The following is a 122,626-nucleotide window of genomic DNA, read 5'->3' on the forward strand; positions in this document are numbered from 1 at the left end:
TACGCTTACTTAGAGAATTTTTTTTCTTTTATTCTAAATGTTTACAATACATTATGTTGTGTATTGTGATTAATTAACACATTTGGTGGTGTCTTACCTTAAACACGTGGATACCTGAAGGAAGTAAGGTGTCACTGAAGTGGGCACTGTTTCAGTGAACTGTGTGACATCACAGAAGACAGCCTTCCCTTAGTATAAGATGGATTTTACTTTTTGACTAGAACTTAGAGTCTCAGCTTTATAACTTTTTGACTTAAGACAAAAAAATGGGGGTCGAGACTGTGGCATGGGAGGTAAAGCCACCACCTGCATTGCCAGCATTTGGACACCAGTCCCAGTCCCAGCTGCTCCACTTCTGATCCAATTCCCTGCCAATGTGCCTGGGAAAGCAGCAGAGGATGGCCCAAGTGTTTGAGCCCCTGCCACCCATGTGGGAGACCCTTATGAAGCTACTGGTTCCTGGCTTCAGCCTGGCCCAGCCCTGGCCATTTCAGCCATTTGAGGAGGGAACCAGGGTATGGAAGATCTCTTTCTCCTTTCTCTCTGTCTCTGTCTCTCTCTCTCTCTCTCATTGTACCTCTCTTGCTGTATCTCTGTCAAATGAATAAATAGATCTTTAATAAAAGTGATACGTTTCACTCATCCAAGATGCATTTAAAATTGTGTTTATTTATTTATTTATGTTCGCTTTGTTTGAAAGTCAGAGAAAAAGAGGAGGGAGGAAATAGGGAGAGAGAAGAGTGACCATCCTGGCCCCCCTGTGAGAGACAGAGACCCAAAACCTTGGGCCATCCTCCCCTGCCTTCCCGGGTGTACCTGTAGGAAGCCTGATCAGAGGCAGAGCAGCCAGGAATCAAACAGGCACACCCATACGCAGTGTCGATGTCGCAAGCAACATTTTATCCCACTGTGCTACAACGTCCACCCAGGATATTGATTATCTTTACAGATTTTTGTTGCTTTGAACAAAAAGTCAAAGGAATAAGAGTTAGCCTAGACTCTAAAGGAAATAAGGCCAATTTCAAAATTGAGATTATTTTCAGAGTGCACATAAACAAAAGTTGTGTTGCTATGTTTTAAATAAGTCATCTTGTATCTCTTAATTGCAACATAGTTTCATATCTACCATTTTACCCAATTAACTGTCATAGAGCGTTTAAGATTTCAAAACTAAAAGATCCATATTGCTTTTCATCTTAAGGATATTTTAGAGTAAATAACCTTTTTTGTTTCTAATGTTTTGTTCTAGCCTGGAATTCAAGAAATTGCACATTTTGTAACTATAGTCCTCATGGAGCACCTTTTTCCCTTTCCAGCTGATGAGTAGCAGCTTCCCGATTCTTAGCTTCTATCCTGCATGTGGGCTCCTGGGACCATCAGTTGATCTTGCACCAAGATTGTTGCTTAGCTGGTAGGATTCTGCAATTAATGACCAGAGTCCCCAGATTTGTTGTTGTCACAGATGGGACTCTGTGTAGGTTGATTTTTCTCTAGTGTTTTGTTGAAAGTGATTGTTAGGGGCCCAGTTTAACAAGGTATCTCTTCACCTTTTCCATCGTTTTGCAAGCATCCATTCCCTACATTAGTTGGTGTGTGTGAGTGTGTGTGTGTGTGCTTGTGTGTGTGGGACCATTGTCTTAACTGAAATCACACTAACAACTAACTCACTGGGCTAAGGTTCATGAACATTGAGCGATTAGGAGAGCCAAGTTCTAGGATATCAGTAAATTTTGGAAAACTTAGTAAAGAAATCTTCAATGAATATACTTTGTGCATGTTTGTAGGTGGAGCACAACCAATTATACTCTATATCATTAAGTTAAAATTTTTCTGATAACAATAATTTATTTTTACTTTCATTTGTTCACTTTTGTATCTCTTCATTAATACTTTCTCTTTTCACAAAAGCCAAATGCAACACAGAAAATTTCATTAAAATATTGACGAATCAGTCTGTTGGGTTATTGCTGGTTGTGTCAGCAATTGATTTACAATGTCAGGAAATAAATTGAAGAGTGGCTTATCCTTTTAAATGATCGATCTTGCTCCATTCTAATTAATTAATTTCAGTGTATATCCATACTAACAGCAAATAAATACAGCTTTCATAAAATGCAGTTCTGAAAAATAAAACAATAATAATAGAAATAATATTCAACAGCAACTTCATGTGGTCCACAAATTCTAAAATAATTATTGGATGATATTTTATAGAAGTTTGCTGACACCTGCTTATGTCACAATATTAGGTTGTTGTATGCAAAAATACACCTATATTTTCCTGTTTGTATGCAGCAATAGACAAAATATTTGTCAAAGCTTGAAACTTGCTTGTCAAACCAATCACAGTGGTTCTCTGTTAGATCTTGATTCAGAGGGAAGTCTGCACATGTTGATAACACATTTATTCCATCTCCAACTGCATCAATTACAATGAAACTCCTACCTGCATCATTTACAATGAAACTAGTAAAATCATATATGCATGCAAATGTATTCTCTAAATTATAAGATACTATTTATAGTACAAACAAAAGGATTGACTTTGAAAGTTGCAAGGTATGTGATGATCAGTTTTTAAAACAGTGCATTCCATAGGAAAGATTGTTTTTAAAATTATTTAGCATTGACCTTAAAGAAAATAAATTTGTCAAGGAAAATACAAGCTGCATTTCAAAACACATTTTAATGCTATATATGTTCTCCTTTGATTCCTTACTTTATAATGTATAGTCAAGAATTAAGTAGAATAGTAGTTGCTTGTATCAGCTACAGGGACATACATATTGAATTATATCGATTTTGCTTAATTTATTCTAGTCAATAATGGGTAAGTATGCACATTTTCCACAACATCATTTTGTCCTTACATGAACAGATGGATGGATGCATAGCTAGCTAGATAGATAGGTAGACTTCATTATTATTTGGTCACCATAGTTCTTCTATATTTAATGCATTTAATTAAATTATTATTTATTTGTTGATTGGATTTTCAACTATATTCTTTATATTTATGCTACCTCAATTTGTTACACTAAAGATATTAAATAAGGGGTTAGGATATGGCTCAACATTCCTGTAATGCTGGCATCCCATATGAACACCCATTTGAATTCCGGCTGTCCCACTTCCAATTCAGCTCCCTACTAATGCACCTAGAAAAACATCAGAAAATGGCCCAATAACTTGGGCCCCTGGCACTCACTTCAGACACCCAGATAAAGTTCTCAGCTCCTGGCTTCAGCCTTGTCCAGCCTCAGCCATTGCTACCATTTAGGGAATAAACTAGTGGATGGAAGATCTTTCTCACTCTCTCTTTCCATCTCTCTCTCTCTCTTTTTTAATTTGACAGGTAGAGTTATAGACAGAGAGACAGAGAGAAAGGTCTTCCTTCCATTGGTTCACTCCCCAAATGGCTGCCACAGCCAGCGCTGTGCCGATCCAAAGCCAGGAGCCAGGTGCCCCTTCCTGATCTCCCTTGTGGGTGCAGGGGCCCAAGCACTCCGGTCATCCTCCACTGCCCTCCCGGGCCACAGCAGAGAGCTGGACTGGAAGAGGAGCAGCCGGGACCAGAACCTGGAGCAGAAGATTAACCAAGTGAACCACGGTGCCGGCCCCTCTTCCTCTCTCTTTATAGCACTGACTTTCAGATAGGTAAATAAATCTTTTAAAAAGAAATTGACATTAATCTAAAGAAATATTAACTATCTCCACTATTCTGAAATATTTTATTATATATTGTTATTCATTGCATGTTTGGATATATATGCATATTATTACATTCACATATGGTTTTATATAATACTCCTATAGCATGCTATAATATAGGTGTGTCATTACATATTAATATGTATTTTATGTGATGCATATTATAGTTTGTCTTTTTTAGTGAAGATAAGAAAACTGCAGATAGAGACACTCTATAATAACAACAGTTCAGAAAGGCTTGTCCTTTATAGTGACTCAGTACCATAAAAATCAGGAAGTATGTGTGTATAACAACGTATCATGATCTGAAGTTCCTATCATTCTACTTACCATTCTTAGTTGGTATCTTTATTTACATAATATAAAATGGCATTGCAGCTTTTAGAATGAAAAACATGCCTACATGTAGATTTAAGAGAATCGGGGCCAGTGTTGTGATGTAACAGGTGAAGCCACCCCTTCTGTGCTGGCACCCCATAGGAGTGTAAGTTCAAGTCCTGGCTTATGATACAGCTCCCTGCTAACACACCTGGGAAAGCAGTGAAAGATGACCCAAGTACTTAGGCCCCTAGACCCATGTGGAACACCCAGAAGCTCTTGGCTCCTGGCTTCAGCTTGGCCCAGCCCAGCCATTGTGACCCTTTAGGGAGAAAACCAGCAGATAGAGTTCTCTCTCTATAGAGAGATGATTGATAGATACATAGATATATAGATACATAGATACATAGATAGATCTCCTTCTCTGTATGTGTAACTCTCTGCCTTTCAAATAAAATAAATCTTTTTTTAAAAAAAGCATTGAGTAGCACAAAAACATCATAGATAATAAAATTTCTGATTTACTGTGCATAAGCACATCATTTCATATATGTTTTATAACCATGACTTACAGAATGTTATTTCTGTCAATCTATGCAACCATGGTATGAAATGTTCTATAGATAAAAACTAACCCATGTGGGCCATAGTATAGATTAGCTTTATATTATTTCTTTGTTGATATTTTTGTCTCATTGATCGGTTCATTGATGAAGGTATGGTGTCAAAGTCCCTCATTATTGTTGTATTGGAGTCATTGTCTCCTTTTAGACCCATTAATATTACTTTTCTTTTCTTTTCTTTTCTTTTTTTTTAACTTTTATTTAATGCATATAATTTTCCAAAGTACGACTTATGGATTACAATGGCTTCCCCCCCATACCGTCCCTCCCACCCACAACCCTCCCCTTTCCCACTCCCTCTCCCCTTCCATTCACATCAAGATTCATTTTCGATTATCTTAATATACAGAAGATCAGCTTAGTATACCTTAAGTATGGATTTCAACAGTTTGCTCCCACACAGAAACATAAAGTGAAAAATAATAGATGATTTTTTTAAATGATGACGAAATCAGAGCAGACCTATTGTCATGTTTAATCCCAGTGAGAGTCAAGTTGGGAATTGATAATTTCTTTTTTTTTTTTTTTACAGAGGATCAGTTTAGTATGCATTAAGTAAGGATTTCAACAGTTTGCACCCCCATAGAAACACAAAGTGAAATATATTGTTTGAGTACTCGTTATAGCATTAAATCTCAATGTACAGCACATTAAGGATAGAGATCCTACATGAGGAGTAAGTGCACAGTGACTCCTGTTGTTGACACTCCTGTCTATGGCATCAGTAATCTCCCTATGCACCAGTCATGAGTTTTCAAGGCTATGGAAGCCCTCTGAGTTCTCTGACTCTTATCTTGTTTAGACAAGGTCAAAATAGCCAGACACCCTGGCATTGGGTGAATTTGCTTTTACTTTAGTTGCATCTTCCAGTTGAATTGATCTCTTAATCACAACATAATGCCCTTCTCTGTCTCTTTTAAAAGTGTCTGTGTTAAAGTCTAGTTTGTCTGTTATTAGGATAGTTACTCCTGCTCACTTTTTGCTTTCCATTAACATGAAATATCTTTTTCCATCCTTTCATTTTCAGTCTTTGTGTATCTTTGTTGGTAAGGTATTTCTCTTGCTGGCAGCAAATAAATGGGTCTTGTTTTTTAACCCATTTGGGAGTCTGTATCTTTTAATTGGAGAATTTAGGTTGTTTGCTTCAAAGGTTGCTATTGATAAGTAATGACTTGGTCCTGCCACTTTTCCATAAATATTGATATTGTTTGCTTTGCATTTCCCTTGTACTATTACTAGGATATTTTCTGCCTTCACATTCTTTCATAATTATTACTATCTTCTTTTATTTCTGTGTGTAGCACATACTTAAGCATCATTTATAAGGCTGGATAAGGGGTGACATATTCTTTCAATTTCTGTTTGATTTGGAATGTCTTTATTTAATTTTCATTTATAAATGAAGGCTTAGAAGGGTACAGGATTCTGAATTGAGTTTTTTTTTCTTTTATGACTTGGAATATGTTTCTCCATTCTCTCCTAGCCTGTAGGGTTTCTGTTGAGAAATCAATTGGCAGTCTAATCGGAGATCCTTTGAAACAATCTGGTGTTTCTCTCTAGCGCACATTTAGAATAGTTTCTTTATGTTTTACTTTTCAAAACTTAACAATAATATTATGTGGTGAAGATCTTTTCTGGTCATATCTGTTAGGAGTTCTATGTGCTTCCTGTACTTAGATGTCCTTTTCTTCCTCCAAATTAGAGAAGTTTTTTGCTATTATTTCACTGAATAACTATTATAGTCCATTCTCTGTTTCCACAACTTCAGGAACTCCTACTATCCATTTGTTAAATCATTTGATAATATTCCATAAATCTCAAACACTGTTTTCAGTTTTTCTAATTTTTCTTATTTTTTTTGTCTGAGATATTGCCAAAGATTTGTCTTCTAGTTTGGATATTCTTTCTTCTGCCTCACCAAGTCAGTTGTTAAGGTCTTCTACTGTATTTTTGTTTGACATATTGAATTCTTCATTTCTAAAATTCATATTGAATTCTCTTCAATATCTCTATCTCTCAATAAAATTTTTCATCCATATCTTGCATGGATACTTTAATTCATGAATTTACTTCTCATTATTTTTGAGTAATCCTATGATCACTCTTTTTAATTCCTTTTCAGGCAATTCACCAATCTCTGTCTTAACACTCTAATATTGAAGTGTTGTTGTATTCCTCTGGGAGAGCCATAATATCTTCTTTGTCCATATTTCTCATATTTCTACATTTATTCTTAGGCATTTGTGGAACCACTTCGTCTCCAATGGCTTTTATCTTTGAAATATGCCTCTGTGGCTTAGTGGAGTGTCTGCTGCTTCAGTGGATATTCAGAGACCTCTGCTGGGTGGGACCCAGGAACTCCAGTCAGATTTTGGGAGTGTGCAAAACTCCAGGATGACACCCAAGTTGAGCATGGTAGATCTCCTCCATTGTTAGCAGTGGTGAGCTGACAAGGATCACAACCAGCTTGTGTGATCACAGCCTCATCTCCTCTCTGCGAAGACCCCTCCCATGCGGGCACATGAGCTGCACAAAGGATCTGTGGTCCTCAGAGTGAGCACAGAACCTTCCGCAATTACTCACCCCAAGTTCTCAGGGAACTCTGAGCTTCTGAAGCCAGACACAGTGATTGTCCAGAGACCAAGTCATACCCCACCACTATCATGTACTCACAGGATTCCCAAAATCATAGCGTACAGGGCTCCCAAACCAACAGGGAGCAGGGTATCCACTCTCAGCCCCATGAACCTGCTCCATTCTTGGAGAGACACAAGGCATTCCCAGAGCCTGCTGCCTGTCAGCACTCTGCCTTGGCAGTTTGAGTATGGTCTCCTGTGATACAGTTAGGTGAGGAGAGAGCCTCACAGACTTAAGTGGATGCTCTGTCCCCTGCTAACCCTCCAGGCCAGGCTCCCTCAAATGAAATCCCCCACTTATACACACACAAGTCACAGCTCCCTGCACTCACCTTATCAAGGTGACACTTCCTCTCTGCTTGTCGCTGGGAGCCTTTGTGAGAGTGGGATGGGAAGCAAGCAATGTGCTCTCCCTTCACAAAGTTAGGTGGGCACCCTACTGCCTGCTAGGCTCCAGGCCAGACTCAAATTATGTGTTGTCTGCAAGGTTCTCCTTGAGGTCATATCAGCAGTGCTGTAAGATCCCTTTTACTTCTCTCTAAGAAGATAAAATTTCCTCCTGACTGCCAAACTTTCTGCTGTCAAGCATGGTGTTCTGCAGGAGTAGGGGAGAGAAAGGAAACAAGGTCGGTTCCCTGCACCAAGCCTGGAAGATGCTCTGACCCAAGTCAGCTCTCCAGGCTGAAGTAAAAGTCAGTGGGTGACTATGGAATTTCCTCTCAGCTAAAACTCTTGGCAGTGGGGCACACAGAAATTTCTTCCTACCTTGACATGGTGAGATGGCGGATTGCAGCCAACATCTGGCTGCACTGAGGAGCTGGTCGCAGCAGTGTCTCTGGCTTCTTTCCTCTTGTCCCAAGGAGTTTCCATTAAATCCTGAAAATCTCCCCCAAGATGTGTTCAGATATACTTCATCCAAGGGAATCGTTTAAAAATTATCAACTGCATGCTATTTCAGGTTTAGAACTTTATCCCTATGATACCCCCGAATTATAGTAGCATTCTCAATGCTTACAAATCAGTGTGATATTTTACATTGTTAAAGTAGATAGTGTCTAATCATAGTCTCACTACTTCAAACAGTTTTTATGAATGATCTCTGTTACTATTATTTTATGAATAAATAACAGATATTATGAATAATCTTTGGTGTGCTACTGAACATTATCATCCGATGGAGCAAATGCTGAGCTGCTTTTGGAAGCTAGCAACCTAGCTGAGCAGGTGGATCTTCAATCAGCACCAACCTGATTGGTGAATGTTTAAGAGAAAAAGGTAAATAAGTGATATTTGAAGGTATTGTAACATAGGAGATTCAAAACCAGCATAGCAGTCCTTGAAAGAATACTTAAGGTGAAAATGGTTTAGACAGATTAATGAGGTGGTGGCTCTGTTGAATGCATAGGAAGACATGTATAGGAACAGTATTAGTGGCAGCACTTTGCAAAATAAGCTGATCAGTATAAGGGGCCTTCAAAAAATGGGGGAAAGGTGTGTTTTGAAAAACTGTGCATGAATTCTGAGTTTTTGCACCAAAATAAACTTTTTTATTATATTTTCCCACGAACTTTTTGATGTTCTGTTGGATATGCAGTTTTATCTGGTAGCTATGATATCTTTTACTTATATGATAAGTGTGAGAAGCTTATTTAACTTTTTCCCGAAGAAAAAATTTCAAGCAAACAATTTTTAGTAAACATATCAGATTATAGTGTATGTGTGTAGGATAAATTTGCTGCAATTTTATACTGAACTTTGAGGTTTAAGCATTTCAGTGTACAATGTAATATATGCATAAATGATTTAAAATGCTTTCTGAGGGGCTGGTGCTGTGGAGCAGTGAATTAAAACCCCAGCCTGTAGTGTAGGCATCCCTTATGGGTGCTGTTCTAGTCCCAGCTGCTCCTCTTCTGATCCAGCTCTCTGCTATGGCCTGGGAAAGCAGTAGAAGATGGCCCAAGTCCTTGGGCCCCTGCACCCACGTGGGAGATCCAGAAGAAGCTCCTGGCTCCTGGCTTTGGATCAGCTCAGCTCTGGCCATTGCGGTCATCTGGCTCTACCTCTCTCTCTAATTCTGCTTTTCAAATAAATCTTAAAAAAATAAATAAAATGTTTTCTGAGTAAGATAAAAATTCAGAAAGAAATTAATAGAAAGAAATTTAAGCTACAAAATAGTTTTCTAATTTTTGATATCCTTTGTAGCTGTGACCTGAACTTTAAGGCCAAGTACTTAAAATGTGGACTTGCTTCTTTTAGTAAAGAGCTTATTTAGAAAATATCCTATATCAATATCTTTGTGAATAAAACAGTCATATTTGATAAACCAACAGTGACATCCAGTGACTACTTTGGTTAATTCAAGCAAAGAAAAATGTGTTACTAAAAAAGAAACTGCACATTTTTTCTGTTTGTTTTAAATGCACTGAATATATATATCAAAGAACATAACTGTCTGAAAATAAAATCTTCCCATCATTAAGAGAACAAAAACATAACCACAGATTGGGAGGGAATATTTGCAAAATATATATCTAAAACTAGATCTATCCCCAAAATTTACAAGAAACTTTAAAACTCTGTTATGCATCATAAAACAACAATGAAAAATGGCACACTTGTTAAAATGGCTAAAATCCAAAAACCTAATAATACCAACTATTGGTAATGATACAGAGCAACAGAAAATCTTATTCATTGTTATTGGGAATATCAAATGTTATAGTCACTTTGGAAAATAGCAATCTCTTACAAAGCTAAACAGGGACATAACCTATGATTTAGCAACCATGCTTCTAAGTATTTACTCAAATAAGGTAAAAACTTATATTCACACAAAAAGATTGTAAGCAAATGCACATATCAGTTTTACCCATAATCATCCCAAACAAGAAGCAACCAAAATGGTCTTCAATATGTAAGTTAGGTAAACAAATCATGATACATTCATACAGTGGAATATTATCCAGCTATTAAAAAAATGAGCCCTCAAGCCACAAAAATGTATGGAAGAGATTTAAATGTATATTTCTAAGCAAGGGAAGTAAGTTTGAGAAAGAAACAGAATAAACTGTATGATACTAATTATATGGTACTCTGGAAAAAGCAGAACTTTAGAGATGTTGAAATGATCAGTGGTTACCAAGGGCTGGTGGGCATGGAGACAAGGAGTTCTGAAGGCAGTAAGTAAAGAGAACTTAATGTCAGATGCATGACTATACATTTGCCAAAACCTATAGTGAAGTATAATGTCTTTGTGAGTTTTACTATAAATTATAGGCTTTCATCAGTAATAATGTATGAACCGGTACAAGGGCAACAAATCATCCTCACTAATGCAGTCTGTTAATAACAGTAGAAACTGCATGGCGAAGGGAAAGTGTAATGATAATTTAAGAATTCCATATTCATATTTTTTCTGTAAATCTAAAGTCTTCTAGAAAGCAGTCTATTAATTTTCAAAAATAGTCTACCAAACATCAGCATTTACAAGATCAGTCTCTGTCACTGAATTACTGGTGGATCACCACCAAGATAGTTTATAACAATAGTCATAATTTTTATTGATTATATGGAAAATGTACAACGAGAAACTGATGAATATGTAGCTATGTGTGATTCTTAATTTGTAAAATTGAAGCAAATTTAATGAGTGTTCATAAGTTTCTAGAGCGGGGAGGATTCCATACTCATGCCACTTTGTTTTGTCTTTATTGTTAAATTATTCAATGTTTTCATTAATATTAACAAATATTGAAAAATGACCTTTTAACTCATCATTTGTAAAATGAATACCTAAAAATGAATACCTAAAAATATCCAATGAATACCTAAAGCCATAACATTTAGCTCAATCATGATAGACCTAAAAACAAAACAAACAAACCAAAAAAAAAAAATATTGACCCACCATGAAAGTAACAGAAGGAAATATAAAATGCTAGTCCATCACATAGATATATTGTAAAGGAAACACAATTTTATAATAGTTCACCCTGAAAAGGAAGTGCTTGAAACTATTAGTTTACTATGTTACCCAATAAAAACCACCATGCATAACAGAGACTTTATTTAGTCTGCATTAATAGAAATACTGTGTCAAAACAAAGGGAAGAACCAGCCAGCTGTGAACTCCAGCCGGATGGGATGCATCTGGTGCCCTGATTGTTCTTACTGCCCAAATTTAAGAGGGCCATTGACAGGTTAAGGCATCTCCATAGAGGTAAGATTAAAGGTGATACAATATGTAATATAAAGGTTAAGGAAATTTGACAATATTTAAGCCATGAAAGAAAAGCATGAAAATTGGTAATAGCTACCTTAATCTTCCTCTTAGGAGATAAAGTTTTCTTTAGTCTTACAGAAATGCTATGAGCAATTAGTTAAAATTGCAAGCATATTTGATTTCCATCATTTTCAGTCAAGATAATATAAATTGTTCATTCAGAATTTAATACTATTAATAAAACCTTAAGACACTTTACTTAGAGATATAATGGATTTTAAACATAATCACTATTTTATGTACCATATACTAGTGCAAATGATGGAAATACAGAAAGAGGAAGACAAGTTTTTTGCAGATAATTGCCAATTATGGAAATAGTAAACAAATTATGCCAATGTTTCTCTACATGATAGACTCAGAAATACATAAAATTCTTTCTCTTCCTTATAACATTTAAAAATTGGTTAGTTTTCTTGTCTCATCACAAATTAGTATGTGTATATTGTCTCAAGTGAAGATGCACAAATATGTTAAAAAACTTTAAGAATCTTCACACATAATATCTTATTTATCACAATTTTGAATTAATCAGTTACAAAAGTCTTTTGAATAATTTTATGCTTTCTCCATATTCATATGGATATATTAAATACACAAATATGAAGAATTAATTCTTATCTTTTGACAAAAATGTGAATTATAATAAGTAATACACTAGCTTTTCAAATCTCTTGAAAATCACATGAACCATTCCCCATGTCAGGAGATTTTCCAGCCTTTCTATTACTGATGGATCTCCACAGTATTCCTGGTTTTTAGCTTTACATTGCAATCATGCTGCCTGAAATGAACAAGAGTTTATGTTTCCATACATTTAATTCTTATTGCTTTTATTTTTATAAGATATTCTTCAAAAACATTTTTAAAAGAGGGAATGATGAGCTAGAGTTTATATGTATTTTGTTTGTTTAATAGATGTCACAGGTAACTTTCATAAAAGATTCTAATAAATCATGGAAGAGAATGAAAGGTAATTTTATTTCCCCCACTGGGTTATCACAGTGAATACCATCAAACTGTTAACATTTTCAAAATTCTGAATACGAAATATTATTTAATTACTACTTTAATTTATATACCCTTGAATGAGACTGAAAACCTTCCTGATGATGTTGCTTTAGTTCAGCTTCTGTAAGTTGCTGTTGTATTAAGATAATTAAGGGCATGTTGTGGTGATACATTTATCCAGAGATTTTTTTTTTTAAGATTTGCTTTATTTATTAGAAAGGAAGAGTTACAGAGAGGCAGAGGCAGAGACAGAGATGAGAGAAGGTCTTCTGTCTGCTGGTTCACTCCTCGAATGGCCACAACTGCAGAAGCTGGGCTGATCCAAAGCCAGGAGCTCCTTCTGGGTCTCCCACACAGGTGTAGGGGCCCAAGGACTCAGGCCATCCTTCACTGCTTTCCCAGGCCATAACAGAGATATGAATTGGAAGTGGAGTAGCTGAGACTCAAACTGGTGCCCATATGGAATGCCAGCCTTGTAGGCAGTAGCTTTACCTGCTATATGCCACAGTGTGGAGCCCCTATCCAGAGATTTTGATAGAAACACAAAAGGATTTTATTTCTCAATCATGTTCCATACCCACAGTGGGTTGGTAGCAGGCTCTAAACTACTCCAAGGCTCAAAATTGCCATGCTCTACACTACTGTTTCAGACCCAGATGGAATACTTGTTCCAAGGGAATACTATCTATCGCTTCTGCTTATAATAATTAGTTTCATAATTTTAATTTAAGTACAAATAATTACAGAGGAGACATAATAATCTTAGCTCAAAAATAGTATCTATCACTTCTGCTTATAACAATTAGTTTCATAGTTCTAATTTAAGTACAAATAATGGAGAGAAATATTTTTTTTTGGACAGGCAGAGATAGCGAGAGAGACAAAGGTCTTCCTTTTCTGTTGGTTCACCTCCCAAATGGCCTCTACAGATGGTGCACTGCGGCCAACATGCTGCGCTGATCCGAAGCCAGGAGCCAGGTGCTTCCTCCTGGTCTCCCATGTGGGTGCAGGGCCCAAGAACCTGGGCCATCCTCCACTGAACTCCCAGGCCACAGCAGAGAGCTGGACTGGAAGAGGAGCAACCGGGACAGAATCTGTTGCCCCAACCAGGACTAAAACTTGCGGTGCCGGCACCGCAGATGGATTAGCCACGTGAGCCACGGCACCGGCCTGGAGAGAAATATTTAATAAAATTTTTGGTGAAAATTTGAGGGCAATTAGCTTGGTCTGTAATAGTGGCCATTTCTGGAACCTAATATTTGTCTTTCCTTAAATCAAGAAATAAAGTTTTTATAATTTATATTAATATAGGTATATTTATTTTTGTTTAGCTATTTTGTGGTATCCATTGTCATACAATGCAAATATGCATACATATATTCACCTTTTACCTTGTAGACTCCAAATTATCTGCTTTGTTTAGGAAGACCTATAGCACTTCAAACTGCTTCTATTATTCCTGTAGTATATTTACTAATTTCCTGAACCTTTAAATATTTGCAGCAGCAAGTCCATCCTTCCTGAATGTGGATGGGCATCACCCAATCTGAAATGAGCCATTCATCTTGCTGGACTGTCAGGCCTTCAGAATCCAGTACGTATGGCAGTCAGGCCTTTCGCTCCAGACTGGGTGCCCCAGAGCCAGCTCTTCTGTTTCTTAGTCAGGTGAAATTATACTACTAGCTTTCCTGGCTCTCCAATTTCCAACAGCATAGTGTGGGACTTCTCATCCTCCATAATTCTGGGATCAATTTCCATTTTCAACACACACACCCCAAACACACACACACACACACACCACTGATTCTGTTCCTCTGCATAACTCTGGTTAACACAGATTTCAAGTTGTATATCAATATTTTGATTTATATTGTTGATGTGTATATTCCTTGATGTGTAGATTTATATTATAATTTCTTTATGTGTTATTTTACCATTATTTAATATCTACAAACATCTTTATTATTAGCACGCTATTAAGAACCTATGGGAGAGACCAAGATGGCAGAATAGGAAAGGAGCTTACTGTTCTAGTCTAGGGGAAAACAGTTAAAAAAAACGTGGAGGGAGTGCAATCTCAGGGAAGAGTTAGGGAGAAAATGGCAGGGGAAACTCCACACAAATTAGAGAGATACTGTGGATCTACATGGAGGGTATAGATGCATACAACTCAGGGCCCCAGCAGCTGAGATCGCCTGTACCAGCTTTGGAGAGTGAGGTGACACAGATTGCAGCAGCCCAGGCCACTAGCAATAAAGCTACAGGATGAGCCTGGCATGAGTCCAGCTTGGGGCCCTGTGGAGGACAGTACCTGCCAACACAGAGAGAAAGAAAAGGGTGCACATTTCTCTCTCCCCGACCACCTGGTCCTAGTGTCCTGTAACTAGCCAAGAGAAGATGGGACCATTGTGGACATGTGTAACAGCTGCACCAACTCCTCTGCACACCCAGCAGCCAGCCATGAGGAGACAACTGAGTCTTGCTGGAGAATTGACAGGAGGCTGGCTGCTTGTGACTGTGGAAGCCCTGTGTACTATACACTGTGAATTCACCGTGGCTGCATTTGACGACACAAGGTATGGCCGGGTCTTTGAGAAGTCACTGTGGACATCTCCACATACTTGGGGATCCTTGATCCCCTGGTGAGGGTCATTGCTGTGAGGGTCATGCTCACACTGAGGACTGCACGGATACTTTGTGTGGTTCTCGTGGCAGTGTAAACAAATATTATGCCCACAGGGGCTAGAGACCAGGCCCTGGTATCCTTGGAGGAAAGAGAATGACCATGAGACTATGCCAACAGCAGATAAAACCTCCCTCTGATTAAAAAAAAAAAAAAAAAAAAAAAAAAAAAAAAAAAAAAAGGAGACTTATACACTCAATTTGGGTGTCAACTTAGTCACCCTGGAGCACTGAACAGAGCTCCCTAGCCACACCCAGCACACACCTCTGGCTGTTCACTGAAAGAGCAGGTACTCCTCTAATCTACAAAGGCGTAGTCCAAAGATAAAAGTCATCACAGGGGAAAAAAAAGTATCTCCACAAATATCTGAAAATAAATATAGCAATTGAAGAAACAAGAATAAAGAGGGCAGCATGGTGCCTCCAAAGGAACAGAACAATATTTCAATAGTAGAATGTGAAAATTAAGAGATTGAAGAAACACCAGAAATGGAATTCAAAAAATTGATCATAGGATTACTTAGAAGTAATCCGAAGCAAAACCACAAATTAAAGAAATGCATACATGACATGAATGAAAATTTCTCACATGAAATTGAGACTTTAAAGGGAAATCAAAATGAAATACTGGAAATGAAAGATTCAATGAATGAAATAAAAAAGGTGGGGGCCTGGTGCTGTGATGTAGCAGGTAAAGCCTCTGCCTACAGTGCCGGCATCCTATATAGGTGTTGGTTCATATCCCAGCTGCTCTGCTTCCAATCCAGCTTTCTGCTATGGCCTGGGAGAGCAGTAGAAGATGGTCCAAGTCCTTGAGCCCCTGCACACACGTGGGAGACCCAGAAAAAGCTCCTGGCTCCTGGCTTCAGATCAGCGCAGCTCTGGCCATTGCAGCCATCTGGTGAGTGAATCATCGGATGGAAGACACCTCTCTCTCTCTGCCTCTCCTTCTCTCTGTGTGTAACTCTGACTTTCAAATAAATCTTCAAAAAAAAGAAATAAATAAGGAAAAAAAAGGTGGTGGAAAGCCTTAACTACAGGCTCGGTGAGGCAGAAGAAAGAATATCTGAGTTAGAAGACAAATCTCTTGAAATTTTACATCCCAACCAAAAAACAAAGAAGAAAGTGTTGGAGATTTTGGGGATAAAAGACATGACCAGAAAAGTTTCTCACCACGACACATTGTAGTAAAACTCTCCACAGTAAAGCATAAAGAAAATATTCTAAAATGTGCATGAGAGAAACTCCAGATTGCTTTCATAGGATCTCCAATTAGACTCACAGTGGACTTCTCATCAGTAACTCTACAGGTTAGGAAATAATGGTGAGATATAGAAAGAGAAAAAAAAACTATCAACCCAGAATACTGTACCTTGAAAAGCTCTCATTTATGAATGAAGGTGATATAAAGACTTTGCATAACAAACAGAAATTGAAAGAATTTGTCACCACTTGTCCTGCCTTTCAAAAGATGCTTAAGGATGTGCTACACACAGGAATGCAAAAGCATGGTCATCACTACAAAAGAAGGTGAAGGCAGAAAATCTCCCAGTAAAAGTACAAAGGAAATCCAAAGTAAGCAATAGAAATATTTATGAAAAAATGGTAGGGCCAAATCATTACTTATCAATAGTCACATTGAATGTAAAGGCCTCAACTCTCCAGTTAAAAGATACAGACTGGCTGAATGGATTAAAAAAACAAAACCCATTTATTTGTTGCCTACAAGAAACACATCTCACCAACAAAGATACATTCAGACTGAAAGTGAAAAGGTGAAAAAAGATAATCTATGCTAACAGAAACCAAAAAAATCTGGTATAGCCATCCTAATCAGACAAAATAGACTTTAACACAAAAAGTATTAAAAGAGACAAAGAAGGGCACTATGTAATGATTAAGGGATAAATTAAACAGGAGGATGTGACTAATTTTTAATGTATATGCACCTAATTGCAGGGCACCTGGCTATTTAAAAGAAATGTTAAGGGTTCTAAAGGTAGACATAGACCCCATACAATAGTAATAGGGGACTTCAATACTCCACTTTCAGCAATGGACAAATCAACCAGACAGAAAATCAGCAAGGAAACTAGTTAGTTTACACTATGGACCAAATGAACCTAATGGATATCTACAGAACTTTTCATCCTACAGTTGCAGAATATACACTCTTCTCACCAGTGCATGGAACTTTCTCTAGCATAGACCACAGGCCAGGCCATAAAGCAATTCTCAGCAAATTCAAAATGATTAAAATCATACCATGCATATTCTCTGACCACAATGGAATGAAACTGGAAATCAACATCTCAAGAATCTCTAGAACATATGCATATACATGGAGACTGAACACCATGCTCCTGAAGGAACAGTTGGTCATATATAAAGTTAATTGAAAATAGATTTTAGTAAAAAATAAGAATGGGAATAAGAGAGGGAGGTGGAAAAAGAGTGGGCGAGTGAGTGGGAGGGTGGGTATGGTGGGAAGAAGCACTATGTTCCTAAAGTTGTATTTATGAAATGCATGAAGTTTGCATACCTTAAATAAAAGGTTTCTGAAGGAACAAAAAGAACATATGGAGTCAGGTTTCTCAGAAAAAATATCCTCCCTTCTTGGAAGGAAGTTCACCTGATTCACTGATTAGGAAACAAGAAATAAAAAAGGACATTTAGTAATAACATGAAAAAGAGATTGTGCAAGCCACAAGTGGAAAAAGCCTTGCTGTGTCTAAGACAGCTGGATAAAGATTAGAGCAAATAAAAGCAAAACCTCATTTTTCATAGGAAAAGGATGTTTCACAGGAAATTCACAAATAAGAAAATTACTTAAGTATAGAATCAGAATGATTGCATGTAGGAACAATAAAGCAATCATTTCATTAAACTAAATACATATTCTATGTAAATGCATGAGATGCAAAAAATATAAAAAGAAAATTAATTGAAATTCTCATGAAGAAAATTAAATACAACCTAAAGTACTAGAAAAATAGATAGGCGAGGGAAAATTAAATTGATCTGGAATTTTTCTATATTATAAGAGCCTGAGAAAGATTAGATAACAGTTTATAGTACATGAAAGCTTGATTCAAAAACAATGGTGGGGGCCAGTGCTGTGGCACAGTGGGTTAATGCCCTGGCCTAAGGCACTGGCATCCCATATGGGCGCTGGTTCAGGTCCCGGCTACTACACTTCAAATCCAGCTCTCTGCTATGGCCTGGGATAGTGGTAGAGGATGGACAAAGTCCTTCTCCTGCACCTGCATGGAAGACCCAGAGGAAGCTCCTGGCTCCTGGCTTCGGATCGTCCAGTTCTGGCTGTTGCGGCCAATTGGGGAGTGAACCATCAGATGAAAGACCTCTCTCCTTCTCTCTGCCTCTCCTCTTTCTCTGTGTAACTCTAACTTTCAAGCAAAATAAATAAATCTTAAAAAAAATGATGATTGATTTGCTTCTAAAGAGAATAGTAGAAAAGGCTAAATGATTTTTGTCCTGTTTAATGACTGCCTCCATGGGAAGAACTGATAAACATAAGAACTTGAAGTAAAAGAAAATTCAGAACTGACTTGCTCATGAATAGATGTCTAAATACACAAAGTAGACTAATACATTTAGCCTGAGGTTAGAATAGAATAAATTACATAGCCACAGTCTGGTTGGATGCTATGGAGCAGCTAGATAACTAATATACAAATGAAAATCTTGGTCTGAATGTAACTCTTAAGTGGCATAAAAGTAATGCTGAATTTTTCACTTGGAGATAATTGAGGCCTAGAAATGTGACAAACTGTAGATTGCATTTGAACTTCGGTTTAGGAGTTGTGCCGAAATTACTGGATCATGACTGAACTCCTAAAAGGAAGAGGCATCTATGTGAGATTTGATTTCTTTTGGAACAGAAAAGATATTCAGAGTACCTAAAATTTAAGGTCCAGTTGGAAATTGTGAGATGATATCTCTAAACAGGCAATTTTTTGTATAGTTGTCCCTTGATATCTGTGGGTGATTTGTTCCAGGACCCTCAATAAGGATGCTGAAGTCCCTTATGGTTTAATATTTTCACTCAACTTAAGTATATATATATATATATATATATATAATTTATATCATCTTTAGATTTCTTATAATACCCAACACAATGTAAATGCTAAGTAAATAGTTGCTATATAGTATTATTTGAGGAATAATGAGAAATTTTTGTACATGTTCAGTACAAACACTTTTTTTTTCAAATATTTTTGACCCACAGTTGATTGAATCCTCAGATCTGGAATCTATGGATATGGTGATCTGACTGCAAGCTTAAAGTAACAATGGGAATTTGTGTTTTTATTCTGATGGAAACTGGGTTGACATCTCAACAAGGAAAGGACAGTGCAAGGAGTGTCCCAGATAAAGGCAACAGTCCAGCACATTTTCTCTAGAGAAGTTAATAACAATAATAAAATTAATTCAGCTGATTGTTTTTAAAAATTATGCACAGCAATTCTAAACAATGTCATGATAAAATACTTTTGTAAGAATAAATGTTTTGTTGGTCTTAATCTCAACAGTTTCTGCAGAAATCGTTAAATTTTAATAAAACGCATTTCAATGAGGAAGATTGCATTTTCCAAAACAGCTGCAATATTTCTAGTTCCAGATGCTCTTACAGAATTTTGTCACTGCAACATCAAGAGAATGTATCTTTTTCCCCTATTTTTGCCCTTGGATGGATGTTTCTTATTGCCTCAAAAAAAGGAATGTAACAGAGGTTATGCTGTATTTTATGTTCACGATAAGGTCATTATTAACACTTTCTGTAATTTTTTCTTTTGGAATTCAGCCATCCTTATTGGGAGGCATGTGAACAGTGAAGAAGTCAAGCACTGATTTGCAGAGGTCACGTGTCAGTGCTCCTGATCACACTTGACCAAGACAGCCTTAACATTCCCTTCTGCTTGATTAAACTCTAGAAAATTTTCTGGAAAGCCTATCTTTGAATTACAGTCATCATTAAAGAACCCATATTCTGCAGTGTCTAGATGGGAGGATAGAAGCTTAACTTTGGCAATTATCAATTCTCAGACAGAAATTACCTACTCTCATTAACAAACTTTCCTTTAACTATCTTCAGTAAGTTTGAGTTTCCTCATATTAGTACTTGAAAACACTTTTGGCTGGCACCGCGGCTCAATAGGCTAATCCTCCACCTGTGGCGCCAGCACACCGGATTCTAGTCCCAGTCGGGGCACCGGATTCTGTCCCAGTTGCCCCTCTTCCAGTCCAGCTCTCTGCTATGGCCCGGGAGTGCAGTGGAGGATGGCCCAAGTCCTTGGGCCCTGCACCCGCATGGAAGACCAGGAGAAGCACCTGGCTCCTGGCTTCAGATCAGCGCGGTGCGCTGGCCGCAGCACACCGGCCGTGCCAGCCCTTGGAGGGTGAACCAATGTCAAAAGGAAGACCTTTCTCTCTGTCTCTCTGTCTCTCACTGTCCACTCTGCCTGTCAAAAAAAAAAAAAAAAAAAAAAAAAAACTTTTGAGTTTATTTTCAGTGCAGTTGAGTTCTCTCTCTCTCTGCCTATTTTAAATATCTTGGTCACTATTGAAATAGTCTTGAATAAAATTTTTCTTGCCTGTTTAACTCCATCCAGTGCCTGTTTTCTTTAATTTATTCTCAGCTAAAATTCCAGATAAGGGCAAGAATTAGCTAGCAGACCACAGAGTGAGTGAAACTTTAGGTTCAGACATTTAATTGCCTTTCTAGATGGTGTCATTTGAAACAGACACCAACTGGGGCTTGCGTTGTAATGCAGTATATTAAGTCGCTACCAGTGACACTGGCATCCCATGTGAATTCTGGTTCGAATACTGGGTGCCCCACTTCCCATCCAGCTTCCTGCTAATGTGCCTGGGAAAGCATCAGAAGATGGCCCAAGTGTTGGGTCCCTGCACCCACCCATATGAAACTCTTGGCTCCTGGATTTGGCCAGGTTCAACCCTGACCACTGCAGTCATTTGGGGAGTGAACCAGGAGATGGAAAATTTCTCTCTCTCTCTCTCTCTCTGTCTTTCTCTTTCTGTCTCTTTAACTCTGCCTTTCAAATAAATAAATCTTAAAAAAAAAGAGAGAAATAGGCATCAACTGTTTTCACTGAGTAATATTGTAGATTTGCAAGATAAATAAAAGATTATCATTATTTAACAGCTAATATTGATTTGTTATGCATCAACAGATAACTAGAATGATGATTCAAATTACCCAATTTTGTCATTTACTCTTTAATAAACAGTTTTTTTCTTTGTTTTAAAGATTTATTTGTTTGAAAGAGTTACAGAGAGAGAGGAAAGACAGAGAGAGAGAAAGATATATCTTCCATCCACTGGTTCACTCTCCAAATGGCCATAACGGCCAGGAGTGGGCAAGGCTGAAGCGGGAGCCAGGAGTTTCATCTGGGTCTCCCATATGGTGGTAGGGGCCCAGATACTTTGGCCATCTTCTGCTGCTCTTCCCAGGCACTGAATTGGAAGGGATCAGGGAGCTGGATTGGAGGTGGAGCAGCCAGGACTTGGACTGGCTCCCATATGGAATGCCATCATTGCAGACAGTGGCTACACCCTCTACACCACAATGCCAGACTCAATAAATGCAGTTTTAAAATGAACATTAATTCTGAGTACTCCCAGTAATATATAAATCCACAATCTTCCAGAATCATTCCACTTTATGTTCTGTGCCATTTGATTCTCTGGTCCCTGGAGAACCACACATCCCTGCATTTTAAATGTAGATCTGAAATTTTAAAGTCTTACCATGTACAAAAACCAACTCAAAATGGATTAAAGACCTAAATTTAAGACTTAAAATTTTGCAAGTACAAAAATAAACAGAGAAATTCCTTTAGGACATTGGGTTAGGCGAAGATTTTTTGCATCAGACCCACACAGTACAAGAACCAAAGGAAAACTGGATCAACGGAATTTTATCAAACCTAAGAGCTTCTGCACAGCAACAGAAATGCAAGTCAATATTAATTTTTTCAAATAAAAGGGAAAAGCAATGTCAGACAAAATAGCCAAACCAGTTTAGAGTTGTTTAAAAGAGAAGATAAAAATGAAGGTATCAAAAATAAAGACTAATTTTTGTAAGAAAATATAGAATAATATATTCTCTATTAAAACTTTCCAGTAATGGTAGTCAGCTGTGTTGCTATAATAAAGTTAAAGCATTGTGACAATTTTATGAAATAAAATGGCTGTAGAAATGGTAACATAAAATGTTGGAAGACAGAATTATTCAATCAGCTCCCTGCTAATGCACCTGGGAAAGAAGCAGAAGCCCAAGTACTTGGGCTCCTACATTTATGTGGGAAACCTGGAGGAAACTCCTTATAGGCATATGGGCAATCGAGTCTGACACATCATTCTAAGGTTAATGCATTATTCAGCTGTCAGTTTTATCTGTGAATCCCTAACTTTAAGACAAACACTAAAAATACAGTTAATTCAATTATTTTAGCATCTCAATGCTCAATTTTTATTAGAGAATTGAAACTAAATATTGTCTTAATGCTTCCATTATGTGATTTTTGGCTTTGATGAATGTCCCCTGGATTCTGATCGACCTCTACATCTAAAGGAAAATTATTAACGGCAAAGTAACAGAAATGATATTCTTCCCAGTTCAGGTGGGTTTTAGCAGGTACTACACTTTCTAGGCTGCCTACTGTGTCACTAACACATGCTTCTGACACGACACTGAGAGAACTCAGAAGAAAACATCACACCATGAAAATGTTCGCTGCTGGATTGGTTTTCCTGTAAATGGGAGTGAATTTGCCATGCAGTACTGATCATCAACCTTGCTTTTCTGACCCTGCAAAAAGCAAAGCAGCTGTTTCTGACTACATTTCCCTGAAGACATAGAGGAGTAAGTCTCTGATTGCTTAATACATGTTATGGTATCAACCAAATATATCTTACCTACCTTTTCTAACATATCATTAACTTCAAAAAAAATCCAACTCAATTCAAATTTGTTTTTCTTATTTCTTTCCACTATTAATTCTGCTGAATAAATATTATGGACACTATTGACTACAGAGACATCTTCATACTATTCTTCTGCTTTAAATTGTTCCCTAAACATTTTCTCCAAGGCCAGATGTTTCCTCCAGTTCTGGTAGATCCATCTGTAGTTATGACTACATCCTACCAAAAGTACATGATAACTCAGAATTTGTCACAGAAAGAGTTTGCGTTTGACACTGAGTGATTCAAAGCTGTTGCACACTAGAATTTATCTTCTGACTCTTTTAATGAAAAAAGAAACTAAAACAAGTTCCAAGAAAGTAAGAGTATGCGGTTGGTTCACTGCTGCAGTCTCAGTCGTGACATGGAGAGGATGGTAAACAAGCAAGTAGTAAACGGGTGATTCAGTACGTGCTCTGATTGTATTTTGGTGACCAAGAGTTGACTCTTAAATATTAAAGGTTATTAATAAAATTGGTGGGTTAAAGCCCCAGCCTGCAACGCCAGCATCCCATAAGGGCACGCAGTTGGGGTCCTGATTGCTCCATTTCTGATCCAGCTCCCTGCTAATGTGCCTGGGAAAGCAGCAGAGGATGGCCCTAGTGCTTGGGCCCCTGCACCCACGTGGGAGACCTGAAGCTCCTGACCCTTGGCTTCCACTGGGTCCAGTTCGGGCCATGGTGGCCACCTGGGAGTGAACCAGCTGATGGAGGACCTCTCTCTCTCTGCCTCTACCTCTCTCTGTAACTCTGTCTTTCAAATAAACAAAATAAACCTTAAAAAATAAAGTAGAACTAGCAGATATATATTTTATACCCCTCCTAGACTAATATACTTCATAAAGACAAAATTTAAGAATATGCTATAAAGCTAAATTTTTATATGACTGGCAGTTGACAAGGAATCAAGACAGCTCAATTGAATTTTTGGTGCATATTTGGATATTCAGGTAACTGGTCAGTGATGAAAAATAAAATAAATACATACATAATTCATAAATACTTACATATTTATTTCATACCATTATCCTTCATTTCATCATATTAATAACTGTTAGAGTTAAGATTTTCATATTTTGTTCTACTTTTTTTCAAGCATATGTAACTTGAAATTTTTTAAAGATTTATTTTATTTATTTGAAAGAGGTACAGAGAGAGGGAGAGCCAGAAAGAGAAAAGTTTTCCATCCATTGGATCACTCCCCAAATGACTACAATGGCCAGAGCTGAACTGATTCGAAGCCAGGAGCCAGAACTTCTTCCAGGCCTCCCACGTGGGTACAGGGGCCCAAGAACTTGGGCCATTTTCTACTGTTTTCCCAGGCCATAGCAGAGAGCTGGATTGCAAGTGGAGCAGCCAGGACTTGAGCCATTGCCCATATAGGATGCCAGCTCTGCAGGCTCAGGCTTTAACCCACTGCACCACAGCACTGATCCCCAATTTGAAATATTTTATCAAAAATATAAATTAAATTAAATCTAAACAAGTTAAAAGTTCACGTATCTTCACAAAATTTTTTCTAATAGTATTCTATAGTATTCAGAATTATTTATTAAAATCCCAAAAGTGTATATTTATGAACATTAAAGTTTAAAATAAAGAACTACACAAAACCAAAATTTTAGGCTAAATTTTAAAAACCTAAGTCTTATGAACTTAGTGTTCATATATTTGCCAATGAAAGGAATCATTTTTACATTTCATATGACTTATATTTTAATAAAATTCAAAATTACGTGAATTGTGTAATAGAGCAAAATGGTACTTATTCTCCATTTGCAATTATTAAAAATACTTCATTAAGTTTGTGAGTTCCTCTTGAAAGGGGAATGAGAACAAAATTAGATGGGGCCGGCATTGTAGTGTTTCGACTGCTCCATTTCTGTTCCAGCTCCCTGCTAGTGGCCTGGGAGAAGCAGCAGAAGATGAACAAGTCCTTGGCCCCTGCCACCCACTTGGGAGACCTGAATAAAGCCTGGCTCCTGGCTTGGGCTTGGCCCTGTGCTAGTCATTGCATCCATCTGAAGACTGAACCAGTGGGTGGAAGACTCTCTCTCTCTTTCTCACTAAATAAATAAATAAATAAATATTTTTTTAAAAAAAGAAAAAATTTGATCAGCATAGCCCTGACTGTTAATGAACAACTTAATACATTATCCCTCTTAGTAGTTTTTTTTTGTCTGTTCTACTTAATATGACTCGTTTAATTCTGTAATTAGTACACAGTTATTCTTAAGTGTTGAAAATTAACTGAAATGTGATCCCTGTTAAACATAAGAGTGGGAATAAGAGAGGGAAGAGATGTACAATTTGGGACATGCTCAAGCTGACTTGCCCCAAATGGTAGAGTTGGAAACATACCAGGGGACTCCAATTTAATCCCATCAAGGTGGCATGTACCAATGCCATCTCACTATTCCAAGTGATCAATTTCAGTTCACAATTGATCATAATGAAAGGACTAAGAGTCAAAGGGAGCACATAAACAAGTCTAGTACCTGCTAATACTAACCGATAGAATAAATAAAGGGGAGAGTGATCCAACATGGGAAGTGAGATACTCAGCAGACTCATAGAATGGCAGATGTCCTAAACAGCACTCTGGCCTCAGAATCAGCCCTAAAGGCATTCGGATCTGGCTGAAAAGCCTATGAGAGTATTTCAGGCATGGAAAGCCAAGACACTCTGGAAAAAAAAAAAAAAAAAAAACACCTAAATGAAAGATCTCTGTGAGTGAGATCCCAGTGGAAAGAACAGGTCTTCAAAGAAGGAGGTACCTTTCTCTGAAGGGAGGAGAGAACCTCCACTTTGACTATGACCTTGTCTAAACAAGATAAGAGTCAGAGAACTCAAGGGGCTTCCATAGCCTTGGAAACTCATGACTGGTGCATAGGGAGGTTACTGATGCCATAAACGGGAATGTCAATTTGTTAAGTCAACAACAGGAGTCACTGTGCACTTACTCCTCATGTAGGATCTCTGTCCTTAATGTGCTGTACATTGAGACTTAATGCTATAACGAGTACTCAAACAGTATATTTCACTTTGTGTTTCTATGGGGGGTGCAAACTGTTGAAATCTTTACTTAATGTATACTAAACTGATCTTCTGTAAAAAAAAAAAAAAAAAAAAAAAAAAGAAGAAGAAGAAGAAATTATCAATTCCCAACTTGACTCTCACTGGGATTAAACATGACAATAGGTCTGATCTGATTTCATCATCATTTAAAAAATCATCTATTATTTTTCACTTTATGTTTCTGTGTGGGAGCAAACTGTTGAAATCTTTACTTAATGTATGCTAAACTGATCTTCTGTATATAAAGAGAATCGAAAATGAAAAAAAAAAAGATAAAATTAGGACATTTATCTCTTTGGGAAAGGTAATACATCCCATTCTTAGATCTGTTACTTTTTCTTTATTTGGGAGACAGGATTTGGCAAGGTACTTATTCTAGATGTTTTTAATCTTAGTTGATCACTTCTGCTAGTTAAAGTCTTCTATTCACAGAAGCAGAAAAATTATGTGGTTTTTAATGAGAAAGCCTGCAGGCGACACCTTAATCAAATAACCGAAGTGAACATCCGGGGGCTGGCAGTGGGTTAAGCTGTCACTTGTAATGCCAGCACTCCATATCAGAGTGCCAGGGAGTCCTGGCTGCTCCACTTCTGATCTGGCTCCCTGCTGATATGTCTGGGAAGGCAGCTGATGGTGGCCCAAGTACTTGAGCCCCTGTTACCCAAGTGAAAGACCCAGTTGGAGTTTTAAGCTCTTCAACCTAACACAAACCTTGGTCCTTTGAAGCCATTTGGGGAGTGAGCCAGCGGATAGATCTTTTGCCCTCTCCATCTGTGTCATTCTGCCTTTCAAATGAATAAAATAAACTCTATTCTAAAGAAATGACTATTCATCATTAGAACTAAGCCAAAATCAAGCACCCGCTCCCGGCAGTGGAATAAAGTAAGAACAAATAACTTCACTTCTGAAACAGTCTTTGAAGATATGTACAACTTGAATGTAGTTATGTCTAAATATCAAGCAAATACAAATTCTAATTTTCTATAACCCTAAAAAGTGTAATAATAAGGTAGCAACATTAGAAAATAAGCTGCAACTCATTGTGGTTATTTGTATTAAACTTTAAAATGTATTAAGATGTATTTTACATTTTTAAAACACTTGGAAGGCTGGCGCCGCAGCTCAACAGGTTAATCCTCCACCTGCGGCACCAGCACCCCAGGTTCTAGTCCCGGTTGGGGCGCCGGATTCTGTCCCAGTTGCTCTTCTTCCAGTCCAGTTCTCTGCTGTAGCCCGGGAGTGCAGTGAAGGATGGCCCAGGTTCTTGGGCCCTGCACCCCATGGGAGACCAGGAGAGGCACCTGGTTCCTGGCTTCGGATCAGCGTGGTACGCCACGGCGGCCATTGGGGAATGAACCAACGGAAAAGGAAGACCTTTCTCTCTGTCTCTCTCTCTCACTGTCCACTCTGTTTGTAAAAAACAAAACAAAACAAAACAAAACAAAACAAACAAACAAAAAAAACTTGGAAAACAGTGTTTTAATTTTAAAAAAGCATGTAAATGTAAATAAATAAAGGGAAAGGAGGGGGAAGGAGGATAGTATCCTTTTATCTATAAATTACATGAAATTTGTTCTGAAATTAATTTAAAATAAAATGATTAAAAACAAAAGAAAATTTCTAAAAAACAAACAGCTCATAGTTTCTACCTCTGAGATCAGGTGGCTAGAGAAAATATATTTATTTTCTATTTTCCTACTTTTATTTAAACATCTTGAAAGGAATGATTTTATTTTTATATGTTGTGTTTTATTTTTAAAAAATTAAATATACTTATTCTGTAAATCCATTGACTGTTGTAAATTTTGTTTTCCTTTTGAGTCTCAGAAAATGGAAAAAATATTGTTGGGCAAAAAAAAAGACCACTTTTAATTTAGTCAATACTGGCCAATTGTGGCTCATAACAGCCAAAGTGCCGCCCTGCCACTGTCATTAGCCAACCGTGCATGTGCGGGTAAGGCACCTCATTGCTTTCGGGTTTATTTACTTATCTTTATAGTCGAGATTTCTTGCTGTTCAACCTTGAATATGCTGAAAGCGTACATTAAGGTTGATATGACATGTTGCCAACAGAGGGCAGTAATGAACCACAAACTGCCCCATGCTCTCAACAAGAGTGAATCATCCGCATAGACGCTGCAGCATAGCATTCAAAGTCCCAACATTTTGTGCTCAGTTCCTAAAAATGATAACGACATTCAAAATTTTCTCCCATGCAAAGACTTTGAGCAACCAAAACCTCTTTTTCTCAAAATACTTCAGCCTTTTGGGTTAAAAAAGGAAAACATAAAAGAAGGAAGAATACAAAAATGATTTCAATGTGACAAGATATCTTGTCGATGGAAACCAGAATGTCTTTTTCTCTGCCTTTGAATCTTTTACATGGAGGACGCTAGTACAGCAGTGCCCACTGGAGAGATCTCAGGCCAGGGACCACCACAAATTGGCATTTAAAATATGCTTGACAGGCCAGCACTGTGGCTTAGTGGGCTAAGCCTCTGGCACAGGTATCCCATATGGGTGCGGTTCCTGTCCCAGCTGCTCCTCTTCCAATCCAGCTCTCTGCTACAGCCTGGAAAAGCAGTAGAAGATGGCCCAAGTCCTTGGGGCCCTGCACCCGCGTGGGAGACCCAGAAGAAGCTCCTGACTCCTGGTCCGATCAGCACAGCTTCAGCAGTTGCAGCCATTGGGGAGTGAACCAGTGGGAGACCTTTCTCTCTGTCTATAACTCTGCCTCTAAAAAAAATGCTTGGCTAATTACTGTTTATCACTGCTAAACCTCTGGCAACTTTAATTAAGTTTTCCAATTTCCCATCTCTCTTTTTAAAATACAGATTTCTTTCAGTCTAACAATAAAAGGAATTTTTATGTTTTATTCTTATATCTGTGTACATATGTAATGTGTACATATTAATTTAATTAAAATACTGATTTTGTTTTCTTAGAACAATTATTAAGACCTTGGTACAGGTTTTAAATAACTAAAAACAAAGAGCAACTTAGCATCCATCTTATTTTCAGGCATTAAAAAAAAAAGATGGGGTACTGAGAACTCACAAATGAATAAAAATTCACACCCTATTTAATGGGAAAATGGACAAAGAACATAAATAACAATTCATTAAATAAAAAATAAAAATACTTAATTAGAAAATAAACACTAAATGAAAGTCACTGAGGGAGTTGGTATCTCAGTACCACTATAAATGGAGAAGAATTTATAGAAAATATAATTTTCAGGCCATGGGGCTGTACTTCACACATTGCAAGAAATCAGTAAAGATATAATACTCATAAAAATTAGTCTTGACTTTTTTTATGTTGAACAATCGTGAAAATCTCCACCAGACAAAAACACAATTTTCCACTAACCAGAAGGAATACAGAATTTCACATACTGCATTAGGATAACTTCTTTCTAAGCAGCTTAAAAGAGCTTATATTAGGCCGGCGCCGCAGCTCACTAGGCTAATCCTCCGCCTTGCGGCGCCGGCACACGGGTTCTAGTCCCAGTCGGGGCACCGGATTCTGTCCCGGTTGCCCCTCTTCCAGGCCAGCTCTCTGCTGTGGCCAGGGAATGCAGTGGAGGATGGCCCAGGTGCTTGGGCCCTGCACCCCATGGGAGACCAGGAGAAGCACCTGGCTCCTGCCTTCGGATCAGCGCGGTGCGCAGCGGCGGCCACTGGGGGGTGAACCAACGGCAAAGGAAGACCTTTCTCTCTGTCTCTCTCTCTCACTGTCCGCTCTGCCTGTTAAAAAATTTAAAAAAAAAAAAAAAGAGCTTATATTAAAAGATGAGATGATTTGTTTTCAGATTGATGTAATCTTCATTCACTAAGTAGGAACCGTGATCATTAGTAGGAATTTGATGCAAAAAAAGTTTTTTAAAAGCTTGTGTAGTTTTTTCACAGTCTGGATTTTTCATGAACTTTTGAAAGCCTTCATATGATATGCTATTATGTATATTTTTATGAATTTTTATAAGAAATTTATAATATATGTAATAACTATTGTAAAATTATAGTAAATAGTTCTCTTTTTTAAAAGATTTATTTGAAAAGCAGAGTTAGAGACAGATATAGACACCGACCAAGAGAGAAAGATCTTCCATCACCTAGTTCACTTCCCAAATGGTCACAACAGCTGGAGCTGGGCTGATCCGAAGCCGGGAGCCAGGTGCTTCCTCCTGGTCTCCCATTCTGGTGCAGGGCCCAAGCACTTGGCCATCCTCCACTGCCTTCCTGGGCCACAGCAGAGAGATGGATCAAAAGAGGAGAAGCCGGGACAAGAACCGGTGCCCATATGGGATACTGGCACTGCAGGCTGGAGCTTTAACCCACTGTGCCACAGCGCCAGCCCTGAAATAAATAGTTCTTTAAAAAAAAAAACTATCTGTTAATTAGCAGTGTTTTTGTGGTTATTATGGAAAAAAAATCAGTTGAATTCTATCTACCAACCATTCTGCTTTTATAAACTGTTTGTTGTATTATGACCCAGAGGAAGATGATCAGAATACCCCCATACCTCAGGGGCCACCTTTCTTCAGTTCCAAATGACAGTAGCCAATGTGACATTTTCTGGATATCTTAGGAAAGATTAGTGCACACACAAACATACACATGTTCGTATCTTAATAAAAAGAGGGAAATATTTTTAATGAAAAGTTTTTGGGGCCAGCATTGTGGCATAAGGATGCTGCAATGCCAGTATCCCCTGTGGGTGCTGGGTCATGTCCCTGCTGCTCTGCTTCTGATCCAGCTCCCTGCTAATGCACCTGGAAAAAGCAGCAGAAGATGGCCCAGGTACTTGTGCTCCTGCACACATGTGGGAGACCTGGAGGAAGCTCCTAACTTCAACTTGGCCCAGCCCTACCCATTGTGACCATTAGGGGAGTGAACCAGCAGGTGGAAGATCTCTTTCACCTTCTATCTCTCTGTATTTCTGCCTTTCAAATAAATAAATAAATCTTTTTAAAAATAGAGTAAAAATTTAAAAATAAAGTAAAATGTAGATGGTTCTCAATTTAGAGTGGTTTAACTAAACAATTTTTGGGAATTTGCCATGGTGTGAAATTTACCCATACAACCATACTATTTTTCACTTTCATTAAATTCAGAAGAAGCACAAATTTGAGGAATTCTATGCTGAAGCCAAGAGAATAAAGCTCACTGACTGCTTCCCACACAACTCGTTGATGGCAGGGCCAGGACTATAATCTAATAACTACTGCTTTCAAATTCTTCCCACGTGGCCATGTTGCCCTCTCTTTACTGTAACCAGTGTGTCAGTTTTAACTCATTGTATACTCAAAATCACTCCAATGACTTGCAATTTTTTGTACATGTTAAATCATCAGAAAGACTGGAAAGGCTTTTTGTTTTTGACAGAGTTAGACAGTGAGAGAGAGAAAGGTTTTCCTTCTGTTGGTTCACCCCCCAAAAAAATGGCTGCTACAGCCAGAGCTAAACAGATCCGAAGCCAGGAGCCAGGTGCTTCCTCCTGGTCTCCCACGCGGGTGCAGGGCCCAAGCACTTGGGCCTTCCTCCACTGCACTCCTGGGCCACAGCAGAGAGCTGGACTGGAAGAGGAGCAGCTGGGACTAGAACCCGACGCCCATATGGGATGCCGGCGCTACAGGAGGAGGATTAACCAAGTGAACCAGGACCCTGGCCCTGGAAAGGGTTTTAAGGATGCAACCAACTATGGGTCACATTAGCTGTGAGTCTCCCAGAATCCTGAGTGTTTGTTACACCATGGAATGGGATCATCAAATTGATCACTGTTACCAGGTCTCTCTTTACATTATATCTGCTTTTTGTAGATGAACATGTGGTAAGTATTTTATGGTATTTATAATTTTTCAAGGTTGAATCACAAATAAAAATTCTTGTTTAGGATATTTTTTAAAATCCATTTATCTATTTATTTTATTTGAAAGACAAAGAGACAAACAGAGATAGAGATCTCTCCAAATGCCTGGAATAGCTTGGATTGGGCTAGGCCAAGACCAAGAGTCTAGATCTTAATCCAGGCTTCCTATGTGAGTGGCAGGGACCCAACGACTTGAGCCATCCTCTTTTGCCTTCCAGGGTAACATGAGCAGGAAGTTGAAATGGGAAGTGATGCCAAAGGCCCAGCCCCTGCTACTTTGTTTCATTGTAAATGAATGTCAGTTGAGAGAATGACAGCATTCTGTACCTGGATGAACTTTGCTGGGAAACCAACTGAGAATCCCAAAACTCACAGCAGGGAATTGCAGGAGAATTGATTCTATAGAAACATGGGAACAAGCATTTGTCCTGGATCAGGCATCCAGGGAGAACCCCCAGTGGCAAGTAGGCGTGCTGGAGTTGCACCCACAGCAAATCCAGCATTCTCAGTTGGGGAAAATTTTGTCCTCCAGGCAGTATTTGGACTGTGTTCTGGTTGTCACCATTGAGGGCTAGCTGTGCCTGGTATCTGGTGTGTAGACTAGTGAATTGCAGAACAGCATGCAATCCCCATGAGAGTCCACAGCAGCAAAAAATCATGTCTTCCAAAATGTCAGTAGTGCCCAGGGTGATACATCTGAGGCAAATATAAAATTTAACTGCTCGGAAGGTCAGGAAATTGGAGAAAGTTCAAATGAGAATGTCAGTTATGCTCTTACCTGCTTTGTAGAAACTGGAACCTCCCTAAGTGCATTCTGCTCGCAGCTAAGGAAATGAACAAGGAATCTACAAACTGGTTCTAACTCAATTCAGTTGATGCTTTCACAAAGCACTGAGCTATCATCAAGAAAGAATGAAGATGGTTGGCTAGTCTTGTGAGCTCTGAAATTCCTGGCAGGATCATGTTATCTAATCAGCCAGGCTCTCTGAGTTGGGTTCACCAAGGCATTAGTTCCTTGCCTAAGGTCTTAAACAACAGGCACGGAAACACAAGGACAATTCTCTGTGAAGATAAATTTCCCTTAGCAAACCTAATCGATGGAGTTATTCCTAAACATAATCCATAAAGAGCTATATCAGTAAAAGCATATGCTGGTAATCCTGCAAGCAAACCTAGCCTATCCTCACATGTAATTTTTCTGGAAGATGAAGAATGAAAGAGGTTGTGGTGTGAAAGGCTAGACTTTTCATCCAGTTACCCAGTGTCTGTTCTGGCAAGAAAGGTAAGTTTTTGTCTATTGGCCTACCAGACAACTCAGTGGGGATTGTGTAAGAATCGTAAAGTAGTATTCAGCCAAAGGAAAGAGATCCTAGTCTTTTGGGACAGAATGCTTGCTGCTACATCAGCTAGAAGGAAATAAAGATGCAAATTTCCTGGTATATTATACAATGTCATTTTCATAAACATGGGCTTCTTACATTATATATGCACTAATATAGTACTGATATAAACTGAGAGTTAAATAACATTGAAAGTAATAAAAACAATTAAAATACTACAAATAATATAAACAGTTTTTAATTGAGTAAATGATTAAGAATGAGTGTTGTAGTTGTGGGTGTCTGGCAGAGAAGCTAGATACTGCTTAGGACATCCCTGTGTCTCGTCAGAACATCTGGGCTCATGTCCTGGCTCTGCGCCTGATTCCAGCTTCCTGCTATTGCGCATTATGGGAAACAGTGAATGAGTGTTTGTATACTCGGGTCCCTGCCATCCATGTGAGAAACTGATTGAGTTCTTAGCTCCTGGCTTCAGCCTGGCCCAACACCTTTTGTTAAGGACATTTAGGGAATGTACTAGGAATGTACTAGCAGATGGAAGATTTTGCTCGCTCTCTCTCATTTTCTCTCTCCCTCCCTCTAAGTAAAATAAAAATAAAAAAGGATCTTTACAAAATAATTAAGAGGTCCAGGAAAATGAAAAGCCTAAAGCAAGTTTAAAGGAAAATAAATAGAAGCAAAATAATTTACACTGTGATAATTAAACAATTGGGCACAAATTTGTTAATGTATGAACAGAAAGACTTAACATTCCAATGCAGAAGCAAGAAAGAGATATGGAAAACACAAAAGCAAAGTTTGCTGTTTCCATTGTTCTCTGAGACCTGACTGACTTCCTTTGAAGGGGACCTCCCCATAGATATCCTAAATAAAGAGAATAGATACTGATTCTCTGGTGAGCTTGGCCGTGGCCAATCTGCAGGGACAGGGCTGCGCATTCATTCTCATCATGTTTACTTCTCATTCCATGGGATTTTCTTTCTTTGTTCGTGTTCACCCTACCAAGGTTATATGTATGCATACTGAACCCCTCCAAAGAGATCTTTTCATAATAAACATCTTAGTCCTAAAACATTTGGTGCGATAGCATGGCTCAGATTCAACAGTTGGACTTAATAACTGTAAAATATTTAAACATCTGTGTGCTGTCTTAAATAATTGTTAAGGAAATCAAATGAGTTCATTTAGTTAACTATGGTAAGGCTTTGGTACATAATGACATTGTAATTCTGTATGACATAAAACTTGAACTTTAAGATGACTGGGGTGAGAGAGTGAGTAATTGACTGAGCACCTTTTCCACAGTCGATCAAGTTTTCTCTGGAAGATGCTTTTTCCATCTGAACTTCTTTCTCTCTTAGAAAAGTTCCCAGAAAAGATGACAAAGCAAGCCGAGCAAGAATGAATGTGTGTCCTGTTTTTTTTTTTTTTTTTTTAATCTTCCCCTCAGCCTTAGGAAGAGACAGGAAGAAGCAAGATATTTGTCTGTTAGACTCCTCTAACCCACATCAGTTCTCCACAAAAGAGGGGAAAGCACACACAAAAGGGGAAATACTAAATTGCTCTTGTGTGCTTTGTCTTGTACCACAAAGTATCTGTTCCAAGAATGATACCTAATGTCACAAGACATAAAAGTGAAATCAAGATTACATACTGCAAGAGTCATCCTGCTTCCCACTTACTCAGCTATACAATTTACATTCATCAGACTTGACGTTTCTGTCTAAAACATCAGCTCCACCCCAAATGATGTTTATTTGTTTGCTTTCTTCAAGAGAGAAAAGAAAATGGAGGCAAAAAGCAGCTTCCTCTGAGAATGGAATTCTGAAGGCATTTGTTGTCATGCACCCCCAGCAAGGCAAGCAGAGAGCTGTATGTTAAAATTCACGCATCTTGTCAAAAGGTTAGCCACTTCGTGGGAAAGGCTATTAAAAAGAAGAATCAGTACATTTAGAAAAGGAGTCTTAGGCTTCCACATAGCCATTATATTAGCAATTTATTTGTTATTACTTCTGGTGCAGTTAACAAGAAAAGACTTATTTTTTTTACTTTTCATGCACGTTGACTTTGGAAACTATATCTTAAAGACAGCAGGATCATTGTATTAAAGTAAACGAATATCTGCTTCTTTTTATTGTCCTAATAAAAATGATCAAATCAAATAACATGTCAAGGATTTCTCTTTTAAAAAATATTTCCTTGATATTACATTGCTTTCATTTAGACAGAAATCAGAATGTTAAAACTTTTTTTAAAAAACATTTTTGAAAAGAATGAACAATGAAAATGTTCTCTTGCTTTTCTGTTATATAATCTAAGTATCTTTATTTTAATATTTGTAATCAAGAAAAAGTACAAAGACCGATCCAAGGGTATTTCAAAAGTTAGTGAAAAAATAGAATTAAAAGGGAAGTTGAGGTGTTTGGCTTAAAGGTTAAGATGCTGGTTAAGATACCCACTTCTCATATTGGAGTGCCTGTGTTCAATCCCTGGCTCCAACTCCTGCCTCCAGCATTTTGCTGAAGCCCCTGAGAAGGAGTGCTTATGTACTGGTGATATTGCCACCTTTGTGGGAAATTCAGACTGAGTTCCCAGTCCCTGGCTTCTGCCTACCCCAGTCTCAGCCTTTGAGGACACTTGAGAAGTGAACAATCAGATGGCAGCTGTTTCTGTATTTTGTCTCTCTCGAACTCTGCCTCTCAAACAATTAAATAAATAAAATTTTTAAAAGGTAAGTTTTATTATGGTGTAAAATATTTTGAAACCACGCATAGCTTTTTTATAACATACATTTTTCATGAACATTGTATATATAGTAGCCTCATATACCAAAAGTTGATAATGATCATGCACAATGAATAAATATTAATCTTTTCATTAAGCACACTATTTTCACTTTTTAAAATTTTATTTAAGGTATACAAATTTCATATAATTCATATATACAGATTCAGGAACATAATGATACTTCCCACACTACCCTACCTCCCACCCACATTCCAACCATTCCTCCTCCTTCCTCTCCTATTCCCTATTCTCCTATTAAATTTTGCAATGATCTACTTTCAGTTTACTTTATACACAAGATTAACCTTACACTAAGATTTCAACAAATAATAAGAAAAAAGCACAGTTCCTCAACAGTTGAGACAAGGGCTATAAACAATCATCAAAACTAAAAATAACAATGTCACTCCTATATATTACATTTTAGGTACTCTATTAGTTACCATAGATCAGGTAAAACATATAGTATTTGTCTTTTTGGAACTGCTTGATTTCGCTAAGCATAATGGTTTCCAGTTGCATTCATTTTGTTGCATAATACAAGAATCCATTTTTTTTTAATGGCTGAGTAGTGTTTCATAGTTTCTTTATCCAGTCATCAGTTAATGAACATCCTGGTTGATTCTATCTCTTAGCTATCGTGAATTGAGCTGCAATAAACAGGGGCTTTTTTCAAATGCTGATTTCACTTCCTTTGGTAAATTCCCAGGAGTGGGATTGCTGGGTCATATGGTAGATATATTTTCAGCTTTCTGAAGTACATCATATTGCTATCCACAGTGGCTGCACCAGTTTACATTCCAGCCAACAGTGGATTAGAGTACCTTTTCACCACCTACTTACCAGCATTTATTGTTGTCCATTTCTCTATGAGAGCCATTCTAACTGGGGTGAGGTGAAAGCTCATTGTAGTTTTGATTTGCATTTCCCTGATGGCCAGTAATGCTGAGCCTTTTTTCATGTGTCTGTTGCCATACTTTATATAAAATTATTTAATTGTATGAAATATTATTCATATAAAATGGAGCTTTATTTAATGTCTTATATAAAACTACAAATATTACATATATATCTGATGAGTATGCTATGCTATAGTTCTTCCTAGTTGCATTCCTTCCCTATCTAAACTAACATAAATGTTTGTGCTTTTACTACATATATATCTAGCGTTACTGTACAGTATTGCTTTACATCATTTCTAAAATCACGTATTTTATACTGTTGTTATTTAGTTAGTTAGTTAGTTAGTTGACAGGTAGAGTTACAGACAGAGAGAGAGACAGAGAGAAAGGTCTTCCTTCTGTTGGTTCACTCCCCAAATGGCTGCTACGGCCCGAGCTATGCAGATCCAAAGCCAGGAGCCAGGAGCTTATTCCTGGTCTCCCACGTGGGTGCAGAGGCCCAAGCACTTGGCCCATCCTCCACTGCCCTCCCAGGCCACAGCAGAGAGCTGGACTGGAAGAGGGGCAACCGGGACTAGAACCCAGCGCCCATATGGGATGCCGGCACCTCATGCGGAGGATTAACCAAGTGAGCCACGGTGCCAGCCCCTGTTCCCATTTTTTTACCTTAGTTATTTAGACATTGTTCATACATACTCATAAATATCTACTATATTCATTTCTTTAAATAGTAGTTGATCAAGTGATTATAATGTCATATATTTATGTCCTCTACAATGATTCAGTTTTAATTCTTTGCAATGTAATATTTTTACAAAAAAAAATTGAACTTATAAATATCTAGTGGTGAACAAATATAAAGGGATAATTTTTTAGAAAATGACCGATGGAATTACCAATCTATAAATTACAAATTTCAAAATTTCAACTCTATATTCAGAATCTAAACTATTTGAACTCAAATCTCACTCTAGTGCTTACTAGTCATTTGAATATACCCAAGTCACCTAACCATGTATCTTCATTTCTAAATGGGAAACGAATTACAAGGTAGGTTTGGTGTGAAGGTTGAATGTTTGCTTAAAAATTAGAAAGCATTAGAATGTTGTCTGGCACTCAGTAAGACCTTAATAAAGACTATTTATTTTTGTCATGTTTGTGATTTGTATTATTGGTTTTTATGTGTCTACTTTATTTTTACCATCGATCAGGGATGAGAGGGCTCTGGGAGCTTTGAATGATTTCTCTGTTGCTTCTAACCAAGTTCTCTCCACCAGTGTCAGTTCACCTTCTGAACAGAGTCCAGATGACTCTCTCCCAATCCCATCTAGGAATCAGCACCCTCCTATTACTCCCAGCAGTTCAACCAACTTTGCAAACTGCAGTGAGTGTGAATGTTATCCTGATTCTAAGCTAAAATCTGAGTCTCCAATATTTTCAGCCATTCAATTTTCTATCAGGAACAAAATGGATAGCATCTACTCTCCTTTCCACATAACCGAGTTCTAAACATTATAATGTGTCAAATTTACGTTCTACTCATCTCTCAAGTTTCTTCTTCGTTAAGTGAAATATCCCAGCTCACTTCACATTTTTGGCGTATGCATATTATAAGGTGTCAAATTAGCATGCTTTAAATCACACAGTTTTGTCTCCTCTGAACACACTGCTTTGACAATTGCTCTCCTAATGTCAAGTCTTCAAAAAGTTCACAAAAAATGTATTACAGTAAACGATGTATTACACTAAGCTTCTGCTTCAAAAAAACTTCTATTTTAAATTCTACTTTCCATGAACTTTTTGAAGTCCTCTCATATTTTGTTCAAAGATAGGAACAATTTTTCCTCTGCACAAGACAAAACACTTCTAAAAACTATAAACATCAACATTGTATTGCGAAATGCAATGGCTAGACACAGATCAAATAAACATTTGCCTTCTCTGTTTTGCTAGTTAATGTTTTGTCTGATGAAGGACAGCTTGCACAAGATACTTACCTTTTAATTATATGAGTTATGATTAAAACTTCTGGGAAAATCCTTTATGACCATGAACAAAACTTGGTGGTCCCACAAGTTGTAATCACTTCTCAATAAACATTCTAATTTTGAAATGAGGAAGGCATATCTTGTTAACAAGAAGTATGAACTATAAAACAGAAACAGGGGCTGGCATTGTGGTGTAGAAGTTTAAGCTGCTGTCTGCAATGCTGGCTGCTCTACTTCCAATCCAGCTCCCTGCTGATGCATCTGAAAAGCAGTGGAAGATGGCCTAAGTGCTTGGGCCCCTGCACCCATGTGGGAGACTCAAGAAGCTCCTGGCTCCTGGCTTCAGAGCATCCCAGCCCCAGCTGTTGCAGCCATTTGGGAAGTGAAGCAGCAGATGCAAGATTTCTCTCTCTCCCTCCCTCCCTTCCACCCTCCCTCCCTCTCTCTATCCCTCCCACACTCTCTACTCCGCCTTTCAAATAAATAAACAGAACTTGAAAAAAAATTACAACAAAACCAACAATGATACTGGTATTGAAGGTTGAATATCATTTAGATTCTCATATGAAAATCCATCTAATTTGAAAAGATGGAATTTTCCTACAGATCGTGTCAACTCCTGGAAATCCTTTTGTTATTATTACATTGCTTAAAACAATTTACTTGGATCTACAATATATCTATAATATATTTCAGATTGATTGTTGTTTAATTAAGTCTGTTGCTTTCTGTAAGTACGTTTCCAAATTACTGCATATCCTGCAATGAAGTATTTAGGAGAAAGAGAGACGATGAGTTCCAGGGAGACAGGAGACATGGGACTTCAGTCCAATTTAGTCCAATTTTCAAGAGTTTCATGACATCAATATGTGGGCACAGTCAGGATAAAGTAACTCCATGGGAAGAAAATATGAGTGAAAGAAGTAAGACGGATATTGTTCATTTCTCTCTATATTATGCTTGACATCAAATAACTCCAGAGTCTACAAAGATTTAAGCAACAAAGCGTTCACTTTTGATCACCTTCATAGTTCATCTGTGTTTCTGTCCCATTTCCTCTTAATTGTTATTTGGTTTCAAAGAATTGCCCTGCTCCCAGGCATGACAATCATCTGGCAGCAAAAATGGACAATGATATAAAATGTAAAAAAGTAAACTTCCTGTAAGGCTCATTAAATCCTGCTCAGCTATCACTTGGGTATCTTCCTGTTCCCACTCATTCTGTTTGCCAAAGCTCATAAAGCAGCAAAACCTGATGTTAGAGGAAAGGGAGCTGTGCTCCTCTTGCTTGTTACCAGAGAGACCAAGAGGAAAGAACAGCCAGTGTATTTGAACAAACCAGGTCATTACCTCAGTAAGGAAGAGGAAAGATTACAAGTTAGGCCCTTCTCCCTGTGAGATGGATTTTTTTTTTTTTTTTTTTTTTGGTAAATTTTGATTTAGAGTTTAAGAAAACTGAAGCCGGTGCTGCCGATCACTAGGCTAATCCTCCACCTTGCAGCGCCGGCACACCGGGTTCTAGTCCCGGTAGGGGCGCCGGATTCTGTCCTGGTTGCCCCTCTTCCAGGCCAGCTCTCTGCTGTGGCCTGGGAGTGCAGTGGAGGATGGCCCAAGTGCTTGGGCCCTGCACCCCATGGGAGACCAGGAGAAGCACCTGGCTCCTGGCCCCTGCCATCGGATCAGCGCTGTGTGCCGGCTGCAGCGCGCTGGCCATGGCGGCCATTGGAGGGTGAACCAACAGCAAAGGAAGACCTTTCTCTCTGTCTCTCTCTCTCACTGTCCACTCTGCCTGTCAAAAAAAAAAAAAAAAAAGTTAGAGATTAAGAAAACTGAGAGATTTAGTAGATTAAAAAAAAAAAACTTGACTGAAGATAAATTAACAATGTAGGTATTTTGTCTTCATAATCATGCTTCAATGTTAGGCATCTCAAGTACTGTTAACAGCCACATATTACCTTGGTTAACAATGAACTGGTTGGATTGTAACTAGGAAGCCCTGGAGCTGCCTTTACCTGATATGTTTCCCTTTCTTTTCCACTTGCCCTTTACCCGAGGCAGCTAAATCCCAGAGCGAAGAGCACAGCCTCTGTGTGGCTTGTTGAATGGATGCGTCCACCCACAACAGACGAGATGTTCTTGGAAGCTCAGGCTTCACATTGCAAGAACAGTGACCTGGAGTGAGGACCGGTTTTGACTTCCAAATCTTGGTCAAAATGCAACAGAAACAACGGGCTGAGTGATTTTTCCCCCAGCAGAGGACAGACAGAAGATAATAAATGGGTTAGAGGTCTTCTCCAAACACTCACTAAGCTTCAGACGCCCTGGAGAAAAGAAAAGGATAAAGAGCAGGAGACACAAGGACTGCACAGATGTAACCAGATGTGACCAAATTTTAACTGAAATTTTGAATAACAATAAATTACTTAAAATAGAAGAGATTGCATTTTCCATATCAGCAACAATTAGGAGATTGAGAGCTAAGAAATTTCATCAGAAAAGTGAACCACAAATAATGTACAGTTAGTTAGGATGTGGATATAAGGATAAAGACTGAGACAGAGACTGAAGTTCAAAGATTCACTCCTCACCTAATTCAGTGAAATGCCTTTTGAGTCACTCCATGTGTGAAAAGTAACTGGTTGATGGGGCCAGCATTGTGGCTTTGGGGGTTAAGCTGCTGCCTGCAATACTAACATCCTGTATGGGTACCAGTTTGTGTCCTGGTTGCTCCACTTCTGATCCAACTTCCTACTAATGACCTGGGAAAAACTTCAAAATATGGCCCATATACTTGGACCCCTGCCACACATGTGAGACACCCACAAGAAGCTCCTGGTTCCTGGGTTTGGCTTGGCCCATCCCTGGCTGATGCAGTCATTTGGAGAGTAAGTTAGCAGATGGAAAATCTGTGCATGAGTGTGTGTGTATGTGTCTCCCTCTCTCCATAACTCTATCTTTCAAATAAGTAAATAAATCTTTAAAATAAAGTAGTTGGTTGAAATATGAAATAATGAAATATTTAATCTTTGCACCGTTTGAAGTACTCAGAAATGCCTGAAATGAAGGTTTGATAAGATACAAATTTTTAAATAATTTTATTTTAGATATCTTCCAAAACTGCTGTCTCATTGGGAATTTTAACATCCTTTGTAATTTCAGTGTCCTCTAAACTATGAACTCGTCTCAAATGCTGAAAAAGAGCTAACTTCTTCCAAATTATGTCTCAATTTTGAAGTTTCCAGAACTTGTTGAAATATAAGATATATGTAAGAGGGGCCAGCGCTGTGCTGCAGTGAGTTAAAGCCCTGGCCTGAAGCGCCGGCATCCCATATGGGCGCCGGTTCTAGTCCAGGCTTTTTCTCTTCCGATCTGGCTCCCTGCTTCAGCCTGGGATAGCAGTAGAAGATGGCCCAAGTCCTTGGGTCCCTGCACCCACATGGGAGACCCTGAAGAAGCCTCTGGACCCTGGCTTCGGATCGGCACAGCTCCAGCAGTTGCGACCATCTGAGGAGTGAACCAGCGGATGGAAGACCTCTCTCTCTGTCTCTACCTCTCATTGTAACTCTGTCTTTCAAATAAATAAAATAAATCTTTAAAAAAAAGATATATGTAAGAAATAAGTTTCTTAAATTATGGATAAAAATAGGAACTGTCTCCTTATACATAGGGCAAGTAAGGATTTTTTTTTATATCTTTTGAAAGCGATTTATCTATTTGAAAGGCAAAGTTGGGAAGAGGTGATACAAAGAAAGAGATCTTCTATCTGCTCGTTTGCTCCTCAAATGGACATAAGACTGAGGCTGATGCAGGTCAATGACAAGAGACAGGAACTTGATCCTGGTCTCTCACACGGGTGGGAGGGGCCAAAACACTTAGACTGCCAGCTGCCGACTTCACAGATTGTGCTATTAGGGAGCTGGATTAGAAGCAGAGCAGCCAGGACTTGAACCAGTGCACTGATGTTGGCATCGCACGCTGTGCCACAATACTGACCCCTATTTTTATATCTTGGTCAAGAAATGCCCAAGCTCTTATTAATAGCTTAGAATGTGATTTGAATTATGTGATTCAGAAAGAAATGAAAAAGATTGCGCTTATTACTAGGTGAGCATTTGGAACATTAAGCTACTGACCAGATACAGAGTGATCTAAGACACAATGGTGTCTGTTAAAATTGTTGCTGTGAAAATTTATTTTTTTCCAACTAACTTAGAATCTTACAAACTGAAATGGTAAATAAGCAATAAAAACCCCCAAAAGGATTGCACACACACCTCAGACAGAGAAGCAATGGATCTACATGTTCTGTGAGTTACAGGATCAGGCATTGACTTCAAGTTCCTACATTCTCTTGAGCATGAAAATACCCAAATTTGTCTGATTTATGTGGAAACAAAGTGATGAAAAGTTTTCATTAATGCCAAGTGCCATGCAAATATGAAATTGACGATCTTTGCAAAACACAATGTCAGTACAGCTGTGGCTTTTCAGATAGATTTCTTAAAACAACAAGAAAAAGATATTCTCTCAACAACTATAGGACAAAAATGGGTTTATGGCAAGGATATAAATTCTTGAGTACTTAGGACCAGTTGAACGAGCCCTGCAGAGGTACCATAATTGTGGCGTCACACTCTTATCAACTTGCTTCTCACTCTTACTCTTGCTTTCATTCTTTCCCTAGTTCTAGCTCAGAGGTTACAAATTCTCTTTCACTTCTCCTTTTCAACATTCCCTGTCAAGTACCTTTCTCCACATAGCCTTGTATACAATCATTATGGCCTCCAGCCTTTCTCGGCTTGACCTTTCAGTTCAGGCTCTGGCATGTCCTGTCCACTTTTTTCTATATTAGTTCACATTTCCAAGGAAGGAACTTGATTGGCTGAGCTTATCTACCTAACAGAGCCCATAGATTGGCCAAAACATTAGTCAGTGTCCATTGTAGTATCACTAACAGATCATTCCTCCACAATCAGCAGTATCAATGGTGGTTGAGCAATAGAGTGAGGTAATAAAGGGTTAAATTCATAACATGGCTTGAAATTCAGACCATGGGTGAGAAAAAGCATAGAGGAGGAACTAAGAGCCTGTGCTCTGAAGTCAGACTGCATGATCTGAATCGCAGCTGTGCAGATGGTACTCAACCTTTCTGGAGCTGTGAAATGATCACACAGAGGACCTACTGCATCAGCTGGGTATGAGAGATTAGTCTTTGTGTCACCTACTAATTATTTGACAAATATTATAAATACATAAGAGGAAAGATTATCCCTTCCATAGACAGATGTCAAAGGGAAGAGTGTGAACAGTTGAAGGCACAAAGAGAAACTGAGACAGAGAAAACAAGAAACTGGAAGATTTTCTAATCAAATGACTTCAGTTTGCAGTAAATGGTACCATCTTGCTAAATTCCTAGTGATTTTAGTCTGATAGGATCATAATTCCACTAAGTGAACCTTCATGATAGGGACCTACGTCAGAGCAAGGCTAAGTGACGTCTTTAAATATTTATATTTTCTGTAAAATACAGCAACACAGTAGTAATATAAACAAGCAGCGAGAGTCAGCATTTATGTAGGTTTGCCACATGTTGGAGAATATATATATATTTAATACTTATTTAATTAATACTTATTTAAATCCAAGAATATCTGCTTATCACCATTTTACAGAAAAAGAAACCAAGGCAGAGAGAATTTAAATAACTTGGCCAAAGTTGCAAAGATGGCAAACAGCCAAGGTTTGGTTCACAGGCTGAAATTCTGCAACTTACAGCACAATACATTGTTTCTCTGATGAGATTTTCTTCAGGTAGCCCTCAGATTTTTTCACCTAAATATACTAAGCAAATTCATCTGAAGAATAAAAAAAAAGTTCAGTGATTAACAACATTACAATAAATATGTAATTAAAAAAAAAACTCAGGAAGGAACGTGTTTTCAAGAAACTATTACAAAAAATTCTGAAAGTAACAGAAATAGATATTAAAAAATAATGATGTCTGAAATTTTAATGTAAGCTATTTCCTTTGTCTCTTTTCTCCTCTTGAAAAAAAAAAAGGGCTTTGGGAGAGTTTGGAGAAATTAGACAAAGTGGAGTCTGAGTTGGAGTGACCTCACAGGAAGCCCAGCTACTCCCAGCTGCCTGTGAGCTCTGACAGGAACTCGGACGCTCCCTCTTGGCCCAAATGACAGGACACACTTTGGGCTGGTTCATCGGCAAATTCTTACCTTGCCCCTTCGCTGTTAACAGGATCAGATTGCATCTCTTTCAGTCTCCTCCACTCCCACCTCTGTGACTCTTTAAAAGACGAAGTAGAGAAGATAAATCCACTCTCATCACCTGGAAGGGAAGACAAAACAGCCTCAACTCCGTTTTGAAAAAATCTTTCCAAGACCTTTCTTCAGAGATTTTACTCGTGAGTATTTGCAAACATACTGGCTGGTGCACGGGAAATAACTTTTACTCCTCTTTCTTTAGAGAAAAGCAGGCAAAGTCGAATCATTGTGTTATTTTTCTAAAATGAAAATCAGCCCTTCCCTGTGAACAAAGTAAACTCGCTTTGCGATGCAAAATTGTTTTCAGCATTTTGCACTTAACTTCTTAAATGCATGTGTGTGCAGTACATGTTTCTGCATTTAAGATCAAGAACATTTTTGTCAATAATTGGGGAGATGCAGCCTTTTTATAATTTTAACATTGTAGTAGAATTCTTTACTAATTGTTTCCGGTTAATTGAAATTTCTTGAAGTTTGGTTTACCTTAAAATTTTATTTAGTAACATACAAGGAGATTGTCAGCTTCTATGTAAAGAAACTTCTTTGCCTTTAGCTGGAGATTTTTAAAACGAAATATAAATAGGAAAACTATTTTAATCTTAGTATTTCATGCCAGCATTTACTAAATCTCTCTAAGGAAATATATTACAAGTCTCTAAAGACTAAAGCAAAGATTGTAAGATACTTAAATAAGAATACTTGTGATCAAGTCTGTATATTCTTCAGTTACATAAATTAAAACAATAGATTCCATACCCATATGATACACTGTCATATTCTTGCTGGTTCTGAAATGATTAAACTTTGCTTCTATAGTTAAGAAGAGTACATAATATAGTGATCGTCAACCACAAAACTATGAGACAACAATTATTTATTTATGGAAAAATCTCATTTGTATAAGGAACTATGAAAAAATGAGAGCTAAGACCAGTACCATGAGGGAGAAAAGAACAGATAAGCCACAGCCACACTGTGACTCAGAGCTCTGGAAATTAGTCACAAAATGACTTTGTATAATAGGAGATAACATAAACGTAGAGGCAGAACCCAAGCAGGAAGCATACAGCTGAGAAGATCGCATTTTCTGTGTAAACGCATAACGTTTATATCAGAGGGTCAAAGTTAAAAAAAATGAGATATTTCAAAAGTTTTGAACCTAAGGTAATCTTTTATAAAACACTATAAGGAGTCCTTTAAATTCATCATTCTACTGCATGATTATTTCAGGGCATATCTTCATATCTTAACTACCCGTTAAACTAATGGATAAAGTCCTCTGAAAACTTATTTGAGTAGAAAATAGTTCAATAAAATGTTGTGAAATTTTAACAGGGATCAGCAGAAACTGAAAATATTAATGGAAATAGAAATAACTAACATAACAAAGTAAAACCTTAAAGCCAAAGTAAAATTTTAAAATACCTACATTTATCAATGCAAGTAGTTTCTAATGAAACCAAATTTGTCTTATTCAGGTGGCCATAGAATCTTGTTGACATCTTTACTGATGTGTATATATTTCTATTTGGTTTGTCTCTCTATTATGTATGTTATTACAATTTTTGGTTTCAGTTTATTTTCCTTTAAGGTACATTCTGATATCTTTACACATTTGTGTTATTTCCAACGACTACTTCTAAACTCTTCTTGGAAATGTGGCTCTCATTCAAATAGATTAGGTCATCAACTTGCACTAGATGATCTGAATGTCCATGAATCTGTGTTTCATTTTGATTGTGCAACTATTTTGACTAGAATTTTATATTATAAGCATTCGTGTTAGATTTTAAAATGATAATATGTGAAATGGAAAAATGTTTTGTAATAAACTACTGTTTTTATAACTTACTTGTTCCTTAAGAATTAATGTCCTGATTTTGGTTACCTACATTATTCAAATGCAGAAGTCTATGAGACAGAATGACAAACTATTAAATGTACCAGGACAGGCTCAAAGAGCTCAATTTATTTCCAGAACACCCAGCAATCTAACCAATTGTTAAATGTATTATAGCTTCTTTAGGAAAGGCTGGCTCGTTAACTTCAGTGTCACAAGTTGTTTTTTTGTTTTTTGGTTTTTTTTTGAATTCATATTTTCTTTTTTTTAAACTTCTATTTAGTAAATATAAATTTCCAAAGTACAGTTTATGGATTACAATGGCTTCCACCCCCCATAACTTCCCTCCCACCCACAACCCTCCCATCTCCTGCTCCCTCTCCCATTCCATTCACATCAAGATTCGTTTTCAATTATCTTTATATACAGAAGATTGATTTAGTATATATTAAGTAAAGATTTCATCAGTTTGCACCCACACAGAAACACAGAGTGTAAAATACTGTTTCAGTACTAGTTATAGCATTACTTCACATTGAACAACTCATTAAGGACAGAGATTCTACATGAGGAGTAAGTACACAGTGACTCCTGTTGTTGACTTAACAATTTGACACTCTTGTTTATGGTGTCAATAATCACCCTAGGCTCTAGTCATGAGTTGCCAAGATAAATTTCAACTGCTATTTTTACCTGATAGCAGAAAAAATACAAAATTCACATACATGTCCAAAAATAAAAATAAAAAAGGCAGAGACAAAAGGTGAAGAGAAGTACTCAGAATGGAACTTTCCCCCAAAATCTCAACTATTAGGATAGATTACATAAGTTGAATGATAATAAAGATTAAAATAAGTTAATCTTCCTACCAACTTACTCAGTTACATAGATGTGATCTATTAATTTTACTACAATTTCATTCATCCATTACCAGTAAAGAGTTTCTCTAACCAACCACTTTTTTTCTGTTCATCATCTACAGCATTTAACTCATTTGGGAAATTCAACTTGGGGCATTGGCTCTTCAAAACACAAAATATATTTTTAAATGCAGAAGTATCACAGTTAGATTCTGCCATCTTTTATAGCAATATAAAAATACCACATAATTCTTTCTAATTGTTGCCACGCACATTGGGAGAAATTTGATTTCAACAGCTTGAATGTCTATGGAAGTCCTTGTTTCTGAATATCAAGTGTCACTGAAAGAAGGAAAAGGTGAACATTTTTCTAATGATTTCTTTTCATCCTAGCCATCATTCTTGTCTTTCTGGGATCAGCAATGACTGCTTTCTTGTTACTGTGTATCAACTCCATGGGTATGAGTTTCCACTGTCCTACACTCCTGTCTACACTTTTCCAGTTGCTACATAGCACCAGAGCCTCATTCAGCTGTCTAATGGCTGAGGGCAATTAATCATCTTTACCGTCTTTGAAAAATCAATAATTAACAGGGAACACTGGGTTCATCTCAAATCCAGTGTTTTCAGCTCTGTTCAGGCTTCCCTTAGGGATCCTATGTTCTCTCTTGCTTGTAAAAAATTTAAAAACAAACAATAGAGTACCATGAACAATAATAGAAGTCCCAGTGCTGCAACACTTATCCCAGTTATTCCATCTAGTAGACAACACATCTCTGGAGAGACATATTATTGCAAGAAATTCTTCAATTATACAGTGACTGAACAAATGTTATATGTTATCTAGTTGCAGCATAAGTTATTTCAACATCAGGAATGTAAAAATAGCCATCAATAGGAAACTGATAAAAAAGCAAATAGTGTATTTATTACTAAGCATATCGTGCCACCATTTCTATCCAATCCCTAAATATTATGCTAATTAATCTGTAAGAATCATCTCACTCCTCACTCAAGAATTAAACACAGAGTAAAGCTCAGAGAATGGATGAGTCTCCCGAATAATAGCAATGCTTTTGGTAAATGATGAATACTTGCTTAATACAGAGTTGCTTTTTGGGATGGTGAAAATTTTTGGAAATAGATTGTTATGATGGATGCATAGCATTATGAATGTAACTATGGCCATGAAGTTGTACATTTTAAACTAACTAAAATGATAAACTTCATGGTATATCTATTATAATTTAATTACATTAGAACCACAGTACATACTTTGCATGGTTTGAATGATTTCTAATTTATTGAATCATGCTTTATGGCCCTGAATATACTCTAAACTGGTGAATGCCCTGCCTTGAAAAGTCTGTGGGTTATACTACTGTAAAAATGTAATATTTTATAAAGGTCAATTAGATCAAGCTCATCCAGATCAAATCTTAGTATCTTCAGTAAGTGTTTTTGCATAGTTTTTCTATATAATAGTGGGGGTTGGTTATTAAAATCTGTGTTTGACTATTTCACTTTCCAATCTTGCAGTGTTTATAGTAATCCTTTTTCTGATATTTGATATGTTCAGGTTTAGTCACCACCTTGCTATCCTTGTTGTTTTGGTTCTGATGTTTCATATTTTACATTTCTTAGATTTTCTTTTGGACTGAGTATTACATGCAATATCATTGCATCTCCTGTAATGGTCTATTTGCTGGAATTCTGTAGTTTATTTCAGTGGTTGCTTTTGGGTTTAGAATATGCATCTGTGATTTAACATAGTCTACTTTCAAGTGGTATTTCTCTTCTAGCTGATGAAGTTTGAAACAACATACTGCCATTTTATCTTCCTGGAGTGTGATGAATTTTGTTTTATATACATTTTTCTTTATTTTAAAATATTTATTCATTTATTTTGAAAGTTAGAGTTTCAGGGAGAGTGGGAGAGACAAAGGGAAAGATATCTTCCATCCACTGGTTTACCCCTCAGATGGCTGCTACAGCCAGCATTGGGCTAGGCTAAAGCCAGGAGCCAAGAGTTTCAGCCAGGTCTCCCACATGAGGGGCAGGAATACAAACATTTGTGCCATCTTTGGCTGCTTTTCCTGGGCCATTATCAGGGAGCTGAATTGGAAGTGGAGCAGCCAGGACATGAACTGGTGCTCATGTGGGATGCCAACATTAAACATGGCAGCTTTACCCACTATACCAAAACACTGACTCCTGTTTTAACGTATATTACAGTCAATATAGTATGGTGTTAGTGTATTGGATATAAATAGTTGGAAATCCTTTTAAATAAAATTTTTATTTAGAATACATTTAAATTTAAAGATATTTGTGAAGATAATTGAGAATAGTTCAAAAATTTCAAAAAAAATTAAAAGATATTTACTTGTTTTTTACAAAAATTTGAAGTCCATGCATAGATTGTTTTCATAATATACATTTTTCATGATCTTTTAAAAGCATCTCATAGAAAGTTCCCACAGATCTCAGATCTAGATAACCGTGTTATTAATGACATATATTACTAATGCGGTGCATTGATTATAGTCGATGAACTAATTATCTTTTTAAGAGAAATAACTTTTTAAAAAGTTTTTTCTATTCATCATGTAGTTTGCCATCTGGCATCTTCATTTTTTATAGAGATCCACACTTCCATCTGGTATCATTTTCATCTTCATGGTATTTTCTCTTTTCTCCAGGAGCCTATTTGCATGTCCACTGATTAGGATGCTGAAAGTTACTCCACAGTTGACAAATGCTCCTTTCGTGGTTTTCTGTACCTTGTTTTTCATTTTTCTATGTTTAAATTTGCATAGTTTCTGCCATTATGTCTTCAAGTTTATTAATCTTTTCTTTTGCAATCCCTTAATCTATTTTTAATCCCATGTGTTTTTAATTCCAATATTGATATTGTGATCTCTAGAAACTTAATCTCATCATACCTGATATTGTGGATTTTACTTTCCTAGAAGCTGAATGTATGATATTTCTATAAATATTATCGAGCTGTATTCTGAAATATATTTAAATTTTGGAAACCGTTTGATATTTTGTTGTTTTCCTGTTACACTTTATTAGGCAGGATCAAGTAATGTTTATTCTATGGTTAATTTGTCCCCACTACTGAGGAAGCAACTTCCTGAATGCCATATTGAAGCTGTATGAATTGAGAGTTTTGAAACTTGGGGACAGGAAATATTCCTAGTTTTATGTATACTCCAAATGTTTCCCCTTAACCCTTTTAGGTGGTATCACACCAAGATTTGGGTACTTTTCTCTCAGTATTCACTGAAAAATTTGAGGTCTTCCTGAGGATTCCTGGATTTCATTTTCTGTATAGCTTTATTATCTCTGACACGCTTCTCTGCCTATGCCAGCTCTCTCAGCCTTCCCAGGTTCCTCGCTTTTGCTGCTAAAGTCAGGGAGACCACAGTTCCTCCTCCCTGCCTGTTAGTGGAAATTATCTTCGTCAATATACTAGAGCAGACATGGGAGTGGAAGACTGAACTTTTGTTTCCCATCTTTATGAAATCACTGCCCTACACTGACCAGTGATATTTGAATGAATAAATAAATACAGTCCCTGTCAACTCATTGTGGCTGCAAGTAGAAAGACTATTTTTTAAAATTACATTTTAATGCTATATTAAAATATAAAACATGAGCACAAATAAGAAGAGAAATTCTAGGGCCCTAGAACATACAATTTATCGGTTCCCCTAGATAAGATAAGCCAGGAACTATATTAGATGAGTATATCCAGGGACATGTTTATACAATGGGGCACTTAAACTTATTGTTTGTACAAACTAATTATTTCATCTCAGATAAGCAGTCTAATTGTTCATTATGGTATTTCTGATAACAATATTTGTTTCAAAAACTAATATCTTGTTCTCAAACTGTGTGTGTGTGTGTGTGTGCAAATTGTTGAAATCTTTACTTAGTATAGGGTTGGTTTTCTGTGTACAAAGTTAATTGAAAATGAATCTTGGCCGGCGCCGTGGCTCAATAGGCTAATCCTCCACCTTGCGGCGCCGGCACACCGGGTTCTAGTCCCGGTCAGGGCGCCGGATTCTGTCCCGGTTGCCCCTCTTCCAGGCCAGCTCTCTGCTGTGGCCCGGGAGTGCAGTGGAGGATGGCCCAAGTGCCTGGGCCCTGCACCCCATGGGAGACCAGGAGAAGCACTTGGCCCCTGCCTTCAGATCAGCGCGATGTGCCGGCCGCAGCACGCCAGCCGCAGCGCAATGGCCGCTGTGGCCATTGGAGGGTGAACCAATGCAAAAGGAAGACCTTTCTCTCTGATTCTCTCTCTCACTGTCCACTCTACCTGTAAAAAAAAAAAAAAGAAAAAAAAAAAAAAAAGAAAATGACTCTTAATGGAGAATAGGACTGGGAATGGGGAGGAGGTGGAGGGGTGGGAGGGTGGGTATGGTGGGAAGAATCACTATTTTCCTAAAGTTATGAAACTTTTATTCATTAAATAAAAGATTTCTTTGGGAAAAAAAAATAAATTAGTGAAGAGTCAAATAAATGAAAATATATCCTGTGTTAAAAAAAAAGCTAGTATCTCAGTCTCTTCTATTTTGGATGACAAATGAGCTACACATGATTAAAAATAATCAAGTAGTCACCTGTTCAGTAGTCATTTCCAAAACAGTGAGTATTCAGTCATCAGGCACCTATAGAGATTTATTAGGAACAACAGATTGCTTTCCCTGATGGTTTCCTATGAAAATTTTTCATAATTTTCTTTGCATTTTTTCTTCTTGGCTGTTTCCTTACATAGAAACCTAGAGAAGTAAATACATAATAAAACCTTCTGTTTTGTGAAAGGTGACGGCTGCTCATTTTTTTAACAAACTGAGACCAACAGATCATCTCAAATGACAAATATTTTACACATAATTTATTTATGTATAATTTATTTATTTATAATTTATTTTAGCATTGGAATTTAATTTTACAATTATATGCAATGTGCGTATTATTCACATTCATCTATATTGCACTTGAGTCTTAATCTCATTTGGCTAAAAAAAAAAAAAGTCAGTCAATGAGAAAAGAAAACAAGGATATAACAAAGGAAGGCTTCCACATTCTGGTGCTAATATGGATTATCCAAAATTTTGAGATAAGCAATCCGTCCTAGAAAGATCCAGACCTTCCTTTCAGTACCCATAATTTTATTGTCGTTCCAGACTTCCCAGAATTAATGTCTTTTTGGTATATTTTCTTCTTCAGGAATTATTGAAGAATATGCCAACTGAGGAAAGATGTTTAATCAGGAGGAATTTAGATTAGCTTCAATTCACATAGCAAAAGAAATCTTTTTCCCCATATGTGGTGAGCTCTGAAACTCTTTTAAAGCTTTTTTAAGTTGGCAATCATCAGGAGAAGCCCTTAAAATAGTAAAAAGTTCCTGAGGCACTAATCTTTGTCATAGCCCTGTTGGGTCCCAACTATTTCATAGGTTTGCACAGAAAGCAATTTGAGGCACATTAGAGTGAGAATAAAAGGGTTTATTTGAATCAACGTGAGGATGGCTATCCAGAAATGTATACTCTGATGCCCAGAATAGGTGCTTTAAAGTGGCATCAAAGTAGTTTGAATACATACACCAGCAGCAGGGTGGGTGTAGGGAGTGTGCAGAAGAGGATGCCACAAATTGGTTGTTAACGGTACATTTGTTAAATAAGAATACCATGTGTGTTTTATTGAGTATGGCTTACTTCATGATGTGAATTCTGGGAGAAAGAGCAATAGGCAGGACCATGGGTTTTCCTTGAATTATTTAAGGAAAAATATGCTTTCCTTGCATTATTTTCATCCCAATATTGTCAGCTAGTCAACAAAGAAGAACAAATACTGTACAGCCTTTCTTGACCAAGGTCACATATCTCATTTTCCCCTGGGCTACTGACTTTTCCTGAGTCTCAGTCTTATCTGGTTCTAAATTCCTTTCTCAGATATTATCACTTCCTTCTTCAGAAACCAGAGAGCAATAAGTAACCGCTGGAGGCACTGTTATCCTCATAGGTAAAAGGGTAAAAGTCATGAGTGGCTGCTGGTCCACGGATGGTCCTCAAGAATGTATGTGAGAAACATATCTGTACTTCTGGATTAGCAATTCAGATCTTCAGATCTCCCCAGAAACTTACATAGCAGCATAAAAGATGCATCTGGGGTGTGCTTAAGTATCAAAGGAAAAAAGTACAATAATTGGGTCACAAGGAGTATCAAGCAATTTTCTTCTTGAAGAAAACAAGACAAATATTCCAAAAGCGGACCAATTGAATGGGATGGCAGTGGGGGATAAGATATTCTATGAATAAACATTTTCATGAGAAGAAACCATCATTTTGTAAAACAATATACTTTTCAGTTCTATCAAGAAATTTAAATAAAAAGATTCAAATTTTAACATATTAATATATTAGCAGTAACTAAACAGTTTTTTGTACATTAGATCTTTTGTAGGACACAAAAGTCTACAACGTGATAAATTTAAAACATTTGCAAGTCAATCTAACTATTAAGATGTGTAGTAGCTTATAAAAATATCAAATCTCTGGTCTACATTCCCACAACCAATAATGAAAGGACATAGAATGTTGAAGAAGAAAACATTATTTGATCTCTGATTACGTGGTTGTGTGTCAGATAGAATTTGGTTGGGGAAAAAAAAAAAAAGAATGACAACATAGACTAACCAGTCTGTATAAAAGTGCAGAACAGTGAACACTCAGTGGGAGGAGAAAAGGGGAAAAGAGAACTGCTTTTGGGTGCTGTGGATACAAGGAAGTGGCACTGATTACGGGATCCAGGGCTCTCACTCTTTCGTGGGTTGATGTCTCACTGCTTCTTGGAAGAGGCTCACAACCCACTTATTAATGGCTCCAGGAGGAACAGGACTCGAAGGCCTCATGTTCCTGCTGCTTCACAGCAGTGATTCAGAGAAACTGAACCCAGGGTGTCATCCAAACAGATGGACGGAGTCACCAACAGCTGTGGTTCCAGCCTTGAACCAAGTCTGATCTCAGGGACTTGTTTTCCTTTCCATTACTTGCACTAATAGGAACTCAGGTCTACACAGTTAAAAGCATTTGATGTCTTTATTCTTGAAGGAAACTCCTCTGTTTTATGAAACCATACATCACAGAAAAAAAAAAAAAAACCAGTCTTTTTTTTTCAAGCAGTGAAACTGTCCCAATGTGAAATACAGATAAGCCTTGGGTTTGACTCATTAGCTGACATTAGGAAATGTCATATTAAGTAATTCTCCAGAAAATCATAACTTCCTGTAACAGGAGCCAAATCTAAAAGAAGTTTCCCACTAGATTAGCAAATGCTTTAGTAAACAAGATTATAGGCAGCATAGTGCAATCAAAGAGGGAGAGGGAGTTTATATCTTAATATTTTTAAATCACTATTTTTATACTAATCTCTTTAAGTACAAAATATTTTGCTTCATGTCTTCCATATTTTCTTTCACCTTTCATCCATGTTTTCTTTTAATTTTTTAAAAAATATTTATGTATTTATTTTAAAGTCAGAGTTCCATGGAGAGTGGGATCTTCCATCCGCTGATTCACCCCCAGACGGCCGCAGCCACCAGCACGGGGCCAGGCTGAAGCCAGTGGGAGAAGCTTATTCCAGACCTCCCACATGGGTGGCTTGGGCCCAGACACTTTTTCTGGGCCTTACCCAGGCCATTGACAGGGAGGTGGATCAGAAATGGAGCAGCCAGGACAGGAACCAGCACCCTTAAGCAATGCCAGCATCGCAGGTAGAAGCTTATTTGCTATGCCACGATGCCTGCCCCACATCTATGTATATTCTGAAAATACAATGTGAGAATACATCTAGCTATAACTCAGTTTACATTTGGCTGCAGGTAAAGCGGGGAAAGCAGCATAACTAGCTTAAATAATGAGATCACACGGGGCCGGCACTGTGCTATAGCTGGTAAAGCTGCCACCTGCAAGGTTGCCATCCCATAGTAGGTGCCTGTTCCAGTCCTGGCTGCTCTACTACCGATTCAGCTCCCTGCTAATGCACCTGGGAAAATAGCAGAAGATGGCCCAAGTGCTTGGGCTCCTGCACCCATGCGGGACATCCAGAGGAAGCTCCTGGCTCCTGGCTCCTGGCTCCTGGCTTGAGTCTGGCCCAGCCCTGGCAGTTGCTATCTCTCTGTGTCTCTTTGTCTCCCTCTCTCTGTTACTTTGCCTTTCAAATAAATTAAATTAAATTAAATTAAAATAACGAGGTTACTTATTAGATCACATCATATATGTGTAAAGTAGGATGCCTTGAGACTGGTAATTGGAGGCTCTGGGTTCCTTCAATTTTCTTGTTGCCATCATTTACAGTACATTAATTTTATCTCAGGGTAGTCCTCATGGTTACCAGATGGCTGCTTCAGCCTCAGGCATCACATGCAGATGTCACAAGTAAAAGGGACTCTCATGATTCTTCCTTGTAACTGTGTTTAGAGCAAAGATCATTTTCAAAAGAAAAGTGTCTCAGCCTTGGAAGATAGCATACTTTCGTTCTTGTCTTGTTGAGCAAAGGTTTATCATGTAGAAATATCTAAAACAACTATTGTAAGGGAAGTTATGTCATCCTGATTCATGTAGACTAATAAAGATTTATTACTGAGATTTGGATTTATGAATGAGTTAAGGAGTCAGCAAACTATGCCAAGAGTCAGAAAATGGTTGTTTCATAAACAAACAAGCAAGATGACCAAAACAACATTGTAAAAAGTTGAAGAAGATGACAAAATGCATCTGACCTAATGTACAAGTGTTTGCTATCTTCTCCATGAACACTTGTTTTGTGTAGATTTAAAATGCACATATATTTTTGTTTACAGTTTTTAAAGTCTACATTGCTCTGATTATTCCTCAAGTAACCTTCCAGTCACCACTAGTACCAGTTTAACTTTATGTAACATAACATCTGAAATATGGATGTGTCATCATACCAAATAATTGTTACAATGCTGGAGACCCACATTTGTTAAAAATTTTGTTATTTTATCTGTGAAAAGAAACATAAATGTACAGCTAGTTATTTTCACATTTTTTAAATTCTCAAATATTGTATTACTCATGTATCGTTTTATTTTAGATTTCTTTGTTTATTTGAAAGGCAGAGGCAGGGACAGCTGTATCTTCCATCCGGGGGCTCACTCCCCAGACAGGGGAGCCAAGAGCTTCCTCCAGGTCTTCCACGCGGGCACAGGGGCTCAAGGACTTGCGCCATCTTCTAGTGCTTTCCCAGGCACAACAGAGAGCCTCCTGGGAAGTGGAGATTTCTCATATGGGATGACTGCCCATATGCCCATATGGGATGCCAGTGCTGCAGGCGGTGGCTTTACCTGCTGTGTCACACAGCCCTGGCCCCTCTACCTTTTTATTTACGTGGCTACTTTCAAAAGTTTGGGGTGAGACCCCTCGGAATAACAAAACAATGGGCAGAGGTAACCCCCTCACCCCAAGAAGTGAGGTTTTTAAAGAGACAGGCTACCTGAAGAAAAGGAAGCACAAAAGGGCAGACTGCAGACTCTGGCCAAATGGCTGCTGGGCCTTGCAAGGGGCACAAGGGGAGGTGCGGGCGTGGCGGGACCGGCTCCAGGCTCCCGGGCACGGGAGGGAGACCCAAACCGGAAGCCACCGGGCTTCTTTGGGCTCCTCCTCCTCCTTTGCCTTTTTCTGCTTCCGCTGCAGGATCCAGATCCAAGTCGCAATGCTTGCGAGAGGCAGCAGAAAGCCGAGGGCCGCGCGCTTTCCCTTGATAACCAAGTGGCTCTGCTTCCTCCCAGGCTTCTGGGGCCCGACCTCCGGGGGCTGCCTGCCGCGGGGCAGGCAAAGCAGAGGCTAGATGCCTCCATTGCGTCCCCTCGTTAGGCCCCCTCCAATACATTTTTGAACGAAGAATGTAGCCATGCATAAAAAAGTTATTGGCTGATGGCTGATTAAGTAATAAAGCATTTCTATACTTTTTCTTACTACAGCTTCTCAGGTTTCCTCCCACTTTGCTGGCCATTGCCTCTCAGTCTTTTTCACATTTTGTTCTTTAGAAGTGACTTCCGGAATGCTCCTGCATAATCCGCATGCTCACCTCACAGAGGCACTATGTGGTTCACTCATACACACACACACACACACACACACACACACTTCGGGAAGCTCTTATCGGAGTACTTCCTCCTTATCAAGTATGATAGAAGTACTTGTTAAATAAGTAAATCTTTTTAGAAAAGCAGAATGACAAAGACAGAGAAACAAAGGGAGAGGGAGAGCAGGAGGAGGAAGGGGTTAAAGTAGAGAGAGAGAAACAGAGAGATCCAGAGAGATCGTCCACCCATTGGTGCCCTCCCCAAATGTCCCCAACAGCCAGGTCTGAACCAGGCTGAAGCCAAGAGCCAGGAACTCTATCAAGGTTTCCCACTTGGATGGCTGGGAACCAAGGACTTGGGCCACCTTCCACTGCCTTCCCAATTGCATTAGTGTGAGGCTGGATCCGAAGCTGGACAATCAGCATTCTAACCAGTGCTTTGATGTGGGATGTCAGCAGCACCAGCGGCCTCCTAACCTGCTGTGCCGCAACACTGGCCCAAATAGATAAATCCTATCTACCCCACAGAACAGTGATGATTTATTTACAGATTCTTACATTGTTATCTTCAGTTGCCATCGCTGTGCTGGACCCCATGTCCTCCCATTTCATGGCTCCACTGGAAATTTCACAAATGTTTTCAATACTCAGCACTCCTCACCTGAATTCATGACCTTTCTAAGCCCTCTCTCCTAGGCTCCTCACCTCAATGTTTAGAACAGTACATGGATCCCTTGGCCTAAGTCCGAAGCTGTACCTGTCTTTGATCCCTTTTTCCCTAACCTATCATCATGTAACCAAAATTCTCTTCAATGTACTGTTTAATTGACTCACAAATCAGGCCACTCTAGAGAGATAGGAATCACCTAGAACTTATAGATTTATTATAGTTCTAGAAATCATTTCAAAAGAGGAATATACTACAGAGATTTTTGAATGAAAATTATTTATAAGCAAATGCTTACAAAATACATGGAGAAAATAATGTGTGAATACAGGTATTCTGTTATTGACAGTTTGAAACAAAGAAACTGAGCATTATGAGGTACTTGTAAAGCATAGCACATTTTCATTATTTGTGGTAGGGCACAAGTCAATCAGATGCAGTAAACCTCTCACATCCGGAATCCCTTGGTAGACTGTCGAGTATCTTAGTGGTCCTCCAGTCACGAGTGAGGCCAGACACTAAAATGTAAAGCACTGAGATCATTGCCAAATAGCCACTCTTGTGAACACTCATTAACTTGGCCTTCTGTGGGAGGCTGCACCACACTGCTCTCTGGAGACCAGCAGTTGACCTAAATCTGCACAGTGAACCTTGCTTTGCATGATAGATGCTGGGATGACTCCATTATTATCCATTCAACAGCACTTGGGGGAGCAGATTTCAAGTACAGAACATGAGCCAGTTTTCTGAGAAGTGGGAGAGGGGGGAGGAAGCAATGATTAAATGATTAAATAATTACTACCTTCTCTAATACAATATTAAGATAACCTAAGCCCATTATACATCCAACGGTTTCAAATCATTTTAGTTTGTGTTGTTTTAAATTTCTCTAGTATCTTTATTTTTTTAATATTAATTTAAAAGGTAGAGTTACAGAGAAAGAGGATGGGACAGAGAAAGAGATCTTTTCTCCACTAGTCACCCCCCAAATGGCCAGGATCCTGGAACTCCATGTGGGTCTCCCACTTGGGTAGCAGGGTCCAAGTACTTGGACCATCCTCCACTGGTTTCCCAGTGCATTAGCAGGGAGCCAGATTGGAAGCAGAGAAGCTGAGGTTCCACCACCACTCTGACATGATCTGGGATGCTGGCATCCCAAGTAGTGGCTTAATGTGCTTTGCCATACTTCCAGCTCTTTTTTTTTTTTCTCTCCTAAAACAAAAACCTGAACTTTTAAAACCAGTCTTTTAATTTGTCCATTTGTTTTACAGATATTAATTGACGTCTTATTAGCTACCAGAGAGAACAGACATAATTCCTGAATTTAAAGAGCTGCCTTTATAGAGAAAAGACAGACTATGCAATGGGTAATGCTGGAACAAGTGCAGCGATTTAAAACTGTGAAACTGTTGGAGGGGATAGAATATAACCATGGAAATATGTTTTCCTAAGGTCCTCAAGAAAGACTTTCTAAGAAAATATCATTTTTTAGAGATTTATTTTTATTTTTTTTTTGAAAAACAGAGTTACAGAAAGAGATAGAGAAATAAAGAGAGAGAGAGAATCTCTCTTCCAGCCACTGGTTCACTACCCAAATGGCCACAACAGCCGGAGATGAGCCAATCCAAAGTCGGGAACCAGGAGCTTCTTCCAGGTCTCCCATGTGGGTACAGAGGCCCCAAGACTTGGGCCATCCTCTGCTGCTTCCCCAGGCACATTAGCAAGGAGCTGGGTTGGAAATGAATCAGCAGAGAATTGAACCAGCGCCAATAAGGGATGCCGGTGCTGCAGCTCATGACTTTATCTCACTGAGCTACAGTGCCAGCCCCCAAAACATCATTTTTTCAAAAATAAGATTTATTTATTTGTTTGAAAGATATTGTGACACAGAGACAGAGAGACAGAGACAGAGACAGTGACAGAGAGATCTTCCATCTACTAGTTCACTCCTCAGATGGCCGCAGTAGCCAGGGCTGGGCCAGGCTGAAACCAGGAGCCTGGAACTCCATGTGGGTTTCCTTTATGCATGACAGAGGATAAATACTTGAATCCTTCTCCACTGCTTTCCCAGGTTTATTAGCAGGGAACAGGATTGGAAGCAGAGCAGCCAGTACTCAAAGTTGTGCTCTGATAGGGGTTTTGCTGGCTTTGTAAGTGGTAGCTTAAGTCGCTAGCCCACAACCCTAGCCCATGACATCATTTGAGAAGTGATTTGATGTAGATGCTGTATTTCTATTGTATTCATGTGGTAAAGTCAGGGCATGATTACAGATATGAGGGGGAAAGGAAGACCCTATGAGTAGGGTTTTATCACAGAACTTCTTCTCTGCCACACTTGGGAATGTCTACCTATTTCCTTAATAGTAATAATGGAAGCTCATTTTCTTAAATCTTGTGAAAATATTACATCTTAGGTTTTAGGCCTTTCGAATATTTATCATTAAGATTACTTATACAAAATTATGAGAAAAATTCAATTTCAAAATAAAACATCTGAGTAATTTCAGTTAGGTTACAGAACTAAATGGCTGAGGAAAAAAAATTGTCCTCTAGTTCCAGGTTATAAGAATTGACTTCCAGGGCCGTGCCTTCTGCTCTCTAACACGTAGCTTGCAATTACAATGGAGAAATGAGGTTAGAGCCAAGATTTGGCAATGAGGAGCTATTTTCCCTGCCAAGTCATTCCTTTCTTATTTTGAACTACAACAGACATTTTTATTAGAAGATTCATGAAGAATACTTTTTTCCCCATGGCAGTTGCGCCTTCTTGGGAAACAAACAAGAAAAATAAATAAACAGAAACATAACTTGGGCAAAGTGTGCCTCCTATATTAGTGATTCTACATTCCCTATAGAAACACGATAGGCCATGGCCAGTTCTGTCTCCAGCTTAATTTATATGCAGCAAGGAACAGAGTAAGCAAGTCTTTAGCTGTGTGGAAGGGGAGAATTGGCATACACATTAGAGAGTAGATTCTCTGGTGATAAATTTGCTTCAGCCTTCTGATAAAGGGCAGTGACCCTCATTTTGGAAACAAATTACTAATTTTAGAAACCTTTCCTTGAAAGATGAGGAAGATCTGCTCTGTATTGAACTGTGTCCCCTAAAAATTTCTGTCAAAGCTCTAACCACCAAAGTGACTGTATCTGTAGATAACATTTTAAGAAGGTAATTAAGATTAAATGATATCATAAATGCTTAGTCCTAATACAAGGGAACTGGTGGCCTTACAAGAGGAGGGGCAGGAGGTGGGGAGGGAAAGGGGAGAGGGAGGGGAGAAGGAGGGGGAGGGAGAAGTCTTTTTCTCTTTCTGAATGTGTACACAGGGAAGAAAGGCCAGGCAAGGCTACCCTGAGTAGGCAGGCACCATCTGCAAGGAACCAAACTGAGGCATACCTTGGCTTTGGATTTTCTAGCTTCTAGACTTGTTAGAAATATATTTATATATACCACTCAGTCTATAATGTTTTCATACAACAACCCTAATAGACTAAGCTCCTAGAAGTTTTATTCACAATGTCTCTTTTGTCCCTACCTGGTAATGGTGCATTTCAAGCCTTATTTGCTGGTTTAGAACTGATAGCTCGCTCTGTCTCCCCCCCGCCCTCTATATCTTCGCCTTTAAAATTAATTAATTAATTAATTTTAAAAAATGGGGTAAGCACTGTGGCGTAGCTGGTAAAGCTGCTGCTTACAGCACCAGCATCCCGTATGGGTGCCCGTTTGAGTGCCAGCTGCTCCACTTCAAATCCAGTTCCTTGCTAATGAGCCTGGGAAAGCAGGGAAGGCCCCAGTGCTTAGGCCCCTGGCACACATGTGGGAGAGCTGATGGAAGCTCCTGGCTCCTGACTTCAGATCGCCCCAGCTCTGGCCATTGCAGCCATTTGGGGAGTGAATCAGTGGCTGGAAGACCTCTCTCTGTCTCTCCCTCTCTCTCTCTTTCTGTAACTCTGCCTTTCAAATAAACAAAACAATCTCCAAAAAGAAAAAGAAAGAAATGATAGCAGAAGAAGCCACCTAGAACTGCATCTGATTTAGCATTCTTGCCAGAGCCAAACATGGACTAGCTCATTGAAGATTTTCTGTCTTAAGCATTGCGGAGTTTTTTGTTTTTCATTATTTTTTATCAGCTCATCTATCAATGTAAACTTCATTTATATTTTATGTTCAGAATTACAAAAAACTGACCCTATCAACATGCCTTTTCTGATGTGTTCTCTTTGGTGTTTTTTTTTTTTTTTTTTTTTTTTTTTTTAATTTGACAGATAGAGTTAGTGAGAGAGAGAGAGACAGAGAGAAAGGTCTTCCGTCCGTTGGTTCACCCCCCAAAAGGCCGCTACGGCCGGAACCGTGCCGATCTGAATCCAGGAGCCAGGTGCTTCTTCCTGGTCTCCCATGCAGGTGCAGGGGCCCAAGCACTTGGGCCATCCTCCACTGCCCTCCTGGACCACAGCAGAGAGCTGGCCTGGAAGAGGAGCAACCGGGACAGAATCCGGCGCCCATAAGGGATGCCGGCGCCGCAGGCAGAGGATTAGCCAAGTGAGCCACAGCGCCCGCCCCTACCTTTTTGAAATTCTCACTTACGTATCTCACTTATAAAACAAACCATACCAACGAATCTGCACACCAATGTATAAATATACTTTTTCAATCAGTATTTAAATTTTATTTCACTAATATTATTTATAAAAATACAACAGTATAGAGCATTGATTAAAGGCATTTGCTTCAGAATCCTGTCTACCTACGGCATCATTTAAAAGCTGGTTTTTTTTGGGGGGGGGGCAATTTATTTTACCACTTTTTTTTTTTTTTTTTTTTTGACAGGCAGAGTGGACAGTGAGAGAGAGAGAGACAGAGAGAAAGGTCTTCCTTTGCCTTTGGTTCACCCTCCAATGGCCGCCGCGGCCGGCGCGCTGCGGCCGGCGCACCGCGCTGATCCGATGGCAGGAGCCAGGAATCAGGTGCTTTTCCTGGTCTCCCATGGGGTGCAGGGCCCAAGCACTTGGGCCATCCTCCACTGCACTCCCTGGCCACAGCAGAGAGCTGGCCTGGAAGAGGGGCAACCGGGACAGAATCCAGTGCCCCGACTGGGACTAGAACCCGGTGTGCCGGCGCCGCTAGGCGGAGGATTAGCCTAGTGAGCCGCGGCGCCGGCCTATTTTACCACTTTGAGTATTGATTTATTCCTCTTTAAGATTAGGATTAAGGTAACATTTCTTAAAGTGAGTGTGAAATATAAATGATGAAAACAAAATAAAAATAAGAGTTCAGTAAAGGAAGCTTCCATTTGCACTATGATTGTTATAATTAAATTGGCGAATTGTAATTAAACCACCGAATGATAACAAAGTGACATGTAGGAAGGATCTATAATAAGAAATCAACCTCAGATAGTTCAACGGGTGATTAAAATATAATTGCCTCATTTTAACACTTTCCTTTAGCCAAGATTATTTTTAAGTTGTGTATATGTGGTTTCTATTCCCTCTAAAGTTTGAGAAAAAAAAAAGAAGGCACGATACTTGGCAGATTGTCAAGTCCGTCTTAAAGCTGTTTCATTGCTGAGGCGTGCTCAATCTCTTCATTTACGCTTTGACTCATTAGTGAACGTCTGTGAACTCTTCCAGGGTTAAGAGGTGAAATCGCCAGGTTTTCTAGGGTTTAGAACCCATACCTTTCTCAAATGTAGTTAGTCAGGTCTGGGCTGAAACCCGGTTTCTATATCATGTGGAGAGTGATGCAGGAGTATTTGCACAGCGACAGAGGCAATCACTAATGAAGTACAGAGCTGGTAAACTAGAAACAGGCAACACTTAGGCAACTCAATCAAAAATAATAAAATAATCACAGTAAAAACTTCCATTGGTTAAGGAATTCTAATTGTTAGCAAATAGAGGAAACAATTGTTATCTTGCAGCTCCTTTGTTGACATTGCCTTACCATTCTCTTCAAGTCACAATTAAAGAAATATTTCAAGAGAAATTGAGGGGGGGCATTTGATCCAGTGGTTAAGATATTCACATCTGATTTCAGAGTAAATGTGTTTGAATGTGGGCTCCACTCCTGTTTCCAGATTCCTGCTAATGCATATCCTGGGAAGCAGCAGATGATGGCTCAGCTACTTAGATCCCTTCTACCACCCACATGGGAGACCTGGGCTGGGTTCCTGTCTCCTGGTTGTGGCCTGCAGCAGTCTTTTGCAACTATTTGGGGATAGCCTATGAGTGCAAGCTTTGCCTGCCTGTCTGTCTCTCTGCCTCTCAAATAAATAAATAAATAAATAAAAACAAATAAATAAAACATTTCAAGAGAAATAAATATGGAGAGACATCAGTAATTAATATAACTTTAAGTTATATTTCCTGAGTTTGATTTTGGTCTCTAATATCTGGATGTTGCTTTTGTTAAGCATGCTTTGAGATTAAGCAGCCTGGGATTTGGTTTTCCTTCTGTTACTGACTTACCATCTAGGTCCCTGATGTTGGGAAATAAATCATGTTTTCTAACATAAATGCACTATGCATGCTCAGTTGGTTGCTCAATATTATTGTCAAGATCTCGTAAGAGATAAGAAACCACTCTATGAAATAGTAAATCACCACATCACCACAAAAACATCTTATATCTTTGCCCTTCTAACATCGTTTCTTACGTTCAGTGTGGAACAAATGCCCCGCAGCTAGGAAGTCATGATATTTCAGCTTTTGATTTTCTATTGTAGATAAATAATCTTGATGCCAAAATAATGCTTATGATGATGACTCAATATCCCAGGAATGTGGGATGTTGGGTCGGAGGGAGTTAGTAAAGAGATAAATAAGGCTCTGTGTTGACTTGTTAGAATCTGGTATGCGGTAACTATGCAGTTGTCCAGCCTGTAAGAGCTCCTCTGGGAAGCTGCTCAAATATTGGCATCCTCACAATGTATTTATTAAGAAAATATTCTTTTCCTGAGAAAAATCTCTCGGACCTTTCCCTGAGATTATGCAAATTCTCCATTGTAGGGCAAGAGTTGGAAATCTAGCAAGAAATCTTTTTAGCAAAACCCACTTTTCAGTCCTACTCATTGTGAATGTTTTTAAATTTTCAGTGGAGAACAGTACTTACAAAGAGAGCTTCAAACCCTGAAAAGAAGCGACAACTACTGCGTTCTCTGAGAGTGTCTCCTCTCCTTCCCCGCTCATAATCATATTCTGATGTTTGCTTTCTTTCTTGATTCATTTTTCCTCTACATTAGTTTTCTCATTCAAAATGAAAACCAGAAGAAAAAGAAATGCACGGGTTAAAAGTAAATAGACTGCTAGATTTTAGGGCAGCAGGGTACACCCCCTGGGGACCAGCCACACAGAGTGCATAGAAGTAATAAACACCAGGGCTGTAACCATATTAGCTACTGCTGGGCAGAAAATTGAATGATTTTGAAGGTTTTTTTTTTCCAAATTATTTTTGCCCTCCTTCTCTATTTGTCAGATTTTGTCTCTCATGTCTTTCATTGGTACACTATAACAAAATAGCCAAAAGGAAGCGTCCTGTTTTTTTAAACATGGCAAAGCATTCACAGTGCTTAACTATTAATCATAAAACTTTAATAAGGAAAACCTTCACTAATTTGTGATAAAGAAAATCTGAATTAGGAAATTTAAGTTATATGAGCACCAGACTTTTAAGACATATGTAAACATGGTGTGGGATTTTTCTAGATTTATTTAAAGATGATCAAATGTGTACCCCAAAACTCATGATAGAATAAGTCAGTGACTGCCCACTAGTTGTATCATGCCTCTCCCAAAAGTTAATGTTATGATATCAACCTATCCTTAGTTTCTCCCATGCTACGTGTGCTTTCTGGCTCTTTGGAGCATACCATAGATTCTTTTCCACATCAGTATCCATTGCCAATCCCTATTGAATTATTGTCTAATCACTAATGCCAAACTACCAAAATATTTTAGCTCCAATGCATTTGACTCCTAAGAACATTTTGTTTTCACTGGGATCTGTACTGCCTCGCATTATACAGTATACTGTAGCCACTCTCAGTCCCCATACCTGACCAAATTAGAACAAAAATGTCTCTCCGCTAGTCACTAAACTCTTTCCAGTTCAGTGCTATTTTTCTATTATATTTTTAGACTATAAAACAGCCTGAGATGACGTTCTCAACACCGAATGAGCTATATGAGTTTGGGTTTTTATAAAATCAACATAATGTCAAACATTTAAGTATCTGTACTATATGCAAAATAATGTCAGGCATTACTTATGAAATTTATAGTAACACTTTTTTTTACCTAGTCACCATTCTAATACCTTTTCATAATGCTCACACAACACTATGGGATAGGTTCTGGTAAAATATCCATTTCATAGATGAGGAAATGGAGACAGAGTAACCATACCATCAAACTCACATAACGAGTAAGTTACAGAACTGATATCTAAAGCATTACTGTACTAGTTTGCATAAATTGCTTGGGGTTGTCATAACAAAGTAGCACAGATGGTTTGGCTTAAACAACAGAAAAGTATTAAGTTCTAGAAGCTAGAAGCATGAAATCAAGTGTTCAATAGGGTTGACTCCTTTTGAGATCTTGTTATAGAGGGGTAGTCTTTCCTCTCCTCTTTTAAAAGTACCCCAGTCATAAAATCCAAGCCCTTGGAACTCATTTATCCTAAGGTAATCTCTATAAAGGCATTACATCCAAATACTGTCAAATTCAGAGTTACTGGAATTAGGACTTCAATATATGGATTTTGAGGGGGCGCACAATTCAGCCTTTCCTCCAAACCTTTTTTCTTAACCACCACTAAGCAAACATGAGATAGAGAAACATGAGAAACATGGGAAAGCAAACATGTGAAAGACAGTGGGAAGCAACAGTGTAAGAGAGCAGCAGGGAGACAGGGAGGGAGAGGGAGAAAGAGAAGAGGAGGGAGAGGAGTAGGAGAGGGGCAGAGACAGAAGGAAAGGGAAGAAAGGAAGAAGGGAGAAAAAAAGACTTGGGCTCATGGCATGGGTATTACTTATATTGGCTTACTGGTTCTTGATTTCCATATGAGAATGGCCCTCTCCACTGTAGTTATTCAATAGCCAAGCAAAACCGTCATCCTGTGGCCAATTGGAGGAAGATGGTTTCCAAACACCGGAGTGAGAGGAAAGGTTTATTGTTGAGTGGGAGAAGCCTGACAGGCCAGAGGGGGAGGGCGAGAGAGTAAGAGAGCAAAAGAGCGAGAGATCAAGAGAGGGACCACGTGTTCAGGAACAGGCCCTAGGGGGGTGGGCCTGGAAGTAGGAAAGCAAATCCAATTAGGGTTGGGATGGAGCTGCCACTGGTGGTTGGACCACGGAGCCTAGGACTGAAGCCTACAGTGCAACGTAGACAGGGTGGCCCGAGGGGGCAAGGTCTAAGATGGTGGATGAGGCATAGATGGCGCCATAGATAAGACTACACCATTTTACGAACATTTTCAAGTTAGTGCTAGAGAAAAATTGATTCTTGGGAAGGCAGTTTTGAATGGTCAGATGACCAAAAGTTCTGGAGCCACAAATATGAAAGCACACACTATTCTGTCTCATTCTATTTGAAGAAATTATAGTCCCTTTCTGAGCCTCTGTTTTCTTAAGATGTGCATCATACTTCTTATAGATAGGATTGTTAAGGGGGTTATGGTTGGTATGAAATTCATAAAAATCATAAAAGACCTTATTTCAAAAAAAAGTTCTTCCCTTTTTCTTTTTTTGTTCCTCAATCATTATTTTATTTATTTTTATTTATTATTTGAAAGGCAGAGAGACATAGAGGAGAAGAAGAGAAAGACAGACACATAGAGATCTGCTGGTTCACTCACCAAATACCTGCAAAAGCCAGGGCTGGCCGTACTGAAGGCAGTGCCCAGGACTCAGTCCAGTTCTCCCATGTGGGTGGCAGGAACCCAAGCATTTGAGCCATTGCTCTCTGCCTCCTATGGTGCACATTAGAAAGAAGCTGGAATTGGAAGTGGATCAGGGAGTGGAACTCAGGCACTCTGATGTGTGAGATGTGTGTGTCCCAAGTAGCATTTTAATCACTGGGTAAAACGTTCACAGCATCTCTTCTTAGTTTCAATAGGAACGGTTTCTCTTTCTTTCTCATATTCTCTTGCTAAGAATACTAATGTCACAAATGCATAATGAAATCACAAATAACACATCTTTTAGCCTAATTACCTCTTTTCCAGGCATACTTTTCTTTTCTCATCTCTCCCACACACTTAAATAGCTCATCTGTTCAGATTTCACTAATCATCTTGTTTTCCTCATTTTTCTTGTAAAATGACTGTCATGTAAGCAGAATTTTGTAAATATTAAATATATTCTAATTATGTTCCATTTGCTTTTAAAATTTTGCATAAACTTCTTAATTTAAATATTTATGAATTCAGAAAAGTGAAATAAGCAATAGAAAAGACACAATTTGAAAAAACATTGAAGTTATCATTGCAATACTTTTTTCTGAGATTTCTTTATGTTTTGGTGGAATTGATTAAAATAAAATAAAGCCATGCATATCAAAACAGATAACATTTTAGTGAAGGAGAAGCCAAACAAGGTAAGCACTTAAATGGTTATAAGTACTATTCAAAAAATAAAGAGTAGGAGTGTGAAATAATGCAACCACTTTGGAAAATAGTCTGGCAATTCCTCAAAAAGTCAGAGCTGCCATATGAGCCCACAATTCCATTCCTAGGTATATACCCAAAAGAAATGCAAACATATGTGTACACAAAAATTTGTGTGCAATGTTCATGGCAATATCATTCATAATGTCTAAAAAGTGGAAATAGTACAAATGTCTATTGTCTGAAGAATGGATGAGTATATTGTGATATATCTGTACAATAAATTATTTTCAGTAATTAAAAAATGAAGTATCTATACGTGGATAAACCTGGAAAACATTATGATAATAGAAAGAAGCCAGACACAAAAAGTTACACATTGCATTAGTATTTATATGAAATCTCAGAAAAGGCAATGCAATCATGCTTTCCTACACATGTGGGACTGGGAATCTGAGGTGGAAGGAATAATGCATAAAGGATGGGAGAGTTTCCTTCTAGGGTAATGAAATTGCTCTAAAACTGTTTTGATATTTATATGAATCTATGAATACAGTAATACCTATTGAATTATTAAAATATCAAATGTATCAAAATTAAGAGTTTGTGTTTACCAATAGACATTTGTATTAAAATGAAAAAATAAATTAATAGAAAATATTTACAATACTCATGTGACAGTTCTTCAAAAAGTTGCAGAGTATTTGGTTGATGTATTGGGCAGACATCTTTTCTCTTGGTGAAATGGTGATGATGACACAGTTCCCGTCTTTTGTGTCTAACTGCCTTTATGCAGGCCCACTTTGAAAAGACACAAGCATACAGTCTGTATAGAAGCAAATTCAAGCCTAACTTAACTTTGTTTTCCCGGTTATTTGAATAACATTATTAATTCTGGGCATCCTTGAATTCTCTGTTCTTCATATTATTTTTAAAATTTATATAAGGTGAACAAATTTTGTGTTTCTTAGATACAGATTTAGGATCATAGTGATACTTCCCTCCCTCCTGCCCACAATCCTACCCTCCCTCCTCCTTCCTTCCTTATTTTTTCTTTTAATTTTTACAATGACATGTCTTCAGTTTATTTCATAATCATAAGCTCAACCCTCCACTAAATAAAGAATTCAACCAATAGTAAAAAGAAAAAAACACTGTCCCTCAAATGTAGAGATGGGTTATAAACAATAGTCATACCTCAAAATGTCAATTTTGCTCTTGAAACCATAATGCTTGGTGAAATAAGCCAATCCCAAAAAGACAAATATCATATATTTTCCCTGATCAATGGTAACTAATAGAGCACAAATTAGAATTTAAAGGAGATTTACCAAGACTCTGAAGCTAATACACCAAAAAGAGATATCCAAACTAAAAATCAATATGCCATTAATTATGATGGCACAGTATCTGTACTGGATTTTTAAACAATATAATAGAAAAATACATTTAATTTTACTTTAATTTTCAATGACATATAAGTCAACTTCTATCTGTTAAATTTTCCTTCTTCAGGTGATAAATAGAAATAAATGACTAAAGTATTTTTTTACTGATCTGTCACAGTGTATTTTGATGGATCACACAGAACAAATGGTGTTTTAGGAAGATGTTGGAAAGTAAACAGGTAGAGGAGTGTGTCTAAAAGAGGTCTAACTAATTTATAACCCTAATATTACAATTTAACCAGCCACTGATTGATCAGCAGGAAAGTTTATAAGAAAATTATAAAGTTTGGATTATTGAAAATTAACAAAGAATGCAGAATTAAAAACTCTACCTCTAAAATAATACTACAGAGGCAGTGTTGTGCAGTAGAGGGCCACAGCTGCCACTTGGGACACCTACATTCCACATCTGAGTGCCTGGGATCAAGTTCCACCTCCGTTTCCAATACAGCTTTCCGCTAATGCTTTTGGGAGCAGATATATTGTGCAGTACCTGAGTACGTCCAACATGAGATCTGTCATCTTCCACAGCAGGATTTGGTGGTACAAATGTGGATGTTTTATTCCTCTTGTAATATTCATAGTTTGTCTCCTGTTTTTCTACTTTAAAAAAATTGGATTTTTATGTTAATGGGTTCACCTATTTTTTTTAAATTTATCATAACACACAAAGTTCTGGATCAGTGGTTAGCTGTATGGCCTGCTATGGTAGTCAGATACTTGTTAACAGCCTCCTCTTATTCTCAAAGCAATTATTGCCCTTTCTGGGAGTATGCTTTTCTACTCCATCCCTAAAACCATATGATTCCATTAAAATTTGTAACTTTATTATATTTTCATATTCTGAACCCCTGACTGATTTAGGACCCACAAATCCATGTGAGTCACCGCTTCCCAACTCAAAGATACTAGATCAAAGGGTACCACTTTTTTTCCAAATTAACATTATCAGTGCCATTTTCAAGTTGTTTGAACCCAACCCATTATTTTGGTGGACGTGTCCTTAATGTTTAAAATCCAGAACAGGTCAGTGACCATGCTTCCTGCCTGGGAAGGTGGGCAACCCTGACAGAAAATAAGCTTACTTGAGGAGTGTGACAGCAATGCAAGACCCTGGGTGAGGGTCAGCTCCGGGGCTCTAGTTGTTTCCAACATTCAACACAAACCTGCCCTTCTGCTCCCTAGATTGTCCCCATTTTCTAGAACAAATGAGCTGATGGCCTTTGGATGTGAATTTGTCTAATTCTTGCGACCAAAGAAAGTGTAAACCAGTAAGTGTGGGCAAGACTCCAGACTGCCATATTTGAAAGAAGGGAACTTGTTAGCTTACAGTCCTAATTCTAAGTTCTTCCATGGCTATTGAATCTCAGCCTACCCCTAATCCATGAGATAAAAAAATCATGCTGTATTTTACACTCAAAGTATAGCAGATTTGTATACCTGAAATAATCAAGTGGATACAGAAGAGGATCTTTTTAAAATATGTGTTCAAATTTTGCTAAAGACTAGATGATTAGTTGAAAGATTTTTCAGAATCACATATATATGTGTGTGTGTGTGTGTGTGTGCATACACATATAGTTGTAGATTCAAATAGTTTATGGTATGCTTTACACACAGTATGATATAACACTGCTACTGAAGGAAAATAAAATACATGTTAACACTTCTGAAGGGTTGCTAGAAAATAGATTATGCATTCACTAATGATTTTAATGGGGCTTAAAGCAAAATGGCATTTATTATTTCATTATTCTTGAGTATTGTAAGGCTACCCATTGTATAGGGGTACATATTGCAATAATGTAATGGTTTCTGATTGTCCATGACTACAGGCAAAACTTAGGCATTCTCTCAATTGTTTTTGATGGAATATTTTCGCCTGCATCTGTGAATGCTTCCTGATAAATGATCTCTCTTTCCTTCCTGTCGCTCATGGCACTTAGTGGTTGAAACATCCTGAGTTGCCTTCTTTTCCTCTTTGCATCCTGAATAAACATTAGGTGCTTCCTTCCACATTTGGGTCCAAATTGTTTTTTGTAGAGGGGCTCGTGCTTTTCCTTTTTTTTTTTTTTTTTTTTTTTTTTGCCATGGACCTTTAAATCATTTTGAAACAGGAAGTCTCATGCTCCTGCTGAAATATTTCCCTTAGAGCATAAAGATGTTGGCTTATCATGCAAAGTTATTTTATTGTGAAACTCCTTTGAAACAGATAACTCAGTAAGTTGGGGCTGTATAAACGGCCTGACTGGATGGTCATATTTCATCTGCAGTTCTGTTTTTCTGCTATACATAGAAAATCTGACCAGGAAATTATTTATAGATGAAATATATCTTAAAAGAAACAAGGATGAAAATGCTGCAAACATGCTTCTTTTTTAAAAGAAGAAATGGAGCCAAAAGAAACAGAAATAAGTAATTACAAGTTGCATTAAAGGCATTATAGAAAAATGCAAGAAAATCAGTTGTGACTGAGAAAGAACAGCTATGAGGAAGACATGGAAAGTAGACTTGTGCATGAAATGTATCTGCTGCGTGCTTGGCCGCGGTGATTAGTGTTTACCCAGATCTCTCAATTGTTGTCCTTTATATGTGCATTTTCTTTTTAAAATTTTTATTAATATAAAGAGAACAGGTTTCATGTGTTTCATACATTTCATTCTAAGAAGATAATCATACTTCCCATCATCTCTTAATAATCTGCTTCCTTCCTTTTTTTCTTTAATTTTTGCAAAAACGTAATTTCGATCCACTCTATAATCACAGGCTTAATGCAGCAAGTTGAAATATGGCACGTGTAATGGAATAGTATTAAATATATGTAGTAAGAGTGTGTTTACCTACAGTTTTGAATACCACATATGTGTTTAAAATGGCTCAAGGAACAGAGTTAGATGTAAATTAACACAAATCAAATGTCATATATATTTGCATTTGGAAGTACGCATAGGATTTTTACTAGTCTAAGATGAGTCCACATTAACATCTTATTTAATGGATGTTTTCGGGGTCTGTGTTTCAGAGTTGATCTACAATGAAGAAAGAACACATCTTTTGGACGTCTATATGCCTGCTGCTTGGTCTTGTCCCTGCCCCTGTTAGCTCAGCGGCCGAGGAAGATGAATTCACAAACATTACAGGTAAAATGTTAGAAGCATTTATGATTTGGAGCTAGTCAAATTCTTAGTTTTAGTCCAAAAAATTAATATATTTGTCCATTGTGTAGGAAAATGAAAACTTAGGCAACTGACATTTATTTCTTACGATACTTCTTACATGCAATTTAGTGGTGCTGCTTTTTTTTTAAAGTCCCAAAACAAGTTACTTCCGCAGAAAGAATTATTTTTAAGTCAAAGTATTTTATTATATGGTAAAGTGATTCTGGACTATTGTAAGGAGCTACGTGCTATAGAGAAAACTCTGAAACTTGATGCCAACATTTGCCCGGGAAAATACGGGCGGGACAGGGAAGCACTGGTACTTGAGGTTGCATCCACTCTCTCTCTCTTGCCCACGTTTCTGAAACAAAAACTTCCCGTGGAGCCCAGTGCCAGAATCTAGTCATGAGGCACATTAAAGCATCTAGTAAGAGAAGTTGGTTTCACTCATAAAAGTTCAAAAACATTAACAATATTAATCATATTTTACTGTAGGTTGATCATAATTATATGCATAAGCCTCTCTTAAGAACAACATTTGTGGCAAAGCAGTAAATTATTGATAAAAATCTCAGCCTGTTGGTTATAGAGAATATTAACAATGTATAGTTTCTTTAGCAGTTCAGGATGTGCAAAAAGATTTCCATCAACACATTCTTATTTTATTTCATAGCTATGATAAATTCCTATGTTCAACATATTTCCCTTTAATAAAAGTTAAATATAAATTTGATGCCTGAAATTGTGGTTGGTCTTAGGGAAACATTGATGGTTGAGACTGGGTTTGTAAGAATCTCATACCTTCAAAGGGGAGGTTGGTCAATAGAAAGGTTATTTCAGTTTAATGTGGCGAATGCAGTGACGGAAACACCTGTGCAGCTGTTGATGCAAAGAGGAAGGTAATTCACCTAAGCCCATCATCTATGAGCCTGGTACAGGAAAGCCATGCTAGAAAAATTTCCTGGAGTTGCAATGTTTGCTATTCAATAAAGTAAAAACCATAATGTGTCTCTTGGAAATAGAAATATGGTTATTATGAGATGGGCTTTTGTCCTTTATTCAACTTTTTCCTCAAAGGGAATTGGGCTAAAGTTCTGTTTCTGTGGGTCATGGAAACAAGGGAGGTAGAGGATAAAGACACAGCAAGGAGAAGGCAGGTGCTCTTGTCTGGGGAAGTAGGAAGAGAATGGGTCCAAGTGCTCCCAATATTCTGCTGGCCAATCTCCCTCAGCTGGGCTGAGAAAATGCACACCAGGTTACCAGGAGAGCTGTGATTGTCGATGATGGAGAAACCACAATGAACTCATCAATGATTAAGTCAGAATTCCCAAGCACTACCAGGTAGTTTATAAACCTAGAGGGATAAGAACTTTGATCTTAGCGAGGACTTCAAGTCCTCTTGGCTGGTTAGCTGCACAGTCATACTCAGGTTTTATATTGTTTTTCATGAACCTTGCAGCAGCATGAACCTAAATCTGAGTCATTTTGGAAGTGCAATTCATCACATGGTTCCAAAACTGCACCATACTTTATATCAATACACCACTCATTGAAATAGTGACTGTTATTCATATGAAACCATACCAAATTTTATGGCTTCCCTTACAGGACAATAGTGAAGTTTATTAAAAAATAATGTCAGCCCAATAACAGCGAGAGTAATCTAGAAAACATATTTTTAAGACAAAATTATAATTAAAACTAGTCATGAAAAGCTTTTTAAAAAATCCTTTCTGTTGGAACAGAAGCAACTAGTAGGAAGCACTTAGAGAAAGGTAGATAATTTTCATAAGATTTAGAGCCAGAGAGATCTGATTTTGCAGTTTTAATTTACCACACATTACCTTTGTGACATAACTGAATTATTTATAATGAAAACGATCATTATATTAAAATGTGAAATAAATTATGTTTATCTGACTGCATTTGATCACACTCTTGTAACACTGCCATGTATGTGTTTTCTAGTTTCAGGGCCATAGGCATACGCTCTTTATCTCTGCCAGCATTTTCTGCAAGCCTCAATTTCAGGTCTCAGGGAAGTTACTCCCGACCCCCTCAGGCTACTTTGTGTAACCTGTTGTACTCTTGCACAGCACCCTGCATTTTCTGAATATTTCTGTGGGTCTTCAGTGTCTGTATGTCCCATGAGAGAAGGCCTGCTGATCCCCAATATGCTGTCATGTCTGCAGTGACAGCAGTGTCTCACACAAGTTCAACGCAGCTACTAGTTTTGGAAAAGGTGTATCCAAACTAAGAAGGAAAAATTGAGACAGACTTCTGTCCTATTTGAGTGGAGTGACATAGCATTGAGTACAAGGGAGCACACTTGGCCACTCACCAGGTTCAAGGATGCTTTCAAATTCAGGTGTGAGTACCAACCTCAATGCCTAAAAGAATATTTTAAAACAGATTGAACAAACAAATACACTAAAAAGTGAATGGTAAACATGAATACTCATTTAATAATAAAATGCAGTTAATAAAAATTAATGCTTAGTATTTTCCTCTAGGAAACATAAAACTATCACCCACTTTGATGGCTGAAACTATTTCAAATATATTAAAGTAAATTTTAGAAAAAAAGTAATTGAATCGAAATTGTATGACTAAACTGGTGTGCTTTATACAAATACGAGTTTAGAAATCTCAATTATGCAGATGTGTGACTATATCACGCAGTTACTGAGTGAGACAGATGCTGTAACACTGCCTGGGGATCAAGGTTGAGCCTATCACTGATGCTGTGACTTTGAGTGAATTTGAGTAATTTAATTTCCACAATGTTATTTTAATATCTTTAAAATGGGTGCAATATTGCCTAACTGAGAAGTTGTGATCATTACATGATGTAACTACAAAATGTCCAGTTAAGGACAATAAAATCAGCTATTGTCATTACTACAATGCTGGTTTGCAATACTTTGTTTTGTGGTGCACTGTCGCCACCTGGTGGCGCAGTTATTAAATAGGCCCAGTTAGGGTGACTATATCCAGAGCGCAAAAAATATAAAAGATTTACTTGATGACAGAGATTACCAGATATATTTAGTAGAGGAATCATCATTGAGAAAGGATCTGACACTAACTCCTGATTTATAAGACATGGCTTCCTGAATATATATGACAGCATAGCATTAGGTGGTTTCCAGTGTTCCACAGACATAGATCTGTCCTGAGGTGCCTAACTAAAGCTCTAAAGTAACATTAACTAAGGAGGGAGGACCACTACATTGTGAAGAGTAGTGCTGCAGGAATTTCTGACTATGATTGTATTACTCAAATGCCAAATTCAAAATGCCCGAATATTTCTGTTCCTGCTCATTTCTAAATTATGTGAGTTTTGAGATCACATCTTTATAGAATTGATAGATCAGATTTTTGTCAGTGTCTCCCCCCCCCCCCAAAATGTCTACAGCATAGTAATTCGTAGTGCTAGTTCTATAGTATGTACTGCGGGTCAGCTACAAGGCAGACACCACCACCTCCTCTCAGCCTCTCAGCAAGACTCCCAGGTTCTCACAGCTTAACTGCTCAAAACCAGCACTGGCATTTGAGTGCCTTAAGACAGAACATATAGATAGCTTTTGCTGTAACGTATAAATGTATTATTCAGTAAAGGCATCCAGTGAGTGACGAACCCAAGCTGACAATCATGTCCGTGCTTAAAGAAGAAATTTTTTTTCAGAAGTCATTTTTGTTTATAAGCAGATATTTATCTAAGGAAAATATTTTCAGCAATCTTCTAAAATGCAGTTATATTTATGTTATAAATTTATATAGAAAAAATACTAGCTATTTCACAGAAATATAATTTCAAGGAAGTGTAGAGAAACACTTAAGGAAAATGATATTCTGAATTTCACTCTGAAGTATTCATTTTGGTAGGTAACAAACACTTGATATGCCTGAAAGCCCTTTTAAAGCCAATTCTCAAATTTCAGATAAGTCCATCAGCATATAAATTAGATGAAGACTTGTAGGGGAAAATAAGGGCAGGCGTTGTGGCTCAGCGATTGGGCTGCCTATTGGGTTGCCTGTATCCCATACTGGACTGCCTACCTCCAGTCCTGGCTACTCTGCCTCCAATCCAGCTTCTCATTAGTGTGAACCCCAGGAGGCAGCAAATGATAGCTCAAGTGTGTGTCCATGCCACACACTTGGGAGACACAGACTGAGTTCCTGCCTAATGGCGTTAGCCTGGTCAAGTCCCAGGTGCTGCAAGCATTGGAGGAATGAACCAGAAGATGGAAGATCAATTTCTATTTCTCTCTCTCTCTACCACTCCACTTTCAAATATACAGATACAAAAAAAAAAGAATTAGAAAAAAATGAGACATTAAATTTATACATATTAATCAATAATTCTTATCACATTGATAAAGATATATACATATATACTGATGACTGATAGGATTTACTGGCACTCTTATTAATAACAATTGCTTAAAAACTGTATTTTTAAATAAAAATTATATTTTGTCAAACATAAGTTGAAAATGCAAATGCACAAATCTATAAAATTCTATTTTAATTAAAGTTTTGACTATTATAACCTGCTAATTAGCCAGCTTATGACAACTGTATTTGGTGCTGAAGTTTGCCCTGTATCACAATAGTTCTCTGTTTCATTTTAGTTCTACCTTACCAAGTTTTAGGCCTGTGAAACTTACTATTCTATCATTCTCATCAGCTCAGTTTACTTCAATGAAAAAAATATTAAAATCTGTTATCAAATAGGTCAAAGACAGGTTATATTTTATAAGTTAAGGGCAAACTATTTAAAATTGAAAGCTGTGTTAGTAGCTGAGATATAAATCACAATCTGAAATAATTAGTGCTACATATATCAGATAGCATCAAAATGTCAACATACACATGGAAAGCTACATTTGAGAGGGAGGAGATGTACAATTTGGGACATGCTCAATCGGACTTGCCCCAAATGGTGGAGTTAGAAATGTGCCAGGGGATTCCAATACAATCCCATCAAGATTGCATGAACCGATGCCATCTCACTAGTCTAAGTGATCAATTTCAATTCACAATTGATCACACTGACAGGTCTAAGAGTAAAAGGGATCACACAAACAAGACTAGTGTCTGCTAATACTAACTGATAGAATCAAAAAGGGAGGGAATTATCCAACATGGGAAGTGGGATACACAGCAGACTCGTAGAATGACAGATGTCCTAAACAGCACTCTCGCCTCAGAATCAGCCCTCGGATCTGGCTGAAGAGCTCATGAGAGTATTTTAGGCATGGAAAGCCAAGACACTCTGGGGAAAAAAACAAAACAAAACAAAACAAAAACCGTAAATGAAAGGTCTCTGCTAGTGAGATCCCAGTAAAAAGAATGGGCCATCAAAGAAGGAGGTACCTTTGTCTGAAGGGAGGTGAGACTTCCACTTTGACTATGACCTTGTCTAAATAAGATTGAAGTCAGCGAACTCAAGAGGCTTCCATAGCCTTGGAAACTCATGACTAGAGCCTAGGGAGATTTCTGACACCATAAACAAGAGTGTCAAATTGTTAAGTCAACAACAGGAGTCACTGTGTACTTACTCCTCATGTGGGACCTCTGTCCTTAATGTGTTGTCCAATGTGAAGTAATGCTATAACTAGTACTGAAACAGTATTTTACACTTTATGTTCTGTGTGGTTGGAAACTGATTAAATCTTTACTTAATATATACTAAATCAATCTTCTGTATATAAAGAGAATTGAAAATGAATCGATGTGAATGGACTGGGAGAGGGAGCAGGAGATGGGAGGGGTGCGGATGGGAGGGAAGTTATGGGAGGAAAAAAGCCATTGTAATCCATAAACTGTACTTTGGAAAATTATATTTACTAAATAAAAGTTTAACTTATTTTTCAAAAAAGTCAACATACATATGGCAAGCTAATTTTTAAACCTTCCAAGATTGCAAGAACAACTTCTAAAATTTTTGAAATTATATTTGAAGGGCAGTATAAGAGAGAGAGAGAGAAAGAGGAAGGTCATCCACCCATCCAATTTGAGAGATCAAACCATCTGGTTTACTTCCCAAATGGCCACAGTGAAGACAGGAGCCAAAAACTCCATCTGAGTCTCTCGGGATTGTGGAAGGGTTCTAAGTATTTGGGCTCTCATCCACTGCTTTCTTAGGCACATTAGCAGGGATGTGGATTCGAAGTGGAGCTGCCAGGATTTGAACCAGTGCTTATTAGAGGATGTGGATATTCTAAGTCATGGCTTAATCTGCTTCACCACAGTGGTGCACCTTGCAAGAGAGAGCTACTTAAATGCCATAGTATGATTAATAAAAATAAACAATAATAATACAATTACTCTGTTATAAAGTCTTCTAACATTACTGAAAAATGCCCAGCACTTGATCTTATATCATGTAGATCATTATAATATAAAATATCAATGGTCAGGAGCTGGCGCTGTGGCGGAGTGAGTAAAGCAGCCTCCTCCAGTGCTGGCATCCCATGTGGGCCCCGGTTTGAATCCCGGCTGCTCCATTTCTGATCCAGCTCTCTGCTGTGGCCTGGGAGAGAGTGGAGGATGGCCCAAGTCCTTGGGCCCCTGCACGAACGTGAGAGACTGAGAAGAGGCTCCTGGATCCTGGCTTCAAGCGGGCGCAGCTCTGGCCATTGCAACCGATAAGGGAGTGAACCAGTGAATGGAAGACCTCTCTCTATTTCTCTCGGCCTCTCCTCTCTCTATGTAACTCTGACTTTCAAATAAATAAATAAACCTTTTAAAAAATCAGTGATTGAAGAGACTTTAAAATTCTTTAATCCAAATTTTGCGATGTGCATACTTTCTCTTTCAAAAAATCACATAAGGTTTAAAAGTACAGAAAATTTCTTTAAGGTTTATTTATTTCTTTGAAAGTCAGAGTTACACAGAGAGAAGGAGAGTCAGAGAATGAGAGAGAGAAACCTTCAATCTGCTGGTTGGCTCCCCAGTTGACCACAACAAAGCTGTGCCAATCTGAAGCCAGGAGCTAGGAGCTTCTTCCAGGTTTCCCACGTGGGTGCAGGGGCCCAAGTATGTGGGCCATCTTCTGCTGCTTTCCCAGGCCATAGCAGAGAACTGGATTGAAAGTGGAGTAACAGAGACTCAAACCAGCATCCATATCCATATGGAATGCTGGCACTGCAGGAGGCGGCTTTACCCACTCTGCCACAGCGCCGGGTCCCAGAAAATTTAAAATGGATTTCTTTCCAGGTTCCTGGCTTTGGCCGAACCCAACCCCAGCCTTTCAAATAGCTAAATAAATCTTTAAACATAAAATAAAATGAATTTCCTTACAAATGATCTCTCACAGATCCAAAAACTTAACTTTTATTCCATATTTTAAAAATGCTTTGTGTAAAGATAAAGTGACATCAATTCATGTTTCCTCAAAGTGAATTATTTTATAGTGCATTAACACATTTTTTTGAAGATGCAAGTTTAAGATACAAGACACTGGTTTCCATTTAATAGAATATTGCTGCCCTCTAGAGGCCAAATTGGTTTAGATTCTTGGAAAGTAACATCCCCAAAAAGGAAGCTATAATCAATTCTCAATGATATAGGAAATGCATAGCCTCAATAAATGGAAAATTCTTAAGGCATACTATACAGAATCCTTTTGTCTTTATCATTTTGATTGCATCAATTACAATTTTCTTTCTTCTTTTTTTTCATTAATATATAAGACTGCATTTGCTGTTACAACATGATGTTCTGAAATATGTGCCAACAGTAGAATGACTAATCTAGCTAAGTAATGTGTACTTTACCTCACATAATGATGATTTTTGTGGTGAGAACACTTTATGTTGACTCACTCAACATTTTTGATAATAAAATATAATATTAACTGTTGTCAGATTCCTTAAGTTATTCCTCCTAATTGAAATTTTGTATCCCTTTACCGTCAACTCTCTCCTTGCCAACCAACCACAAGTTTCAATACATCTTACCAGTAGATTCTGTAAACAAATGCAAGTTATTTAATGCTAGGCCTCTATTAATTTTATTGGATTTGATAAAAACTAAGTTGTGTTTCCTCTGTGTGCATATCCCCAAAGGGGAAAAATTCCCACAACTGAAATAAGAAATTGAATATTTAGAGAAAAATTTATAGCTCAATCTAAAAAGAATTGCCTCATTCTGTTTAAAACATTTTCTCCACATTTATACAAAACAGTCATGGTAAACATAAGAATGCACCATGTAGTATAAATATTTAATGTAGAATATCTATTTTACATGTGAATTTAAATATATTGTTGCTTTTAAAGAGGATTCGGTATGAAAAGTGAAGATTCCAAAAATTTGCATTAGTCTATGTCTAAATGAAGAGGACTCTGTTTATTTGTAATATGGTCCTCTCCAATTGAGTGAGTTTGGCTCACCACTACTATTTCAACCCATCTCAATCAACTGGTACAGTCTGAAACAATAACTGTTAACAAGAGTCTAGAAAATTATGACTAAAGTGTAATACTTGGTAAAGTGTGTCTCCTTTGTTGATGTTAGCTTTTTATGTTTTCTGATGAACTTGTTTTATTGTACTTTCAATAAAATCAGGACATATTAAAAAGTGAAAATGGAGGAAATAACAGTATTATTGTGTTGGTAGAAAGTCACACATGATGTTTTTATTTTTACTTTGTAGATATTAAACCGCCACTACAGAAGCCGACACACTCATTTTGTGCAATGAAGGTAGATGATGGGCCGTGCAGAGCATACATCAAGAGATTTTTTTTCAATATTCTCACCCATCAGTGTGAAGAATTTATATATGGAGGATGTGAAGGGAACGAGAATCGATTCGAGAGTCTGGAAGAATGCAAAGAAAAATGTGCACGAGGTAGATTTCTGTAAATCTTTATTATCCAAGAGACTAGAGTTTTTGGGTCTAATCCTTGATTTGACACTTTTAGAAAAAAGTAATGTAATACTATTTTAATATTCTCAAGTAATCTTTGTGCCATATTTTGAGCTTTCATGCTCGAGAATTGTTTTTCATCTTTCTTATCAGTTATTAGGAAATCAAGTCTCTTTTGTTGGCATACAGTCTTTTCCAGTTCACAGAACAAGTTTGCACTGGCAATGAGATGAATGTAACTCAGCCTTCCCGGGTAGCCATGAGTATCAGGCAAAGAGCTGTCAGTCACGTGGACTTAGTTGTTCTGTTATCAGTGTAATGATCTCATTGCTGTCCTCCCTCAGGATGAGCAACATGAGAATTCACTGTGAGGCTCAATAGCTCCTAATTAAAAAATGCTAAGTTGCACCAGAGAGTAGAAATACATATATGAAACTCCAGCCATTCTAATTGGTACCCTGGAATAAAGCCCGGAAAAGAAAATATACTTGCTGACACAAGTAAACTTTTCTGAAGCCAACTTGATAATTACACAGTAACTAGGTTTGGACGCACACCGTAACCTATTAGATAATTAAATTTATCAGATACGTTGATTCCGCTTTAATCCTATTGAAATTTAATATTTTTACAAATTATGTAAATTACGGTGGTGTTTGTGTTTTTATTTCTTTTCATTGAGATAGGTTCTAAATAATTACTGGCAAAAATTTTGAATTTTTTATTTCCATTTCTAGTGCTGAGCTGGGAATTATTTTATGGAAGGAAAAATCTGAGTCACCTTTATGTCCCGTTTCTAGCCCCATATCCCCCACACTGTGTTTTTAGAGCTGTCTGAATTGAACAGTATTGCTACAGAGATGATGTCTCTTGTTAATAACTAATACTCAATGTCATGTTTTTTCAAAGTAAGAAGCTCTGCATTCTCACTTCCCCAAACAGCCTTGGCATCGTGATGCTCTCAGCCCATGTGGGAAAAATAGAACTTCTGTCCTCTGTGACTGTGGGATGCTTTGCTGTGTGCTCCCGAGCTGGAAGAGAACTGGCATGAACGCAGTTCTTAAGCTCGGAGAACTTCCTTCCCGTTCCTCTCCATAGGTCTCCTAAAACTGATGCTAATATGGATTAGGCAGCTACGTGGCTCTCAGTGTGCCTGTGGGTTTTGTGATTGTTTGGTAATTTTCCGTTCATCACAGATTTCTATACTCCATTTTCTTCCATACGTGTTCAATCAAGTATTTGCCTGTGTTGACATGGAAATCACTCTTAAGTCTTTAGTACATTAGCTAGAGGCCTGATAGGCTCATTCTTGTAATCTTCACCTTTCCATTTAGCAACCTGTTTATTTTCATCAATTGGTCTCTTCTATGAAAAACACACCTGTTTCTTTTTTATATGTAATTCACAGACCTTGTAATTCACCATTTGCAAAAGTTACCTAATTTTTAGATGTTCTCAAATGCAATCATTCTGTTTATACATGATGTTTTAAAGCATCATGATTGGCTGGCATATACTCTAGGTCTTCTGGCTCTCTCTTTTCATCATTTCTTCAAATCCCACCTGACATTATTGTATGAATGTCTGAGTGTTGTATATAGGAGATTACTGCTAATACATAGCTGGCATATAAAAATTACTGCTTAGACTTAAAAAAAAAAATCACCTAAGGGGAGAACTTCCTCTTTAACCAGAGTGGAATAACTAGAATAGGACTTTGTCTCCCAACATAAAGAGCTGGAAAACTGTACAAGATATACAAAGCCACTCTTTGCCAACATTGACCCCAAAATAGTGCAGGACCATTACAAGTAGTGCAGGACCATTACAAGTAGTGCAGGACCGTTACCTCTGAGAGAAGGGAAATGCATGGAAGTGCCCTCCAATTTCTCCACTGTCTGCATGAAGGCATCCTGTACCATAGCTTGTCTATTTTTGTAAGAGTGATATCTACATAATATGGTTCTAACTTTGTGTAAGAATAAGAAAGAACTGGAGAGAGATAAATAGCACTAAAATCTAGAATGACTGATTATTATCATGGCTGTGAGTTATCTGTTGATAATAGCTTTGTGATTATGAACATAGAAATTCTTGATTTCAATATAAAAAATATTAAAATTGATATCCAATTTTGAATTCAGCTGATAAAAAGCTTTTTAAAAGATTTTATTTATTTATTTGAGAAGTGGAGTTACAGACAGTGAGAAGGAGACACAGAGAAAGAGGTCTTCCATCTACTGGTTCACTCCCCAAATGGCTGCAATGGCTGGAGCTGAGCTGATCCAAAGTCAGGAGCCAGGAACTTCTTCCAGGGGCCCAAGAGCCTGGACCATCTTCTACTGGGTTCCAGAACCATTAGCAGGAAGCTGTAACAGAAGAAGAGTAGCCAGGACAAGAGCTGGTGCCCATATGGTATGCTGGCACTGCAGGAGGAGGCTTAGCCTACTGCACTACAGTGCTGGTCCCCGAAGTGAATGGATGTAATTATGTGCTTTAATACAGTGAAATTTTACATGTACTTATATTATCTATGATTATCTTTGGGGATTCTGAAAATAACTATGTACACCTTATAAAGTTGATTTTATAATAATAACAATCTCAAAATAATAATTATTGCAAACTTAAAATTTCTTAGATGTAGACAAAATATACAATTTCTTAATGAATCTTAAGGAGTAATGAGAGTATGTTAGACTAATTTCCATTTAGTAATTCCTTGAGTTCCAATTTATATTAATGTTTTAACATTTTATTGTAAATATTAAAATATAACCAATATTAATTTTAAAAATAATGTAGCTTATATATAACTTTCTAAGATTGATTACTGAAATTTAATAAATGCTTATTATCATGCAATTATTCTCAGTACATAATTTTTTAAAAAAGATTTACTTATTTATTTGAAAGGCAGTTAGAGAAAGAAAGACAGAGGGAGAGATCCTCCACTTAATGGTTCACTCCCTAAATGGCCACAAGGGCTGGAGCTGAGCCAATCGGAAACCAGGAGCAAGGAGCTTCTTCCAGGTTTCCCACATGGGTGCAGAAGCCCAAGTATCTGGGCCATCTTGCACTGCTTTCCCAGGTGCATTAGTGGGGAGCTAATAGCCTATGGCACCAGCTTCCCGTATTGGCTTCAGTTTGAGTCCTGACTATTCCACAATAAGTGGTTTTACCTGGTATGCCACAGTGCCAGCTCACTCAATACATAATTTTGATAGACAGGGATAAAATGTTTAGAAGATTTTTTGGAAGTCAGAATATTTTATGTTTTACATATCAAATTTTATATTTTAATGGAAAACTATAAGAAAATCCAATAGGTAATTACAAGATATTAATACGGTGTTGACTAGTTATAATGAAAAGATAATACACACAAGATGTGTTTATATTTAAAACATAAAATTACTATATAAAACATAAAAATGTGTGTATTAGCATGTATATATGTATGTGTGCATATATGGAAAGATATATATATGTATTTTTAAAGAAGTAGTTCATTTTATTTTATTCTATTCAACAGAATAAGCATACTACAATTCAAAAAGGAGATTGGCCCAATTAGATTTCCTTTCATAGACATTTTGCTTTTTATAGGAAGATAACCTGATGGTTTTAAGGAGAAGCAGTGAGCCAGTGGCTGATAGGGGCATATTACCTTAGTCATATTACTCTCTCTTTACTTTCTGTCTCTCCATTTCTGTTTCTCTGGTTAGTCATACAACTAATTGTACCTGCTTTGACTAAAGCTTTTTTTGTAGAACAAATGATTATATGACAAAGCAAATATTCCACCCAACTTTGCTAACTTCTATATGAACAAACTAAAGCTTCACATACTTACTACATCAATTTTAACTTTACTATCATTTAAATTAGAACTCAGAATCCAACCTGAAATACAGTAGGTCAAAGTTAACTAACATTCTAGTTTCTGAATGGGAAAATTTCATTAATTCTTAACCTTCTACACCACAGAACCAGTCCCTAATTTCATTAATTCTCTAAGTGTAAGTCAAATAATGTGTCCAGATGCTTTTTGCTTCACTTCTTCTCTGCATCTGGTAATAATTTTAAATTTGTAATTGCACTGAGACAGTGAGGCAGGGGGAAGAAATAGGAAAGAAGGTAATCCTGGTTCCTTCCACCCTGATTTCCAAGCCTGTATGGGAATTATCTGCTTTTGTATCTAAAGTAGGCTGCTTGAATTACTTTTATAGTTCACATTATTTTAAATAACCACTTTACTACAGATATTCTGTAAACTTAATGAGTATGAATTCTCACTTACGTAAATATGTCAGAAAACTTTAACATCATTTTAAGACATTATTATATTAATATGAAATGGCATTGTGGTTACAATAATTAGAAAAAAATAATATTTCCAGAAAGTAAAATTAAATAACTTAGACATTTTATATAAGAAAAATTTTATGGTAATGAATCCATTGTCTTAGTTTGCTTGTTAAATTCAAATTCATAATATTACTTTATAAATTATTGTGATTTACAAAAGTATATTATTTTTATTGCAGATTATCCAAAGATGACTACAAAGCTGACATTTCAAAAAGGTGAGCATTAATTATGTGTAAATTGGTAGCGTTTATGTAAGGCAGTTAGGTATTCAAATCTTAGTTTTATCTAGCACAGGATTATAACTTCATACGATCTTCTAGATTTTGTTCAGTCAACATAGTCAAAAATTAGAAACAATATGTATGATATTTGATGAGGAGGTTGCAAACATATTTGTTCTCATCCTAAAGCAGCACAATATTTAGTTTTATATCACGCAGATTCCAGTGTCATACATGACATTTTAAGAGCTTCCAGATAGTAATTTAGATGTTGCTAGTCTTATTTTAGTTCTCTGGTCCCTAATCCCTTATTAATCTCAGTATTACATGGCATTTGCAAATTTCAGACAAAATCCCCCTGAATGGCCATATGTCTTAGACTTGTCAACAGTTCTAAATACCAAAGAAAGTGGCAATATTTAATGATAAACAATTGCCTATGTCCATTTTATTTAGTATTTTCATACAAATGTTTAATTCCATGACAGATTGTTTCACTTATTTTAACTAAGATAAATAATTTTTAGTGAATGTATTTTATCAGCACAAGAAAGATAATGCTACCAACAGATCAAGAAAACCAACCTCCTTTTAAAAGAGGCCTGCCTAGCAATTGATTTAATCTAGTAGCCATCATAACATTTAAACTTGAAAAAATATTAAACAAAAAGACCAAGTTATTTACCTTAGGACATGAAAGCACAGAATTCAAAGTGTATTTTAATTTACCATGTTGATTTAGTTGTCTAGGAAATAGTGGAAAATTTGTAATCAATGATGACCTTAAAATTTGTTCCCTGGCCAATGAATTAAAATAAACTTAATAACAAATTTTGTACTACAACATAAGCAGATATTTGTATTTGCATTGATTTACAATTGTAAAAAATAGCTTCCTGTAAACACTGAATTAACAAAAATATTCAGGACTACAATTAAAAGAAGCCCCAAATTAATACTGCATAATTTTAAAGAGGTTTTTGTGCATCAACTAAAAGGAGATACTTTCATGAATAGAATACTAACTTAATAAAAACTAAACATGGAATTAGGAAAAATGTATATGCAAGTAAAATTTTGTTGTAAAATAATGATATCCCACATTCGATAACTCAGAAATCAATGATCTGCTAATTCAAATTTAATTCAGCACCCATTTACAGCAGAGGTTGTAGATGAAAACTGACAAGAATGCTACTTTTCAAAAAAAGATTTATTTATTTATTTGAAAGGCGGAGTCATAGAGGGGCAGAGAGAGAGAGAGAGAGAGAGAGAGAGTCTTCCATCTGCTGGTTCACTCCCCAGATGGCCACAATGGCTGGAGCTGCGCCAATCCAAAACAAGGAGTCAGGAGCTTCTTCCAGGCCTCCCACATGGGTGCAGGGACCCAAGGACTTGGGCCATCTTCCAACTGCTTTCCCAGCCCATAGCAGAGAGCTGGATCTAAAGTAGAGCAGCCAGGACTCGAACTGGCGCCGACATGGGATACTGGCACTGCAGGCGATGGCCAGCCTCAAGAATGCTACTTTGCCTGACAGATATAGGAAATTTATTTTTTTATTTGTAGCCATATTTTAAAGTATAAGCCTAAGAAGAATTACGCAATAGATGTGCGTTTTTGACTTTGTCCCAAAAATAAATTCAGTCCTACGGTCTCATATAAATAACTCCCAGTTACGGAATCTCTTAATTACATAAGTTATGTTATTTCCTATTCTTTATGTACAATATTTTTACTCATCCACATTTTAAAGCATAAAATTCTTACACCATGGTTTAAAATTTCACAAAAAGTGCATGATAAAACTAAAACAAATCAGAATGATATTGAATGCATTTTTTATTCCCTTATAAATTTATGTTTTCATTCTTCAATATATATTCACCACAAATCATAGTAACATTCGCTTTGAAAAAGAGGTAAATGATACAAAGAAACCTCAACATTACAAATCACCAAGGAAATTCGAATCAAAACCATAGTAAGAGATCATCTCATGATACTGAAATTTGCTATTACCAAAATACAACACATGTTGGCAAGGATGCAGAGAAAAGGGAGCCCTGGAGCAATCCGGTGTGATTGTAATTAGAACAGCCATCATGGAAAACAGCGTGGAGGTTCCTCAAAAATTAAAAATAGAACTGCACATGGCCAGCAATCCCACAGCTGGGTGTGAACACAAAGGACATGAAATCAGTTTATGAAAGATGTGTCCCCACTTCTGGTTTATTGAATCATTATCCACAATAATCAAGGTATGGAATCAACCTGAAGGTTCATCAGTGGATGAATGGGAAGAGAAAATGTGATATGCATGCACAACCGGATACTCCTCAAACATAAAATAGTAGAAAATCCCATAATTCACACCAACACAACTAACTGCAGGTAAAGTGACCAGTCACAGAAAGACAAATACTTCATGTTCTCATATTTGGACTTTTTAAGGTTAATTTCATAAAAATAAAATTGAGTAGAATGTTGATTGTCAGAGACTCAGATGGCAGAGGAGGGTAGCCAGATTCACAATCAAAGAGAGAGAATCAGTTCAAGAGATTTATTGTACAGTATGGTGTCTATAATCAATGTCATACATTGTATTCTTGAGAAATGCTAGGAGACTGGATGTTAGGCTCTCTTATCACAAAAGTGATAAGTATATGAGGAGATGCACATTCTAATTAGCTGGATTTCACAATTCCACAATGTATAAGGCCATTCAAAAAGTTTGTGGAAAAATTAAGCTGAAAAATAAGTGTATTTTGGTGTAAAAAATTTGAAATCCATTCATAGCTTTTTAATACTATGCATGTTCCACAATAATGTTAAAATGTCTTATATGCATGGATTTCCAAAAATTTTGCACCAAAGTAAGCTAATCTTTTATTTATTTATTTATTTATTCATTTATTTGAAAGGCAGAGTCACAGAGAGAGTCCATCTACTGGTTCACTCCCCAGATGGCTGTAATAGCTGGAGCTATGCCAATCTGAAGTCAGGAGCCAGGAGCTTCCACAGGGTCTCCCATGTGGGTGCAGGGGCCCAAGGATTTGGGCCATTTTCTACTGCTTTCCCAGGCCATAGCAGGGAGCTTATCAGAAGTGGAGCAGCCAGGACATGAACATATGCCCTTATGGGATGTCAGCACTGCAGGCAGCGACCTTACCCACTATGCCACAGTGCCAGCCTCAGTAAGCTTATCTTTTATTTTCATTTTCCACCAATATTTTAATTCCCTTCAAGACATCATATTCTACATGGTAAATATGAACAATCCCATCTGACAATTAAAAAAATAAGTAAATAAATTTGAAAAAAATAGTTAAAATGAGAATAATAATAGCTTTCATATTGGGAATCACATAACATTCATTTCAGAAAACAAGCCTCAATAAACATTAAACAAAGTTAACTTTCAAATTGGCACTTGGAGAATTTTCACAAAATATATTTTTAAAATTATATTAAGAGGGGAAATTTTATTAATGACTTTTTATAGGACATCGTTTCTTCTCCAGATCTGCATTTGTTGTAGAAATCACATTATTAAATACATTTTCTTTATTTGAGAGGTAGAGAGAGAGTTCCCCTCTGTTGGCTCACTGCCCTGGGAATTCAGTGTGACTCCCCCATGTAAAAGGACATACCCAAGTTATTTGAAACATCAGCACTTCCTACCATGGTCTGTGATAGCAGGAAAGTGCAGTCAAAGGCCAGAGGCAACTTTCAAAACTCAAGAACGCTCATATGGAATGTCGGTGTCTTAACTGGTAGTACAATGCCTGTGGGGAGCAACCGGACTAGACTGAGTTACTGGAATTAAGACTTATTCTATGCATCTGCTCTCCCACAATATGGCGCTGGGAGAGAAGTAAACAGCTTCCGCACAGCTGCCTCCAGTTCAACTAATAAACTGTAGGACTTGCTATTGATTGGAGGAGAGCAGCGTACTCGGCGTGTGGGCAGCCGAGTTGGGATTGGCGGAGGAGGACTATAAAGGAGGAGAGAGACGGCATGCACCAGGAACATCTATGGGGAACATCTAGGGGAACCCGTGCAGCCCCCGAAAGAGCCGGCCGGCGGTGTGCCGCTCCCCTGCGGAAGTGGGGAATGCGGCCAGGGGGAACTGCCCTTCCACGGAGGTGGAAGGGACAGTAGCCAACCCGGGAAGAACCAGCAGCAAACCCGGGGAGGGCCGAGCAGACAGAAAGAACAGCACAGGGTCCTGTGTCGTTCCTCCACGAAGAGGGGGAGCGACAAATGCCTGCCCCTCTATGTTCTTTTTCTAGTAAAACATTTGTTGGCACTGCTTCCCTGAGATAGAAGAGCAAAACTGCTTTAAGATGTAAAACGATATCATAGTTCATTTTTGCCACTCTGGTAATGTGGCTACACAGGAGGAAATGGAGAAATCAGAAGCTTTGTTTTCACAATATCAAACCAAATTTGCGTTGTGATCATAATAATTTTGAAAATCAGCTCAACTCTGTTCACATAGTATTCAGGTAGACAAACTTGTAACGTGGATCAGAGTGGCACAACCTTTGTGACAGCTATCGTTAGCCTGCCTTGGAGCACCATCAAAGAAGGATATTGGACATTTGCAAAAGCCTCTTCAATTCCTGAACATGTATTTCCTTTCTGCCTCTGCACGGTTGGAGCCACTCCAATGACTAGAACAAGAAAAAAAATGAGACACAGCCGTGAAGGATGTCAGACCTCATACAGATATTAATTTCAGGAACTTCTAAGAATAGCCATGAAGGCTTCCAAACCCTAAAATGTTCATTTCCAATTTTAAAAGTTTAAATTATTCCTCTGCCCCTAATGACATTCCACATCTCAATTACACAAAATATTCAAAAGCCTTTCCTAAATGTTGATGCACATAACCTTAATAGAAATAATTAAAGCAAACTTTTATCAAATATTTTTGTACCTCCAAAGCAAAGGTAGTACATGATAAAATAACCCAACAATTTTTATTTTTTCATTATTACAAAATTAATGTTTATAACCTATTTATTTATTATGAGAAATTTAGAACTTTTAAAACTATTTGACAATAGTTTTGTCTTCAATATTCTAAGTACCACCAGAGATGCGGTATGTAGTGTCAGTATTTTATAGGGATCTATGAAGTCTGATTTTTACTTACCTTTCATTTTTTATGTTTACCTTTTAAATAAGCAGCTATGTGAAAATTTAATTAAGATAACATTTATTAAAGAAGACCACTGATTTCTGATATTTTTATACTTTCTAGGAAAGCCTGATTTCTGCTTTTTGGAAGAAGATCCTGGTATTTGTCGAGGTTATATTACCAGATATTTTTATAACAATCAATCAAAACAATGTGAACGTTTCAAGTACGGTGGGTGCCTTGGCAATCTAAACAACTTTGAGTCATTGGAAGAATGCAAAAACACCTGTGAGAATCCAAGTAAGTTTATTTCCAACTCCTTGAAATCCATTTATAGGCATCTTTTAAAAATGAAAGTATGTCAGATTTCAGGCATACTCAGGTTTTGTTTTATCATGCAAATGAAGATGTAACCTTCATAATTCGCTGTTTGCTGATTTACCATAGCAATATGAATAAAATTGGTAGATGTTCATTTTCCTTAATACAACTGTTGTGCATTGCTTCTTATGTGTAAATATGAAATTGCAACAATGTCGTCATATTTTAATTGGCTGTATGTTTTCCAGCGAGTGATTTCCAGGTGGATGACCATAGAACCCAGCTCAATACTGTGAATAACACTTTAATTAACCAGCCGACCAAGGCTCCCAGACGTTGGGGTAAGAATCATTGTCTTTATTGCTTCCTGAAAAATATTATCTTGGTAACAATAGAAGTGTAATATTTGAAATATTCCTTTAAAATACTATAAACCCATTGTGTTATTTTGTTAATAGCTGTGTTGAAACACTGAGATTCAAAGTCTCTGACACATAATCCCATAAAAATGATCAATTTCCTAATCTCTTTCAAAGTATGCTTTGAAGTAGGCTTTTGATTATGCATCATATGAAAACCTTTCCTTTGATATTTAACTCTAAGCCAAATTAACTTACAAAATAGTATTAGGAATTATCAGCCTCAGTGTATGATGATAAATCATTTCACTGGCAGTGGCATGTGGAAGGCAGTCTAAAGTGCTTTAACTGAGCATGGCACTGGGCAAGTGCTCTGGTATTAGTCACAGGGCAGAACAGAAAATGCTTAGAAGATCATATCTAAGGGTTACATCACTCTGGATGGAGTTTTCTTATGGGCTTCTACAGGATTCCTCTCTGGGTTGCACCCTGTTAACATATTTATCATATCTAAATGAACAATAGGGAAGATTCCCACAAAAATGCGTATCTGAGAAATTAATGATAATAGTGGAATACATAACAAGAAACCACAAATATCTGAACAGCTAGAAACAATCCAAAAAGTTGAAATTTAACAGTATATATATGAAAGGTCCTACCTAAATGGTGGTAAAACTACTGTGTTCTTTCAAAAATTGGAGATTTATATAGAAGTAGTCTTTGTGAGTCTTTCCAATGCAAACTTGGCATGAGTTTAAGGAGTTCCGTGGCTATAAAAATTGTAACCTTAGGATAAAAAAATATGGTGCTTGGTAGAGTAGTTTTTCACCCTGGCCATGTATCTGAATCAGATGGGATTAGAAATCAGGATATTCTTTCACATCTCCGGTTTATAATAAACATATTATCAAGCAAGTAAACAAAACTCCTGCCCAGATTGTTTTAAAATACTGGCAATGTTCACTGTGCCTTACCTGGACTGAGGGCTGTGAATGCTCAGCTTAGTTCCCCACCTACATGATTATCTGTGAGACGAGCCTCAACCCTGAGTGCCACCAGGTAGAAGTCAGAAAGAGAATTTGAAACATAGTTGTAGAAGGACTGCACAGTGTAAGGACACATGACATACAACAAGGAGCATTATGTGTGTTCTGAGTACTCGAAATGCCATCATGTGAAAGGAAAATGACCTTTACACATGCCTCCCGTTTCAGTTCTGCCTCGCCCAGACTTTGCCCATCCTATTCTAACCAGTCTAAGCATCAATTTTAAGGAGTGAACATTAAAATATGAATATCTTTCTGCTAAATTTTTATGAGATCTTCAAAAATGAATGTTTAAGGAATTGGTAAATTTCCTAATTTGTGGGTATTTAATCAGTGTTAAGATGCCATAAAGAGAATGCAAACTTCTCCTTTTGATGCTAGATGAACTGAAGTCTAATTTTTAAATACTATGCTGTTTGTATAACAGCTGTTTTATGCATAAAATTCAGTGTTTTCATTGCATTTTTTTCTTTATGTCTTCCCAGCTTATGTCTTTCAAACATATTTTATCTACTTAAATGTCACATGTTCAAATGCATGCTAAATCTTATTGCTACAAACATATCACTTAGAATGACAAATGTTAACAGGTGTAAAGATATGTGATACAATATAGCTACATAAAATCATGGAATCAGTTTTTAAATATTTTAATATTTCTTTTTTAATTAATTCAGAGGGAGAGAGCTTTAGTCATTTGATATTAAAATGAGTAGAGTAGGTGAGGGGATGGTTTTGTCTTTAAATTTTTGAAGCATAAATTTCATGAGTGTAGGCTGAATACTACTAAGATAGAAAGAGGGAAATGGAAAAAGTAGCATAAATGAGTTTTAAATATTTTCTGATCTATAATGTGTATTCTCTAGATTTTAAGGTAGATGAATATTGAAAAATAAATAAATACTGATTACATGAATAAAATATTAAATGAGGAGGAAAAATTGACAACATGAATTTAAAAGGAAATAATAACAAGAATCTTTAATAATAGACATTGAAGAAATTGTGTTTTATAGGAACTACACTTAAAATTCAGCACATCTCCTTTTCTATAAAACCATTTTAATTTTTGACTTTATATATCTGCCCCCAAATCTATATCACTATAGCAACTTTTCTTCTTTGTCTATATATGATGTGTTCGTGTATTTTTTCTTTTTTATAAACTTCTCAATCTAAAACATGAAACAATGCTGCAATATTATTCAGGGAATGTTGACTTTAAAAATGGCTTAACATGTAGGGGTTAGAAATGAAGCTATGCCTCCATTCCTCCTAAGACTCACATGATTCTTGATCTACCCTTTTCAAGATATAGAAAGTGGGACTGCAGATGTCCATCAACATTGTCTAAATCCTAGATAATCTCTTACCCATTCCATCTAAGAGATTTGCTGAGATCCATAAAGACCTCTTGCTTTCCCAGCTAAGAAATAATTACATCTATAATTGCTAGCAATTTTATTAATATATCCTAATTTTAGAAAATGCAGTTCTATGTAAAACCTTGTTATTCAAGAGTTACATCCACTGTTAAGTCTCTACAGTTATCAGTTTCTTCTAAAAAGATGTAAATTCTTAAAGTTTCAGTTCAGCATACAGGAATAATGGTCTATCCCACAACACAATTTATTTTACAATTCTTTTCATTAAATAACAACACCTGAGTACAGTATTTGAATATTTTAGATGCAGTAATTATTTATTAAGGGAATACTTATAAACATAATTGATTTTTCAATAACAATACTAGAAAAGCATTTTACACTTGATCTTAGCCAAAAGGCTGAGAAATGATAGAAAAGCATTTTAAAAGCTATGTTTAAGGTTTACTAGTTACTAGAAAATGGCTTGGAATGATAAATTCTTTTTTAATTCACAATTTATTTTTAATTACTAGAATACCGTAAATGGATTTGAGAACATATTTTTCCAGTGGGCTTTCTTGACACCAGATACTTGAATACATATTTAGCACAATAAAGGTTTATTTTTATTTCCATATTTTAAGATTATCAAGTTACCCACAGGGCCTCAAAGATTGAGCTTTATTTTTCCTTAATGAAACTTTTTTAAAGAAAGCTTTTAATTAAAAAAAGAAAGCTTTTAATTAATAATACAAATTTCATAGCTACAACTTTATAAATATAGTGGTTCTTCCCTTCATACCCACCATCCCACCCCCATTCACATCCTACCTCCTACTCCTTCTCCTATCCCATTCTTCATTAAGATTCGTTCTTAATTAACTTTATATACAGAAGACCAACTCTATACTAAGTAAAGATTTCAACAATTTGCACCAGCCCACATACACAAAATATAAAGTACTTTTTGAGAGCAAGTTTTACAGTTAATTCTCATAGTAGAACTCAGAAAGGAGAGAGATTCTACATGGGGAGTAAGTGCACAGTGACTCCTGTTGTTGATTTAAAAATTGCCACTCTTATTTTTGAAGTCAGTGATTACCTGAAACTCTTGACATGAGCTGCCAAGACATATATGGAAGTCTTTTGAGTCCACAAACTGTCAGTATTTAGACAGGGACATTAGCAAAGTGGAAGTTCTCTGCTCCCTTCAGAGAAAAGTACCTCCTTCTTTGGTGGCCCCTTCTTTCCACTGGGATCTCACTCACAGAGATCCTTCATGTAGATCGTTTTTTGCCAGAGTCTTGGCTTTCCATGCCTTAAGATCTGAATGCCTTAAGGGCTGATTCTGAGGTCAGAGTGCTTTTTAGGGCATTTGTTATTCTATGAGTTTGCTGTGTGGACTGCTTCCCATGTTGGAACTTTATCTCCTTTTTAATTCTATTTATTGTTATTACCAGACCCTTGGTCTTATTTATGAGATCCCTCTGACACTTAATCCTTTCTATATGATCAATTACATACTTAATATGATCACTTTAACATGTAAGATGTTAAATTTTTAAACACAGCCCTGAGCTCAAGAGAGAGCTTTATTTTTATAGAGTAGGAGTGGCTGAATTAATACGATATCTATGAAGTTAGAAAATGTTTGCCTCACAAATGTGAGAGAAAAAATTGTAAAGCATTTTCTCTAAATATGCATAGTTTTGTGTATAATATTTAGAATGAAAACACATTGCACTTGGTTCTCCTTGATTTTCTGTGATTGGCAGTATGGTGTAGTAGACAAACATCCCTAAGCCTGAAGTCATGGGTTCAGATCCCAACTCTTTTGCTTAATAGTCGTGTAAGCCTAAGGTATTTCTTAACTTCCTTGAGTATTACCTTCCCACTGTGAAATGAAGTTGGAAATGCTATAGTATTAACCTGATCGGCTTTGTTATGAGGTTGAATCAGTCAATGTACAAAAATCTGCTTTTCACTTCCACAGGAAGCCTTCTTCCTCTTTCTTCCCCTACTTCCCATTGTGATTCATTTCATACTTGCATTTTTTTGTGTTGATTCTGTCTTGCTGACTGGATTACAAGTTTTGTGAAGGAAGAAATAATGTATTCCTATTTTATTGACTGGCCCCTACCCCAGCATTTAGCCCAGTTTAAGGGCATGACAGATGACTCACATTTTTTATTTATCAATTTTGTGATTCACAGTTACAAAGGAAACAACAAATGATGGTTGGAAGAATGCTGTTCATACTTACCAAGTCTTTCTGATCGTCTTCTTCATTCATGCATCCATGTTATCTTTAGGATTGGATAGCATTTTATGAATTTGTTAATATTTATGTTTGAGGTATTTCCTTAATATGTGATGTCTCTGGAGCATAGTATTAATAAACTGTAGCATTTACGTGTATAGTTAATACACTCCTTGCCTTACATCTCACTGTAAATGTTTAAGTACTAAAGAAAACTTATGTTCTCAAGTGTTCATGTTGATTTGGGGTCTTTTCAGTGAAGCTGACCAGTCATGAAGATAAGTGAATTACTATTGTGGTTGTCAGAAAACCATTTGCTTCCATATAACTTTTAACAGGTGTCTTGGGACTACATCAATGTTATGACATTTTGGGAAACAAATCTTTGGTAAACTTCAAAAACCTACTTCCAACCAATTTGATAGTTGCTCTCTGACTGAAAAAAGGAAAAACTATATACCTTGCTGAGTCCCACGTTGCTCCCTACCAGCCTCCAAATCCAGGGAAAATGATGGGATGTCATCATGAAAACCATTTGATTACTTCACACTCTCTCTCTCTTATCTATATACAATGTATGACCTAATGTCCAGATTCCATACATTAATGGAAAAAAGTGGAAAGAAATAAAACTGTATACTTTAAAAAAAGATTTTTGGTTATCATTGGCCCTCTGGAAAAGGTGCTACCCAGGTAAAGAACATAATAAACAGCTAAACACCATCACCGATAATGTCAACTTACGGATGTGCAGGAGAATGTTGTTATCTATTTGACCTCTTGTTGAAAATGTGATTATATGGTAGATGAATGTTGCAACCACAGGAACCTTCCCTCACCAAAGAGTTGTACACACAGTTGCATAAATCACAGTGCTAAGGACAACTCGGAAAAAATCCATTTCATCTGCAAACCACTTCCATAGTTCTAAAGAAGTATCTGCTTTTCCAGAATGTGTTCTCAGACCAAGAAGCATAAAAATATTCTTTATAATCTAAATATGCTTGCATAGTGTATGAAGCCTCATACGCAGATTTTGACATTTTGACTTCAAAAATAAACAGCTTTTGGAGAGCACCCATCAGGCCTTCTACTTCCTGGCAGTTGGGCTGATGAGAAACAAAAATGTGGCACTTCAGCTTAGCCAAAATTGCTGCCATCCAAATGCAGTCACCCTGAGTGACCACTGCTACTTGTCTAATCTCTTTCTTCCTGGATAATCTGGAGCTTTATCAAATATTTTTTTTTGCCTCAGTTTTAAGAGTTTTCAGAGAAGTGAATTTCGAACTTGAATGGTATACAGATGTCTTTAAAGTGGAAAAATTATGGGCATTAGTTTGTAAACAAAATTATTTTAAGTGACATTAATTTTCAGTAACTAGTAAAATAGTAAGAATAAACATCTGAAGGGTGTGACCACCAATAAGCTATACATTAAAACTTATTTACAGAATAATAAAATTCAAATTATAAACTAACAAATTAATAATGATAATTTAATAAAACATTTTTCTCTAAGGATAGAAATACCCCCTTTAAAGTATGAATTTGTTATTGACTGCTGTGGGACAGGTTAGGATCAAGATAGGCAAAGTTTAGAAAGCCTCGTGCTAGTCTGTTTATGTAGTTCTGTTACTGCCCCTTTTTCCATTTGAATTCTAGGTAATCTTTGCAGAAATAAATATAAGAAGCATAGATATAATAAGCATTGATTAAGAAAATTTTAACTCTAACTTTCATAGGAACATAGCCAAAAGGTTTATAGTTTTTTGTTTATCTCAAATAATGGTATTAAATTGATCTGACAAGAGCAAATGTGGTACCAGAGTGCAGAGACTTGGAACTTTGCTTTGTTATTTTTGGTCTGTTATTTTTAGATTGAACATGCCAACCTGACAATTCTTGCCTGAAAAGTCTGAGCTGTTTGAAAACTGTTTGGTTTGGCATTATTGTCCCCATAACTTGTTTATAAGTTTAATTTATATTATGATTATCTGAAAAGCTATATGCCACTGTAAAAGCCATTATAAAACAGAGATACACTTTTCATGTCTTTGGATATTATTTTTGGTCAGACGACTTGTTAACCCATATCTCCAGTTCTATCTTTTGACCTTAGAGAGACATGTAAGTCTGTGTACTTCTTAATTTCAGTACAATTTAACCAACACTGGGATCCTCTTACATGATGGGAGCTATCAAAGGTACCTAAAATATCAGAATAATAAATATGATTGTGGTTATATCCTTCACAGACATGCCTGTCAAATAGGGGATGGATTTAGACACATTGATGACTTCAATGTTATCTTAGATGTTAAGGTAGAGCCTTGTACAACAGCATTTTGGAAGGACAAAGTCATAAAAATATTATACATTCATTGAACAAAGTCAGAATTCTCTGTGTTCTCCCAACTGAGGTTCCAATCTTCCATCTTCCATCTTGGATTTATTTACATAGGTACTGGCTAATCTCATAGGGACTTTTCTATGTAAGGCCACAATAAAACAAAAACCACAATTGAATTATAAATTATGAAACCATTTTGGTTATAATTAATTCTATAACATTTTATAATATAGAAAAACATTCCACAACCTAAGCTAATCATTCTAGAAACACTAGACTTACTCTGCTTCTAAATCTCTTTCTTCCCACATTCATCCTAATTTTAACCATTCTCCTGGATATAGCTTAAGTTGCTTTTGTGTAATCTCTATTTTAGGTTATTGGATTCAACTCACACATGTATGGTTAAGTTAGCTTCATCAAGGAAGATCAGAATTGTCTATTTCAACTTTCAATGCTTCCAAGGGTTCACCAATGTTTACATCATAAAATCCAAGTATATTAATGTTCAGGAAGCTTCTTAATTTTGCCTAAATCTACCTTTCCAATTCATATATTCTGCTCTTCAAATAATTTGGAGTTGGCAAAGTACCTGAACAAACCAGAAATATTCCAACTTTTGTTTTCTTTTTAATTAATTAAATTGTATTAATCAAATTAATTAATTGTATTAATTAAATTAATTAATCAATTAATTAAAAAGGCAGAGATGCAGAGAGAGATTTTCCATCTGCTGGTTCACTCCAAATTGGCTGGAGCTGGTCCAGTTGGAAGCCAGGAGCCAGGAGCTTCTTCCACATCTCCCACAAGGGTGCAGGAGCCCATGTGCTTGGGCCATCTTCTGCTACTTTCCCAGGAATGTTAGCAGAGAGCTGGATCGGAAGTGGAGCAGCAGGAACTCGAACCATTGCCCATATGGGATGTCAGTGCCACAGGAAGTGGATTTATCTGCTATACCACAGCTCTGGCCCCTTGTATTCTTTATTTCCAACATTCACACATGCACCTGTCTCCTCGATTTATTAAAACCACAATTTTGATGCAACAGTGAAGATACCTCTTGGAATTGCTGCATCCCATATGGGAGTTCTGAGTTTGAATCCCAGCTCCATTTCTGATTCCTGCCTTTTGATAATGAGCACCCTGGAAGGCAGCAGATGAGGACTCAAGTACTTGGGCTCTGGTCACCCACTTGGAAGACTTAGATCCTGGTTTCGAGCTATGCCCTGGTCCAGTACTGGCTGTATTCATCATCTGGTGAGTGAACAAGCAGAAGGAAGATTTTATCTCCCTGCCTTACAAGTAAATGTAAACACATAAAGATTTAAAATAAACAAAATTCCATTTTTTTCTTTGAAAGCTGATTGACAAAGTAAACACTGATTTTCACCTTTACTAAAATCATAGTTTTTTTTAACTTTTATTTAATGAATATAAATTTCCAAAGTACGATTTATGGATTACAATGGCTTCCCCCCCATACCGTGCCTCCCACCCACAACCCTCCCCTTTCCCACTCCCTCTCCCCTTCCATTCACATCAAGATTCATTTTCGATTATCTTAATATACAGAAGATCAGCTTAGTATACATTAAGTAAGGATTTCAACAGTTTGCTCCCACACAGAAACATAAAGTGAAAAATAATAGATGATTTTTTTTAAATGATGATGAAATCAGATCAGACCTATTGTCATGTTTAATCCCAGTGAGAGTCAATTTGGGAGTTGATAATTTCTTTTTTTTTTTTTACAGAAGATCAGTTTAGTATGCATTAAGTAAAGATTTCAACAGTTTGCACCCCCATAGAAACACAAAGTGAAATATATTGTTTGAGTACTCGTTATAGCATTAAATCTCAATGCACAGCACATTAAGGACAGAGATCCTACATGAGGAGTAAGTGCACAGTGACTCCTGTTGTTGACTTTACCAATTGACACTCCTGTCTATGGCATCAGTAATCTCCCTATGCTCCAGTCATGAGTTTCCAAGGCTATGGAAGCCCTCTGAGTTCTCCAACTCTTATCTTGTTTAGACAAGGTCATAGTCAAAGTGGAGGTTCTCTCCTCCCTTCAGAGAAAGGTACCTCCTTCTTTGAAGACCTGTTCTTTCCACTGGGATCTCACTCACAGAGATCTTTTGCCAGAGTGTCTTGGCTTTCCATGCCTGAAATACTCTCATGGGCTTTTCAGCCAGCTCCGAATGCCTTTAGGGCTGATTCTGAGGCCAGAGTGCTATTTTGGACATCTGCCATTCTATGAGTCTGCTGAGTATCTCACTTCCCATGTTGGATCACTCTCCCCTTTATTTATTCTATCGGTTAGTGTTAGCAGGTACTAGACTTGTTTATGTGCTCCCTTTGACTCTTAGTCCTTTCATTATGATCAATTGTGAACTGAAATTGATCACTTGGAATAGTGAGATGGCATTGGTACATGCCACCTTGATGGGATTGAATTGGAATCCCCTGGTATGTTTCTAACTCTACCATTTGGGGCAAGTCAGCTTGAGCATGCCCCAAATTATACATCTCTTCCCTCTCTTATTCCCACTCTTATGTTTAACAGGGGTCACATTTCAGTTAATTTTCAACACTTAAGAATAACTGTGTATTAATTACAGAATTAAACCAGTCATATTAAGTAAAACAGACCAAAAAAAAACTACTAAGAGGGATAATGTATTAAGTTGTTCATTAACAGTCAGGGCTATGCTGATCAAGTCACCGTTTCCCATAGTGTCCATTTCACTTCAACAGGTTTCCTTTTTGGTGTTCAGTCACAAAGTAAACACTGATTTTCACCTTTACTAAAATCATAGTTTTTTTAAAAATTTTGTGCCTATGTCATACAAAGGTTTTCTGATGTATTAGAAGATATAACTATTTTAAAAGATTAATACTCATAGAAGTTTCATGATTAGTAATTTTATTGTGACTTTCTTTGTGATCTGTTTAGGAAAAATCTCTGAATTAAGATGACTTTGTGAATTCTACCCATGGCGTAAGCAATATCTAGGCAAAGAAATCAACCCTACAAATATCTGTTTCTCCTTTTCTTATTTAATCTGGACAGGCTTTCCTGTCTGAGAAAGAATTCTTACAGCCCACTTCCCATGACTTCTCCCAAGCCCTTGACAACCCACCTTCTACATTACACCCTTAACTAAGTGGCCCCACTACATACAGAATTTAAAAAATGACTTTTGTGACTACTTTCTCTGTCCCTACCTTCTTTGCTCTTCTATTGGAAATGGAAGTTTCTGCCCATTTAACAGCACTTGCCCCTATGAATAACTGGAGATACACATTTCCTACAGCACAGAGAAGGTGACAGGTCTACTGCCCATTCCCAAACAGAAACACTTAATTGCCACTATTTTATTTACAAACCCATGCTACTGAACTCACTCTTAAATATTTTAGTATGTAAAATTGAGAATTACAATTGTCACAATTTAAAAAAATAGAAAACTAAAAAGAGAAGAAAAATCACCCATATTTCTGTGGTGATTATTTCAATGTAATATTTCTATTATATTGCAAAAGACCATAATCATTAATATTGTGGACTATTTCAATATATTAAATATTTGATTATCAACACATCTTGCAGTAATAAAATTTTATAAGCAGCTGCTGGAGGAGGCCCAGGCATATGGAATAAACTCAATGTAAAATAATCTATTTTGTGGAATTTTGACCTTATAAACTTCTAAGCTTATTACCTTATAACATTTTCTAGAATAATCATCTTTTGCACTGATGTTACAGTCTGTCAGCTTTTTGTTCACTAGATAGTATACATTATTTTCATTCTTATTTGTGTGTAGTTGTATGTGTGCATGTGAATTTGGTGTGTTAGCAAAAACAATTCTATTGATTTCAAGGTGCATTTTGTTTTCAAAATTAACATGGTTTTGATGAAGCTTATAACTGATATTTTATAAAAATATAATTACTGTGTTTTCTTTACAAGTAAAACATAGTCCATCTTAAAATCAATGGGATCTTATATTCTATGTAAATAACCTTTTGCAAAACATTTGAGGAAGTATAAGCAATTCCGTATCCCACATAATACTACTTTACATTTGGTGGTAAGCAAGGGGAAAAATAGTGAGCTAGAAAATAATTTTTGGCACTGAGGTCCATATTTTGTGTTTAGGCACAAAAACAAACTGAAATAGTCTGTAAATCCATAAGTAATAGATTGGCAAAATATACTGAAGTCAATTCATAAAATGAAATGTTGTGCCAAAAATAAAGAGAAAGAATTATTCCTGTGCAAAATTTAGAGACATATCCATCAAATATTGTCAAGTATATGATAAACAGCAGTACACTTACATATGTTTACATATACAAACAACTTTGGTGAAAGTATTTACAAGCCGTTGATACTGCTTAAAGGGCAGGGGTTAAATGATGGAAAATTTTATATTTGTTAAATTTTCATCTTGTTTCAAAGTTTTACAAAAATAATTTGTAATAAAATACTTAAAGTCATATATATCTTTAATATAAAATTATAGCAGAAGAAAATCAAAGTAATGATTTGTTATTCAATTCCTTTAAAAATTCTCCAAAGGCAAAATAAAATTTACTCCATGAGTTATGAAGTGGTTCACTAAACTTGAATTGTTTGATAAAATAAAAGCCTAAGTAACTATGTAAAATGGAATAAGAAAGGTGACACAGTAAAGACTCAGAATGATTACAAGACTCAGTTTATCATATAAATTTCAAGAAAATTGTATAAAACAGTTTGCATGAAAAATTGACTCTGGTGCATCTCGTCACACTTCTGCAGTCTCGCTAGATCATGGTAGTTACTGACAGAAAAATAAAGAAAAACGGGGATAGGAGGAATCTTTCATTCTGACACCCAGATCCCGTAGAAGGAAGCCACTCAATTTGTTCCTCATGGTAGGATCAGGATGGAATGCATTAGGTCATTAAATTCCCTTTAGAAAATGAGCAAAACTCTGATTACTGTCCATTTAATATACTTTAAATACTGCACTTATAATCTATATCCAGAAAAGACATATCATGTAATTGTTTCAAAATCTTTGCATTTTTAAAGTTTTTATTTATTTGAGAGTCAGAGAGACAAACAGACAGACAGAGAGCTTCCATTTGCTGGTTCACACCCCATATGCCCACAATAACATGAGCTTGATCAGGAGCTGGAAACTCAATCCAGGTTTCCCACATTGATGGCAAAGACTCAATTACCTGAGCCATCGCCTGCTGCCTCCCAGGGTGCAATTAGCAGGAAGCCGGCATCAGGAGCAGAGATGGGACTCAAACCAAGCACTCCAGTGTATTTTCTTTCATTGTAGGTATCACAGTCTGGATTTTGAATAGGTAAGTGCCTATTGGTATTTAAAGTAGATCTGTTAATTGAAAACAATCAAGATTATCTCCTTAATAGGTGCAAAAATTTCAATTTCTTTTCTCTTCATGATTTAACTTGATGATAGATTATAATAATTCCCAAAGAAAGCCTTGTAGCTAAAATATACTTCATTACTTTTAATTCTAGTGTGATTTATGCAGTGGCAATCCAATGATAGTTTTATTGCTTAGAGTTAAATGATCTTAAGAGACATGGAATAGTTTACATACCTGAACATTTTGTGTTTTGAAAAGCAATTGCCTTCTGAAGAATCTTCAATAATTTTTTAAAATTCCTAAAAGTTACCCATATATGTATAAGAAAGAATCCTCAGTGATTAACTTCAAATTTTAACCCATTACCAAAATATTCTCATTTCTAACATTAGGAGCCTCACTATTGATCTGGGTCAAAGCTGTGTTGTTTCAATGATTTAACAGGCCCTGGCTGAAATCTAGGAAAACAAAATGAGTCCAACAACTTCCACGGACTCAGTTGCTGACAGGCACTGTCTGAATAGGAACAGATATCTGATAGCAGATCTTGCGTAGTCAGAAGCAGCACGCCTGACAACTTCTTGTTCAGAAGCCATGTATTATTATTAGGCAGAGGCATTCTGGTGTCTTGGATTATATGAGTGGTACTTAAACTTTTCTCAAATGGCATCAGGTTTCTCAACCATTTGCTCTCAAACCCAACCCCTGCCTTCCTCCTGCCATGCTCTGGCTTCTGGGGAAGCCCTTTGGTTTCTGAGTAGATTTGGTCAGTAGCAGACATTGTTGAGTAACTAGATAGTCAAAGGAAGAGTGAGGCAGAGTACATCTCCCCACCACCCTGGGGTATATCATCCATGTTTCTGCGCCCTTAGAGAGCGCTGATGCTGTTCTGATTTTCTTGTTGCTCCAGGATCTTGGTCCCTGATGGTGGGCTACATCCTTGTATATCCACTCTAGGAACTGAAGCCCAAGATACACTAGGCTTGGCCTCCCAATGAAATAGCCTTGATCACATCATATACAAGGTTAATTATAGCTTGTGTACTATAAAATAGGAGGAGTTCACTCCCTGTCATTAAAAAAATTCTCTTTCTCATGGAATAAGGAACTTTAGAAAAAGTGTGTCTATTAAGATATAATAACTAACATAGGTAAAGAAGGGTACAAATTACAAGTACATTCACATAATTATCTGTAACATTGCAGACAGATACAACTGGTACACAAACTGCTAATGTGAAATTAATATATAAATCATATGTTATTTTATCACATTAGAATGAAAAACCACATCACACACACTGGAAAAGATTGCACAATACTGGGGCTCAATTATAATTTACCTGCTCTAGACTGCTGGACAATTCCTATTTACACAAACCATTCTTAGTGACAGGAAACGTCCACATTTTCTAGAAAGTTTAGCACATATTCTCACTAAATGCATTTTAACTGATTTATGATAGCACAAAATCATATCAAATGACACAAAGCAGTGAATGTGTAGGATGAACAAATCTAGAGATCTAATGTGCAACATAAGAACTAGTTTATAAACTAGCATTAAATTAGAGAATTTTGTTACCTAAGCACATTTCAGCAGCAGTAGTCACATGGAAGTAAGTGTGAAATATTAGATGTGTTAACCTGCTCTACTAGAGTAAAATCTTATTATTTATTTAAGTCATAGCATCATGTTGTTAACTTGTATGCACAATCCATTTATAAAATCATGCACTATAATTCCTATAGGATGAAGTAATACATATAGGTCTACATATTTTGAACAATGTTTAGTTTTACACACCCTATGAGTTTCTTTTTAAAATCAGTGTTTGTACACGAAGTCAAAGGCCTAATAAAACTTAATACTCTTTATGTGATTATAGTTTTGGAAATTTGACTGAAAATGCCTTAATCAAATTTTTTCTTACATATTCTTCCCAATAGTATCCATTCTGTTGCATAGTTTCTGGAATTTTTTTTTCTTTATTATATGACCAACCAAGACAACTGTAATCTTTAAATATCTAGAAGACAGAGGTGGTAAGAATGTTTCTATAATTTTAAGAGGTTTTTTTAATTATATCCTGATTTTAATTCATTTCATTTCTTTTATTGTCTATTCATCTGGGTTTCATTCATGTAAAGACTTCTTGTTTTCTGCAAATCCAATTTGCCTTCTTGGCTTCTGATTCCTTGAAGCTCTATTTTCTGCCAATGTTGAGCACATGGCAAATCTTCATCTGCATGTGTTGTATCATATCTCATCATTTGACAAAGTAACTAAACTTTTCATCTATCGATTCTTTGCCATCCAACAACTTACCTGCAGCATCGATTCATTGACATCAAGCAGCTGTGTGTTACTGAAGTGTACCGAATCCCCACACTGGCAGAAATTCCCAAAAGGATCTGAAAACTACCATTATGCTGAAACTAATGCTGTCATTCACCTTAAGGATTATTGTTTCTTTTATTACCCTGGATACAATTTCTGGGCTGTATTTGAAAATCACTCATCCCATTGGCAGATCAGCCTGAGTGTCCGGTTCAAGGCAGTATTTTGTTTTTTCAGCTATAGCAATATTGCTTCCTTTGCAAAAACATTATAGAACTGATGTTTCAACTAATGAGAAAAAGGCTATTACTGAATCAAACATCACTTCTGGACTCCTTTCCTGCAACTTTAAGTTAAAACGTGCTGCACCTGAATTCCTGCACTTTAAATTGTCATTGTATTATTGTTCAGTATGTTTATTGCAAGAGAAGAAACTTCTTCAGATTCAATGTCTGTGTCCCACCATGCATACAGATTGCGCTCACCATGGCATTGTTTTCCTTAAGTTGAACATTTATGAGCAAATGATTTGTAAATGTTAGTACTGTGCATACACAGAAAAATATATGGTAACAAATTTTCAGAAGCTAAATTGCTGTGTAGTAGTTGTTTTATGTTACTATGTACAATTAGTTTATTCACATAAATAGTAATAATTATATTTCCCTTTGGAAATTATTCTTATTATTCTTTAGAAAAATATACTGGCATGGTGGACACCTGAATTGTTTAAACACTTTTATGAAACAGAAACACATTAGTTTTATTAAGTACTACTCTTATTTATTCATATTACTGCTTTATATTCATATTCCACAGAATAATTCATAAACAGTATAACATGAAAGCTTAAAATTCACTTTCATATATGGCTTACCACGTTTCCTCAATTTTTTTTTAGCATTTCACGGCCCCTCATGGTGTCTGCCCCCAGCAGACAGAGGATTGTGTCAAGCCAATGAGATCAGATTCTTCTACAATGCAATCATCGGGAAATGCCGCCCATTTAAGTACAGTGGATGTGGGGGAAATGAAAATAATTTCACTTCCAAAAAAGCATGTATCACAGCTTGTAAAAAAGGTAAAAAGCTGTTCTTCCCATTAATTCGCTAGCACTGCAGATAACTTATATTGAAATTGTGAATGAATTTTAATCTATAAAATGCCATGCAATTAGTTGTCTTCATAGAAAAAAATCAATCTAAAACATATTAAACATGTTACTCTTTTAAACACTAGGCTTTTGTTTTAAAGAATTCTACCAAAGTCCCTTTAAGATTCCCTTTATGACACGAATTCTAACATATTCATTAATTTCTTCTAAATATAAAAGTGTTACCTGTCTCTAATAGAAAAATGTATGAAAAATTGATAATCATTTGTAATTTTGTCATATATGGTTAGCAATATTTCCACATTTTAAAATAAAATGAGCACAGATTTTTTTTAAGATTTATTTATTTGAAAGTCAGAGTTACAAAGAGAGACAGACAGAGACAGACACAGATACAGAGAGAAATCCTCCATCCACTAATTCCACTCGCCCAAATAGCTACAATGGCTTGAGCTGAGCCAATCCAAAACCATGAGCCAGGAGCTTCTTCTGGGTCTCCCATGTGGGTGCAGGGGCCCAAGGACCTAAGCCATCCTCCGCTGCTTTCTCAGGTGAATTAGCAGGGACTGGATAAGAAGCCCAGCAGCCTGGGTTTGAACCAGGGCTCATATGGAATGCCAGCCCTGCAGATATCAGCTTGACCCGCTGTGCCACCGTGTACAGCCACAGATTTCTGACAGAAGCTGAAGTAACACTGGAACTAAACGACATGCTTATCTTACATATGCAAGTTGACTTCCCTACAAATAGGCTGTTCTACAGAAAGGCATACACAAATTAAAAGTTTATAAGCTGGTCATATATTTGGGGATTCATTGTTAAAAGCTAATTTGAGAAGATTCCAAAAAAAATGTTTTATTGTGTTACTTTATCATGTAAAAATGTTCTGGTCTTTCCCTTGTAGGTTTCATCCGAAATCTATCAAAAGGAGGACTAATTAAAACCAAAAGGAAGAAAAAGAAGCAGCCAGTGAAAATAACTTATGTAGAAACTTTTGTTAAAAAGACATAAGTTTGTTGTAATAGAAAATTAATTCTACTAATCATTTTCTTTGAGTATTTCACTCTGATTTATCTTGTTCTCATCTGCTATTACAGTTTTACTTAGTATGTTTCTTAAATAATTTTCTAGACTTTGTGTTCCTGGTATTGATATATTTATATCAGATTTCCTTTTAAAATCTGGCCAAATGTCCTATTCTAGGGCTTAATTAACTGGCTACTGTGAATTTACTTTTTCTTTTGACCCCTTTGTATTTGCCATTTAACTACAAATTATCATGCTACTGGCCACATCAAGTCTAGCCTTTTATTTCCATCTGGTGCCCATCTATTTGACCATCTGTACTCGCTTATTTGTTATGTCCATGTATGTGATGGTCTCCTTTAAAGCCTAACACCGGCTTAAGAAATATAGCTCTAAAGAACAAACACTTTGGGGTTTTAACTTTGAAAATGGTAACAAAGACCTATTTCTGATAAAAATTACTCCTAAATTGTGTTTTTGGAAACAACTGGTAACAATACAATTCTATCACATCCTTCCCTCCCTCCATTTAATATGGAGCCAAATTGTCTTTGAAAAAAGACAAGTCAGTTCTGCAACATATGCCGGCCTGATTTTTATTGGTTAAATTTTTTTCTTCATTTAATTCTAGTTCAATCGCTATGTATTAAATAAGTTCATGAAAAGAAGAAACTTTATGGCAAACCAAGTTTTTGAAAAGAAATCAAAAGGAAACTCTTCAATTACATTACTCAGCAAAATTTTCTCCTAACCAAAATAATATTTACAAATATATTTGTCGTTAAGCTTTACACACAATGTAGCCAGTAATTTACACTCAAAAAGTTACATTATTTATGAAGAAAAGAACATTAACAGCAAAGATGAGTCAACTCTAAAATGTGTTCACTGGTCACTGACAGCTGTAACAAACATTTCTCTGGAGCTACTCCTCTGTATCCAGAGCTGTGCTGTTCCTTTGCGGCTGAGCCAGGCGCAGTCGGGTATCTCAACAGCCTCCAGGACATCACGGTTTCTGTGATGTTCACATCGATTCACATTTAAACCCGAACTTGTCATCCAGAAACAACAAACCACCTCATCACTCCGGTTCAGCTGTAAAGCCTTCTCTCCAGAAATATTATTACAATTATTTCTGTTCCTCAGTCCTGAAAGTTTGAAGTCAAATTTCATTTCTTATTTCTCCCCCAAATCCTGTCTAATCAGCCTCAAATCCTCTTGCTTCATTTTTCATAAGGTTCATCCAGCTCCCCCCCCCCCCCAACCAGGCTTTGTACAACCTGCTGTATCCTCAGAAATTTGATGGTTTTCTCCACCACTCAAAATACTCCAAGAACTCACTAGTTGGTACTTAACTTCAAACTCACATTATCACAATTTAATTTGTATCTACGGTTTTGAACTTACCTACTGTACTTTTAAATGACTACTTCCATTTAGTAATCGTATTTACTGTTCACTGACTATGTCTTTAACCTCTATGATTTACTCATGCTGCTTTCCAATTTGAGAATCTGATTCCCTATGCTGTTTATCTGAAGTCAACGTTCAACTAATGTCCACTTAAAAATCACTGTATTTTAAGTTGGAATATGAAAAGTCCTAGCATGAAATTACAAAACATTTCCATCCTGTGGCCTAGAAATTACATAATTTAAAAACAGTATCAATTTGTTCAGCTTAAGAAAAGTTTTATAAGTTGATTGCAAAAATTCAGTGCATAAATCCTTCCCTTAAACTGGGATTTTGCTGTGGAATCAAAAGCCCTAGTGGAATATGTTCAGTTGTTGTGTGTTCATGGACAGCAATAGATTTAAATAGGAGGAAGTTTTCCTTAAGGGTAAGTTGCCACCAAGGACATAAAAACATTACAATGGTGAGTTCATCTTGTTCTCCAGCAGTATTCATTCAAACCACGAGGTGGTCTGCAATGTTTGATTGCATGTGGTTGTCATTTTTACTGTTTTTCTAAGAAGTCCTCTGGTAGTATTCTATTCCTTTATTTTTCAAAAATCAAATGTATCTAACTGTGAATTTTATATTGAATTTCATTAGGTACCATATATGTGTATTTATCTCCTTTGTTGATTCATTGTCTGTATTCAAAATTAAGTTTTCAGGCTGAAAATTACTTAAATAATTTTATTTTTTACATTGTAAGAAATAAAATATATTATCCTGAATAATGAATAATCAAGTCTCATTCTTGTCCTTATATTGTATTAAATACTTAAGGATTAGGATTAGGGCTTTTATAGTTATCACAAAGACAAAGTGTACAATGACCAAAAAAAAAAAAAAAAAAACAAAAAAAAAAAAAAACAAAAAACAAACTTGCTCCACTCTGCTTTCACCCCCTTAGCTGGAATTTGCTAATAATCTCCATTTAAGGGCATAGTCACATTTCTTTTTATTTGTCAAACAAATTAGTACAGTATGTCTTATCAATTCATATATTCTCTTTACCCCACTGCACATTACATACACATTCACATCAATGTCTTTATATATAATTGTATACATATGAGCAGATGTATATTTAAATATAACCATTCATTATATAAAGAATTCCAATCCTGACTATTGTAGTCAGCCTGGCCTTCTACATTCCAAAGTAGGAAGAAAATAACACACAACTAGCCTGCTATTCAGCGGGTTTATTAACACTTTTTTTTATTTGATAGGTGAGACAGAGAGAAAGGTCTTCCTTCTGTTGGTTCACTCCCTCAGTGGCCGCCAGGGCTGGTGCTGCGCCAATCCAAAGCCAGGAGCCAGGTGCCTCCCCCAGTCTCCCATGCGGGTGCACTTGGGCCATCCTCCACTGCCCTCCCGGGGCCACAGCAGAGAGCTGGACTGGAAGAGGAGCAACCGGGACCAGTACCCGGTGCCCCAACTGGGACTAGAACCCGGGGTGCTGGTGCTGCAGGCAGAGGATTAGTCAAGTGAGCCACGGCGCCAGCCATTTATTAACACTTTTATCAGCTACACTTGTCCATGTATAGATTTTATGCAATCCACATTTATATCTAGTTTCCCTCTTCTTCCTCAGGGACTTTATCTGAGACACACCTTAAGTGCTTTTCCTGTATTCTGTTATGTAGAACAGGATTCCTTGTCCTTGTCAGTCCCACAGGACCAGTCTCTGAACTACAACCACATGGCTGGTGTTTTGACTAGGATTACTCAGAGTGCTTTTACTTATTTTCAACGAATTTGTATTTATTTATTTTCATTTTATTTGGAAGGCAGAGAGACAGAGATCTTACATCTACTAGTTCATTCCCCAGATGCCTGTACTAGCCTGTGCTGGTTCCTGGCCAAAACCAGGAACCAAAAATTCAACCTAAGTTTCCCATATGAGTGGCAAGAATTCAAGTACATGAGTCATCACCACTGCCTCCCAGGCTGAACATCCAGATTAGAAGTTTATGTAGCTAGGACTTGAATCTAGGCCCTCTGATATGGGATTCAGGAATATCAATGGCAACTTGAACACTATATGTAATGGTTACCTAACTCAGAGCACTTTTAAAGAGAAGATTAGATAGTTGTGGTACATAATTGATTTTGAAGGGGATGGAAATGTTTTAATCATATAATACAGTAAAAACACAGCATTAGAACAATGAATATGATTTTCCAAACAGATTGCTCACACATGATAAAATTCCTAGCCCAATCAGTTGGAACCTAAACAAGGATATATTTGAATCACAAATGAAAAATACCCAAAGTATCTGATTTTAGGTGGAAGGAATCAGTGCAACACATTTAGCCATCAAAACTCAGTCTAGGGGCTGGCACAGTGGCCTCGTGGGTAAAGCCACTGCCTGCAGTGCCAGCATCCCATATGGGTACCAGTTCGAGTCTTGGCTGCTCCACTATCCATCTGGATCTCTGCTATGGCTCAGGGAAGCAGTAGAAAATGATCCAAGTCCTTGGGCCCCCGCAGCTGCATGGGAGACCAGGAAGAAGCTCAGGCTCCTGGCTTGGGATAGGCCCAGATCCGGATATTGTGGCCATTTGGGGAGTGAACCAGCGGATGGAAAATCTCTCTCTCTCTCTTTTTCTCTCTCTCTCTCTCTCTTTCTCTCTCTGCCTCTGCTTCTCTGTAACTCTGCCTTTCAAAGAAATAAGTAAATCTTAAAAAAAATTTTTTCAAAAAAAAAAAAAGACTGTTTTTCCCTCTTCTGTAACTCTTTCAAACAAATATTTTTTTAAAAGAGACTGCACATAAATATCTATATATAAAAGAATATAGCATCCACACTTTTTTTTTTTTTGACAGGCAGAGTTAGTGAGAGAGAGAGAGACAGAGAGAAAGGTCTTCCTTACATTGGTTCCCCCCACAATGGCTGCTAAGGCTGGCATGCTGCGCCGATCCGAAGCCAGAAGCCTGGTGCTTCCTCCTGGTCTCTCATGCAGGTGCAGGGCCCAAGTACTTGGGCCATCCTCCACTGCCTTCCTGGGTCACAGCAGAGAGCTAGACTAGAAGAGGAGCAACCGAGACAGAATCCGGCGCCCCAACCAGGATTAGAACCCTGGGGCGCCGGCGCTGCAGGCAGAGGATTAGCCTAGTGAGCCGTGGCGCTGGCCAGCATCCACACTTTGTAAAAAAGATGTATTTATTTATTTGAAAGGCAGAGCATCAGAGAGATATAAAGATATACCATCTACTGGTTCACACCACAAATGGCCCCAGCGACCAGGGATGTGCTATGCCAATGACTGGAGCCAAGAACTCCATTTGGCTCTCGCATATGGGTGTCAGGGGCCTGAGTGCTTGGGCCATATTCTGCTGCTATCTCAGGTGCATATTCTTCTGCTATCTCAGAAGTAGGGTGGCCGAGACTTGAACAGGCTTGGGATACAGCATCATGAGTGGTGGGACATCAGCCCTCATTCACACATTTTTCTCATCCTCTTTATTAGCTCCACATATGAGAGAAAACACATGTATTTGTCTTTCTACATGGTGATAAGAGTTTTTAAAATAATCCCATTGAAGTCAGGAACAGGACCAAGATGCTCTCTTCTACTCAAATATCTAAGCACTCTTAATTTTACAGTCAATACAAAAAGATAATAGAATTAGATGTAGATATTACTATGGTTATTATAAAATGTGCTTGTCATAACTGAAAATTCAATAGAATCTAAAACATAAAAAACTAGATATCATACTAGCATTCAACAAAATTGCAAGTTAACATATGAAAACAATGACATTTCTAAATACTGGCTTGAATAATAATTTTTCAAAATATATGAATAATAGCCACATTTTAAAAATCCCTAATGTACCTAATAGTAAATATGGTAAAAATTATTTTTTGAAACTTTCAGGGAAAAATCTCATATAAAATTCAAATACATTATGAGGAACATTAAAAAAAAAAACACAAACATAAGGGGCTCGCATTGTGGTATAGCTTAAGTTGCCACTGGTGACACTGGCATTCTATATGGCAGCAGCAGTTTAACTCTTGGCTCCCTTGCTTCCCATTCAGCTTCCTGCTAATGTGCCTGGGAAGACAGCAGAAAACAGCTCAAATGATTGGGGCCCTACCGCCCACAGGGAAAAACTAGATGGAGTTTTTGGGTCCTGACTTTGGCCTGTCCCGAACTTCCCCTCTCTTTGTTGCTCTGCCTCTTAAAATAAATAAAAAAATTATATTTAGAAGATAAATATTTTTACATTTATTTTAACCTTTATTATTAGTATTTACAGAGAAATAAGCTAGCAAAGGCTTATGAAGAAAAAAGTGTTATAATTTTTTTTAACTTTTATTTAGTAAATATAAATTTCCAAAGTACAGTTTATGGATTACAATGGCTTTTCCTGCCCCCATAACTTCCCTCCCACCCGCAACCCTCCCATCTCCCGCTCCCTCTCCCTTTCCATTCACATCAAGATTCATTTTCAATCATCTTTATATACAGAAGATCGATTTAGTATATATTAAGTAAAGATTTCAACAGTTTGCACCCACACAGAACATAAAGTGTAAAGTGCTGTTTCAGTACTAGATGCCCTGGGTATTGTTGCCTGCCTGCCTGCACTCTGCCTTTCTTTTCTTGATCTAACACACTCCTCCTACCCAAGATCTGCTTGGATGACCACGAATATGGTGAGTGGGAATCCATGCGTATTTGCAGTTTGTGTGTTTGTTTTCTTCATTACGCAAGACTTTATAGGCTGGACCTGACCGCAGGCTTTTACATAGGATTCTATTTTGCGTTATTTTCTGAGCTGTTTCTATTTTGCTGCTCCTCTGAGTCTGTGTTTAAAGAAACAGGTAGTATTTGTTTAACCTGGGGAAGCCGCCACCCTTCCACAATTTCTGTAAAGGTTGAGCTGTTTTCTTGGTACACATTCTGGACCTGCCCTTGGTCCTGACAGTTCACCTTTTGAGCAACTTGAATCTTATCAGACCTGCCATTTTCCTTAAAAGCCCTATGGCCTTTTGGATGTTTTGAGTCTCAGGAATGCTTGACGTCAAGTGAGGATGCTTTCGTATGTATCCAGTTATGTTTGCTTTTCCCTCCAAGTGGACTTGGTTCTCAGCCATTGTACATTTTCATATACCTCCACCAAAAGGGGAGAAAATGATAAGAAAAGAAATAATAATAATAAATGGCTGCTCATTGTATTCATCCCAGCTTTGCCTTCCATCCCTGTTTGCCAAAGAAGGATGTATCCATGAGTAATTACATTGGTTGTGGCTGAAGTAAAAAAAAGTATTATAATTAAAATACAATCAATTTTTTAAAAAATTCAAGTAATAGAAAAAAATCTTATGCTATAGAAAGAAAAAGTCATAGAGAAGCAAAATGGTATGTAAAAGATAAGGAAATTAGGCAATCAGTGCAGCAGCCTCACCTTGAATTGATAAAACATTCTAGACAACAGAAGATAAAATAAGGGAGGAAAATGTTACAGCACCAAAGACAGATTCCATTTCTTGAAATGGTGAATTGAATCAAACAAAAGAAAACCTACTCAGCACATCCTGCCCATTCAACTCACATGAAATTTCACATATTAGAATGAGAAGAAAATTTATAAAGGGACAGGATAAAATGTAGGGGAGTAAATCTCTCTCTCTCTCTCTTTTTTTTTTTTTTTTTTTGACAGACAGAGTGGACAGTGAGAGAGACAGAGAGAAAGGTCTTCCTTTGCCATTGGTTCACCCTCCAATGGCCACTGCTGCCGGCACACTGTGGCCAGCGCACCACGCTGATCTGAAGCCAGGAGCCAGGTGCTTCTCCTGGTCTCCTATGGGGTGCAGGGCCCAAGCACTTGGGCCATCCTCCACTGCACTCCCTGGCCACAGCAGAGAGCTGGCCTGGAAGAGCCGCAACCAGGACAGAATCCGGCGCCCTGACCGGGACTAGAACCTGGTATGCCGGTGCTGCAGGCAGAAGATTAGCCTATTAAGCCACAGCACTGGCCAGTAAATCTCATGCTTAGAAATAATGAATTGTACCCCCATGTTCATTGCAGCTTAATTCACAATAGCTAAGATGATACAGGATCAACCCAGATGCCCATCAACTAAAGATTGGATAAATAGTTTTACATACACACACACACACACACACAAACACCATGGAGTACTACTCAGCTGTTAAAAAAAGAAACCCTGTCATTTGCAACAAAATGGATGCAACTAGAAACCATTATTCTTAGTGAAATGAACCAGTCCCAAAAAGACAAATACCATATGTTTTCCCTGATCTGAGGTATCTAATAGAGCTCCTAAAAGGTAATGTATAAGAGTGAAATTGACATTTTGAGATTTGATGATTGTTTATAGCTCTTGTCTCGTCTGTTGAGGAATACTTTTATTCTTTTTACTATTGTTGAACTTTTAGTGCAGGGTTAATCTTATGAGTATAGAGTTAACTGAAAATAGACCTTTGAAAAATTTAAGAATGGGAATAGGAGAGGGAGGAAGAAGTAGGGTAGGAGTGTTAGCAGGAGGGAGGGTAGGGTGGAAAGTATCACTATGTTCCTGAATCCATATTTAGGAAATACATTAAATTTGTAAACTTTTAAAAAGATTTTATTTATTTTATTTGAGAGGTGGAATTACAGACAGTGAGAGGCAGAGAGAGAGAGAAAGGTCTTCCTTCCTTTGGTTCACTCCCCAAATGGCTGCAATGGCCAGAACTGTGCTTATCCAAAGCCAGGAGCCAGGAGTTTCTTCCTTGTCTCCCATGCAGGTACAGGGCCCAAGGTCTTGGGCCATCTTCTACTGCTTTCTCAGGACATAATAGAGAGCTGGATTGGAAGTGCAGCAGCCAGGACTAGAACGGGATGCCAGTACTGCAGGCAGAGGATTAACCTACTGTGCCATGGTGCCAGCCCCCAAGTTTGTAAACCTTAAATAAAATTATTCAAAAAGAAAGAAAAAGTAGTAGATATGGGAAGGAATTGTAGGTGCAGACATTGTGGCAAAACATGTTAAGCTGCTGCTTGGAATGTCTGCAACCCTTACCACAGTGCCTAAGATACAGACTGGCCACCGATTTCAACCCAGCTTTCTACCCAACACTGACGGAACGAAGACATAAGCTTCAGACATGCTCAGCTCATTGCCCAAAAGATAGATAGACATTGAAATTTATTCCTTGCACTTGAATCTCAATTGGGTCTCTCACCCTATTAGTGCCTTCATACTCCATCCACCACAGACACCTGAAAGACCAGTTGCTCCAACACCTGAAAGACCAGTTCCAGGAATTCAGCTCAGCCTGAAGCCCCCTACCCCACCCCCATCCTTACTCCTCCTAAAATACAAAAGGCCCCACCCCTTGCAGTTGGGGCCTTCTGCCACGTGTTCCATCATTGTGCACATGGGCAGTTGGTCACCCAAATTTAGGAATTTATTTTCTCTGAATAAATTCATTCTGGCTGTAAATTCATACACTGGCTCCTCCCTATTCTATGCCTATTTTTTAATATTTATTTGAAAGGCAGAGTTAGAGAGACGCAGAGACAGTGAGAGAGAGGTCTTCCATCCACTGGTTCACTCCCTAGATGGCCACAACGGCCGGAGCTGAGCCAATCCGTAGCCAGGAGCCTGGAGCTTCTTCTGGGTCTCCCACACAGGTGCAGGGGTGCAAGGATTTGGGCCATCATCTTCAGTTTTCCCAGGCCGTAGCAGAGAGCTGCATCAGAAGCGGAGCAGCCGGGACTAGAAGAGGCGCCCACATGGGATGCCGGCACTGCAGGCTGCAGCTTAACCCACTATATCAAGGTGCTGTCCCCTAATCTGCACCTCTTTTTCTAACATTTTTGGTGCCCCCTATGAGGAGACACCAATCTGCATCTCTTTTCCTAACAAGCACACCTTGGAGCCAGTAAATGGTGGCCCAAATACTTTGATGCTTTTCACCCACATGGGAGACCACATGGAATTCCTAGCTTCTAGCTTCTGCCTGGCCAAACCTAAGTTTTGCAGGCAGGCATTTTAGAGTGAACCAGTAGATGGTTGATATTTCTGTTTCTCTCTATCTCCCTTTCAAGTAAATAAACAAAGGCACTGTATACATCAATGAAAAGAATGTAAGAAATTCGTAAGAAGGGCCTGCCTTGTGACTTAGGCAGGTAAAGCCACTGCTTCTAATGCTGGCATCCCATATGGTCACCAGTTCGAGTCCTGGCTGCTCCAATCCAATTTACCTCCTGCTAATGGTCTGGGGAAAGCAGTGGAAGTCAGACCAAGTGTTTGGGCCACTGCTCACTACTTGGGAGACCCAGGTGATGCTACTAGCTCTTGGCATTAGCCTGCCCAGCTATGGCCATTGCAGCTATCTGGGGAGTGAATCAGCAGATGGAAGATTCTCTCTCTCTCTCTCTCTCTCTCTCCTCTCTCTCTGTCTCTCCTTCTCTCTTTGTGACTCATTCAAAATAAATATATCTAAAAGTAACAAGGGAGCAAGCCACAGGATGGTTGACTGTGGAAATATAAGGGGTAAGGAATAGCTGTTACCTTGTTAGAAGTACTTCAGTACTAACTGACCTCCCAATTAAATATATGAGGTATTTTCCTGAAAATAAAAGGTAAATTAACTAAAATAAATACAAAGGTTTTAAATGCTTTCCCTTTCCAACAGAGTTTGTAGGGCAAAGCTCTGGAGTTTAAAATCTTATTCTTTTTTCTACAAAATGCACATACTATACAGATAAATGAGATTTTGGTCCTGTGACCACACACATAACCAACACCCAAATTAAGACCAAAACATTACTAGTACTCTAAAAGTCCTCACTATTCCTCTCCTCTCCATTTCTTTTTGTTTTTCCTTTTGAACATGGAAAAGGAGAGTGCATGACCATTTGCATGATGTGACTCAGTGAAACAACATTCCTAACTATATGCCAAATGATACATCCAACAGTTTTTATATTTTCTGTATATATTAACTACCACAAATAAGAGAAAACATCTGATGTTTGTCCTTTTGGGCCTGGCTTATTTCTCTTAGCATAATGCTTTCCAGTTGTATCCATTTTGTTGCAAATGTCAGGATTTCTGTAGTTTTTATGGCTGAGTAATGTCCCGTTGTGTATATATACACCCAATTTTCTTTATCCATTCACCCATTGATGAACTTGTAGGTTGATTCCATATCTTAGCTATTGTGAATTGAGATGCTTTAAATACAGTATGCAGGTAATTCTTATGATTATTTCATTTCCTTTGGATATATTTCCAGGTGTGAGATAACTGGGTCATAGGATAGACCTATTTTTGGTTTTTTGAGGAATCTGCATACATCTTTCATAATGGTTGCACCAGTTTATATTCCCACCAACAGTGTATTAGGGAACCTTTTTCTCTATATCCTCATCAGCATTTATTATTTTTTTATTTCTGGATGATAGATTTTCTAACTGGAATGAGGTGAAACCTCATTGTGGTTTTGATTTGCATTCCCTGATGGCTAGTGATCTTGAGCATTTTTTCATGAAGTCTGTTGGCCATTTGTGTTTTCTCCTTTAAAAATTTCCTGTTTTTATCTTTGCCCATTTCTTAATTGAATTCTTTGTTTTGGTTGTTTTTTAGTGGGTTGAGCTCCTTATATATTCTAGATGTTGATTCATCATTGGACACTCAGTTTGCAAATATTTTTTTCCATTCTGTTGGTTGCCTCTTCACTTTGTTAATTGTTTCCTTTGCTGTGCAGAAGTTTTCCAACTTGTTGCAATCTCATTTGTTTATATTTGGTTTTATTGCCTGTCCTTCTAGGGTCTTATCCAAGAAATCTTTGACCAGGCAAATGTGTCTCATCATTTTTGCTGTTTTCCTCTAGTAATTCGACGCTTTCAGGTCTTTAGATTCTTGATCCATTGTGAGTTTATTTTTGTATAGAGTGTAAAGTAGGGGTCTTGATTCTAACTTCTGCATGTGGAAATCCAATTTTCCCAATATGATTTGTACTTTCTCCAGAGAATGATTTTAGCTCATATGTCAAACAGTGGTTGTAGATGCATAGAATAATTTCTGGGGTTTCTGTTCTGTTCTATTGGTCTACATGGTTGTTTTTGTGCCTGTCACAGGCTCTTTTGATTTGATTATAAAAGTCCTATAGTATGTCTTACAATCTGGTATTGTGATGCCTCCAACTTTGTTTTTATGGTTTAAGATTGCTTTGGTTTTGGAGGTGTCTTTTGTATTTCCATACAAAGTTTAAGATAGTTTTTCTAGATCTGTGAAGAATGTCCTTGGTACTTTGATTGGGATTTCATTGAATTTGTAAATTGCTTTGGATAGTATAGACATTTTGATAATACTAGTTCTTCCAATTCATGAACATGGAATATTTTACATTTTTATGTGTGTCTTTAACTGTTTCTTTCATTAATATTTTATAATTTTCACTGTAGAGATCTTTCACATACTTGGTAAATTTATCCCAAGGTTTGGTAAATTTATCAAAAGTTTTGGTAGCTATTTTGAATGGGACTGTTCTTGTGAGTTCTTTCTCAGTAAGATCATTTTGGGTGTACAAGAATGCTATGGATTTTTGTGTGTTGATTTTGTATTCTCCAAATTTGCCATTCAATTATGAGTTCTAATAGTCTCTTAGTAGAGTCTTTTAGTTCCCGTATATATAGGATCATGTCATCTATAAACAGGGATAATTTGACTTCCAATTTGTATCCCTTTGATTTCTT

At 37.3% G+C, this 122,626-nt stretch overlaps 1 protein-coding gene across 2 annotated transcripts; it reads left to right on the top strand.

Annotated features, from left to right (window-relative positions):
- The first annotated feature begins 45,335 nt into the window (after window positions 1-45,335).
- TFPI (tissue factor pathway inhibitor) lies at window positions 45,336-110,488 on the top strand. Of its 2 annotated transcripts, NM_001101714.1 has the most exon segments (10): window positions 45,582-45,659; window positions 74,088-74,205; window positions 82,892-83,089; window positions 87,658-87,696; window positions 92,973-93,149; window positions 93,419-93,511; window positions 109,198-109,377; window positions 110,315-110,321; window positions 110,324-110,336; window positions 110,338-110,488. In NM_001101714.1, coding segments are annotated over 9 exon segments (897 nt in total). In that variant the 5' UTR covers window positions 45,582-45,659; window positions 74,088-74,099; the 3' UTR covers window positions 110,422-110,488.
- The last annotated feature ends 12,138 nt before the right edge of the window (window positions 110,489-122,626 follow it).

Source organism: Oryctolagus cuniculus, chromosome 3, assembly GCF_964237555.1.
Source record: "Oryctolagus cuniculus chromosome 3, mOryCun1.1, whole genome shotgun sequence".
Lineage (NCBI taxonomy): Eukaryota > Metazoa > Chordata > Mammalia > Lagomorpha > Leporidae > Oryctolagus > Oryctolagus cuniculus.

What these genes read in the sequence shown, in the direction of transcription:
- TFPI (XM_008258418.4), top strand. Translation starts at nt 74,100, where the DNA reads ATGAAGAAAGAACACATCTTTTGGACGTCTATATGCCTGCTGCTTGGT. An exon ending in AAACACCTGTGAGAATCCAA is followed by an intron (nt 93,150 to 93,418) that starts GTAAGTTTATTT and finishes TATGTTTTCCAG; the next exon opens with CGAGTGATTTCCAGGTGGAT. An exon ending in CAAGGCTCCCAGACGTTGGG is followed by an intron (nt 93,512 to 98,158) that starts GTAAGAATCATT and finishes TGTGATTCACAG; the next exon opens with TTACAAAGGAAACAACAAAT.